The sequence below is a fragment of the Pithys albifrons genome, chromosome 3 (assembly GCF_047495875.1).
Source record: "Pithys albifrons albifrons isolate INPA30051 chromosome 3, PitAlb_v1, whole genome shotgun sequence".
Classification (NCBI taxonomy): domain Eukaryota; kingdom Metazoa; phylum Chordata; class Aves; order Passeriformes; family Thamnophilidae; genus Pithys; species Pithys albifrons.
This window is the reverse complement of record NC_092460.1, coordinates 33,137,236-33,260,542: the sequence shown is the minus strand read 5'-3', so window position 1 is coordinate 33,260,542 and position 123,307 is coordinate 33,137,236. Positions and strand designations below refer to the sequence as shown.

General features: G+C 41.6%; 1 protein-coding gene across 1 annotated transcript; it reads left to right on the top strand.

Moving 5' to 3' along the window:
- The first annotated feature begins 4,364 nt into the window (after positions 1-4,364).
- Positions 4,365-122,927, top strand: ST8SIA1 (ST8 alpha-N-acetyl-neuraminide alpha-2,8-sialyltransferase 1). The gene is made up of 5 exons (XM_071551278.1): positions 4,365-4,906; positions 33,605-33,749; positions 69,910-70,019; positions 75,059-75,151; positions 120,919-122,927. Exons 1-5 carry the CDS (start codon positions 4,665-4,667, stop codon positions 121,403-121,405), a joined length of 1,077 nt encoding a protein of 358 aa, XP_071407379.1. The 5' UTR covers positions 4,365-4,664; the 3' UTR covers positions 121,406-122,927.
- The last annotated feature ends 380 nt before the right edge of the window (positions 122,928-123,307 follow it).

Sequence of the window (123,307 nt, the reverse complement as noted above, 5' to 3'; positions counted from 1 at the left end):
TCTTCCATATATCTAACCTGTAATTTGTCTTTCAGTCTGAACATTAATTTGATATGTAGTTGTAACTCTCCACTCCAAGAGGATTATATAAAACTGTCTGTCCTATCAGTGCCTTCAAATGCTTTATCAGGGACGAATGCACATTTGTCAGGGAGAATGTGCATTTGTTGGTGGTTTTAACAGAGTTGCAGTGTAAATTCTGATAGGGAGAAGCATAATAGTATTCGCCAACAGGTCTTTGTAAGAGCAACTGTGTGTCCATTCATGGAGTTCACTGTGTGTTATTCTTACAGAATGAGATTCAGATGCCAGGTTTTTTAACTGTATCAAGAGGAGGAATGCAAAGAAACCAGCCTGTTGACAGGCAATGCCACACAAAAGCTGGCCTTCAATAATAGCTTAGAGAGCAGATGATTTCTCATCATTTTGCTGTTGTACATTGGGTCAAAAAACATAGCAAAGGAGCACTGAGGATTTATGGCAGTGGGGAGTAAGAGATGGAGTTACACACAGAATGCCTGCTTTTTTGTCAGCTTCCTTTTCCCTTAGAAAACAAATCCAACCTTCACATAGACTGTACTAATGGACCATGAAATACTTGCAGAGCTGATGGCACAGTGTAGAGCAAGGAATTCGAGTCAGGTGGTAACACAGTGCATTTGGAAGACAACAGATTTTCCAGGTATATGGAATAACATTTTCATCAACTGAAAGGATGCCATAGCCTGAAAGCTGATTCCAGTGCAACTCCTCTGCTAAATTCTGCAGAGAGGAAAGTGCGTGGGATACTGAAGTGAAGGGGAAATCCCTGTTATTTTGGAAGTGAGAGAGCTGAAAGAGAGCGATGCCTGTAGGTGTACAAGATTCTCTAAATGAAAGGAGGCAAAACCTGGATATTTTGAAGGATGCAGCTCTGATCTTCGTGTGTGTTTTTTTCTGGGAGCAAGGGAAAGAGAACCTGGATTCTAACGCTTGGGAAAGGTGTTGGCTGAGCAGAGTGTCAGCACCACCAGCAGGGGCAGGAGAGGAGTGCAGCAGGGAACAGAGGGAATCTTGCCGGTGCGTTTTGCAGTGAAACCGAGAAAATCACAGCACCGTGTTTCCTTTCCAATCAGAGGATAGTCACACTATTTCTTCTGAATTATTTCTTGCTCTCATCTGTGCTGCTTTTTAAGGGCACTTCTTAGGAACAACTTTTTCTCTTTTTTTCTTCTTCTTCTTTTTTTTTTTTTTTTCTGGGGAGGATGGGCCCTGCTAAGGATACCTGGCCCTTCTAATTGGGGATCTTACTTGGCACCTAAGTAATGGAGGTGAGGTTAAATCTTGCCACTCAAGTGGAGTTTAACAGAGTAGGACCACACCTGAATATCAATTTTCTACTTTGATTTGAAGACATGAGTTGTTGATCATTACATCTATACATCTCCACGACTGCAGTGGCACTGAGGTACTTCAGACTGGTAGTAAACAAGATTCATTTTTGGCAGTTTATTCTTACCTTCTTTATTCTCTACCTGAAGCTGTTTTCCTCAGCAGAAGGCACTGGTGCGCTTCTTTTCAGGGCTCACTGACAGAGGGGAAGGACAGCTACTGATAACGCTGCCTAGGAACAGATTTCACTCTAGAGTAAAAAACCTGGGTTTGAGCTTCTCCTGATGTATCTGTAATTCCCACCTGTGCAAGACCTGAATAAGGCCAGGTGTATTCAGTTCCCCATGGCAAGCCGGTAGCAACATAACAAGCTCTGCCTCATCTCTGTCTTGATCCAACAGGCTCCTTGCGGGCAGCAAGCAGGACACAGTGATGGCACTAGACAGACCATGGACTCTTATGAATTCAGTGAACTGCCTCCAGGCTTCGTGCTGAAACAGACTCGGAAAAAGGAGAGGAAAAGCTTAGGAATATCTCAAAAATAAAAGAGATCCCAAAATCTTGTGTGTATTGGGCATATTTTAACTCACTTTCTTGCAAACCGTTTGGACAGTGAAAGAATAAGTCATTCCTATGTTCTCTTGTTCTTTTCCACTTTCTGGTTTCCCACGCAACACTGAACCTCTAGTTTGTTTCTCTCCTCAATTAACGGTCAGCAAAGAATCAGGATATAATTTGGGAAACAGTTTTGTACTTTTCAAACCCTAATATTTTTACTTATTAAGAGTCTAACTATGTTTTGAATTAGTCTCCACAGACTTAATGGTTCTCTTCATTTTTTAATAGAGGTGACTGCACAGGTTGTGGCTTATTTGCCATTGGTAAATAGTTTCTTCACCAAAATGAAAATACTTATTCTGCTCTAAATATTTTTTCCCCAGAGGTTAACCAAAATGCCTTGCTCAGTTTCTTTTCCCATTTTGTTCAGAGAAAACAGCTATAATGCTCTGGTCAGCTCTAGCATATCAGATATGAATTAAAAGAGTATTTCTTACACAATTACATGTTTTTGGCATTTTTGTGTTCATTAGGTATCATGATGTTAATGCACCATTTGTTGGTGTATATTTCTACATGGCAACACACTATGAAAGAGAATGTTTCTTCTTCTCTCAAGCACTGAAAGTGCATTGAGATTTCCAAGTTTGTTTTTCTGCTGAGAACTAAGTAGTATCTGTTAGGATCTCAAGCTGTAAATGCTATTTAAACAGTCAGCTAGTATTTATGATTATTTTATTGCTGCCTTATGGCCAGGAGATGCTAAACTAACTGTGCCAAACTTTCTTCTTGCTTTCCTTTACTCAATTTTTTAAAGCTTCCTTCAATCATTAAGCCAGGGGAAGGTCAAGGCATTTGCAGAAAGAGCTGTAGAATTTGGGGTTGTCTGTTTTCAAGCTCAGAATTTGTTTGACTGAATCTCTAATTGCTTTGGTTAAAATCTTGACCCACAGATTGTTCTTTTGCCACCCGTTGCTAGGTGACTAACAGCTGCCTTTCATCACTGTGCTCCACACCATTTTAGCAGATGAGTTCAGTTTTACTTCCCCCCCACATCACCCACCGTGATCCACATATCTCTGCAAGATGTTCTGTGCTGACATGCTTTGAGTCAGGCTAATGCCTGTCTTTCAAGGCTGTCAACACATCCTAGCTACCTCACGTCTCAAGTTTTAAGCGTTCAAAGCCATCCCTTAGTTGCCACTCAACCCAAGCATCCGAAGTAGCCAAGTCTCCATGTGCTGAAAGCCTGGAAAGCAGCTGGCTACTGACTCACACAAAACTCTTTCTAGGGTTATGTGAGAGTCTGCAAAATTTCCCAGTGGGTCTGAAAGGTGCCTGGAGATGCTGAACACACACTGATGGTACCAGCCCGGGGTGAATCTGCCTGTTATGCCAGGCAGTAGAGGCGGGGCTCTGAAATTGGGGACTGTCTCCCAGATTCTCACTGAGAGAAGATGAATGTCTTATGCATTTCTGCCTACCTGGCTGTGGTGCTTTCTACTGCTGGAGTCACTCTATTGTCATGAAATTATCACACAGCTTATTTAGGAGAGCTGAAGACCACTCATGTGGCACCCTCATCATATGGCAGGTAGGTGGTGGGTTCCCAAAGCCTGAGCTGGGCTTTGCTGCTGGCTGGTGCACCCTCTGCTTTGGGGTTTGCTGTACACCCACCTCCCAGTTTGCTACAGTCTCAAAAAAAAGTATCATAATCCACACATTTTCCCGCGTACTTAGCACAGGATGTACTTTGTGCAGGATGCGCTTTCACTGGCACGGTGATCCCAGCTGCGGGTTTTTCGGGCTCGAACCCGGGCGCTGAGCGCCCCAGGCACGAAGCGCTCCGACGTTCCGCGGGGAGTCACGATGCGGGGACGGAGGGCGGGATAGAGGAGGCCGGGCGCGGGTCGGTGCCCGCCAGGGCGCGCTGGTGATCGGCGTGGCAGGTGCCGGGGGAAAAGCCCAGCGCCGGGATAGAGGGAGGGTGGGTTGGTGTGTGCAGGGGGGAAAAGCCCGGCGCCGGGAGAGAGGGAAGGTCGGTCTGTGCCAAGGCAAAAGCCCGGCGCTGGCAAAGGAGCGAGGGTCGGTGTGTGCCGGCGGAAAAGCCCGGCGCCGGGAGAGAGGGATGGTCGGTGTGTGCCGGGGGAAAGCCCGGCGCTGGGAAAGGAGGGAGGGTCGGTGTGTGCCGCTGGCGCTACCCAGCGCGGGACCCCCCTCCCTCTTTCTCTTCCTCCTTCCCTTCCTCCGCTCCACTCGACTGGTGCCCGCGGGTCGAGCGGGAGCGGCCACCCCGCCGCCCTCGTGTCTCCGGCGCCGTTCCCCTCCCTCTCCCCCTCCCCCGGCGGCTGGGGGCGGGCAGCGGGGCCGGGACTCCCCCCGGGCCGGGGCGGGGTGGAAATTTACCGCGTCCGTCCTTAGCGAGGAAGCGAGCGAGGAGCTCGGCGGGAGGCGGAGGGAGGGCGGGGAGCGGCGGAGCATCGTCTGGCGGGGAACGCGAGGGACCAAATGACTGTAAGAAAGGGCGGCAGCCGCCACCGCCGAGACAGGAGCGAGCCGCGGCGCAGCGGCAGCAGCCCCGACCCCCCCGGCCGGCTGGGCGGCGATGGCGGCGGGCGGCCCGCCGGGCTCGGGGCGCGGGCGGCGGCGGGGCTGAGCTGAGCCGAGCCGGGCCGGGCTGAGCTGAGCAAAGCTGAGCCGGGCTGAGCCCGCGGGCGCCGCATGGCGCGGGCCTGATGCCGGAGCGCGGCCCGGCGCCGCGGCGGTGCTGCGGGAAGAGGAGGATGGCGGGGCTGCCCTGGAAGTGGCCGCGCACCCGCCTGCCCGTGGGCGCCAGCGCCCTGGGTGTCTTCGTCCTCTGCTGGCTCTACGTCTTCCCCGTGTACCGGCTGCCCGACGAGAAGGAGATCGTGCAGGGGGTGCTGCTGCAGCAGGGCAAGGCGTGGAGGAGGAACCAGACTGCGGTCGCCCTGTTCAGGTACGGCCGTGCGCGGCCAAGGGCAGCGGGGACGGGCTCGGAGCCGCGAGCAGGCGGGTGGCGGCCGGAGCCCGCCTGGGCGCCCTCCCCGTCCCGCCGAACCCCGAACTTCATTCTTTGCTCCCCGACCCTTTGTTTTCTTCCTAGCGCTGCCTGCCCTTCTCGCCCAGCAAAACTTTTTTGGGGTGGTTCCGTTTGCTGCGGGGAGGAGAAGGGACTCGGCGCGGGGGATGGAGGCTCATCCTCGCAGGGATGCCTTTCCACGGGGGCTGAGATTTCCGGGGCTTGCGGCGCTGCCCACACAATGAGGTGCTCCTCGCTCCCCGGATAGCAGCTGCACCGGCAGCCCCTGTGGCTGCTCACAAAGCCCGGGGCTGGGAGCGCGGCTTCCCGCGGTGACGGGCACTGCCAGCTTGCTGCCAGAGAAGGCTCAGCTTGTGGAGCTTCCTGGGATGCCTGAGGGAAGGTTTGCGTAGATGTGCATCCGTGTCAGCATCCCGGCTCCGAGGAGCACTTGGGAAGCACCGCGCTGGTCCTTGACTCTGCGGTTTATTATAGAAACCACGTGAAAAGGCACCTTTTTTCTTTCTTTTCTTTTGACGTGGCTGGGAAATGGCGATAATCCTTGGAGCCCATTTCACCTTGCACAGATGCACAGGAGAGGAGGAATATTGCAGGAAGGGGTGCCGCTGATAGCGGTAGAGAACCCGGTCCCTGCAGCGGGGAAGATTTTTTTGAATGGCCCAGCCCTAAAAGCGTGTGCTGTGGAGATTCGCATCCCCGCAGAAATTTCACACGTGCCTGGGTAAAATACAGACAACTGGAAGAGAGGCGGATTCCCCTCCTTTTCCCGGAGGGAAGCTGGGTTTTTCTTCTTGTCCTCCAAGTAGAAAATAAAAGATCAGTGAGTGGTAATCAAAATGCCTGCAGAAAACCCCCCCTAAACCACCAAACACCCCCCCTCCCCCCAAACGTTCTTTAGTAAAAGCTAGAATGAAGTAGATCCAAATTTCCCTTTTGGAATGTTGTTTTGGTTTGTTTTTAAGTGATGTAGTTTTATTTTGTGTTCTTCCATATTTTTTGAATGTATTTGCATTTGTCATGACCGGGAGCCAACATATGATCGCTCAGTATCTTGTGTGCTGGGATAACAGAAACTTTACAGTTTTTCAAAACCTGCAGGTGATAAGCAGGGGTGTGCTAATATTATCTCATTGGGCAGGCCTGGTTGAAGTCCTCCCTTTAATACAGAACAAGCGATAAGATACAGATGCATGACCCTTTTCCTGAAACAACTAACACTAGAAACTAGTGGGTCCTAATTGGTGTTAATCCTGTTGTGCCACAGATCCCCATTTTGGAGAGCAGAAGAATCCAGATTTTTAAAAAGTTAACCTTGATAGGTGATGTAGGAAAGAGTTTGGTCTCTTATTTTTCATGTTTGTAAACCCGAATGTTGTTTGAAGATCGGAAGCGCTGTTGCAGCTTCAGTTTACAAAACAGTTTTAGACCATTTCCACCACATGGTATAGTAACAAAAACTCTGCGTGGCTCATCAGCTATTCCACTTGCCCATATGTTTCTCCACTCTCTAAGCATAGTGATTATCTCAGAGTGCTATTGAAGAGTGTCTCATGCAATAAAAGGAGCTATTGTTTCTTCTCTGTGTCTCTTGATGGGTTGGTGCTGTGCTAAAGACAATTTGCTTTAAATCAATCTGCTTCAAGAAAATCAAGTTTTTAAGAGAAATTTTATGCTGAAGATATGTAGTGAGTACAGTATAGGATATTATTCAAATAGTTGTGACATAGAACTCTATATTTTCTGCCCAAATTTGCCTCTCTTCATGATAGAATGTTTTGAAATTGAAGTCCATGTCAGGCAAGCTTCTGTAGATTTGAGGTGATTGACAGAAAGTGTCCCAGTCTTTGCTCTGGTCTGCTGTCTCTAAGCAAGCTTATTGTAAAACCTCCATATTTCACTTTCTGCTGGAAACTGCATGTGGGTGCAAGTCTTTGTTTGAATGGGAATGGAGGGATAGAGCTTCACAGAAGATCTGCGTGAGGACTTTCAAGTAGTATGGCTTTTCATAATAGTCTAATATTAAGTGGGCTTTAACGTATTATTAATATATTATTTAAGAACAGCATCAGTTCCCGTTCTCCTTAGTCTCCTGCCAGATTCTTGTTACCTAACAATTTTGGTTTTACTCATTTTTGAAGCATAAATTTGAATTTGTGCTAAAAATCTATATGCAAACTTTCACATTACTGCCTTGTGTGTTATGGTGGCATTTGTGGTATTTTACAGGTGTTTGAACAGCCAAGTGCTTGCTACACAAACCCAATACCTGATGGGTTTCTGCTCCTATATAGATAAGTATTGTTGAAGTAGATGTTGGGTAATTAGCTTAATCAAATCATACTTTTCAGATATCAGAAGGGTTATTCCCCCTTTGCCTTCTGTACCTGGATCAAAGATAATGTCACTAAGTGACTTAGCAAGGTCAGCAAAAGCCTCTGGGTCATTTGGAGTAGTTTGAGTTGGACCCTGGCAACCAAGTGCCAGTGGCTCCTGAATCTCCACTGCCCCTTCCTCCTTCTCTCTGAACAGCCTTATGTAAAGATCTGACCCATATAAACTCTTGCAGGAACACAGACCGCCCTGGTCCTTGTGGAATGATTCGGTGAGGGGTTTGTGTTTGAATAAGGATTCCCAGAACTGGTTTTCAAATATAAATACCTGTGTAAATAGCCATGGGTTGCTGTTTTGAAGTATGTGGTGTCTCGCTGCAGCTGTGAGTAAGGACAGTTTGTGGGAGTGACAAAAGGAGCAGGATTAAACCTTTCACAGTGTGTGACTCTGTGTTTAAAGTTCTCAGCTTACATCTGCATACATGGCTTTTGTGAGAAGTCCTGGCATGTTGGATGAAGCCCTGAGCAACTGGCTCTAGTGGAAGGCATCCCTGCCCATTGCAGGGGGCTTGGAATGAGATGATCTTTAAGGTACCTCACACTTCAAACTATTCTGTGATTTTACAAGTGCACGGAGTCGTGCTGCCAGCAGTGCAGTGGGTGTCAGCACAAGGGCTACCTGGGTTCTTAGATTGAAAGAAGGTCTTGAAAAGCCTGAAGGTACAACTGAAGTTATTAGAAGAGATGTTGGTCCAAATCCTTTCCTCAGCTTTGTTTCAAGTCCTCAAAATCAGGGCATTCACAGTTGTAAGCACAGTCTACCAGTCGTTTATCACCAGTAGCATCCTTTAAATTTCAAGTCAGTAGCGGCCAAGGGTAGTCAGCGTCTCCACTGCGGAAACTTCTCCTGTCTGACAAGTGCTGAATAGTCTGTCAGTCAGATGGTAAACTGCTTGAACTACAAAGTGGTCAGAATAGGAATGAGACTGTCATTACAGTCACTAATGGCTAATGTGTCTAATTTGCCTACAATATAATGTCTTGTCATCCTCTGAGGTGGTTAATGTTATTGTGCCCTAATTGTTTTTACAGATTGCTCGGGGTTTTTTTAAGGGCCTAGTGCTGCTGAAATTACTTAGACAAAAATGTTGTTAATTGTTGTTTGTTATTTGTTGAAGTAAATGACATACAATTACACCTTTAGGATGCTTTTATTTAAAATGTTGCAATTCGTTAAAGCCAGAGCTGGATTTTTCATCTGTCTTACAAACTGTATATAACCAAAAATCCCAAGTGCTGTGTGTTTATATGACACGTCTGCTTCATTTGTTGCCTGGGGTGAATCTCCTCTGGGGAGTGAATTTGCTTGGGGCCAGTGGGCTTTTGACTGTCAGAAGTCCCACTAAGGGTTTCAGTGGTGATTAGTGACTTAGAGGTTCTTCAGGAAGAGATGGAACAATCTATGCAAGGCAATAAAAAGGCTTCCCTTAAGATCCAGATTGTGATGTTACTTCTGCCGCATCAATTTTGTATGATGCTAAAAGATCACCCGGCGTTTATTCTGAGGGTGACTTGGCTGAGCTGGTGAAAGGTGTCCCCTGTAAACTCACTGTTTGTGACCCGCCTGCAGTCCAAAGCATCTGCTATAACTTGACTCTACTCTGCAGTGATGTCCCCTCTGCCCCTTGAGCTGAACAGTCCATGCTCACCTTGGCAGGTGGCTTCTCCCCTCCTTTTCATCAGACTTGGCCTCTTGCCCATTTTCTGTGGACAGAGTGGAGAAGCCACAGTACAGGATCAGTGTCCCAATAGGACAGAATATCCAGACATGGTAGACTCTGGAACTTGCAGTGGGGATGTGGACAGACTGTGTGAAGCCTCTTCTACTCTTGTCTTCTTTGTGACTTGCAAAAACAAAGCTCTGTTGCTGTTGTGTGCCATGCCAGAGGGGCTCTTTGGCTGTACCCTTGCGTGCCAGCTGCGCTCTGCCAGCTGTGCACGTCTGTACCTTGAGTGCAATCACAGCAGGCACCAAGGAGCATCCCCATGTGCAAATCATTTCTCATTCTGGATTGTATTAACACAGAATTCCAGGTCACTTCACCGTCTGGGTGAGACAAATGCTATTGCCTAGTCAGCAAGGGTTTCTTTAGTTCAGAGTGCTTTTTTTGTCTACTCTTTCGGTGTGTGTTGCAATCCTCAGTGGGGTGTTTCAAGACAAATCTGCGATTAAACTTCATATTGCTCAAGTAAGAGTTAAAGAAGAGTTTTGCCTTGCTTAAACAGCTTTATCAGATACAGAATTTTTAGTGCTTCCTTCACTGAGACATGTAAAGGGTGGAATTAGGAGTAGAAGTGGGAGATGCTGGATTAGGTTAGTTTTGCCTCTGTGACCCGCAGAGCCCTGCCCTGAAACTAGTGGACATGCTCACATGTTGTGCATCAGCAGTGACCAAGTCCAGCTAATTTTTCTCTCCTGAGTGGGTGTTGCTACTGCCTGACTGCGTTTTTATCAAGGTTTTGTTTTTCTGGTTGTATCTGCATCATTGGTGATACTGGGGACTTGTAATTTGTAGTTTTTTGGTGTCTCTTAGCTGAAGTGGGAAGTTGTTTGAGTGAAGAGGCACAATTTATAGAGCAGGTTAAAGGCGAGAGGAAAGAAATGATATTATTTGGAGGCTGTGATGAAGAAACTTAGCTGTAGAGAGTTCTGGCTCCACATCTTCAAGGTCTTTAGGTGTGTTTAGATACCTGGATGACAAGAAAACTGTGAGAATTAGTTACCTGAGTTAGCTCACTGTGTCTTTGTAGATGAGGGCTGTGCTGGCAAGATAGGAATTGACTTAAATTCCTGAGTTGCAGTTACTTCCTTGACCCTAACTAGCATTTTCTTACAGATTTTTTATTCATGATCCTCATGAAACACAGTTGAAATCCCTGTTTCTAATATCTTGCAAAGATGTAGCCAACTCCCTGAGGCTCTTTTCCTGTTAGTTAGGAGCATCCAAAGGCCCAGAGCCAGGCACTGGGGAACAGGAGGAACAGACACTTTATTGGAATTTGGGTTACCCAACTAAGGCCCCAAAAGTCTGGCATGTACCTACAGAGACACTGCTGGGTTTGTGTATTTTCACATCTGTGATTTCCTTCTTTCTGCTGCAGAGGGGATGAAATGGGCGCTCAATTATCTATACAAAATAGTAACTGATGATTTATTCCTCTAGTTGTAATTTTGGTCTTTAGAGTAGCCAAGAGTGTTGCTCCCACTGATATGTGGTCAATGATACATATTAAAAAGCTATGGAAAATGAATTTATCCTCCCACGATGTGGATGAACCTCACTGTAACAAGGAGTTTGTTTGGACTGCAGCTTTCTGTTGTTCCAGTTTTCTAAGGACCAAAAAATGCTTAAAATTTAACTCCCTGGATATATATTAATCTTTATCTGTATGCTGCATGGGATTCTCAAGATGCAAGAAAATTGCTTCTAATCATTTTAAGATAGCTGCATGCAGTTAAATTCATACTGAAACACATTAATCCATGGTAAGTAGTATTTGTAAACCTCAGTGTAGGTTCAGGTTTTGTCATATCACAATTTTCACATACAGAAGACCAGAGTCAATTCTTCTTCCAGGTCTTGGAATCTAAACTGGTTTGATGAACAGAGGGTAGGATATGGTGCTGATAAATCACTTGACCCTGGCAAAGTCTTTGTCTGTAAAATAATTGCTACAGAAGCTCTGGGCTTCATGAAGAAGCTTTGCCTGTTGCCTTGACCTTAGTGGTATTTGAAATTTTTAACAAGGTGGATTAAAACTGTGGAGAACAAGATCCTGGCTTTGACCAGGATTCTGGAGGTAATTTTCCCACTGCTCTATTGAAATCAGATTGTTATAAAATATTTTATGACCAGCACAGTGGAGGGGTTTTTTGTTGTTGTTGTATTAAATCAAAATAGATTAGATTATTTTGACTTCTACTGTTTCATCTGCTGGGAAAATGCCTTCCTGAATTTCTTGGGTTAGAGTTTGTCTTTTCAAGTGGAGTTGTGGCTACAGTGAAGGTTTTAAAATGTCAGGGAACAGCTGAATACTGAACAGAAATGGTTAACTTTTTTTGTCTTCCGTGTTTGCTGTGAGCATTACCTAATTTCCTGAAAACCATTTTGTTTATATTTTTTGCCTTTTTATTTTTTCTTGCACCTCTTTAGTCTATTCCCATTCTTAAGCTGCTTGATGCCCTCATCAGCTATCAGGGGAGCCTCAGACTTTTTGAATGGCACCTTTTATAATTATCCAACATTCATGGCAGTAATATAAAGAACCTGTGTGAAATTATTTACTCCTTTATCTCCCTCCCCTGCTGAGTTACCAGTCAGAGTCTTGCAGCTCCCACTGATGCTTGGGGCATCTGTCTCTTCCATCCTTGGCATGCCAATTGTTGGCTTTCCAGGCAAACTGCAGACTTTGCCTTCATGTATTAAGCAAGATAAAGTCTCTGCTTATCAGGATGCCTCTGTGCTGAGGATGCACAGCCGGCTTTAATTTAAAAGCTGCCATGTAGCTAACCTGTATTTTAAGGAGCACTAGGAAAACAGATCAGCTATTTTGCTTGCTTTCTTGTGGGAAAAACTTGCTCTGCCTCTTTCTGGAATGGCTGGAGTGACTGTTGCTGTAATAGAGGAATAAAAGCTGTATATTTCCCGTCAAAGGTGAAAGACAAACAAACAAAACATAATTTTTATTATTTTCCCCTAGTAAAAATGTTTTAATGTTTTCCTGTGTGGTCTGTCTTGGCAATTGTCAGCTCTGGGAATTCTGTTTTGTCTGCCTCGATGTTTGGAGGTTCCACCGTGTAGGATGTTTTGGGTGTGTTGTCGGTCCCACAGTGTGGTGGTGTCCCAGTGCAGGGTGATGAGGTGTCTACTGCTATAGGTGGGACTCGGAAACACCACAGTAGTTGCAAAAACCAGTTCTAAAAGCACTGAAATATGCAATGAGGGAGTGATGCTGAATCCAAGGCTCTCTGATGCCTCTCTCTCAGTGAGTTGATAAGACTTAGGCTTAATGACAAATGGGCTAAAGACTCAGGTTACTCTGAAGGATTTTCCTTCCATGAAAGCATGTAGTGAGATTTTTTCCCAACTATGCAGATGAGGAATTTTGATTAATGGAATGGGTTTTCTGCTTGTTAGTACAGTTTTTAATGTGAAGAAATACCTGGGCTACTGGCATGCTGCCTGACGATGCTCTGGAGGGTGATCTTTCACTTGTGCTGAAGGTTTGGTTGGTACTGACTCTTCGTGCTGCTGGTACCTGGAGGTACCAGCTTGTTACCTGTGAAGTGTGTAATGCTTTTGTGTAAATTTTCGTCTTCTTTCTGTAGCTTCCACTGAAGCATTTATCTATTTAGAAGGTATTAGAAGAGCTCTTTTTTTTTCATGTATAGCATTCACTTGAGAAATGAATCATTGTTCCTGGATAGTACCTTACAGTTTCACTTTCTATTCCCTATTGAGTTGCTGTGTGGCAATGCTTGCATGGTGGTCTTTTTTCTAAATGTCAATAAACTTTTAATTACTGATGGGTAAATATTTTCAAAACATTTCACACTCTTACATTCTCGCAAATCCTCACCAGTGTTTAAACAATGAGATTTACCATTTGTAATAAGTTGTGTGCTCTCTTTGTCTTAGTGTTTAAAACTGTGCATGTGAAATCAGGCACGTCCCTTTTTGAGGGTAAAAAGCACAGGAAAGGATTAACCAGAGCCTCACATTAATAGAGAAGTCAAAGAATGAATCTTCAGCTACTGATGAAATTCAGATTCTTACCTTTGACCACAATCTTTATTCCATGGGCTACGTGACTGTTTGGTTTAACTGTTGTCCTTCCCCTTTAGCTGCTCTTCTTTGTTCCCTATTTTTTCCATGTATCTTATCTTCTACCTTAGTCTCATCTGGAGGGAAAAGAAATAGTTCTCACAGAGCTTGTGTGCTGTTGGCTGCTGTCACCCCACTCCACTGCCTGATCCGTGCAATTTCCTCCCCCTCCAGTCCTGTCTTGGCTGTTAAGTCTCTGTTACCTGGTCAGCAGTGCACCTCTTGGCCCTTTGTGCCCTCCCATTGCATTTGGTGGCAGTGATGTTCCCTAATTCTCTGTGTGATGCCTCACGTGGTGTTGTGCTTTGGGCCCTTTTTTGTCCCACATCTCAGACCCACTCGCCCCACAGCAAAGGGATCTTTCAGTCCCTTCTGCACTGGCCCTGTGGCAGCACCTCCATGTCATCCTTGGGTGCTCCTCAAGGTTTCTGCTGAAGTCGTGGGAGTCAGAGGATGAAATGATGTTTGGTGAACAGCAGCTCAGAGCACAGTGAGAGCTGCTGGTGTGGAGGAAAGCAGGATCCAGAGAAAGGCAAAGAAAAGAAAGGAGGTATCAGGCGACTTTGGGAGCTGAGCACGAGGATTTGTCATTCTTTCTTCTTGAAGCATCTTTATAGATGATCTTCATGTTCTTTCATGGTGTGCCTGACCCATGCAAGTCATCACCTTAGAGTGTTCAGTCCCTGCTTGGTCTGTGGGCTCTGTCACTAGACAGCAGCAGTGAGTGCTACAGTAGACATCCCTAATTAGACTGTAATCTTCAGATTACCCTTGCTTGTTGTGGGTGATTTACTGCCATCCACTCAGGCAGCATTAGGTTCTTATTTGCTCAACAGGGTTCAGACTCTGCACAGTCTCCTGTGTTGTGCCATTTGCTACTTAATGAGAATGTAAAAGGCATGAAAGTAAATCCATATAGGGTGTGGCAGTAATGTGTGATAGAAAGGAAATGCAATATTCATGAGACAGGAGCATCTGATCCAATAGTGTTGGATCTGATGAGAACAGGAATAATGGGGTGAAGTCTCTTGCTTCAGCTTGCTTAAAGATGAATTAAAAAAAAAACACCTTTGAAAGAAATATGTGCTGTATTTAATTATTAGCTTTTAGACCTCTGTAATTTTTAGGATATTAATTAGGAAATGTAATCAGACACTTAAGTCTCTCTACATATCTCTGTCCTGCTCTTCTGAAGAGTAAAGCAGATAGTTCACCTGTAAGTTCTCAGAAAGTTTATCCATCAGCCATTATACCTTGGTTATGTGGAGAGGAGTTTTAACATTTATCACTGTGGCAGTCTTAATTCAGGAATATTAGGAGACCTTTTGCCAAGGGCCATTACCCCAACTGTTTTCAGGCTGTGGAGCTCTGAGGATCAGCAGTCCCTGGGATGTCCACCTGGGAAATTTCACCTGTCCTGGTGATAGTTATACCCCTCCCAGAGCAAAGCAGGAACAGATGCTGAACTGTGTATGTTTGGGGTTAGGGGCAGTTAGTACAACTTGGGGAATGCTACAAAGTCTTGTAAGCGTTGCCCTGCTATCAAGTGAATTTGTGATAGTCTTGGTTTCATGGCATAAAAATGAAAAGAAATTTTTCAGTCCTCTTAGCTAAAGTGAAATGCTTGTAAATGTGAATGGTGGCTTGGCCTCCAAAAGGCAAATAAAAATTAATTGTGGGTTGTTGTTTTTCAGATGCCTTATTTCTGTGCCTTAATCATAATTTTGGGAACCTGACTCATGATTTTTAAATGCTAGGGAGTGCTATAGTGAGAATTACATATCAACCTATAATTAGATGCATTTTAACTAAGGAAATGGCAACAGTGAAGGGAACAGGAGAAACAAGACTAATCTGGGCACTCCTTTATAGGTTGTATTATTGAACATTTTGTCTTGGCACCCAGCATGCCTCTAGCACAAACACGCTTGCTGAGCCTTATGGACAAATGCTGAACATCTCCAGGTTTTTGTCTGCCCAGTTGGATGAGGCAGTAAAAATGCACATGAGATATTTATTCTTTCTATCCCGTTCCAGCCACTGCCTTTAAATGTTTAAGCATATCCAGAAGGGAATAGCAGAGTGTGGAACTTGAGCTTGCTGATCCAAAAATGGTAACAACAACAAAAAAGTAAACCTATCATTAGAGAAATCATGTGTTTTGATCATTCTGTTTAGACAACAGAACAAGTGAAAACACTTATCTGGTGTAGTTCAGTAAATGCTAATGGGTCCAGCATGTGAAAACATGTTTATTTTTGCCTTGCGTCTTTGATGCTTTCTCTGATTTTGTTTTAAAAAACTATTTTGTGCTTTACTTGTCAAACAGGCCACTGCTAGTGAAATTCTTGTACTAAGAGGGTCAAGTTTGTTGTTTATTTGCACCTAATCTGTGGAAAAATGTTTTCACTGGCCTGAGTTGTTATACTGCCAGTTGGTTTTACAAGTTTAGTGCAAGTTCTGTTTTCTGCAGAACAGCAGATCTGCATTGTGGAGAAAAGCAAAGTTCTCTCGGCTGGTATGGAGGCAAATGGGCTTGTGGGGTTTCCTCTGGGGTGTGGGCTTTCCTCTCTGTGGCACAACCAAGAGCACATGTGTAGTGTGCCTTCACTTGAAAACATGTCAGCCTAGATGAATATGAACTTGCTCAGGACTGTAGAGCTTAATAAGTTCTTTCCCAAATCTAACTTGATCATTTAATTTCAGATCCGGTCTTGTGTGGCTGTGCAGTCTGTCTTGTGAGACTTTTACTCCTTTCCACTTATAATCAATAACTTTGCCTTAGAGAAATTAAAAAGAATCCTAAAATTCCTAAGAGGTTGTTTCCATTCCTGTAACCTGCCTGTCTACGGGTATTTCTTAAACTGTTGGGTAACTGCTAAGAACAGATTAAGTTTCAACAAGTTTGAAGGAAGAAATGTTGAATGTACCAGAGAGGAAAATCTCACAAAACACACTGGCTCTGGACTAGGCATTGAGCACATAAATGTGGTTTAAAAGTATTTTAAACCAACTCTCAGGCAATATTCCTATCTTAAGATGCCTCGTTGAAGGACTAAGTAGGTTGAATGATTTATTTAGTGAATTTTCACTTTTATCCTCATACTGAGTGGATTTCTTGCATTAATTTCTTGAAGGTTTGTTTAGGATTTTTGCTTACTCTTTTCAGCAACATCTTTTGAATATTGATACTGTAAAAGACCATAAAACTTCAGAAAGTTGATTCATAAGGAAGAGTAGTTTAAGTCCTCTGGGCTTATCTTTTGCCTGAGGAAGCTGGTACTCCTCATCTCAAAAGAGTAGTGGGGAGGTACCCTTTGGATTTCTTACCTCCTTTCCCTGGTCCTGTCCTTGCATCCTTCCCTGCCTCGAGGCAGGTGGTAGCTGTGCATGCTGTTCCTTGAAAACCTGCTCACAGGTGATGCTGCAGATGCGCCAGCTCGAGAATAACTTGTGCCCCGGTGGTTTTTGAAGCGGATTACCTGAACGCTTTGGATCATCTCCAAACCTGCCTCAGCTGTCACCAGCATCTCCTCCCACTTCAAAGAGTAAGATATTCTATAAATACTGGTGCTAATTAGGTTCTGTTTTTGTCCCAGTTCGCTCAACTCCTTTTGTCCCCTGTGACAGGACCATGGAGTGAGAGACAGGGCAGGGTGCACAGCTCTGCTGGCATTTAGTCTTGTCCCGATTTCTGGCTGTTCTCAAGAACAGGTTGTCTTCCTTCATATATTCTTATTCTTATTTAAAAACTGGCTTTTTTAATTGGGAAAAGTGTCAGGACCCCATTGTCAGCTGAGAGGAAGGGATTAAGGTACTCCAGAAGGAGAGAAAATGCACGCACTTGGAGGGCAGGGCGGGAGAGGGTGATGGTAAGCTGGTGAGATGGAGAGGCTTTGGGAGTTTGGAAGGGAGGTGAAAGACTGGTAGGGTTTAGCAAATTACAGGCAAGTAGTTTGCAGCACCAGGGGCACTGAAGAAGCAGCAATATTAGAAGAAGAGAATAAAGGAAAGAAACATTTATGTGAAGCAGAACAGTGGAGGAAGAAAGACTGTAGTTAGGCAATTTGGGAACGGGTATGTGGATAAATCAGAAGGGCAATCAATTAAGAATAAAATTCATTGAAGTGGACAGTTTAGGAACAGCTCAGTTGGTTAGGCAGGATAACACAAGGAAATAACAATTAATTAAAACAACATGGGCTAAATTACAATCTCAGTGAAGAAGCTCAAATATCAGATGGAAGCAGATCACTTGAGTAGATTGAAGGTCCAGTTTCAATGGCCAGTATGAGGTATAAGAGAGGCTATGAAACCATAATAGGAGAGGGCATTTTCCTGCCACAAGATAGGAGAATAAATTTGCTCTAGAGATGACTGTTCAAGTGGTGAGATTTGGAAGTAGAGTGATGAAATATGTGGAGTTCAGCCCACTCACTGCAGCTATCTCTGGTACCTGTCCTACTTAAAAGCTGTGGTAGGGAAAATGTCCATATGGTTAGCAATAAGACAGGAAAACAACATTTGTTGCTCAGGGGTTTTTTTTTGTTCTGTGATTGCATCTTGCCAACTAGACAATCCACAGACTTGACACCTAGTGAACTTTGTTTGCTGAGGGTTAGACTGTTCTCTGGAACACCAGCAGCTCGGGGTTAGGGAGGATGAATTGCAGCAGGTGATTCTTTGCCTTCTCATATCTAAGGCCAAGGCTGGTTACTATGGTTTTGGGGTGTGGCTTTAAAACAAAGACTTGCTTTGTTCTGTCTGGATGCCATCCATAGCATTCTGCTGAGATGACTTCTCACTGGGTATTGTAATAGGATTGTATACATGGTTGGCATTATGATATATAGATAATGTAGTTGGAAACAGAGACTGAAACTGCACTGTTCTGATGATATTCAGCTACTCAGATCTCCTTGGCCACAAGCACTTGGCTAGTTATGGTTCCAAACTGTGGAACAGCTCTGGGAAGGCAAGGGGTTGTGGGGGCAGAGATGGAGCTTCTGCACTTCTGGTTGTCAAATGCCAGCACCTTCTCTAGACTGATCTCACCATGCAGGAAGGAGAGTGGAAAGTGGTGAAATTCTATTTCTCGGGTGTTCTCTTTCTCTCTCCTTCTTGTTCTGCAGCATTTTCATCATCCAGCTTCTGCTCCAAATGTACCTCCTTCCCAGTGGCTGTGAAAATACACCTTTGGGGATCTGCAGGGCAGAGTTGTGAGAGCTGTGCAGCATAAACCAATTGATAATGGACTTCTTTACAGTGCATAAGAACACAGAAATGTCTCTAATAGAACAGATTACTAGGTCAGGTCTATTTAGTTTTAGTTTCCTATCTGTGTCAAGGCCTAACACCAAATGTTGCAGAGGAAGTCATGCAATGGATAGTATAATCTCCCAAATAAATCAATGTCTCAGATTCTTAGAGTTTTGAGACTTCATTTACCCTTCATTAACTTAGTTTAGCACCTCATTCATAATTACTGTTGTTAATTATAACAACCTTTCATATTCATGCTGCATATATAAACAATCTTTTCTTAACCTTCATTATGCTTAATTTAGGAAATGCAGGTGTTCTCAGAATCATTAGTTTTTAAATATATACGTCTTATTCTTAGATCGTTGCTCAATTGCTTTAAAAAATGTATTTCCTCTTCTATATAACCCTCATATACCCCTTTTTGTACTAATTTGCTTTTTTATCTGGTTTATTTTTAGTTTGTGACATTGTACCAAAAAGCAAAATGTCATCGTGCTGTTGAAAACTAAATAGCGCATCTTCAACCCTGTAGTAAACAGTTTAACAACTGTGGAAACTGAATTATTGCTCTTTAAAGTTGTTCAGTTGATAGTTCTTAAATATGATTTTTTTTTTCTAAACAATCCCCTGCTTCAGTTTCTTGAGATGAGTAGTGTAGATGAACTGGCCAAGATTCAGTAGAGCTCTGTAGCTTGTCATGCATTCTTGAGCTGCAAAGTGAATTTCCAAGATGAGTAAGTGATCTGCAAAGCTGGCAGTTGGAGTGCCCAGTTGATGGGTTCTCTCAAACAACCTACTTACAAACCCAGGAGCTCTGACTATAATGAAAGGCTCTGTCAGAATTAGCTAATGTTGGGTTAACTTTTGGGTAGTATACATCCTGTGGGTGAACATGGAAGTCTCCTCTTGCAGGTCATGGAGAATAACATTTGTCTGCCTGACAGGGCACATTTCTCATTTTCATTCACTAGCAGGGAGGAAAACCACAAACCCAGCAATTGTATTGAAATCTATATCAGATCATTGTGATATCAGTCTAGTGTTGCCCTGACAAGTCAAGGAGGAAAGGAATCAGAAAGAGAGAGCGTTGTGGGTGGCCATCTCTAGGGGCCAGGAACTGCCTCTGCTCAGTATGTCTGCTATGGGATTCTTGTTTCTAACACGTAGTTTCCACAAGGCTCCTAAATGATTATGAGCCACTTCCAGTCCAAACTGATGAGTTCAAGATCAATCGATAAATTGCAGAGCCTGCGTTCCTTCTTCCTCACTCCCCTCAGGATCTCGAATGCCACTATTTCATGGGCCAAGGGTTTTATTGATGATATATCCCCAACCAGTGCTTCCTTGTTAGTGAATAGTAGATCCAGCTGTGAGCTGACACATCAGTACGTGTATCAAAAAGGTTCCCTGACTCACTCCAGAAATCTCCCAGGTTTCTGTCATCAGCACTGTGCCTCTTCTGGAATGGGCACCATGGATGTCTGGGTAAAAGTAAACTCAGGTTATTGATTTATTTGTATGTTGTATGTCAGGATCACCTGCAGTTGGAGGTGAAGCAACAGAGTATGACAGGCTGAAGGTGGGTGAGAAACAGGAAGGTTCTCCCTTGGACAACAGAGTGCCACCTGGGAGTGGTTGAAGGGTGTCCCTGCCCTCTCAAAATAGCTGTTCCCCACAGGGATTACTTAGTGGGAAATGAAGGTGGAAGGTCTGAGCAGAGTCACTACAGTTCAGTTTGCTGCCTGTTCACTATGGAGAAGAGCTCTGGTTGTTGGAGCTCCAGCTGTGCAGCATTTGCATAGTTCCTCAGGAGCCATACAGCTCCTCTTCCCCTTTCCTGTTCAGTGGCATCACTTGGACACACTAGCTTAAGAGTCTGCATGGGTGTGAGTTTCATGTTTTGTTTGTAACTGCTGGTTTATAAATTCCCCTCTCAGATCTTCTCAGAACCTGATTCCAGTATTTTTTGTTATTTAGATTTCTTTGGATTATGGGTAGACTGTGAAAACTAGAGTTCTGCAGCTAATTAAAGTGTAGCATTTCAACAGTCCTTCAAGGAAAAATAGTTTCCTGTGATATATGTGGCTGTATATGTCAAACTTTTCAGGTTTTCCTTTTATTTAGGATTTCACAACATTGCACTATATATAACTCTTGCAGGCATTACAAGTAGCATGTTTTGCATTGCTGTAGTGTGTGCCTGGCAGCTCCCTGAACAGCAACAGGTTCCCTATTTACTACCTTTACGATAATGAATCCTGTAACTGGGTTTTCTGGGAATAAAGAAGTCTATGAAGGATGGGAAACTCTCAACCAGTAGAGCAGAAAGAGGAGGGAAAGTTAAGTTCCAGACTTGAATTCTGACAGGAACATTTCCCATAGCTGTAGGGAAGCTGTTCTGCAGCGCTGGAAGCCTCGGGTTTCCCAAAACCACCCCTCAGTGTGAGTGCCTGTGCAGAGGAGGTGTGATGGTATAGCTGGGGGCAGGTCCGACAGATGGCAAAGACAGGAGAGGTGGATGAAAAATAAACATCTTGGTAAAGCTGTGTAGGAGTCATAGCATGTAGTAATCTCTGCGGTTTTGTGTTTGACAGCCTTTTAGGAATTCTGATCTCACAGGTAGGTTTAGCTTGTTAAAGGTCACCAGGCTGGACAGAGGTTGAAGTTGGATATGTTGTGTTTTCTGCCAGGACTTCAGGTCTATAAGAGCTTAGTACATAAATCACATTTATCCCCCAGGAAGCTGTTTGATTGCTCTGGGTAATAGAGTTTATGAATTCCTGATTTATTCCCAGCAGCATGGAGCGTAATGCAGCAAACTAGTTAGAAGAGGATAGACTCAAACATGCTTCCTGTCACCTCTTGTTTTTAACTGCCAAGCAACTGCCTGGTTTCTAATTCTGCTGCTTTTTCTGTGCCTGTGCAGGCAATGTCCCCACCCCAAAACCAACCTCAAACCACTAAACATTGTGGTGTGTTATGAAACTCCATGTTCATAGTGAGTGCTGCCAAATATAAGTTGTTTAATTGTAATGGCAAAACAGCATGCCATGAGTTGGAAGTTGTACATATGTGATGACCTTGATGACCGGAGCTGTTTGGATTATATGATGAATAAGGACATGATGCAATGATGTGACTGTGAAGTTCTGTGGCTTGTGGAAACTTGTGTTTTAACGCCATGTGAATATTTGTCCTGAAAGGGCAGGTTTACATTCCCTGATTACACTGGCAAATTCTTTCTGGCGGTTTGGGGGAAGTGTTCAGGGGAATCCTGCCAGCTCTTCATACGGTCTGGAATAGCTCAGATGATAAGCCTCGGCATGTCCTTTGAAAGCAACTGTTGACTAATAGAAATGTGGATTACATGTTTAGACTAAACAGGGAGTCCTTAGATCCCCAGTACTTAAGTCTGACCCAGGAAATTCCTAGTGTTTTATACACCCTGGAATCAAAGCGGATAGTTGTGGTGGCGAGCGGTGAATTGATGCTGTGATTCTAGCCAGGGGGACTTGGCTCAGGTTGGATGGCCAGTGAAGAAGTGGAGTGACTCAGGAACGAGATGTTGTGGGTGATAAGTGAGAAAATGTCTGCTGGACTCTTCCATACGTGTTGTTAGGTACTGGTGAGGTTACTTTGCTGTAGTGAGTGAGCACTGGAGACTTTGGAGGTCCGAGAATGCTTTAATTAATCGCAAGAGGCGTTTTATAGAGAGTTGTAATTACGTTGTAATTGTTGAGACTAAATGGCATGAGTTTACTTCTGCATTAGCATTTCATCCTTTCTGATGGGGTGCTAGAGGGATTAAGGTATACAGCAGTGTTTGTTATTGAGAAAAAAAAATCACTTTCCTGTGTGTTCTTCTTGTCTAGGCCAGGAGATAAGCAACAAATTTTAATGATATATAGTCACCTATGGATATAGCAGATTGAGGTTCATCACACTTACTTTAACTACCTAAAAGTTACATTTCTCTCTTAGTACTCTTCCCATGGTTACCCCCCACTATAAGTAATGAACAGGCAGAGGTACTTGCAGATACTGACAGTTCTGTTCTGCTTCGATATCTATGTTAGGGTGGGGTAAGTGTCCTTCTGCTGACTGAGGAAAGTCTAGATGACCAGCAGAAAATAGGTGCTGTGACGTGACTGGGCTTTGGTGGCAGAGCATCATAGGAAGAACACAGACCTGAAGCACACACACAAGACTGTTACATGAGTGCAAAGTGGAGCTTTGACTATCACAAATCAATTGATACCACACATAGATGTCACTCAGATGCTGAGAATGGAAGCAGGAGAGTAGCAAAAAGAAATCCTGTGGTCCAGCAGCAGACAGCTTCTGCTTTTGCTTTATTATACCAGAGTCCCAGTTCTGCAGTAACCCTGGTGATCATCAATACACTTGATTTTTGTTTTTTACTGGGTCTACAGAAGAGCAAGCTATGAAGACAAACAGCGTACATTACCTCTTGTTCCTGTTTGCCATTTAACTTCTTCTGTGGCTTCAGCAAGATAAAAATACGTAAAAAGACTTGGAATTGGAGCTTCTAATAAAAAGACCTTCCAAACTGGATATATCTTTTCCTTTATTTCAATCCACTTAGTGCATTTAGCGAAGCATTTGCATCAATGAAACTGATTTTTGCAGTACCTAGTACTCAGGCAAGGTTTAAAACACATTAGCAGAACTTCAAAAATAAAGCTTTTAACCGCAAACAAGGGAATTGCAAGTTCAAGGTATGTTGCAGATAAATGACTCTGTTTTAATCTGTGGTGATTTTATTATTCATTTTCATCTGTTAGAAGCCATCTGTCAGCACACAGAAGGATCACTGAACTCAGTTCAGAAATATCTCTGGATACTTGGCCAACTGATGATCAGCTGTTTACAAAAGTGATGTTGGTGGTTGCAGCAACTCAGGCTGTAAGTGAAGTCCAGTGTCAGTGCTTGGCAGAGCATTAAATCATGGCTTTCATCCAAAACTGGACTATTGCAGCTTAACTGGTGTGTAATTCTGGGTATACAGAAGCAACAAAGAGTACAGAGTTTTGTCAGTGTCTGATTCAAGGAAGCTAAAGCAGAGCATTATTTGGCATTTACTGGATTTGTTTTTCTCTCTCGATCAGTAAGAAATGTGTTACATATGACTGGACTCTTAATCATAATCCACCCACTTTAAGGAATTTGTCTCACTGGCTAATTTCATTCAGATTAAATAGAATAATAGAAGTCTTAGAATTTCATGACAAACTGGATACAAGAGAAAGATCAAACCCAAGGTTTCCTATTCTGTTTGGCTGATCAGCTCATCCTGCTGGCTGGCAGGGCATTCAGTGGATGCTTCCCAACCAGGCAAAACTTGTTCCATCTCCTAAACAACTGATAGATATGAGATGTAGGAGGCAGTTTCTGAGAAGTGAAAGGAACAAGTTTCTCTTCAAAACAGGGCTTTCTTCAGTCTGTTCCTTCGGATCTACTCATACGTCTTGAATGGGTTAAAACTTACCTCCAAATGTGCAGTTTCATATGCCTTTGAAAATATGTTTCTCTTTCATGCCTTTTCCTGTGATACTTTTACATATTCGTGTCTCTGCACACACCTAGGCAATGGCTGCCTGGCTACCTACACTTTTTGCATCAAAAAGCACTCAGAGTGACCAGTGCAGGAACATTCCTCTTCATTTCTGTGGTCTCAATTTTTTAGGCATTTCAAGGTGCTTAAATCTGAAATTTTTTTTCTGTCCAGCTCACCTTCTGTGAAGGGGCATGACTTCAGCTATCAAATTAGTGAAAAGCTCCCTATGGACTTCTTTGGATTGAAGTGTGGGGGCACTTTTGCAAGGAGCATTATGTAATACCAGGCTTTTATCTGGGTTGTAGAAGCAGGTGGAGAAGTCACTGTAGTGTGATAATTGCCTGCTTAGATTTGGGTGCTATGTATCATCACTCTACATAGTGCAAGCTCAAATGCAGGATTAGAGCTGCTTGATTTATTTTTAGTGAATCTCCTTCTCCTGATAGAACACAGCCATCCTGTGCCCTTGTTGAAGCAGAGTATTTCTTTGCACTCGTGTCAGTGCAAAGCAAGCAGCAGTTTTGCTGAAAGGAACAAGGGAAGTGGTAAAAACAACTCATTTTTCCCCCCTGCAGCAGCACCGTCATGTAGTATGACTTTGTCTCAGTTGATGGTTCTGCTATTTTGCAAGACAGCTATTCATTAATTTCCCCTCATATCTGTGAAAGCTGCTCTCCTCCTGGTGGTTTATAAGATAAAACAAAAAAAAGAATAGCTCATGAAGCAATTAATCTCTCCCCCTGCCCCACTCCCCTTTGCCTCTGAGTTCTCTGTGACAAAACTACCCGCTCGTGCAGTTGTGCCAGCTCATCTTTCTGACAGCCCGCTCTGAGGGCTGTATGAGCAGAGAGGAAAGACCATCACATGAGGCTGCTGGCAAATAGGATCCTTCCAAGGGATGCCATGTACAGGCAGAAGACCTACAGTCCGTCCCTCACAGCTCATGTTAACTGCAAAAGCCTCCACAGGCTTTCTTGGGTCTGGAGCAGCAGGTCTGGCTTCATGAACTGGAACTGAGATCCCAAATGTAGATGGCTCTGTCTAAGGAAGTTGGACACTTTATGGTCATCAGAGAGGAAATAGGTGTCTGGTTTGAGGTGAATCACACCCTGAAGGACACTGTGTCCACTGCAAGGAAGCCTTGGAAGTGTTTGCATTTCAAACACTATAAATGAAGTGAGATGAGCCCTGTGTTTCCTCTGGGATAGGCCCTCACACACAGTTTTTGTATTGGGGGACTGCTGGTGGAGGCATCAGCAAAGCAGAGGAGCAGTCTGGGGCAGTGCCAGTGAATTCCAGCACTGCGTGAGGTCACTTCTCTGGAGCTGCTGGCTGCTGCCCAGAAACCATCATTTGAGCTCCTGCTCAGATTCATCACTGCTCAAAGGGCTGTGGCTGTTCATGGCAGTTCCCAGGTGAGAAGTCGAGTCTCTGTTGCTGTCTCTCCTGGATGTGTTTGGGAGCAATACAGAGACGTCCTGCATCCCAATAGATTTTACTGCATGAGTAATAAAGTGCTATTTTTGCTATTGCAAGTCACAACTTGTGGTGGTTTCCTTATAATATAGCTCTTTATATATCTGGTATGACAGTCTTAGGAAAAATTTATTTACCAGAATACTAGAATTTAAACTCTATAATTCAGATGTTATAGTTCATACATTATAATTTGTGTTTCAAAGCTTATAAGCAGACTTTGTGCATAGGAGTTTGAAGCAAGTTTGTATGAATCAAAATATGTTTTCTCTGAAAAAAAGGTGAACAGTTATGTGTTTCAATGTGTTTCCAGATCAGCTCTGCTCCATTTTTAAGTAAAAGAATTGGGAGGAGGAAAGGTAAATTTAAGGCTTGTCAGATGTTCGGGTACAGTTCTATTCACTGAGTTGTAACCTGGTCTCTTCTACTGTCCAGACATTGTTCAACAATAAAGATAGTCCCTGGCAAATTTTGGCCTCATCTGTACTTCAACAATTTAAATATTGCACTATTCAGTCCTCAGTTGCACTTGCAATAATAGTGAAGGTATGGAACGTAATGATGTGATGCTATTCCAGAATCATGTCTCTCTACTGTGATATAAAAGTGTATCCTTCCAATTACTTCTCTTAAAATGCTGAGTTTTGATCAAAGAGAGAATGCATAATCAACTGTGTATCTTTAGCGCACTTTGTAAAATTCAAAGGAGAACCTGATAGAGATTAGGTAATCCAGAGTAATATGAAGATTCAAAGATTGAGCTAAAACACAGTTAAATTTTATGAGAACAGAATTGAGGCAAGTTTGGGGAATTACAGGGTGCCCCATGTAACACTGTTGCTGCTGCTGTCTCCTGAGAGACTTTAAATCCTTGAAATTTTAAAGGACCAATCTGTCCTTGTTTGGAAGGAGGGTAGAGGAAAAAAAATCTCTGCATTTGCCATTATATTATGAACGTTTCTGGAGGAAAAAAAAGATATCACTTGTACATTTCAACAAAAAAGAAAAAAAGAGTTGGACCAAATCAGCCAGAGATTGGGATGATGTGCTGCAGTGGCTGATAGCTCAGATTTTGCCTCCTGCAGGACAGTGGAGTTTGTTTGTACAGAGCGAGGGAAGGAAGGATAGGGTAACCCAACACAGAGAATGAAAAAACAGTTTTATATTTCTTTTGCAGTCTGGGAAACAGAACTGTGAACTATACTGCGTGGGAGGCACCGGATTTTTTCTTCGATGCTTTTAAAATAGACAGTGAAAACCAAATATTGTCAGGTTAAATAAAAACAGGTAGTGAAAACAATATTCTCATATTAAATAAAATACTTTTTTTTTTCCTTTGGACACCTCAGAAAAGCCTGGAAGAAAGATATAAAAGACACCCATGATGCAGGAAAGACATAAATGCTTGATTTCATAATTTCCCTCCTCCAACCTCTAACTATTAATTTGTAATTTGTAGTAAATTATCTTTAATTTATAGTTTAATTTCTTACTCAATAAAAACATATAGCTGTACTGCTAAGATAATGAATGTGGTTTTTGTGAACTTCCTTTTTCTGAGAAGTGTCTGTGGTCTCTTCAATCTCTTTCCTTTCAGGCAGGTTGCAGTGCCAGGCTATTCAGTACATGATTTGCTTCTGTCTGCAACCTTTTTTATTGTCCTGATATCTTTCCTCTCTTGAGGAAGATGGGGAAAATATTATATGGTCTCTGTAAAGTCCACACACCAGAAATTGCTGCAAGGGGCATTGAAATAGGTGGAAAGTTTCATATCAGGAAACAATGTAATAATAAATATGAGGAGGAAAATGGTCATGACTTTAGTCTTCATAAAATCTTATCATATTACAGAAAGCTTGCCTGGGAAGTAAATCAGATCATCTCTTTGTTCTGCTCTGTAGTATCCACTATTCATATTTTTTTTCATTGCATTTAGGTCTATTCTTCAAGCTTAGGTAACTGAGGTCTTTTCAAAAAGGAACCTGTGAAGAGCAACGTGTTCTTGATTTAGATGTTGGTTTCGGGAAAAGTCTTAATTCTAGTTAGAGCTTAAACTGTTACTGCTGTCCCAAAAAAACAATTTTATATGCTTGTCTGAATATTAAAAGCTTTTGTATTGGCCATTCCCTTATTCATTTGGTACTTGTCCATGGTGTTCCTAGGAGGGCAATTTTATGATCATATTCCCAAATAGTTATGCTGAGGGTAATTTAAAATTTTGTCTCAAGTGGGGTGGAGTCTGCTGGGGAGAGAAATGGTGCCAAAACACTTGTCAGGGCTGAAGCCAGCTCTGGTTTTGATGTGAAGGAGGAAGACCATGTGGCTGTGTTGTGTGACTTGGAATTCATTCAGTGTGTCCCTTGGCATGTGATGACAGCAGAATGCCAACAGCCTCTTCCCTCATTCTGCATGGGAAATTTATAGCAGTTACTCAGGTTCCACCCACAGGTTTGGTACAGGGTTTGGAGCAGGATTTTGATGTGTGTGATATCTGACCTGATGAAATTGGAACATTACATTCCACTTAGTTTCCTTATGCCTGCTGTTGCTGTTCTCTGCCCTGCCTGAGGTGCAGGCTGGTATACCTTAGATAGTAAGATACTTTAAACACTGTGAAAACCTCAAAGCCTCAGTGGATTCTTCAGGCCAGCCCCCAGTTACAAGTATTATACTGAGCTCTTTAGGAAACAAAAATCCATTGTATGTGACCAAACCCAATCAATGATGTTTTCACAGAATATTCAGAAGCCAAATGCCACCACACTGACTGTAACTGAACTAGTGATTCTGCTGTTACTGAATGGCTTCTGCTGCCTTGGAGGAGAAAATGGCCACAGGTAGAGCCATTACATGGCTATGTGAGAGGACTCTCTTACAGCTGTAAGCATTAGCTACTGCCTGCTGTAGGACATGGGGTACAGTCCTAGATTTTTTGTCTGTTCTTGGACGGTGATGGTCACTGTATGGATGAATTCAGGATGTTTGCAGGTCTGAACTCGCTCAGATTAATTCTTGATCCTCTGTGTTTCTTTTGATCAGTGGTCTGCAAGACAACATTAAAATATTATCGATAAGTTTTTCAGATCAGAAAAGAAGTAGGGTAGCAAATGATCCAGGAGACAGCCTGGATCTGCTAAGCATCCTGATTTTCAATAGGAGCAGATATAAAGTCTCATATTTAGCAAACCAAAGTGCAGGTTGCAGTTACAGATGAATGTTCCCAACCTAGGAAGCATTGACACCAAAAATAGTGCTAAATAATTAATAGTTGACTGTGTTTTGGCCTTGGGTGTGGGTAATAACTAAGGTCGGTTTGTCCCTGTAGTTGGCAGGGGATGACAATACTTGAAATAGTATTTCCAGGTTTTATTTAGAATGGGATATTTAGAGGTGGATCTTGAAAAAGAGAGAATAGAGACAAGAATTATGAAGAGTGTAAAAAACTTTGTTCAAAGTGATAAATTCAGGAAAACTTCTGCTTTTTTGGTCATCAGAGGGGAAGTTGAAATTTCAGAAGCCAGGGATCTCTTAAAGGAACAAGGAAGAATAATTAGAAACTCGTCCAGAACCTGGAGTGCCAAAAAATCAGACCCTGAACTGGTTTCAAATTTATTAAAGACAGTATTTTAATAAGCAGTGATTTGAGTTTCTCTCATGCCACCAAAACTGGCAAAAACATCAGGATGTGTTATTCTTAAGGAAGGACTACACCGAAGACCTAATTAGGAGAACTTTTCAGGATTAGATTTTGCGACTCATGGTGTTGAAGGTGGTCAGTCCAGTTGTGTTTTAGAGCCACCATTGGTATTAATCCCTAAAGTATATGCAATAGGGATGTTACCTTGGGGTTCTTTAAGGATACAGGTGCTGGGTAATAGGTGTTGGTTTAGCTGAGGACTCCACAAGGTTCTTGGTAGAGCCTCCTGCCTCTACTGGAGGGTACATAAATTGAAGCAATTGAGCAATTACACTGAAATGGAGCTGTGAAGATCTTCCGTAGAGAACCCAAGCGACCACCCATCCCCTGGATTTCAGCAGCACCATGAATCCCTGGTTGTGAGTGAAGGCCTGATGGTTTTGGCTTGACACCAACTGGAACTCCAAAGGCAGATGAATTTTTTTCCCTAGGCCTTCAGATTTATTTGATCTCAAAGCAAAACATGGGAAGTTGAAGTGAATGTGAATTGCAGTGTAAAGGAAAGGAGGTTTAAGCCAGACCAAATACTGCAGGGCTGTGCTTCAGATCCTGGTTCTGTTTTGCTGTTGCTGGACAAAGGTTAATATGATATCAGCTAAATCCAGGCAACTGAGCAGAGTCTGACTAAAGCTGCTCATTTGACAAATTGCTTTTTATCTTAAACTTGAACTTGAGTAATTATTTTATTGCTGCTATTAAAACCATACTGCCCTTAGTCAGTGACGGGACTGCTGACACTTGCTGGAACCTGCAAGAGCATCATCAAGCTGTAGTCTCTTCTGTCCTTTTCCCATCCTTTGTGTGCTGGATCATCCTTCCTGGGGAACTGTTCAGATAAGGCTTAAGCCTTCAGTTCTCTTTCACAGAATCATAAAATTGTTAAATTTGGAAACGACCTCCAAGGTCATCAAGTCCAACCTTCAACCAAATACCACCATGCCCACTAAACCATATTGTAAACTGCCATGTCTTCTTGTTTCTTGAGCACTTCTGGGGATGGCAACTCCACTGCTTACCTGGGGAAGCTTCATGAAGCTGCCCTCCTGTTGTTGCTGCCTGACAAGTGGCTCTCTGTCAGTCTGATCTTTTCCTCATTGGTGTGCTATATCTACCCTGCATGGGTTGAAAAGGAAAAAATTTATAGCAATAATTTTGCTCCCCTTCCCTTGCACAGTGTGGGCAGCACTTGGATGGTTCATGTAGAGCAGCATCCCAAGGCAGGCAGCAAAGGCAGGTGGAGAAGTGGTGGTATGCTGGGAAGGCAGGACCCCCACACACACCTGTAAGCTAAAGCTGAAGGGCTGTAACTTCCTGGCTGACAAGCTGTGCTATGGAATTGCCCATTTCTGCTTTTAGATGTTATATTTGCTGTCAGTTGGGATGTTTGAAGTGGCTACTCAAGAGTCATGATTGACTGGGACTTCAGTCATACCAGGGTGAGATGAGTCATCGACTAGCTGCAAACTGAAAAGCTGATAAACTTAAGATGAAGAACAAGTAGCCTCAGATTTTTTATGTAAGCTCTCTTACTGACTTTATCTATGAATTTAGGTGTATACTTTGCAAGGAGGTGTGGCTTACTCTCTGGTTTAAAGTGGAGGAGGATGCGCACCTATTAACCCTTTGGTCAGAGGGAGGCTTTTGCAGCAAATCTAACTGTCCCCAGTTACTGCATCTCAGTCATGCCTTCAATTGTTACAGTCACTCACAAGGTCTTTATGAAATCAGACCAGAGTTAGTCTGCCGTAAAACCCATGAAAATAAGGTCAAGTGGCTGTAGGATGGTTGGTACCACTGTGCCTCTGGCCTCTGTCAGTGTGTGATGTCTGCTGGTGTAACCTCAGCCAGGTACACTGTGGGGACACAGATGACAGCTCAGAACTGCTGCTCAGGTCCTGCCTTGTGCACAGGTTGCTGCTTGAGTTGATGTGCAGAGCCACTTCAGTGCTGATGCTGTAATGACCTGCTTGGTGCCCAATTCCAGCTGAAGTCTGAGAGGCCTGAAGTGAGATTGTCAAAGTAATTTTTCTCCTGCTTCTCTCACAAGTAGGGATTTGTCTCGTAAGTGCTCTCAAATCTGAGGGTCCCCAGTGCCTTTTCAATACCAATATCCTTTAAGTCCTCTCATAAACAGGTCTCCTCTGAATTGGAGATAACTTTGAGTGAAAAGTATATTCTTTATGTCCTGCAAGTGAAGGAATACTCTCAGTGAATCGAGATTCTTGACTAAAAGCTGCTGCAATTTTGCAAATTCTATCATAACATTTTAGTTGTGCATTTTAGTCAAGCTCAGCAAATCAGTTCAGTCTCTCTGATCCTGCAAAGTATCTTGCTTTTGGTTTGCCATTGAATCCATTCTACTTTTTAAAGCACTTTTTATGAAGCTTTTCTTTCGTTGTAGTTTTGGGATTTAGATCCGAAAGAGAGACTGAATAATGTGAGGCTTCTAATAATTATTCTTTTCTGACAGCAGATATGAGTGCACAAGATTTTTTTGCTGGTATATACAGACGCACATTTGAACTAGTGACCTGTCTAGCTGTGGACCTTCCAGGATACACCTACTGCTTTTCATAATAGATTTATTGATGAAGGATTCAGTGGGAACTGAAATAATGCTTTATTTGGGACAGGAAAGAGTAGGTATATATTTCTAATCTAATAGGTAGGTAGGTAGGGAGTTGTAAAAAGAACTTATCAGTTTGCCCTGGCTATGGAAATATTCCTTAACACAGAACACTCCCTAGATAATTTTACACTAAATTATCTGGGATTTTTTTTTGTGCTTCTTCCTCAGACCAGACTTCTAAAGAAGGTCTGAGTTGCAGGATTTCACTTGGAAATTTTAATTTTGGAAAGTACTGGAAAGCTGTAGTGAGGTCCCCTTTGAGTCTTGTGTTCTCCATGGAGTAAAGACGTAACTTCTTAAGTCTTTCCTTATAGGGCAGGTTTTCCAGCCCTTTGATCACCATGTTGGCCCTTTTTGAACCCTCTCCACTCTGTCTTCATCTTCCTTGAACTGTGGTGTCTAGAGCTAGACACAGTTTTGTCCTAGACTTCATAAATTTGGGGATGACTTACTTACCTTTTCCAAAATAGTTATGCAGGTGGAGGAATTCACTTGTGAGCTATTTCCTCTTTTGCTAAGCATATAATGAATCCACTCTACAGTTTTCCAGTTTTTGTCCATTTTTCAGTTAGAAGTATGCCTGACAAATAATACTCACACTGCTGCAGGAAACTATGAACTTTAGGGGAAAATAATGATTTTTTTTTCATGTATCAATTTTTAGAAATGAAAAGTAGCTGTAAAACTTAAAAAAAATGCTAAAAATTTAAATTTCCATGAATGGCGTAATGGTTTTAGACAAAATCTCCTCTTTCTCAGAGAAGAACATCTATATCAAGCATTTTAGTTGTTACTAATAAGAATTGATGTTTTTCTACTTATGCAGCCACTGGAAATGGTGCCAGTCTCTTTAGGATTTCCTTTAAAATATATGAGAAACTTATATAATAACATAATACACTGTAATGACATAATTCTGCAGTGTGTGTTTTACATACATCTACTGCATATAAAAACTAATGAGTACCACCCTTCCAGCTGCCATATAGGCCGTGGAAAGATAGGATATTCTGGACCTTTAGTCCTTTTCATCGTTGTGTATTTTCAGATATTAATTGCTGGGTTTGCTGTGATAGAGAATTTTTGCTCAATATAACCTTGAACCAGCTCACCAGCTCTCAGATTTCTACTCAAGCCGAATAGTAAGTATTTTTGGGAAATGAATGTGTAAGAGGATATGCAGTTTCAGCAAGGAAACAAAGAGGTATAATATTCACTCGATATATATATATATATATATATCATACTGGGATGACTCAAGTTGGACTCTAGTTAGTTAGAAGGCAGACTCAAATACTGCTGTGAATATGCAAAGGATGTTCAGTAACTGGAGAGGGATGCCAAATTTTTCCATCCATAAGTTATGTAACTGTGGGATTTTAGGAGGCCTGTTCTTCGTGAATGAGGTTGGGTACTGAATTTTAGATTTATTTTTCAAAGGAGCTTCTCTGATTTCTGTATGTGTTGGAGACCACTTTTTTATTCAGGATGGAGATTCTTTTGCTGAATCTTGGTTTTATTTCTGCTCCATTCTGACTGGAAATTTAAGTTTTTTTCCTGTCTATTTCTAAGATTTTTGGGGGAAAAAAAGCAGGTTTTCTAGCCCTTATGTAAGTAAAGGTCACTCATGGTTCATCTGCAGGCCTTGGAGCATATGAGAGTGGCAGGATTTCAGATGTGAGGGGTGGTCATTAACGAAGGCGTGCCAAAGCTCTAATTAATACCTCACTTTCTCTTTTGGTTGCCTTCTCTAGGAAGCTGCTGGAAGAATGCTGTGACCCTGGGCAGCTGTTTGCCATGACAAAAATGAACTCCCCAATGGGAAAGAACCTCTGGTTTGACGGGGAATTTTTATATTCTGTCACAATCGACAATGCAACTTATTCTCTCTTGCCACAGGTTAGTAACTTTGTTTTTATTGTCACTGTAAGTATTAATATACTAAATGGTAACTTGATAGAAATTAATTTGAATAGGCTAAAGGCTTGTCAAGAAATTGAGCCGCTTCTGCTTTTTCTACTTCCATGGTCTGAAAATTTTGTTTGTATGCATGTGATTGTTTCCTTGGCTGCTTTTCGGGTGTGCTCATGGACACAAGGGATGAGGTTGGGTCACCAGTCTTCATTCTTAAAATCCTAAGTTCTGGCTATTTAAAGAAGGTGGTTCCTGCTTTTCAGTCAGGGATCACACTCACCATGAGCTCAATCTCTCACCTAGGATTGCTTCCGTTCAGATCTGTACAGATCCCACTGCAAGATGTGACAGTGCTTTGTGTGATGGTGTGCCAAGTTACTTACAAGTTAATGAAGTTTATTGGTGACCATCAATGTGAGCCCAACAGCAGAAGCCAACAACTTGACTTTGCTGATTCTTGCTGTGTTTTTGAATGTTAGAAGTGGTTATTGTTGTTCAGCAAAGGTGTTTTGCATTAAGTGCTGCGTGTTCAAGTGCTGGCAATTTTTAATAACCGATCGGGGCTGCTGCTTGTTTTGTTTAATTAATTTTATGGACTGATGGTAAATAATGAATTTGTTATATTGAATTTTGTATGTGAAAGGAGTGATGTTTTATGTGGCTACACACTAAAAGAAAGCCAAGCATCTGGATATATTGATTGATTTACATGTTGCTTTAAATTCTCAAAGACATATGGCTTCATTAAGCCTCCCTGTCAGTGTTGAGCCATTCACACTGGGCTTTTCATTTGTTGCTGTTTCAGTTAAACATGTAGCAGAGTTCTTACTTGTTAACTTAATCCTGCAAAGAAAACATGAAGAAGTTGATTCGTTGTTTGTTTTTTTTTTTAAAAGATAGTTTCCAGATCTCAAAACCAGAGTTATGACTTTGAACCAGTTTGTTTTCATGGAGAGGAGTGAGAGAAAACTGCAGGGCAGGGCAGAGGAAGTGGGAGCAGCCATTTTTTGTGTTGAGACATCCTCCAGAGGAGCAGTTTTGCAGCTGTGTTTTGGTCATGCTGCCAGACTCCTTGTCTTGTCCTTTGTGCCTGTTGCCATGATCCAGACAATGGACCTCTTGCCTCCCTCGGGCTGCTCCAGCTGCTGCATCCCTGCGAGCTCAGCAAACAAATAGATGCTGATACCTGCATGGCAGGTGGTTTTTTCCTGCAGTACAGCTGGAAAGGGGCTGCCCAGCTTGAGTGGATTTCTGGAGACTGGTAGAAAGTTTATGATGTGTTTGCAGAGAAGTGGCTACAAGTCCTTTGTTATGATTATTGGTGTGGTTTGTTGCTACAATATTGCACCATTTATTGGAGAAAACCGAAACCCTTGGCAGAGCTGTGGACTTTGTACCACGCAAAGGTACTGGCAACAGCTGCTAAAATGTGAATGTCCTTTCCAATGCTTCAGGAAAACACCACCTGGGTGGCACAGGGAGGTCACTGTTTTGTGATGGATTTGGGATTTTAGATTTGATTTTCTTTGGATTAAACCCAAGCATTCTGCTTGGCTGCAGTGGTATCATTCCTCTTTTTCATACCTCTTCTCACAGAAAAGAGCAGAGTGCTCGGTGGCCTCATTCAGAGAGGTTAAAGGGAACTCATGGTCTCGGGAACTCCAGTGGTTCCTGGGCTCCCAAGCCCCATCCTCAAAGTTTATCATTTGGCTGGATCAAGAGTAAGGCTCTGGGAAGTGCTGGAGAGATCAACTTCTGAGGGACAACATGAGCTGTTGAGTTAGCAGTTAGGCTTGCCCATCAGGCTGTGAAGAGGATGAGTAGATGCTGTTGCAGGGGTGGTGGTGGAAAAGGTGAATTTTTCTGATGTTCCAGCCATGGAACAATGCTAGACAGCAGCTCTGGGACTGATACCAAAAATGCTGTCCCTTTAATGACTCAATGGGTAGTTCATTTCTGAAAAGTGCTGCTCTTTGCTACTCCTTCTTCCCTTGCAAGTAGCACTGCCTCTAATTTGATGTGTTATTCCTGTGTATTTTACCCAGCGGAATTCTGTAGCCCTTTATCAGATGAAATCCTGGTAGGTTTAAAAGCTTAGGAAGATTTATTTGTGGTAAATTTTTAAATGAAGTATTTCTCTGCTTCTCTCTTTCTTTCATGAAAAATACTCTCCTAAATTTTTCAGGCTCCTACTTTTAAGAATGGTGTCTATTAGCTCGCCAGCAACGGGCAAGTAATTTTTGTGAAGATGAATATTCCTTTCAGAAGTATCCAGAAGCTTAAAACTGCCCATAAAATACAGTTAATACTCTGAAATGCCCAGGGGATGCAGCAGGAATGCAAAGGGCCACAGCTATGTTGATATAATCGAAAAAATATTTCCTCCGAAATAAATAAAAGCGGCTCCATCCACATCAATCTGCTGGCCTTAAGCAATTTTGTGCTTGCAGAAGATTTCTCAGTCCTGAACCAGTTACTGACTTTGAGGATAATGTAACTGAAAACTAAATAGGAAACTTGCCATATTTCGTGGCATAGAGTAAGCTGGATATGCATCAATGGAGCCTTATATGGAAATAAAGAAGTATGTCAGAACTTAATATGTAAAATGTCACTTACTTTTGAATGGGAACAATCCAAAATAGAATATTTTTTCTTCTGAGCAATCCATATATAAAGTTCTTACAGCTGGGCCAACATTTTTTCAGAGTGCTTTTCCAATAAAAATGCTGTTTCATGAAAATATAAATCTAATATCAGTTCATTGGTTTTTCAGTTTTCCTTTGAAGTGAAAAGGTTAACAGGTTTTGGTGGGTTTATAATATTTCATTGTACCATTTTTTGGAATGTAATATTTTAACTGTTAGGATTTGGAGTTTTTTTATCTGGTCCATTGCTAGCTTTTTATTCCTCAGACTTTCTGTGATTATATTACTCCTCCTTTTATTTTTTCAAGTTTTTGACTGGCCAAGGGAGAAAATTGCGAAAGGAAAAAGCTTTTATGAGGAGATAGTCATTCAGTGTTTCATTTCAGTTTATGAGGACAAATTTTGAAGTTGCAGAGTTTTGTGTGAACCCATAATTCCAGCCACTGGATGTGGCACCTCTTAGCCTACCTCTTTCTGTGCCATTTCCCCCTGATTTCAAGAATTAAAATTTTTGAAGCAGAAATGAAATATTGTTTAGACTGCACACCATCTTTCCCATCCTGGAGAGAAACTGCTAATGGCTCATTGTCAATACCTAAAGGTCAGGAGAAGGCACAGCTCAGGGTGTGGCTCATCAGAGAAGATGGACCAGCATGGAGTGAGGGTGCCCATCTACAGCCTATCTCCTGGCATACACTGAGTTGCATTGCCTGGAGCTGTAGGATAATGGAGTGTCATTTCAATTAAAATCAGATATTTTTGACAGCAGCTTTGTTGCATTACTTGCTGTGCTCTGCAACAGAATTTCCCACTCGTAGCAGACAAGAATCATAGAGTGTGCATGTAACTGTAGGTGCAATTCAATCTTAACAGTGAGACATTATTCCTATGGCCTGCCTACAACTTCTCTAAACCTTTTCATGCAGACTTGGAGTTTCAATATTAGCCAGTGATTGTGGTATGTGTCTGGGGGCACTGAGAGTTCAGAGGGGCAGGTGACCCTACTGCAGTCAAGATCATAGAATCCTAGAATCGATTGGGTCAGAAAAGACCTCCAAGATCATCAAGTCCAACCCTTGGGCCAACTCCAGTCCCTTTACCAGATCATGGCACTCAGTGCCACGGCCAAGCTCAGTTGAAAAACCTCCAGGGATGGTGAATCCACCCTCTTTCTGGGCAGGCCATTCCAATGCCTGATTACTGTTTCTGTAAAGAATTTTTTTCTGATCTCCAAGTTAAATTTCCCCTGGCAGAGCTTGAGCCTGTGCCCCCTTGTCCTATTGCTGAGTGCCTGGGAGAAGAGACCAACCCCCACCTGTCTAGAACTTCCCTTCAGGCAGATCAGCGTCATGGATGGATAAACCTCTGAGTAGCCAGGCTGCCATGTCTCAGGTTGGCTACTAAAAGTTATGGGAACTTGTAAATGTATTTCCTCTCCATAGTGGACCTACTGTTATACAGAACAGAGAACTGTATGTTGTGGAGTGTTCAGGACTCCTGCCCCTGATGGGACAGAGACATCACCCTCCTTGCTCTTCAGTCTGGAAGTTTGGCCATTCAGCTCTGGTCCTGTTGTGTCGCATTGAGGCACAGCACAAGGCATAACCAGCATTTTCCACCCTTTACCATCTGACTAGAATGGAAGAAGCCAGGCTTCCATATATTCCTGCAGTAATTTTTAGAGACCGTGAATAAGCATGATGTAACCACCGGAGTAGCTTGGGATGTAACTCAAAACCATGTGAGAGAAATGTGAGATAACACTCACTTGCTTTTGAGTTATAGAATAGAACAAGCCCCGATTTCAAATGGTTTTTGAAATATTTTGTCACTCCTTCCTGTCTTTGTCTTCTTCAGAGTTTCAAAAACAAATTTCAGACGACCTTTAGCATTAGAGGCAAAAACCCCTCGTCCCAGTAGTTAATTGTTAATGCAAATAATTTTTTTTTATAGCAGGGAGGGACTCAGGTGAATTTCTGAAATCTCCTTTCTGCATCTCCCAAAGGGATAAAAAAATAGTTAAATCAAATGCAACTTTTCACTCTGCCATACAAAGTATTGTTTTGAAGTGTAGAGCGGTGAATACATTTAAACATCAACTTTTTAATTTGGCAAAATAACTCATTGAAAAATATTCAGGTTTCATTGTATTTCACCTGAAGCAGTTAGACACATTTAGTACCAATAAATTATGTCAAATTACTAAACTATGATTCCTCAGCTGATCAAATCCCTTCTAAAGTTTCACCTGCAGAATGCTGACAGTAGAATAGTGGCTACTTGCACTGAGCTTCTTAGGAATAGTCGTCAGAAATTATGCTGGAGAAATACAAAGGGAAAAAGTGCAAGGCACAAACAAATTTGGGAAAGGTGATGTCTGTTTCTGGGTACCTTGTGATCAGGAGAAAGGCAATATATTTCAAATAATTTTTAGGATAAAAATATTTATTTGAAGTTTAAACTCTTACCTGAGATATAAAGGCAGGGGATGAGTTAGTTGCTCTGATTGCAACTGTAAGACGGAGACATTCTGTGGCATTTTCTGGGTTTCCTGAATGGTGTATTGGGTAACAATGAATTATTTTATGATCATGATTTGTGGTTTTCATTCAAAGTGTCTGTTAGATTCTGGGAACTTGTTAAGTTTTTCTTGGTTGCTTGCAACATTCTTCATTTGGGCAGAGATTGTAGTGGCCTCCTCTGATGCAGCTACTGGTGCTGTTTGAAAGCAAATTCCCTGGTCTTACAATTAAAGCCCAGAGCTAATAGAATAATTTGTAGTTAGTTCAGGGAAATAATTCACATTTGGAAAGGGAGTTTGGTGCAGAGTCTGCAGCCTGTATCCCTTATTGCATGATGAAAATAACAGGAAAAACATTCTCATCCTGAGGAAGAAAATGACTGTTTGGTTCCAGGAAAAGTTGCAGCCTAGGAGCACCAAGTTCTGGGAAAGGTTAGGTGGGAGCAGCACAGCTGCTTTGCAGATGCAGGGTGGAATGTGAAGCTACAGCTGTGTAAAGAACATGAACTCCTGTAAGAGGCCAATGTTACTCTGTTTTACCAATGCTCTCTGTTATTGGACTGATTTTTTAGACCCAGGTGATCCAGAAATTGTGTATAAAATGGGAAACCACCTGAAGCAGAGCGGGCTAGTGTCTGATGGACTGCAGTGTTGCCAGAAATTATTGCCTTTGGAATGACTGCCTTTAGTGTTGACTTTGGAAGTGCTCTGGTAATTTTTTGCTAGCAACCTACCTTACAGAAGTCCTCTGCCCTCAGTAATGCTCTGTATTTAGTGTGTGTGTGTGTGTGTGTGTGTGTGTGGCTCGGCTTCGTGAACGAAGATTTGGGAAGGGCTCTCCCCACGTGGGTGCCCTTCCAGCCTGCGCAGTGGATTTTAGGTGAGGCTCAGCGTGCGCAGAACTGGCCCCACCGTTTAAGTCCTGAGGTTCATCTGCCACGGCCGAGCGAGCTTGGGCAGTGCCAGTGAAGTCCTCAGGACTAGAACCTACAGCACCCGGCATTTCCCAGGAGGTCTCCCATCCAAGTACTAATCCGGGGCTGACCCTGCTTAGCTTCCCTGACATCCGATCCTGTCAGATCTCGGCATCAGATCCTGTCAGATCTCGGCATCCGATCCTGTCAGATCTCGGAAGCTAAGCGGGGTCAGTCCCGGATTAGTACTTGGATGGGAGACCTCCTGGGAAATGCCGGGTGCTGTAGGTTCTAGTCCCGAGGACTTCACTGGCACTGTCCAAGCTTGCTCGGCCGTGGCAGATGAACCTCAGGACTTAAACGGTGGGGCCAGTTCTGCGCACGCTGAGCATCACCTAAAATCCACTGCGCAGGCTGGAAGGGCACCCACGTGGGGAGAGCCCTTCCCAAATCTAGGCAGTCAAATGCCTCCCTGGCATCCGATCCCGTCAGATCTCTGTATTTAGTAACTGCTGGAGAAATACATTGAAATATTGGCTGTCATGTGTGTCCTGATATTTTTCCTTAGTGTCTTGGATAGGGACAGGAAGTGCCTGTAGACCTAACATTTATTGAGCAGCTTTTATATCTATTTCCATTAATTCTGCTGTCTAAGTAGTACCTTCCTGACTTCATTTGAGTTACGTTTAATGAGGATTTTGCGGAATTTCTTGGTGCTGTCCCTTTTCTTCCTTTATTTTTCTCCTTCTCCCCATGCATACTGTAATGCAAACTCTGTTCTTGATTGGGGCCACATTTGTTTATTCAAACTGAAAATGTAATAAACATTAATTATTGCAAGCATGGAAAACATCCTATATACTAACAGGTGAAGTGATAGTTACATCCTGTAAAGTAACACTTGTGTGTTAGGAAAGCCACTACTAAGAGATCTGTTGAACTATTTAAGCAATTGTTATCATATAGTGCCTTTTGTAAACTGGGAGATGAAATACTGTCTGTAGAGACCTGATAAACTGTGTCCTTATGGAGCACGAGTCTTCCCTTCTGCCCTGGATAATCTCTAACCATTGGCATCAGCGTGATTGAAATAAAAAATGTGGCTTATGATTTAGTTAAGCGAAACCCCAATCCTCCCTTTGATTCCATACTGACCAATTAAAAACCATGTAATTGGGCCATATTGTGCAGCCTGTTAGCAAACTGGAATAGGCCATCATCTGTTCTAGCTGGTCAGTTATCAGAAGCCATAGTCTACGTGAAACTGCTCTGTAGAGACGAGATGCAAACATGCCTGATGGTGAAAATCAAAATTATGCTAAAATTGAGATGGAACATGTATAGTTTGGAGTAATTAACTGAAGGATGGGCAACATGCTTTTGTTGAAGTGAGTTGAGATAGACCAAGGAGTTACTTTCTGTCCCTGTTGTTCATCACTGGGTGTAGGCCCTGGTCTCTCTAGACTTGCTGAAATGTCTTCAGCCAAGCTGCTTAGCCAGCCTGCCTTGATGAGACAAATTTTTCTGTAGTTTATCTGCAATAATGCACATGCCAAATTGACTTTATCTAAGTCAGTGCAAATACATAAATAGATGCTGACCTTTCCAAATGTAACAGAGAGAAAGGGAAGAACTGGATCTGGCTGCAAAGTGTCAGTTTGGCCTACAGGCAGAGAAAGAGGAATGGCTGCCCTAACTCAACCTTTCCATTTCAAATCTAAAGTAACTGAGCATCTATCACTCTCTTTCCTAGGTAACACAAGAGATGATCCAGTGCCTTTGCCAGACAAACCCTTATGCCCTTGTGCATTCAGAAACCCCCCCACAGATCAGTCCCACCTCTGTTTGGGACTTTAGGCATAGGAGAGTGTGGAAGGGCAATTGTGGTCCAGCTTTGGTGATGTTATGGATGCCAAGCAGGACAAAAAGAAGTGTGAAATCCTGTGGGACTGTTGTGGAGCCACCTTAGACAGAAGGAACGTGGTGTATTTTTGAGGGGATTATTCAGCCGTGAGGGTGATGCAACTTGGACAGATTTTATATTTGGAAAACTCCTCAAAGGATCTTATTTAATTCGTGTTGGTACTCAGGGCTGTACAGTTAGACTGGTAGAGTGAAAGCCTGTGCTGGCTGGGAAGTGGCCACGGCAGGGCTGGAGACACGGGCAAGGCTGAGCGATGTGGCAGTGGTGCTGCCTCAGGGAGGGAGGGAAGGGGCTCTGTGGAAGGGCAGAGGGCACGGAGGATCTCACAGCACAGAGGACACTCATGCGCGTTTCTACTCGTGAGCTGCACAACTGAAATGTTCTGCCTCGAGTAACAACATTCTTACAGCACTGAGAATCCACAACTACAGATGTTATGCCATGGGATTGTAAAGTGCAGAGCAAAAAGAACTCAAAGAGGAAGTGGGCAGCAAAGGCAAAGATGGACAGAGAGGCTCTACTACTGCCCTGGGGATTTTATGGGCTTTTTAGTCAATGTTTAGTCAACGCTTTATGAGGATGTAAAATTGCTGCTTTAGAAGCAAGAACTGTTCAAGCAAAAGGATAATTAAAGGAAGTGGGCACAGATGAGAAGCTACAGGAACAGCAGACTGCTGATGGCTCTGAGTAACTACAGGGCATATGAAGTGCCTGGCTGAGGGTATAAAAGTAGAAACGAGCAGGTTCTAGTCTTCCCAAAGTCAACACAGGTTTGTTTGGTTTGTTTTATTTTAGTTTTATGTAACTGATAAGGTGCTAAAAGGAGATTGTTTCTCCATGCAGTGTTTTTTCTGGCAGTGAACTAATTTCTTTACCAAGACTTCCACCTACAGGTGCAGTGAAATCTTTGCTTCTTGAGTAAACTTTGTCCTTTATATCCTGGTCACTTGTTGGCCTTTCACATTATTTATGAATTTTATTATTAAAATTAATCTTGTTGAGTTTTGAGACTTTTTACTACATATAGGACTATATATTTGAATTATTCAGTGATCAGAGCACATTACATTAATTTTCTCTATGGAATAGTTAGCTTTTTTTGTGAAATACTTCTTAAAATAAGCTTAATACCAGTACTGACTTATTTGAGGCTTAGGTTTAGTTCTGTTTCATGCCTGGCTCTTACCACCTGGCAGAAGAATTCGTAGGAATTGATGGAATATTACACACTTCTGTTTTTCATACAGTTGTTTAGTTTCTTGCTGTGGTTCATGTAAACTTTACTGGTTTGCGACAGGATATCAGATGATGTTCAGCAGGTGTCTCACCTGTAGCAAAGATAGAGCCCCACTCTCCTCCCACGTGTTCCTAAGTGTAGGTTGAAGTGTGGCTTAGTGGAGTCTGGGCTTGGAGAAAGTCAGGGAAGGTTATGCCACTGCAGAAGCTATTAAGAAGGGGTAGCACAGTTACAAATCTAGTAGGAGGATTAAATACTGACTTTTAAGAGATCCTTTATGTTTTCGTGCTTAGGGGGGAGTGTAAGCCCAGCTTTATGTTTAATGAGAACTCTGCTGCGTTACAGTTTGCAAATTGACTTATGTAGCCAGGCATGGTTGATTTAGAGCCTTATAACCTGATATGGCATGAAAGGGAAGGGTTGTGGTTCTCTTCCAGAGAACTTTTATCATCTGAATGATTCCTGTGAGGCAGGCATTGGCTTCCAAATGACATTTTGGACACTGGAAAAATAACACAATAGTGATTTTCTTCCGCCATGATGCACCAGACAAATCCTATGATACTGGATGTGAATCCTATGATACTGGATACTTCTTGATCTACAGAGCTTATGCTTTCTTAGAGGCTTTAAGGAGAAATTTGACAATTGAATCTGTGCTACAGATTGTCTACTGGCCAGTAACTACTAATCTGAGGTGACTTTGGTGTGTGGTGGCTGAAGAGTTAGTCTGTAGTGTCAGGCAAAGGCAAGATAACCTAAAGTACTGGCATCTTTGCAGCTGAAATGAGCCAAAACATGACATATAATGGCCTTGTGAATTTGGAAACATAACTGTGAATCCCAAATGCAGAAAGAAATAGATCTTTCCCATACAGAGATGGTGTCTTTTTTTTAACTTCTTCTATAATTTGTTTTTTAAATATTGTTTAAGACACTTATGGAAACTGAGCGTCTGGGGCCAGGGACATTTGGCAGTGCTGGTGGCTTAGGCTCACTGGGTTTAGTCCATTCCATCAATCCGATGAAAACTGCTGCCTGAATTTGCAGGATATTCTTATATAGGGGACGTTATTGCCAACATGATTCTGCACATTTTGATAGGTGAGCCCTTGATTTGTAAGTTGAAAGTCAGTTATAAAAACCTGTGAGCAGGATTAGGGTGAAGTTTGAGGTTTCTGCATGCCAGTTTGGTGGCTGCAGTAGAGCCATCTTAATATTACCTCATGGAAGCACAGACTCCAATGGCTCTATTTTTCTCAGCATAAAATTTACTGGGTTAATGGTCTCCAATTTCAGAATGTCTACATGAGAAATACTGGATCCAGATGATCATTTGTTCAGGAGGAAATTGCCTGCCTTTTATAACAAATATTAGCTTTGTGAGACCTGAAGTGTTTTTTTCAGGAGCGCTCTGGTCATGCAGATGCCTTTGGGTGCCTTCATTCTCTGGCATGGCAATTGTGTGATAGGTGATAAGCAAAGTTACATGGGATGTAACTTGATGGTGTAACACGTGATGTTACACGTAGCTTTTCCCTTTGCCCCTTTTGCTTTTATGAGTAAATTATCCATCTCAGTGTGAAGGAGTAAATGTTGAGGTCTAAATAGCTTCTTGTGAACCTGCTCTTGCAAGGCAACTGCATTAATAATAAAGTAGCACCCCTGTCCACCTACTGCTGCCCTAACTTTCTACATGAGGTCTATGTGGTGAAGTGTGAACAAATGAAGACCATAATTCCTCACATGCTGTGCTTGAAAAGTGTGGGATTAGGAGGGGTTGTTATAAGACGTGGTCTACATTTACAGACAGTTTAAACACAAGTGTATTGCACTGAAATGTGTTGCTGCCTTATGTGAGGACTATCACGTGCCTCATGATGGGGCTATCTAGTGAGTCATTCAGTTGGATAGGGATAAATGTACTATGTAATGCTAATAGACCAATTTCTCCTGTGTATAACATCTCCTTACTTATGGTTTTATGGGGTGTGACCAAAGTGTTTGCATCCTATTAAGTCCCACGGTAATGAGGCTTTCCTACAGGGACTAAAAGGGAGAAGTCAGCGCAGTGAAGGTGATCAGCCTTTGGTGGTATGCATGGAGATCCCTCCTCGCTCATCTTCACTGTGTCATCTCACTCATTCTGTTCTGTCTAGTTACAAATACATCCTAGCTAGCTGCACATACATGTGGTGACTTGGAATATCATGGAATCATTGCTGTTGGAAAAGACTTCCAAGATCATCAAATCCAACCTTTGACTGACCACCATCTTGTCAACTAAGCCACAGCACTAAGTCTGCTCATTTCTTGAACACTTTCAGGGATGGTGACCCCACCACCTCCCTGGGCAGCCCATTCTGATGCTTAGCCACCCTTTTAGTGAAGAAATTCATCCTGATACCCAACCTGAACCTTTCCTGGCACAGCATGAGGCCATATCCTGTTGCTTGGTGCCTGGGAGAAGTGGCTGATTCCCACCTGGCTGCTACCTCCTTTCAGGTATGTTTGTTAGCTCCATCCTCTACCTGCTGTACTTGGACAAGAAGCTCCAGCTACAACAGAAAAAGCTTCCATTGTAGCCTCTTTGTTGAACACCACCAAAGCAAAATTAACACCTGTTTTCACACAGTTCCCTTTGCACTCATAAGGCTGCATGAATAAATATATTAAATCATACCACATAGTCTAGAGGTACAGCACTATTTATGATTTTAATTTTGCAAAGTCAGGCTTTTAGGGGAAAAAGCTTTGCACCTTCCTGGGGGGACTCACTAGACAGTGCTACACCAAAACACGGGGGCACTGTCAGTTTGGTAGTACCATAGTGAAACCTGTGCCAAGGTATTGTCTGGAGGGGGTGCTCAGAGGTCACAGCCCTCTTGCCTCTTCCCCATGGCAGAGAGCTCCACCTGGGCTGTATCAAACATCATAGAATGATTCATTTTTGGAAGGGACTTCAAAGGTCATCTTGTTCCAACACCTTCCATTAGACCAGGTTGCTCAAACCCCCATCCAGCCTGGCCTAGAACACTTCCAGGAATGGGCCATCCACAGCTTCTCTGGACATCCTATTCCAAAGGCTACCATCCACACAGTAAAGAATTTCTTTCTCATATCTAATCTAAATTTACTCTATTTCAGTGTTTTTTTTCAGACTTAATTATCCTATACTTTTTTACAGCTTCCAGTAATGGAAATTCCATGGCCTGCTACACAGGCCAGTCTAATACAGTGCTGCCCTTATGCATAGGATATATTTCCTGACATCTAACTTGAAATTCCTCCTTGGCTATAATATAAGAGATGTTTTTTTCTTATCTTTTCCACATATGACTGCTATCAAGCCTCAGCACAGTCTTTTTCTCTAGCCTAAACAACCACAAGTCTTTTAATCAAACAGGTTTTGCTTTTGCTAGACTTCTGAATATTTTTGTTTTTCTAATGCCTTGTAAAGAAGATATATGACAATTAACTATGTGGTGCCCTCTCAATTGTATCTTCAGACTTTCCCTTTGGAGATGGCAGCAATGCCATCCTCTGAAAGGCAGAGCTTAATGTTGCCTTTCTGCTTGAACAAGCTGGTATTTAGAGTTGCTGATTATTCCTGTAGCCAGGAGGTCACTACTAATGAGGTTGCTACTAATGAGACAAACTTAGTGTCCCAACATAGGGGCTCATCTTTTCTCCCTGATATTGCGCACTGAGGACTGAGCCAGGAACGAAGCTCAGGTACCTCCTTCCCAGAGTGAGATCTCTGTGTGCTGCATTCACAGCTCTGAGTCTGCTTCAGCTAATCCTGCCCATCCTTCTGCCTCAGTAAACTGAATGTACTTCATGTAGCTGGAGACAGACGGACAGACAGTGCTGAGCTCTCTCTCTGCACGGTGCACAGTGGAGATTGCATGAAGCTGCTATTATATATCTTTATTTCTCAGTGTATAGAGCCAAGCTGAGTTAGCCCTGCCTGCAGGGCATGAAGTAATAGCAAGCAACCCCTTCTCTCTGCTGATGATTTTTAACAAGATGGTGAATATGATTGGGGTGGGAATGTGTAGTGTATTCTGCTTTTTAGGCTGGCTAACATATTTATAACCTAATTCATTAATAACCATTCCTTCAGCCAGACCATCTCCAGCCTTTTTCTTAGTCTAAAACCTGCTGTGTTGTCTCACTTCCCTTCTCTTCCCTTCCCTTCCAACAGGGCTTGGAATATGCACAGTGTAGCTCGTTATTCAGGAGCAATGCTGCAAATGTCAGTTCTGGGACTAGGATCCATAGGAGACAGTTTATGCAAAAGGAGACAATAAATGCAAAGGCTACACAGATCAGTTCTGTGATCCAGTGTTATGCCAGAAGAAATGAGAAAACCAAAGATAAATAATTCTTGGTATGACTATGATGCTCTTTATAACAATTCCCTCAAGCACTTTACAGTCATTCACATTCAATGTATGGTGTTACTGCACAGCTAAATCTGTGCTAGAAATCTCTGGAGACAATTAAAATGAGGGGTTTCTGCATGGGGACTTTGTGGAGAAGAAATACTGCAAAAGGCCTTTTTCCCCCAAAATAAACAGATAGAGATGCTGCACCACTATTCCTTTTGCTCACAAACAAAAAGCTGGAACAGACCTAGAGAGCCACTGAATACAGGAGAGAAGAGCTCTTTTCCACCCTGTGGCATTGAGCAAGGCCTTTGAAAACTGGCCATCTCATTTAAGCTCACCAGTACTGCTTTCCTGGTTTCAGTCCTGGTGGACAGTTTGTGGTTCCAATTCCCCAGTTTAGGGTCTATTTTCCAAGGGATACCCAGAGATGAAATCCCCTCATCCCAGCATGGCTGTGGCTGTGGTTGGCACAGTGGTTGTGTTCATCTTTTCAAGGTGGTCACTAAGCAGGGGAATGTGGGTGCACCAAAAGAACCTGTGGTGAAGAAATGAGTAACAAGCTGGGGGCACAAGCTCTGTGGTAAAATAGGTGAAGTGAAGCCTGGTTACACCCAAGTCAATAGCAGTGTTCCAGCTGACTTGAGTGTGGTCAGGATTTAGCCAACAGTACCTTTTTGATGAGTATAGTTCTGATGGGAACTCATAATTTTGATATTGTGACTTCTTGTCTAACAGAGATTTTTTTTTCGGTTTCTCAGCCTCTATTAGTTATTGTTCCCATGAAGTGAATGAGTTATCTTCTTCATCTAGTCTGACTGAGAAATACTTAATTATACCCCTTAAGACAGAGCCTGAGTGAAAAGGCAGGGGAGATTTCAAACTGCCACTCAGACAAGATGACCCAATGGAAGAAGTGTGTGTGTGTGTCCTGGTTTCATGATGTACTAATAGGAACATTATTTTCTGTAACTTTTTCTTGAGAGAGTATCAGATGCTATCATCTTCAGGTATTTACCCCAATGCTATCATCTTCACGAATTTACTCCAAATTGTCATCAGGGTGACTGGATAGTCCATGTGTTTTGCTTGAGAATAGAACATCTGAGAGACGAAGTTGTAGGGAAAACCTATTTAGTGATAATTAACAATGGTCATTTCTCTTTTGATATCTTCTCCCATGGAACACTTGTAAGGCTGAATACTTTTCTGAAACCTGCTGTTTTGAGAACCCTACAAAATAAATACATTTTCCAGTGTAGATCAGAGACTTGTTTTTTGTGGTTTCAAAAAGTCTTAGTTCTTCAGAGACGAAAAACATAGAGGCAAAGGTAGAAAGTGTTTGGGATGGTTACTCCAGTGTAAATTAGATTCTTGCTGCTTACTTCGTTATTAGCATTTTAATCCTGCAAGGAGCATAGCTGTGGAACTCCTCATTCACAGTAATTAGCTATGCAAGGTATAATATCTGGTTTTATTCTTTTAAATATAAGCTTTCAGCCCTTCTTTCCATTTTTCCTGTACTCTGAAGTTGATATGGCAATTACCTCCATGCAATATTACTCCTGCTAACCATGTAAACTTGATTTTCACACTGATTTGGTTTCTAAAATGCATGTTAATAACTATGTCTCTGCTATCCTTTTCCTTTTCTTTCCCCGCCTGTGAGTGCTGCTGGGCCTGTGCTTTATGTAGTGTTGCACTTTATTCTCTTTGCCAGCTTTGGTTGCAGGTAATACTTGCATAGGTTAAGGTGACCTGGAAGGCCAACTTGACCAGGCAGGGACCTTAATGGGATCTGTGGTTTGGTGATTCCAGCAAAGTGCTGGGAGCTGGAGCAAAGGGGATCTGGTGTAACAGGCTGTCTGGGAGTAGTTCTGTGTCCTAGTTCAGCAGGTGGGACCAGTTATCACTGTGTGTGGGTGATCAAAGCTGTGTATTCTACCCCCTCTATTCATTTCCCAAGGACAATGGACCATTAGCAGCAGCTCCCCAGGGAGTCATTAGCACCTTCACACCCAGCCTGGGGTGGCGTGGCTGCTAGTGGGCCATCAACAGTTCAGGGATACCCCATGACTCCAGAGTTAATCACACATTGTGTGAGTCCCCACCCTGGGGGAGGAACTGGGTGCTCCCTGAGGGTACATAAGTGGTGGGTAAGAAGACTTGGGGAACCACTTGTTGGATCCAGAGGAGCAGCAGGACCTTGACAGGAGGAGACCACTGCTCTTGACCAGCCTACGACTGCCACTCTTGACCATACTACAGCCATCACCTGCACCACAGGTTTTTCACTTCCTTTTGCTTTGGACTTGGGGGAACCACGCGAGTCTCAGCACAAGGACTAACAAACCCCTTTGGGTTTGTGTCCCAGAACACTGGGTTATACTGCTGGGTTTTGTGAGTTGAAAGCAATTTCCCTTTGTGTCAGTGTATTTATGGTAATATCTTTCATTAAATTGTAACTCTGACTTATAATCTCTCTTGTGGTGGGTCCATTTCTCCTGCCGGTTTATCTTTAAACCAGCACATTCTGTCAAGTCATTTAACTTGAAGTTATTTACAGAAATGTGAGATTGCAAAAATGTCACCATTTTTATTTACAGAGCCACTTCTTTCATGTCCCCAAGGTTTATCTCCCCACTGAAGAACGCAAGCTTTTGTCCCTGCAGAGTACCTTTAGCTACAGAAAAGCAAGCTGGATTGTGTGTTGCCTTGCTCCTAAACTAGCATCTCCAGCTTAACTGGGCTTTTATCATGCAGTTGTCACAAGTTAATATTTTACATGATTCTGCTAGCCTTCCTTCCCCATGGAGCTGACAATATACAAGGCAAAAACAAACCTGTAAAAAATCAAACCACATTTGCTAAGAGACCTTAACAGAGGTTTTGATTTCAGGAGCTACATGTTTTCATAATAGGCACTTTGTCTTCAAATCTGTAAGAGCAAAACTCTGGCTTGTCAGTTGGGACAGGATTCTGTGCCTAAGCTGAAATTTGAGTTGGTGTCTGAGAGGAGGAAAAAATGTAAACCCACAGTAAATACACCATTTGTTGGTAGCAGCAGGTATTTTGATGTATGTAGCTTACTTCATACAGTATATTAAAGGTGTATTTGTGATTAATCCTGTTATGGCTAAGAGGATGAAAGGAAAAGAGTATTTTTTTTAAATTCATCCAGTACAGTGTACTTCTGTATTGGCTCTTGTCAAAAACATCTGCTACCCAAAGCACATCCCTTTAGATCAGCGTCACCTTCTCTTATGGAGAATGATGACAGCTTCCTGGTCTGCTGCTTCTGCTTTTTATCCTGCTTTTCTCACCACATTTTTGTCTCTGAGATCTCCCCTGTGTAGTCTCTGGGCCTCCCCACCTACTGCTGCTATTCTTCAGTCTTTATTAGCATCTCTTTCTAGTTGGTATTTTAATCACAGTTTGGAGATCAGTTGATACTCCCATTAATGCTTTCCTGCCCGCTGTCATGTTGTGTGGAGTTCATGAAGCTTAGCATAGACCTCAGAGACAGAGAGTCATTACAGCCATGCAGGTGAGCACAGATCTCGTTTTGCACCTGTTTCACAGCAATGAAACACTTCTGGCTGCTCTGCTTTATCCCGCTGTGGGGATTTGAATCCTCCATAAAGATGAGACAACCTCCTTCCATGTAAGTGCTGCTCCATTAGTCTGGTACTGGGGTAATTTACACACCTGGAGTGAAATTGAAAGTATTTGAGGAATGAATTACAAGTTTTCAAGGCCAGTTTTTGAACTGTGAAATTATTTGCTCATGATTGGTGTTGGGTAGGAGCTGCAGTTGCTTTGCTGCTGCCTGTTCTTTTGTTGTCTAGATGGCTTTTTCCTCCCTGTAGTAATACTGTGTACTAATGTTCTCCTGATATTCTGATAGCTTTGTTGTGGCTTTGAAGGTATAAGAACACAGGTAAAACAAACTTTGTCAGGAGAGGTAATATTTTTTATTAAAGCAAGGTAGGCTTGGCTGTTGCAGGGTGCTCCTTCCCTGCCAATCCCACAAGACAGGATTCGCTGTTCTCTGTTTTGTGGATGGGGAAGCAAGCACTTATCTAAGGCGATTAGAAGAACCTGAGTTTGCTGACTCAGCAAGTTTGATGACGCAGAGCTGGGAGGAGTGGCCGATACCCCAGAGTGCTGAGCAGCCCTTCGGAAGAATTTTGTCAGGCATGAGAGATGGGCAGAGAAGAACTGTCTGACATTCAACAAAGGCAAGTGCAGGGTCCTACCCTTGGAGAGGAATAACCCCAGGCACCAGCACAGGCTTGAGTCTGACCTGCTGCAAGGCAGCTCTGCAGGGAGGGATCTGAGTGTCCTGATGGACAAGAGGCTGTCCATGAGCAGCAAGTGTGCGTTTGTGGCAGGGAAGGCCAAGGATATCCTGGGATGCATTAGGAGGAGCATTGCCAGCACATTGAGAGAGGTGATCCTACACTTCTGCTCAGCCCTAGTGAAGTGCTGTGTCTAGTTCTGGGCTTCTCAGTAAAAGAGAGATGTGGAGTTCCTGGAGCGGGTCCAGCAGAGGGTGACAAAGATGATGAAGGACTGGAGCATCTCTCTTACAGGGAAAGGTGGAGGGAGCCAAGTCTGTTAAGCCTTGAGAAGAAGTGGTTGGGAAGGGACCTCACTGATGTCTATCAGTATCTGAAGGGAGAATGTCAAGAGGATAGAGCCAGGCTCTGCTTGGTGGTGTCAAGCAACAGGACACAAGGCAATAGGCAAAAAGTGATGCACAGAAAGTTCCACCTTAACAGAAGGAAGAACTTCTTTACTGTGTGGTGACCATGCACTGGAACAGATTGTCCAGAGAGGATGTGGAGTCTCCCTCACTGGAGATATTCCAGAACTGTCTGGACACAATCCTGTGCAATGTGCTCTGGGATGACCCCACTTGGTCAGGAAGGTGGGACCAGATGACCCACTGTGGTCCCTTCCGACCTTACCCAGCCTGGGATTCTGTAAGCCAGAGCAGAACTCCAGTGTAATGAAGATATGATATGCGTTGTAGGTTTGTTTGCCACATCTGAAAGACAAAGCACACAATTCTTCAAGGTTTTAAATGCCTGTATGAGGTATTGGTACATTCTGTATTTCCCTGATGAAAGCCACTGAGTTTCCAGTCTTGTCCATTATAACTGTGGTGAAAGAGGACTTCAGAAAGTTCACTGGCCTAAAAAAGTTTTTCTTTTATCTTTTAGATTGGAGGACTTTAAGCTTGTATTCTGCACTTAATGTACTAACTTCTGAAATTTAACTAACTAGTTGCTAAATTTTAGCAATCAACATGGTCAAAACAGTCAGGGTATGTACCAATCACAGGCAATATGATGTTTACCTGATTTCATCTGAATTATGCTTTGCTCTTCTCTAATCCTTCATGATTAGAATCTTGTTCATACTTATTTTCTGAATAAGTAGGAAGCTTTCCATTATGCCATTGCAGTATTTTTGTAACAGTATTTTCCTTGCATGTCTGAACATGCAAGTGTCCCTTCTTGTTAGACTTCTCTCCAACCCATTATTTATAAGTATGAACACATTTCCTTCTTTTGGTCTCTCCTTTGTTTCAGTGTCTCTTTATTTTTTTTAGTTCACCAAAATACCTTGATTCCAGTCTCAATAAACATGTCATAATGACATTTGTAAGTGGCATCTTAAAGTTAATTTGATATTATTTTAAGGCTCCACAGATCAGGTTTTTGGAAACTCTATAAAAATATTTTGTTAAATATCTCATTAACAGGCCAGGTGTGGGTCATTTTTGCAGTCTCCTTAAAACCTGAGTAAATACAGAAAATCTGTGATACACAGTAACCCTGATTTGACAGCAGTCCAAATGAGTCACTTCAAAACCCTTTTCCCTGTAAATTTATGACTTTTCTTCCATCTTCTGACAAATAGGTTAACATCTTGTTGTACTTTCAAGGAAGCTAAATACAGAACAACTTGCAAAAATGTGGCAGGTATGGATGTGGATTTGATGAGTAGCCTTTCCACCAAAATTCATGGAAGTTCTCTTTCAAAAAGCATTTTCTCTGAAATTATGCCTTCAGAGTCTTTTTCATTTCACTAACATGTGCCTAACTACCACTTACTGGCAGTGCACTCCAAATTCCTGTCAGAAAGAGTAAATTTAAAAAACATGGGTTGGTACTTTAAAATTTGTCTTTTGATTGCCGTGTCTTTATGTTTTGCCTTCAATGGGTGTCTTGCTACTTATTCAAGGGAGAAAAAAGCTGCCTCTGCAAAAATGATGAGCTGAGTGAAAATGATTTTTTTACTTTGGCAATATCTTAAGAGCAATTTGCACTGTGCTTTGATGTTCTTCCCACTCTTTTGAGACTTCCTTTCCTTTGAATGGAGAAGAGGAACTTTATTTTGAGGAAAGGAACAGAAAATAAATCAGTTGCAATAGAGGCTGTATTGCAGCCTGTAGGTTCTCTGGAGTTGGGAATCTTCATTGCCTGTGCTTGGAGTGCCATGGGAAGGCTGTTTTTGCAGATCAGATCCCAGGCATGTGTGTGATGACAGTTAGGATTTCATCGGCCCCACTTACTTAAGATCTTTCTTCAGGTATTTCAACACGTGCAGGTACGAAGTGCTCTGTGTTGGTGTCTCCAGTGGATCAGGCTCAAGGGCAGCAGGAGCCCCAGTGGCATGGCCTGACCTGGCCTCCTGAGTAACTCAGGCTGCAGGGTTTTATTGGCTGATTTCTCAGCCTAATCCAGTTTTGGTACTTGAGCTGCAGCATGTCAGTGCTACAAGGCTGCAGTTCCCAGCCTACAACACACTTTACTACCTCTGGTTACAAAGGACCCTTTATGATAAAGCATTTACTCTACCCCAGTAATGAGTTGCAGTAATTCATTTTTGCATCCCAAATATATCTGATTTCCACCATCCCCAGAAGCATAGATGTGAGAATAGATCTGCTGACTTGGCCTGTCAAAAACTGTGCAATACCAAAATACATCACTGTAGCTTAAAACATTGATTTTCAGCAAATTTGCTGCCTTGGGCTACAATGCAGACAAGACATAAAATATATTACCATACCAAATCATTGAATCCTGTGAACAATTGAAACTGAAATTAAATATAACACATATCCTGATTGCAATCAGAACACTGAGAAATGCTGGCCATTATCCTAAATCTAAAATTCATATGTAAAATAGCCTAAATTTAAATTTCACTATAGAAAGTATAGAATTTTATGGAGAAAATAATTCAATTTCCATCCCCACAGCTGCTTGGGCAATTAATTGAATGGCTGAGCTTTACTTCTGTGCTTTAGGTTCTTTAAGGCACCACTGTGGCAGTGCAAATGGATATAAATTACATCAGTGTTTAGAGACAATGAAAGTCTGAATCTCTGGGGTATCCAATCAGCTGTGCAGACTATTACCTCATCTGCTGGGTCAACACTGAGCTCCTGCTCTTCTCTTAAATTTATTGCAAAATCATGGCAGTATTTTTTGCATTAATTCTTGGACTTCGATGTTTTCCGTATTTGCTGCTTATTCCCAGCCATTACAGTCTGTAATTGCATTTTTGTCAGTATACTCTCCTTTTGTAGATACATGTGTGTGATATGTATGAATATAAAATTACATCGTTAAGCACTTTGGAAGTAACTGACAATGTTGTATCTACCAAGGAAATCTCTGGTGAAAACTCTTCATGTTACAGCTGAATACTTCTTCACAGATACATGTACTTCCTGTTAGGAATTACAGATTTTTTTTATCTGACTAAGGTGTGAGCTTTTGCATTAGAGTCCTTCATATCAACAAAGAGGCCTCAGTAAAAAGCCTTTTTCTTTTGTCTGCCTTCATTTTGGGAACAGGTTCTTGTGCATGGCAGCGCAGAGAAATGCTGAGTACTGTCTGCCTGAAGTCTTGCATCCCATTATGTGATGCTTTTGAAAAGAGTATTACTTCACCTTTTACTGACCCAATATATGAAACTGTGGAGCTATTCCCCGGGCCACTCAATGGGAAGAGACAGACAGGTGCTTGTGGAGAAGTTAAATGTACTGCAAGGTAGTGGATGTGGCTGTGAGAGGCTTCTGGGAGGTGAGGCTGCGCTCCAGGGTGGAATGGCACTTCATGGGGTTTCTTTGGGCATGAGACTCTGGCAGGAGTCACACTGCAGCTTCTGTCTCTAACAACCTGTGTGCTTAGCAGCCAAATGCACTTGGGATTAAAAGCCCTAGAGCAGGAGGGAGTAGCTAACTTGTATAGTGTACTTGCATCGTAGTGGAGGAATGTGGTGCTGGTGATGAGTCACATTCATAATGTCTGAGGATTGAGAGGTCTGAGGGTGTGTTCCATCTCAACCCCTTGCTGACCTGACAGAGTTCAGCTCCTGCCCTGAAGCACAGGGGTTTTGTTCTTGTTCCATAGTGGGATGAGGTCAGTGGCTACATAGCAAGCTTTTAGGTCTGTGTAGACTCCTGTTATATATGAATTACTTCAAGTTCAGTGGAGCTGTAACATTTCTTTGATATAGTGAATTTGGATGTCTGAATTTTAAGTAGGAGTGGGAGAAGTGACTTCAACAAAATACTGTAGCCTGTGACCTACCGCTTCGCCAAACTCGTGGTGAAAGACTTGCCCATTTTGAATTTTAATGTAGAATCATTGCTAATTTTTCTTTAGCATGGTGTTGTAAAACAGCCTCCTCTTCACTTCACTGCAATATTTGGAGTGCAGAATCTGCCAGTCAGTTCTATCTACAAGTGTCCTCTTCAGGCTTAATGAAACCTTGGTGAAAATTTTCACTGCTTCAATGGAAGCTTTGCCACTAGACTATTTAGTGAATGAAAAGTGCAGGCCATTCATTCATTAATATCCACAAACTTTTCAACTGAATCTTATTTTAATTTATGAAAGTTTACAAACTTCACAGGTTTTCAAGATTTTCATACGAAAACTCAATGAAACTTGATGGTTCTGATAAGGTTATTTTGCTTAGGGATTTAGCTCTGAAATGAGCCAATATGATTTTGAAGGGAAAGGTGTCCTGGTTTGGGGTGAGATGGAGTTAATTTTCCTCTTCTTAGCAGTACAGTGCTGTGTTTTGGACTATCAGCCTTGGAGACGTACCAAACAGATAAACTTTATTATGGACTAGCTTTATTAGGGGTGTTTTACATATACTTGGCCTACTTGTCTGTGTTGATGGTAGAAACAGTGAAGGTAAATACCCAAATGTTTCATTGCTTTCCTAAAGCAAAGGAGAAGCTGAGTAAAAAGAGATGAGAATATGTAGGTTGTTGCAGTCCAAGACAGAGTCACATTTGTTTATGGAGAAAGGAGGTGAAAAGAGTACAGGTTTATGTTGAAGGGCATGAAAATGTAATTAGGAGTACAAGAGGAATGTTGCTAAAACGAATCTGTTTAATCTACCAGGTCTCTGCATATTCTGAAGTCATTATACCCTCATTTACTGGGGAAAAAGCACACAGTGTTGTTGTTAACAGTGGCATGATCTAATATCTTATGTTTCCAGGTATCATGAATGGCATGATCAGATCAGCAGAAAAATGGAAGATCTACATGGTCTGCAGTGCAGAATCTTTATTAGTAATACAAAAAACAAAAAAGAACCTAATCTGGTTTTTTAATCACAGGTCATATTTTAAGAGATTATATCCCTAGGGAAAAAACTTTTTATTTTAAATGTGACATTTTTTAGCTGGATAAAATTGAAAAAGAATATAATTACAACATTCACAATATCAATTTACAATCATTTTTTTCTGAGACTGCCCTTTAAAGGCTATCCAGACACAGGTGAAGAGCAACACCACTTGACTCTCTCTCTTTAATTGACTGAGAAAGCTCTAAAAATAGAGATATTGTGGGAAAATGAAACCAGAGTAACATAGTGACAGGATGAGGGGGAATGACTTCAAACTGAAAGAGAGTAGGTTTAGATTAAATATTAGGAAGAAATTCTTTACTGTGAGGGTGGTGAGGCACTGGAACAGATTGCCCAGAGATTGCCTTCTCATCCCTGGAATTGTTCAAGTCCAGGTTGGATGGGGCTTGAGCAACCTAGTGGTCTAGTGGGATGCATCTGTGCCCACGGCAGGGAGTTTTGAACTAGATGGTCCCTTTCAACTCAACTCATTCTGTGACTTTATACATGTCTTATCAAAAGCCAACAACCAACCTGTGCTGTCTTTTTCTGTGAGACTCCTCTTGTGAATAAAGAAAGCTAAAGCAAAAGTTTGGGGAGGATCAAAATCAGACAAGTCAGTTCTAAAAGGGTGGAAGATGATGGTAATTCTTACATGACTTATGTCTTGGTGAAAGAATGAAAAGTAAAGCAGAAGAGTAAATAAAAGAGGCAGAGTGCAGTGGTTTTCTTAGCCAGAGAAACAAGTCTGGCAAGGGATATGTGTTTAGAAATGCTGCGCTCATCTGTCACCTTTGTTGGTGTTATGCTAGCAAGTGATGGGAGTGGGTTTAGCATCAGGCTAATGGAGGACATTTCATCCCTGTTGGGGACTCAGATCTTCATTGGTAAACCCCAAGTCCTTTGTTCTGTTACCCTGTCCTCTTCCAAGTCACAAGGCTCAAATATTTGCTGTTAGGAAACTGTCCCTCCTCAGGCTAGCCTTTAAATTGGGGCTGAGGCAAGCTCCAAAAAGTGGAGTGAAAGCCCTCTAGACCTCAAGCAGCTTGCTGATCTGTAGTGCTTAGCTCTCAGGGACTAATCAATCCAGTGCATCCTCATTGTGTTAACAGCTTCCTGCTGAGTGAGTCATCTGGACATTCATTAGTTTGCCCTGGTTTTGCATTTGGTTTGGGAATTGCTTTTAGTGAAAACATAAAATTAGTTTAACAGGAAGTTCAAAAGCTATTTGTTGGCTCTGACAATATCTTAATAAAATAATATGATGTTGTAGCAGCTACTCTGATTTCACAGAATCACAGAACAACCATAAATAACAGTTGGAAAAGACTACCAGGATCACCGAGTCCAACCTTTGACTGATCACCACATTGTCAACTGAACCATAGCACTCAGTGCCATATTCAGTCATTTCCTGGATGGTGGCTCCACCACCTCCTTGGGCAGTCCATTGCAACACTTGACAACCCTTTCTGTGGAGAAATTCTTGCTGAACCTGTATTTCTGTGGTGTTCTCTTCAGCTGGTAGAAGAGAGTTGCAGTCTATTAAAACTTGTCATTGTCTTCTCCGAATTGCAGCCTCTAACAGGGGGCAGCACATCAGTGTTTTAAACCTCTTAACTCGGGGAATGTAATTACAGCTCCAAGCTGGGGAAGCTGAGGGGTCCGGGTGGATGGCAGAGCTGTCCAGGGTCCTGACCCACCAGACCCTGCACTAAAGCATGTAATAAGCAGTATCTGGTGACCAAGTGTCATGGGTGGCACTGACTGGGGTGGGAGTTGGACTGGATGATGTGAGTTCTATGAGACTAAAAGCAAGGGAAGCCCCAAGTCAATGACAAAAGGTGTGCCTTTGTGTGAAGTGATTTTCAGATTGTGATGTGTGAACTGTGCTGTCTCAGTCTCAGGCTGGGTTTGGTCCCTGCAGCCCAGCCTGCTTGGTTGTGCTCTCAACAGAGGAGCTAGCCCTAAATGAATTTTCACAGCATCATTTAGTTGGAAAAGACCTCCAGTTGAGTCCAACCTTTTGACTGAGCACCAAATGTCATGTCCAGTCATTTCTTGAACACTTCCACCTCCCTTGGCAGACCATTCCAATGCCTGACAAGCCTATCAGTGAAGAAATTAATCCTGATGTCCAACCTGAACCTCCCCTGGCACAGCTTGAGGCCATTTCCTCTTGTCATTGGTTACCTGAGGGAAGAGACTGACCCCCACCTGGCTCCACCCTCCTTTTAGGTAGTTGTAGAGAGCAATAAGGCCCCTCCTGAGCTTCCTCTTCTCCAAGCTAAACACCCCCAGCTCCCTCAGCTGTTCCTCATAGCTCCTCTGTGTTCCATACTCTCTACCAGCTATGTTGCTCTTCTCTGGACAAGGCTTCATGTAGCCTTGCAACAAATGACACTCTGCTTGCTTTTTATGGAATCTGTGCCCTTACATAATGAAACTACACTTTTCCCTATTTTAATCTTACATTACTGTCATTACTATTGATATAGAAATGATTGTTATTTATTCAAATCAGCTATGAAAAGTTATTAATTAATTACTCTTATGTCCCTGTATGGAAGTACATTTTAAGGAGTTTTGTTTTCATTACTGGAAAAAAATAAGTAGTTAATGTAAACTTCATTCATTCTGTTATTGTAGTGGCCAATCCCCTCAACCTCCTTGGACTTCTTATCTTCTGTTTTCATAACCTTTAGACATGACATTACATTACATGGCACTGCACTTCTCTTTAATTGCTTCCTTGTTTAGTAAACATGCCTTTTTAAACAGTTTGGTAGTCACTCATTATATTTAAATCCTATTATGCTGCTAACCTTTTTTTACTTTTCAAGAAGGTGTTCTGACCTTGGCTTTACGTTTCTGCAGAAAGATGGCCCTTAAGAAAGATAGTGCTCTAGATGAAGACCTATACCCTTGTTTTACGTGCAGTGCTTAGAATTCTTCGTGTTGTTTTCTATTATTTGCTTTTCAACCCTTTCATGTCAACTTTTTTTGTGTTGTTAGTTCCATGAGCCAAATCATTTGCCATCCAGTTTTCTGGGTGAAGGATAGACTAAAGATGTAAGATACATATTGATACAGGCTTCTGACCTGGCCCAGATGGTGCTTGGTACATTTATTGATTCCTCAAACTGTTTCTTACTTCCTCTAGTGTGTTTTATGCATTTGATTTGACTGTGTGTTATGGAGGCAGTGGGGAAAGTGGTTGCTCACTTCTCTGGATTCATGCAATTGTTTCATCCAAGTCAGGAGTGCATTTAATTGAACCCTCTCTATCTATATGTTGGATTTTTAAAACTGTTTCTAGGCAGCTCAGATCATAAGGCTTCTCCATCCAATCTCTACCCATAAACTATTCTAAACACCTGGAAACACCAGAGCCCCTAAAATGTTTCCTGTTGTGGTTCCCTTTGCTGTTTATCTATACTTAATTGGAATAAGAGGAAATTATTTGTTTCTTACCAGAATAGATTGGTAAGCAAATCTTCATATGCATCATAAAATTTGGAATTTTCAAAGTCTAAAACTTGTCTTAAAATAGTTACTTGTTTCCTCTTATTCTATAAGGTAAGAGAAGCTTTCTTAAGAGCTTAATTTTTCTCAATAATAGAGGAGAAAAAAAATTAAGTCTGCAAGTGTTAAACATCATCAGTGCTTCCATGCTGCCAGAAACCAATCTCAGTGTTTAAACTCCACTCAAACTGTAATTGCAATTTTCCTGGAGAGATCAATCCTTTCTAGTTGCCTTTGATGTCTTTTTAAGCAGTGAATCTCAATAAGCATCATTGATTCACCTGAGCTATTTAAAGGTAAAGCAAAGGCAAAGAACACGTGTTGATTAGAGGGTCTTTTCCTGGATGAAGTTCATTGTTTAATATACCAGTAAAATGGAAAATGTATTGCTTTTAAGACAGCCTAAAAAATTAAAGCCAAAGTTTTAACTCTGGCATCTCACATGATAACTAAATCCTTATTTTGGTGTCAGTATAAGCTGATTGATTTCCTTTAGTGTCGCTCCTTACTCATATCAGCGAAATTCGGAAAGCCACTCCTTTGTATAAGTGTTATTGTCCTTTATACAAGTAGAATTGGAAGCTCTTTGTGGTTTTTTATTGCATATACTGTGTCCTACTAATAAGATTTTACAGAGCATTGTGTTTCTATAGCTGTTTAGTAAATCAACCACATACATGTGGACGGGTCTCCTGACACCTTCCTCAGAGTCCTCCTGCTGCTCTTTCCTCCCTTCTCCCATGTTCAGTGCAGGCTGCTGTTGCCTTCCACAATTGTTTGTGTTCTGCTCATGTGGTTGTAGAAACATTCATCCTGCATCAGTTCTGCAGGGTTGGAATGGCTCTTAAAATGCTTAGGAATTGTGCATTTGATTGTGGATCAGTCCTGGCAATAACCTTGTGTATATGAAACAGTGTTCAGAAATCCTTTGTAAAGCTGGGAAAATGAGTAGTACCCCTTACTGGTCTTGCAAAATTTCTGAGTATTTTCTGTCTCTGTTGACTATGTGTTGTCCCATGCTGTCATGAGAGAGGGCATTGTCTACTTTTCCCACACCAGACATAAGTAAGCAGATACCCTGCAATTTTCCAAATTCTGTTCTGTTATTGAAAGTTTGTTACTGAAACTGTCCATCCTGAAATCACTGAGGGGAAAAGTACAGGCAGAGCTGGAGGACTTTGGCACTTGGTTGTCATATTACTTGTTTTCTATCTACATTTCTCTACCTGTGATGTAATAGTTATTTACTTTAACAAAGACCTTTGTGCATAAAAGTTACAGTGTGTGCCAACACAGAGGAACTTCCTCAGCTAGGACATTATGAAGTGCAATGCAGGCAGGAGGTTAGTTAAAAAGTTTATACTGCATTTACCCAGGCCTGCAGAATAACCTACTAAACTGTCATAAAATAGTAACTACTCTTGTTTAATAGACATATATGATAGTAAAAACTAGTTTTCCCCCATGAAGTGATAGTTTGTGCTCACCATTGTCTCCATGAAACATCTAGTCCAAACTCAAAAAGGTTTTGCTGCACTCTTTTTGGCTTAATCTTAGAGCATTCCATCGATGCAACCCTGGCTTTCACAGGTTGATACGCAGCTTTTTCTCTTCTGCTCAGACTTGGAGCAGGTTAGGAAAGAAACAAGGGGAAAAGTGGAGGATGGGCAAACCATTCAAAAGCAGCACCTGAAGGTTATGTCTCTAAGCCCAAAAGAGAGGGGGCTGCTGCTAAGCATTCAGTATTGTGCAATATGGAGTAACTGCTGGAATACCTGCTCTGCCTACGTGTCGTTCTGCCATTGAGTGCCAGTGAACCAGGAGGCTGTTTAAATACTGCACAGAGCCATCTGATTCTGCTGAAATGTAAGTGGGAGGGTGTTGTGTACTCACCTCCAAGGTGCTGGCAAAGCAGAGCAGGGCTGAGAATCCCACACAGTGGATGGTGTTTTCCTCTGAGCTTGTTGTGGCATCTGGTGTTGTCAGGTGGTCATGGAAGATGAAGGATTTGCTGACTATTTCTGTGGATGTTGGCAGAGCTTAGTGGTTTGACCTATGACTCAAAGTTTATCCTTATCACATAGGATTTAAACAGAAAAAATCAAGTGGGTTACTCAAGTCTATGAGACAGTGCTGAGGGAAGCCAATAGAGGCAGTTATTTATGAATTCTGGTCAGGCTGTTTCTCAGGGAATTTCTACATTATTTTTACATTTTGTACAGTTTACATGGGACTGGGTGACTCCACAGAACATTTAAATGCAGCTACGTGGGAGGCAGCACTAGTCCTTCATGAGGCCTCCCTTGTGGAAATATTGGAAACTATAACATCATCCAGAATAAGAGACACCCTCCCTGCCCCTATAGGCTGACTTCCTTTTTTCCACTAATTATGAAATTATATTTCCTTTTTATAATTTTTAATCCAAAGTTTGGGGTCCCACTGCATTGCAGGTCATAAAGTTTAGATCCAAACATCTTTCAGAACTTTAGAATTTCCCACCCGTTCATGTCTCTTTGTCAGGGAGAAGTCCCTTGACATTCCCAGAGCATTCATGGTTTAAAATACTATATATGATATGCTGTCAATAGTCTGTTTTCTAAAATAAACTGTTACAATCTCCAAATGTGCTTTTTTTTTTATAATCACCACTCACTGTATGAAGGCCAACTCCTTTGAATTAAATGCCACAGTAGCAATTTGAAATGTTCTTTCAATTCACAGCAAGTACTCCCTTGTAGTGCCTTCATGCTGAGTGGAAAGCTATTAGAGAGCACACAGATTTGAAGTTCCTGCTTAAAGTACAGCTTGAACTGAAAGTGACTGCCAGCCAGTCACTGGAACTCTGTGGTGTACGTGAATATTGCAGGTATGTTACAAAGTGTTCTCTCTTTTGTGTGTGGTTGCTCTGCAGCTGATACCCCCTGTATCCTGTTCACATAGAAGAGGGTGTCCTGTAGCAGCACAGCAATGCATTCTGTCTCCCAAGTGGTCTTTTGCAGCCCTGTGTCCACATATAAATATTTTATGACATACTAATCTCATGGAAAACAGTATTGCCTTAAATATCTATTTGTGAAGAGCAGAGAGTTTACATAAGCTTGAGTGTTTGTTTAATTCCACTTCAGTTCTGAATAAAGACACCACAGTCACGACTGAGACGTGCTTGAATGGACCTGCAGAGAACCTTGTCCCACCTGGACAAATTCTCTTTGGCACAAGCAATGAGTTTCAGGTTTCAAATCGTGTTAGTTGGCAGTGCCAAAACAAACTGAAGAAGGTAGCTAAAGGTCCATTGTGGGATCTCCTCCTTATCTCCTAGAGGGATCTCATATTTAGTCACAGTTTCTCCTTCTAATAATCGTTTTGTAATCAGTCCCACCTGTTCCAGTGAGAGAATGTAGATTTAAATAAGATACACAGAAGAAGTTGTTTGCTATGAGGGTGGTGAGACACTGGAACAGGTTGCCCAGAAAAGCTTTGGATGCTTTACCCCTGGGAGTGTCCAAGGCCAGGTTGGATGGGGCTCTGAGCAACCTGGTCTAGTGAGAGGTGTTCCTGCCTGTAGCAGGGGGTTCAGAACTGGATGATCTTTAAGGTCCCTTCCATCCCAAACCATTCTATGATTGAATTTGTCTGTTACCTGGCTGCCAATGGATACTCCTTGCTGGGGCTCCTGTAGCTGGATCAGGGTAGGATTGAGTGAAAATGCACGGAACCACAGCCACCTCCCACATTCCCCTGCAGAGAATACACCATCCCTGACACTGATGGTTTTTGGAGCCTCTTGCCGTCAAGATGTCATGTCTTGACAGCTCTGTGGGTGGAACAAAAGGGCACATCAGACTGAGGATGATTTGTAAACAATGAAGAAGGAGCTTTTGCCATCCTGCCATCTTTGACAGTGTGAAAACCAAGGTCACCTTACCTGTGGCTGACACACGGCTGTCCTTCAGTGTTAACCTCATCTTTATGCAAAAGTGCAAGAAAATAAGAGCTGAATTTGGCTGCTCATGAACTCTCAGGGTTTTGCTGGCTCCTTAGGAAATTCAGTAGGACAACACCCTTCTCATCATGATGCCACCTTCTTAAAAGGGACAGTAAAATCACGCCACCTCTTGCAAATTCAAAATGCTTATTTAGAAAAGAAATTATTCTAATTTATGCTCTCAGTGTTTTCAATGATTTTGACATCTTAAGCTTTAAATCAGAGGCTGAATACTGTAATTTTTCCTGTTTTTCCAGTAAGAACTTGGTTGCTGATTAAAGTCTCTGGCAGGGAGTGGGCAAAAATTAATGCATTAACAACCTAACAATGAAATCAAAGTGATTTAGAGTAGCATTATCTAAAATAAATTATTTTTGTTAGTACTGTGTAATGTTCTTTTAACAGATGACAATGATTTATTTCTACTTAGGTGAATGATGAAACTAATCAGTGAATTGCTGGAGAGATGCTTTGTTAAATTAGTCCCATATTCAGTTGGGAGTCTTTAATCTATTGCTCTGTGTGCTTATTTGTCATTGAATTCGCGAGGGGATGTGCAGGGTCTTTTGTTTACATGAATATGAGCTAGAACATCTTTGATTATCAGTGGAGTTTCATTGTTTTAAACCAGGGAAAATGAGACAATGGGGCCTTTCCATCCTTGATTTTGTTTGTAGATGCCTTTTAAAAAACACCTTATGCAACCCTTTCAAAATTACTTGACTTGTTTTTAAAGGGAATTAATCCTGCTTATTTCCATCCAATATGCAAGGTGCTTTTAGTTAAGAGTATTTGCAGGTTCTTTGGTAGTGATTAGTTAAACTTGGGAAGAGTTGGTAATTTATTTGTACATTTTCTCTGTTACACCAGATAAACTGATGCTGCACTGTTTTTTCTAGTCCACTCACAAGACTCTGACCATCCATGAAATTTTATGAATGAATAAAATAACAAATGTGTTGACAATGAAAAGAGCAGAGTTTCAGGAAGCTAATATTAGTGGAAATGCTTTTATAACAACTTTACTATCCAAAGCCAGCATTCATTAGACCAGCTTACAGTTCTAAGGATTAAAACAACTGAGTTTTCTGTGAGCATTTAGCATAAATGACAGCTGGGTCACTACAATGTGAGAACTTTCACGCAGTCAACTATGAACTGACAATTTGCCTAGCAAAGAGTTATGCTGTGGGAGGTTGAGAAGGAAAGTATGAGAAAGTTTTTGAGAGTCCTGTAAAACATATTTGGCTGGTCATAGAAACCTACAAGCCAACTTGGGTTTACTATGTAGTATTATCACCCTAAAACTATAGCACTCTTGACTGAAAATTGCATCATTGAAATTACTATGTCCAGGTCTATTTAAAAAAAAAAAAAGGTAGTAAAACCATTTTCATTCCAGAGCAAGTTGAAACACTGTTTCAACGTTTTGACCCCCCCCCCCAACAACATTCAAAACATCTGAAAACCAATCACCCATACCATGAAAGCAGCATTAGATCACTTGGCACAAGGAAACAAATCATTATTAGAGTCCATCTTTGATGTTATTTACCCTTAGAAGAAAAAAATAACTCCAAGTGTTGATAATTAATTCTTAATTTCAACCTTAAACCCACAGTGCATACTCTGACAAGCAAATATTTGGAACAGCTCAGGATGCAGGGAAACATCTCAGGAGCCCAGTAGTGACGTGTTTCCCCATCAGTAATAACAAGCGAGTAATTCTACTGTGTCATAGGGCTAGAACTACCTTTCAGTTAATTGTGTTGTAATTTTGCTTAAGGTCTTTGCTCCTTCTATTTTGGAGAACCCAAATGAGCTGAATGCTGATGGGAAGTCACAGAATGAAGCCCACAACATTTTAATTTTGAAGAACCTCTAAGTGCTGTCTCAGGAAGCATCCTTTGGATGGGGAGGGGAGGGGTGGGAAGTGTGCCATAGCACCAAGGTCCTGCATGGGCTGGGTACGCTGCTCCTAAATTGATTACAGGATGGTGATTTTTCCAAAAATTTAAAAGCCCTGGAGCCTGTTTTTCTGAAAGAGGGAAAGGAGAAATGCATTTTGTAGAGAGAGAAAAAGCAGCCATATGTTTTGTAGTTGCTTATGGCAACACTTGAGCTTAAGACTTGTATGATTTGTGTGACCAGTCAGTTTGTGTTTGTTTGGACAAAGAGTTCCCGAAATGTTCCTGCAGTCTCAGCCGTAGTACAGATCTGTGACTTAAATGTCTGAAGAAAAGTCATGTGCAAGATAACAAATCCAGGTTTCTCCCAGGTCATCCTAAGCAATTGCTCTCCATTAAGCTCAAAGCTGCTGAAATGCCACTAAGCAGCAGGGACACTTAATCCTTTGGCCTTTACAACCCCATTATAGGACTGGAACTGTGTATTTTGCTTTATGCCTGTAGAAACTTTGCAAGTATGGTTTTCTGGAAAATGGATCTGTAGGACATTTTAACCTAAATGGTGCTGTGTGGACTCTGATGTCTGTGCCATGTCCGGAGTTTTCAGTATTTTGCTAGGTGAGACAAAAGTCTGAGGGCATTGTGGCTTTTTACAGAGAGCTGTGTTCAGCCTGGTTTTCCTCTTATGTCCATAGAGTGAGTAATTTCTTCACAAGTTATGCAGAAGGACAACCACCACGGTGATTTTATCTGCCCCTTCTACTTTCCTCTGACTCCTTCACATCATCTTGTCAGCCCTGACCTTGTTCTTTTGCTTTTTTTAGTCTCTCTGAAGTGATATGTAACCCCTTAAGATTTGATCTAAACTTGGGAATTGTTTTGTTGTTAATCAGTAGCTATAACTAGGCAGGCTGTGATTAAGTAGCTGCACTGTGAAACTTGTAGGCTTGGTTATTCCTTTGTTCTAAGGAAAAGGGAACACAATCCCAAGATGAATGGGCTGTTTGGATGAGAGCCACTGGGAGTGAAGTCAGCAGGACTGAGCAGTAAATTGGGGAGGTAATTCAGCAACCACCAACCCAACCACCTTAAAACAGGGAAGAACTGGTGCGTTCAGACTAATTAACATGATAAACAAGAGAGATACCTAGCAAATAAGGATTTCGGTACTAATTAATGAAAAATATACGTAATTTGTAACTAATTTCTAACATTTATTAATGTTGAATGTTGCCGTTGTTTGTTAAAATGTATACATGGTGTAAAGTTTTCATGATGGGCGATTTGTGGGTTGCCACCCAGTTCCCAACTTTGCACAAACTGCAACATAAAATAGAAATGCCTCACCTAGGGTGTGTGAATTGGCAAAGCACACCTGGGAACAGACCTGTGTTCAGGATATCAGAGAAGGACAAGAGTTTCAGAGCTTCACAGGCTTTTCGAAACCAAAGCATGTATGCAAACGACAACTGATATTATCATCTTTGAAAATAACAGGATATGAATCTCCCTTGAAGGACAGCAAGTCATCTCAAGCAATATCAAAAGTTGCTTGCAACTCAAAGAATTTAGTAACTCCTAAACGTTTATTTTGGAGGTCTAAAGCCACTCAGCGTGTGCTAAAGGCACAGAATTTATGTGACAGTGTGCACTGCTCTTAAAGCAAGAGGTAATGGCTGCTGCCTTTGTGCTTTGTCACAGCCTTGCCTTTGTATAACTAGTTGTCTTGGAAGGTGCTTTGATATATCTTGAATGAGAAAGAAACTGGTACTTATAAAACATTTTTCTTCTGTATTTCCTCTAATTCCCACCCCCTGCATCATTCCTTTAGTGAGTATGTTAGCTCTCATTTGGTCAAGGGTACCTCAGAGAGGAGTTGTCCTTTGAATCTCAAGATATGCTCCTAGTTCAATAACTGTAAATTTAAAAATGTTCTTGAGAAGGCAGGTGCAGGACAGGAATTCAGCTGCACACTTAGTACTGCTCCACCGTGCTATCAGTGGGTTCCTTACTGTGGCAGGACCTCAGGAAACTAGAATTTATTTTTCTGCTTTGGCATTATCTTAATCCATAGTTAGGACAAGAAAAATGTTTTAATGTTTTTCATTTTAAAGCAAGTTGTGACTTTATCCTAGCTGAACAGAGCCTTAATTTTCTGAGAAAAGAAGACAAAACAAATCTAAGGACGAAAAGAAATAAGGCAGCGGGAATAAGTCCTAACAAGCAGAGTTTGTGCTGTAACACTGGGTCTGTTTTCTGGACCACATACTGTGTTGCAATGCCTGGTGAATACATGATGTAATGTCAGATGTTGCTCTGTACGTGTGAGTGAGGCCCAAGTGCTGCCGTTCTGCCTCGTCCTCCCAGAGAGTTCTGCGATGCTGCATCCTGTCGCTGTGGCATCTGCATTCTCAGAGGTCTGGGCAGTACCTTCTGTCTCTACTGCAAAGTCAGGTTTTGACAGGTTTGATAAATAAAAATCCCTGCACTGTTTTTTGCATGAGGAGAATAGTAACTCTTGTATTGCGGACAAATCCCATTCTGTTACTAAATCACACTGCTCTAAGTTCATGTCTCTTAGTCACCGTTTTTTACATGCTGGGCTGCACTGATATGCTGTGTTCTGCTTAAGAGATTGTCCCAACCTCACTAAAGATGAAGCATTTGGGGTTGACAGGAAGATGTCCCACCTGTAGTTTTGAGATCCTCTGGAATGAAGACTATGGAGATCTAATTTATTGATGTGTTTGATGTACAGGATAGCATGACAATTTGACCTTGTGCTTTTATAACCTGCTAAGCGACTACAAGAGCTCCTTAGCTAAAATAGTCCCTTTCTAATTTTAATTTATTCTGTGTTTGGGCAGCTGACAGTTTAAGGAGCTGCTGTCAAGCTACAAATATCTTTGCCTAAGGCTTTGGGCTGACCTGTCCCAGCAACACAACCATGGAGGGAGCCAGGGTGACTCCAGATTCTCAGTGCGCTCCTGTCATCACCTTGTTCCCTGTTCCTTTCTTCCTTTCTTCCCCAGAGATGTCTATTGTATATCAGCTCAGGAAGGTCACTTTTATGGATTTTATTTTTTTTGTTGTGCTATTTCCCCTGTGTCCTTACAGCTTGCCTAGTAGGCTCATGGACTGCCTGGCTTGGTCAGTATCTGCATCAGAACTTCAGACAGTTTTTGTTTTGCAGAAATATCTTTACCTTCTGTATTATATTTATTACATTATAGTTTGGGGAGTGGGAGTAAGACCTGTCCTACATCTACTTACTTATTTTTCCTTAGCTCCTAATTATCTTTTTTCTTTCCTCACTTTGAACCCTGCCAGCCCCCCTGGTTCTCCAGGAGTGGCTGCTACAAAGCTGTGTGTGTTCTCCTCTGTAAAACCGGTCCTTGTTTTGTGTTGCTAGGCTACCCCCTTCCAGTTGCCACTGAAGAAATGCTCCGTGGTGGGAAATGGTGGGATCCTGAAAAAGAGCGGCTGCGGCAAACAAATAGATCAAGCAGATTTTGTCATGCGGTAAGACAGAAACCTCAGTGACACATTGTCTCCCCTTCCCCCTGCCAAGTCTCAGACTTTTCAAAGCTATTCGCTTGCGATTAATCGCTTAAATTTTGCCTTCGCAGGATGCTTTAGACAGGCGGTTTGGGTAGGAGTGTGAGGAGGGTTTGCCTGCCTTCTGCAGCCGGGGGGTGGGGTGGGGGCAGCCTGCCAGTGCTGAGACTGGGACAGACTGTGCAGTGTCCCCGGGAGGTACCCAGGGACTGATCTTCTCATTGTGCAGTGATAGGCAGGGTCTCATCCTCACATCTGCTCTGTCCTCTGAAACTCAAAATGCCATCTATGCAACCCATTGAACTCAAGATGAGTAGGCACTGATTTATGAGGCAAAGCTTGAGATCTAAGTTGGTCCAAGCTAAAACCTTCCTGTGTTTTCCTTTCCTCTAGCTGAGTGTCTGAGGAAAGGCCAGAGCTCTTTCCTTGATGTAGCGTTTTTGGGGTTCCTCACATTTCCTTTTCCTCCAGCCTGCCTGAATTTATAAGAACCTGTCAGGAGGGATGTTGAACCAGCTACTGCTTTTGTGATTGGATATGGCACTTTCTAGGTCTGCAATCTATAAGGAAGAAAGACAGAAATTAGTTCCTTCCTGTTAAACACGAACAAGAGAAACATTGTGAAGGAGAAACTGGAGGAATGCTCCCAAAGAGAGGAGAAACGGAGTTTCTTTTGGCTTTGACATGGATGCATAATCAACACCCACTTTAGCTTGTCTTCTTATTAGATCTTGATGGCTTATTTGTAAAGCCTTACAAATTTGCTGCACACCAAACAGTATTACTGTAATTTCTACTTTGCAGCTCAAAGACCAAAAATGCCTTTAATGTTAAAGCAAAGAAATAGAACAAACTAAAGGCAAAAGGAAACGTATACTTAGAGCAGAAAATTTAAGGCACAGGGGAGAAAGACAGCACACTGAATGCCATTGCTGCAAAACTCCTTAGGTGTTCCACAGGCTAAATATGAGAAACTGCAGGGTGTATACCATGGTAATAATATCTAGATGCAATGGAAAATTGAAATGCTGTAGGAGCAATCAGTTACAAAAACAATAGAATTTTTTTTAAAAAGAACACTTATTGTAGCTTGATCAGAAAAAAACCCTTTTTCTCTTCAGAGAGGGTAAAGCAACCATTATCTAGACAAAACTTGTTTTGAATTGGAAATAAGTGATAGAGAGTTTCCTGCAAAAATCCAGTTGCTCTCTGCAAGCTGTGTGGTGTTAGTGATGTGCAGTCATATTTATGTTTCAATTCTGTTGGATTAGAAACTAATACACCACTGGGAGAAAACATTTTTACAGCAGGTGAAAGACAGGATTTAGTTGATCTTTTCTAAATCCAATTTCTATAATCTCAGAGCTGAGAGAGAAAGAGCACAATGGTGACTTGCATAACATTTTTCATTTTTTGAAAAGAAATTTGTGTAGTATCTTCAAAGTATTTCTGCAGTGTGAAATGCCATGCCAGGTTTTGCCCTTGTTCTTTTCTTCCATTCACATGGGTTTTGATGTCACTGATGTGTATTTTCATGAGCTTTGTCATAGGACTGCAGCCATCTTCCATCGCATGTTGTAATCACTAAGGTTATTTAATGAGTTTAAACTCATCTCATTGCTGAGCGTCTTCTACAAACACAGTTGTTCCAATATAGAGATTAAAAGAGCAGCCGTTTTCAGCCCCTAAGGCATAGCATGCTGCATCTGCAATGAAAAATGTGTGTGGCATATGGTCTGTGTGTTTCTGTAGTGTGTTTTTTTTCTGATACCTGGCTGTTTTTCAAGTTTGTAATCTTTATTTCTTAGAAAAATATTTGGTCTTCTCCTTTTCTTCCTGCTAACACTTATTTTACAAATGCTGGGTACTAACTCTAGGCCATGTTTTTGTCTCTGTTTGGATGGTGTTTCATTCAAATACTCATTCCTCAGTACCAGATGTAACAGTAAGAAAATTAAAAAGGAGCTGCTTAGGATGAATCTTTTACTGTGCTCCTCACCAGGACAATACTGGGCACTCTGCTGGCCAATTCAAGAAAATAATTAGAAAGGCCAAGTTTCTGTTAACCAGTGATTTCTTCCAGCTTTCTCTGAATACTCAGGCCATTTCTTAATATTTCATGCACTAAAAGGTGGGAATGAGACTTACTGATGAAAGAAATTAGATGTGTTTAAATAATGCATCTGAGACTGGCTTTTGAAAGAATTTTCATTATTTAGATGCTGAGATGATAAAAACAAGGGTGAGATCTTAGCCTTTCATAGCACTTTTAAATAAACTTTAAACAAAAATGGTTTCTTAAAAGCTTCCCCTATAACCTTGTATTTATTCAAATCAGAAAGCATTAAATTGTAATCTGCCAGAGGCATTTATGCCATCTCGTTGCCCTAACGTAAATCACCTACATATCTTCTTTCACAAATATTTGTTTGACTTGCCATTGAAAACTGCTGCTGAGAGAGTTTCTACATTTCTCTCCAAATAGTATTGATCTGATTAATTTGTATCCCACCCAGTGCAGGAGCAGGAAGCAACCTATTGCCAGATTTGATTTTATTTCACTTTACTATGTTATATTACTTTATTTTATGTAAATCTTTCTTGATTCTTAAGGTTTTATCATTCTTTATGTCTGAGAATTAAACAATGATCCTTGTGGGTCCCTTCCAACTCAGAATAGTCTGTGATTCTCTTATGCTTTCTTTTTTAAATTTTCTTTTTTGTCATTGATTGCAGTTCCTGAAACCTTGCTTTGATTCCTCTCTTCTGGCTTCTTTTGAAGTCATCTAGCTTCTCCTAAATTGGAGTAGACCAAACTGGAAGCTGTTTTGTAACAGAGAACTCTTTCCATTGTGCACATCTTAACAAATATAGTAATGAAAAGGAGAAAATGTTCCTGGAAAATTTGTTTCTTGATGAATGTGGTTGAATTCATTTATGTTCCATGTAGGTGGGACATCACTGTCCTTCTCCTTGGTATTTCCTGATGATGTGAAATTAAGAATATGATTTTGAGAGATGGCGTTTGTATAAATGCAGATATAGCACTAGTGTGTTTTTTTTTCTTATGGAATATGGGACATTTTGCATTAAAATGAACTGCAGAGTGTGCTGCATGGGCAGTGGTGCCCCCTCTGAGCACTGACATTGCACAAAGCTGTAACGTGGAGGTGCAACCAGGAATCCATGCAGCCTCCTTGTGCTGTCACAAGCACCTGGATCCCTTATCCAAGCCCCGCAGAGGTCATGAAAATGGCCAGAGGCAGAAATTACTGTGGAAGCAAGGGCTCCCTTTATGGCAGGACTGATTTTTCTCAGTGCAATAGAAGGGAATGGCAACCTGTAATAAATACAACAGTTTCTGCAGTGGCTCGTGGTAACTGCAGCCACAGTTCACTTGCCCAGCTCCTGCCTCTCACTAGTGTAGGAAAGAGGCCTCTGAATTGTTAAGATAAAAAAAGTAATCAGATAAGCAACTTGTTGTTGGACTCAAGGGTTTCCTGACTGATACGGACTGTCTGGAGGATGAACACAGAACTGGAGTGCTGCAGAGAGCTTAATGCAGAAAATGGGGAGAAAAGTGATGTAGCTCTTCACAGGTGTAAGAAATGCATCAAAGGAACCCATGTCTCCCTGGTACCGAGGAGAAGTCAGGAATGTGGAACAACTCCTCTCTGAGCCACTGCCTGCCTTTGTCTAATGCTGGGGCCTCACCCTCTGTGGGGGTGACTGCAGAGCTTAAAGCAGCCAGGGGTTGCTTGAACCCCTTCTTTAGGGTCAGTGTTTGTTCAGCACATGCTCCTGGTGGGGCAGGAAGAGACAGGAGCTGCCCTCAAGCGTGCCGCTTGTATTTCAGTGCCTTCATGCTCCCTCTCCATGCCACACATTCCCAGAGTGCTACGGAAAAACAAGGAAACCAGGCTGTGCAGATGGAGATGTCCTGATTTGATGGTTGAACTTCAAAAATTTGGAGGTCAAATTTGCCTGTGGTAGAGCTCAAAATTGGTTTTGGATTTTCTTTTTGTTTAGAAAGCACCAGCAAAACTCCAAAACACAACAATGTAAACAACTAAAAGTCCTTCTCTGAAAAAAAAAATCCAAATTCTGCTTGTCTCTGAGAATGCTGGTTTAATTTTTGCCTTTTAATCATTACAAATATTGTTCGTATCTTTGTTTTAAAAAGTTGGACAAACCTGAAGTAAAAAGTGTTTTGAAACCAGTTTTAGTGTAATTTCTTTGTATTGAACAGATTTCTCCTGCCTGTAATTTTTGAAGCAGTACATAGGCTTGGATACTCTTTGAATGTGTCTTTGTGTTTATCTACTGCACTTTCCTTCTCCTCAATCTTTACTATGGAGCATTTAGGACTGCTCACTGTGTGGATGTCTCTCTCCATTTCTATTTTTGGAGTCTTGGCTCTCTGCTTTCCAAAGTAAATTTGCTCAGTTGCTTTATCTTTATCGCATTATCACCCTGCCCACCAGAACAAGAGTGTGAGCAGAACTGAGACACGCATATTTAAATAGCCACTTACATTTTTTCTCTCTGTGTTTTCTTGATAAATTCTGCATGCTGAAGGTACCTCATAGTATAATATTAAAAATGCTAGTTTTGCTTACCATGTAATGTGTATGATACCACAGAGTGGTAGCAGTCTGAAGCCTGATACTGGTAGACAAGGCAGACCAGAGTGCAAACCAGAACTTTGAAAGAGTCTGGATAAAAAAATTGTAGAGATAATAACAGCCTCTTCCACAGCCTTTCAGCCTGTTAGAAATGCCAAGTGTAGTCCTTTGGTTTTGCTTAGCAGATACATAGATACCATCTTTGCAAAAGGTTTTATTTCTAGATTTCCCCACAATCTGGTACAAAAATGTTCTATTGTGTTTATAGGTCTGGAAACGTTTGGAGCTTGGACTCATGTTTATACAGCACTTTTACATTTTCTGAAGCCTGTCAATCCTGAATGTCATCTATAATCTTGACTGTCTTTCTGTGCACAGGTGCAACCTTCCTCCTCTATCCAGTGAATACAGCAAAGATGTTGGATCAAAAACCCAGCTGGTGACTGCAAATCCAAGTATAATCCAGAAAAGGTAGACAGCATATTGTTCTTTTTCTGGATGGGGGTAAACAAAAAGAAAAATGCTTCATCTGTGTTATAGATGATGGTGCCATCAAAGTTGTGTTCCTAATGATGATCTGATCCTGAAAGCGGATTTGAAAAAGGTGGAATAGGCAATGGCTTGGTGCTAGGTGAAATAATTAAAGACTAAACCCCTGATCCTTTCACTACAAGCAGGGAAGCTGGGGGATTTTGGCTTTCTTTTTTTTAACAGAGTTATTTAGTTTTTCAGACTCCCCTTAGTGCTTCCAGCTCCCTCCCTTTTCCATGTCCTGGGCATGTGTCTGAGGTGCTTTGGTTGCTCCCAAGCCAGGCACGTCCTGATGGGTGTCCCAAACTACTGTGCTGCTCAGGCCAGCTGGCTGCTGCATCCCACAGTTAATGAACGTGCTGATGTGGGTTTCTCCTTGCTTTAGCACTGATAACCTCTGGGTCCTCACTCTCTTGGTATTCTTTGTTTGATCATGACTTACAGAGTACAAAAGGTTAGGATGGAACTCCTTGACAGGTTGTGATCATATAAAAATTCTTCTTAGGAAACTGGAACAAATTTCTGTTGTTTATTAGAGTTGGTTGAAATTTTCTAAATGTCAGTAGCTGATGAGAAGGGAAAAAAAAAAGAAAGTCAGTGCCATCTCTCTGATTTTGCCTTCCTGAATTTTAATTGCTATGTTCTTTGTTTATCTCCTGGAACAAGATAAACTGTTCTCAGGCAGGATAAGATCTGGTAGTAACCTGCCATGTTGACTGAAAAACACAAGAGAAAAGGCATAAACAAAGGGGATGAACAGGAAATGATTAGGCATAAGGAAATGTATAATATGAGTACTGGGAGGTGAAGGATGGTGAAAGGAAGCAAAGCAGAGAAATAAAATACGTCACAGAAAAAGTCGGGTGTTTTAGAAAGAAGAAAGGCACTGTCTTGGAAATGGTTGTTTGATGGTATTTAAATGTAGTATTTTTCTTGTCTCTCAGAAATTGAAGGGTTCTCTAGTTTTTTCTGTGTAAAAATGACAGTCTTTGACAAAGTAGAAAAGAGAGGGTGAGCAAGAGGGAAATAGAGTAGTAATCATCTTCAAGAGCTGATTCCAGGCAGAGAGCGCCTGAACAGGGAAAGGTGCAGAAGTGCTTGTGGGGTGAGATCAAAGCAAACCAAGCAAAATTGTCAGGGGATGGCATCAGGTGCCAGGCAAGAAGACTGGCAGTGCATGTGAAGACAGGAACCTGAAAACCCTGTGGAATATAGAGGGCTGTTGAGGTTTATTTATGAAGTGGGTTGAAGTTGCCGGCACATCTTGTCAAGGAAAGAAGATCAGTTTGGCCGTGGCATTTTGGAGTGAAGAAGAACAGTAGGAAACATAAAGCTTGCAAAAGATTTTACAGTTTTCAAGGCAGGGGATTATTGAACTCAGAGATATCTCTCTTGCCATCCCCTCCTTTATTGAGGCCTGGAGTAGAAAGTTCACTGTACTTTGTGTTTTTGACCAGAATAGGAGAAGTGTTTTAGTGATGCTACAAGGAGACTGTGGAACTACACTAGAGAGACCATAGTGTTATCAAGCAAGAGGGAAAGGAAGGAGTGAGCAGATGGTTGAGAAGCAGATGGGGAGAGCGAGGTGCTACTTTGTGAGAGGTGGATATCACAAGGAGTGGAGGGGGATGGGAAGTGGGAAAAAGGGAGGAAGGAAATGGGATTGTGATCAATGCAGTTTTCAAAGTGAGTAAACAGTAACTGCAATGCAAGAACCTTGATGAGAAAGTAATGTGGAGTGTATATGCATGTGTATTGATTAGGAGGAGATATGAAACCAGTAACTGAGAATGACACAGGAAACAAATTCATAGCACTGAAAATTGGCAGAAACTTCCTCCGAGACTTGAAGCATTTGAGAGATCTGACGCTTTGCTTCCTCTCCTTGGTCAGGAAGAGATTTTTTTTAAATAATAGTTGACCGATGTTTCTGTGTGCTCTCCAAACTCATTTTTTTACCTCCTATGTGTTAGGTTAGAGTGGAGGGAAAAAAAGGTTAAATCCTGGGAGTTAATATAGAAGGAAAGAGTGCTATTCTGTCATAAATTTCTATGGAAAGAAGTTTTTTAAGGAATTAAGACTGCTTAAAAGCCCAGACTTTCATGAATTTCAAGGACATTCAGATTGGGAACTGATATGTACCTGTTTCTAAACTGTAAGTTAACTAGTGTCACATCATGGTATCCTTCATTATCATTCTACCTCTCTCTTCTTGTCCTTACTTGAAGTTGGTTGATATTGATGAGGCCTGACATCTCAATTATCTCTCAAGTGTGTTAGGGCAGGTTTCATTAATCGGTCCTGCAACACCATTCATGGTTTCTAAAAGATTTATCCTTACCAGATAATTTATGATGAGGCATGTTGCATAGGGCACAGTTTTCATACTAGGGATGTAGAGGCAATTTGGTGTGTGGTTCTAAAACCAGAATGAGTGTCTTCAGCAAATCAAATTGTTAACAGTCATTCTAGCAGAGATACCACCATTTCCCTGTAGACTTAGAGCCTTAGGATGGGAGACTCAAGATTTAATTCTGTGAGGGGAGTGCATTGACTTTGGAGATACCTTCTGACCATTGTCTTTTGCAAAACTTAGAGATCAAGTTCCTACTCTGTTTTCAGCAGGAAATGTGACTGTAAAGGTAGTACAGTTTTCACTTGTGAGATATTTTGCACAGTTCTTATTTGGGTTTGAAAAATGATGGGGAATTTCCTACCTTAACTTCCCATAGTGTAATACAGGAGAACTGACAATAGATCTATTATGGTAGAAATTTTCCCATCTGACTAAGAGGACATGTGATGACTGTCCCAGTTTCTCTTTTTATCTAAAATATTTCACAGGCATCTCCCTTCAATTAATTTTGGAACTAACAGTCCTTCAAGTCTGTGTAAAATTCCTTTTTCAACTTTGTATTAAAAACTTACTTTTCTGTCAAACCCTGGCTTGAGTCGGCAATTGGGATTGAAATGTTGCATAAAGCTATTTCTGGGGCCAATGTGACTTCTCCCTCCTCTTCTAACCCCAAGTACTGTAGTGGAACTGCAAAAAGTTTGGCATCATTGATGTTCCAGTTCATTCCCCTACCATCCTAGGCAGCTTGACCTTATCTGCAGGGAACCATTTTGTAGGCAGAAGGTTATTCTATATTTGTACTGGTTTTTATTTTCTTTCCACGAGTAGCTGCTCTGAGACCCTGCCAGGAAAGAGGCAGTGCAGTAGCGAGACCTGTGATGTGCCTACAGCTGTTCTTAGACTCTGGGAAAAATCAACAAGGTTATGTCACTTACAGTGATTGTTTCTATATTCTAAACACTTGTCTACAGCTGTAAATATGGACCAGGCAGTGGATCACATGTGAACATAAAAATGCTTCTTAGATTGTGATGACTTTTGACCAATGGCATGAGATTTTTAACTAAGAAATACAAAGAGGGATATGGATTATTATGTGTTTCTAAAGTCACTGGATCTGGGCTGTTTAGGTGAAGCAAATTCTATTAATTTCCTTTTGTCTTCAACAACTCTTGCAAATGTCATACAATAATACTCTTTTGTCTAAACTTTAAATCTGCAAACGGATGCTGTTTGCAGCAATATTCCTTTTTAGTCCATCCTATCTGCTTGCTGTCTAACCCATGCACACTTATAGCATCAATAATGTGGATACAATACTCCAAATAGATTGTTTCCCAGCGTTCAGTGAGTTTCAGATCAACTGGTGTTTGTTGGTGAGTCTTTTAGCTATGATTTGTATGAGTTTTTCTAGCCTATATAGAACTAATCCTATTAGAAAATGGCACGATGACAAGCAGCATTCTTTATTCCCCATAATCCAGCAGTGGTATAACTGACAGGAGTCCCTAAGGTATTAACACCCACCTCCCAACACCGTTTTTGAGACGTAATCCCTGAGAGCAGGAGCTTTGTGCCTGCAGAGCTGGGCTCTGAGGCAGAGCTGTGCTGCCCCTGTTTCATGTCCTGTCCTCTCCTCAATAAATCACTTGGATGAGGACCAGCCATTCCTCTGTGTGTGTCCAGGGCTTTGGAGGCTACCCTAACTAGACTCATTGTGACAATTTCCATGAAATACCTGTGCTGTCAGAGACAGGGTGAGGGTGTATGTGGGTCTGTATTTCTGCTACTGCAGCAATTCTGCTAGAGTGTGCCTTGTTGCTTTGAATACAGAAATAAGGGAAGGGTTAGTTGAAGTGATGCCAATCTTCATTCTTTGAAATGTGTATGTTTTTATTTAGGTCCTGTAACATTGCCAGTGGAAATACTCTTACTGAAACTGGGATAACCAGATTTAGGATCAGCCATTAGACTCTGCAGCTCAGTATGAACTTTCGTCACTGAATGTGACCATTTTTCTTTCAGTAAATTAATTCACTTTTTTGATCACTGTGATATTTGACAAGTTTTTTCTGCATCCAGTTTCTTGCACTAGGAATGAGACTAAAGGCTAAAAAATGCAATGATTCTGCCTCTGAGCTTTGAAATGTCAGTTAAATATCGCTGCAATATTTCCTGGATTCAGTTCTGAAGACATCTTTGAATCCAACTGACTTACCCTATTACAAATAAAAAGATGGAACTGAGGCAATAATTTAATTTAATAAAAGCTTCCTTCATCTTTGATTAAACAAATGTACAATATTATGCCTGTTGCTGACACTCATGAAAAAGAGAATTCCTCTTGGCTGTGTCTCCATGTGAAAACTATATATTCTATTCCTATGTAGTTACATTATAATTTGGTAATTGCTAAAGACCAGAAAAATGAAGATAAAAAATTACCCATAAAACATGTTAGTGAAGGAAAACCCTTTGTGCTCATCTTGTCCTTACTTTAGAAGGCAGATGATAAGAAGATCTTTCCCTGTGAAGTCAATCAACCAGATTTTAAATGTTTCACATAGAGTTTCTTTTTTTATTGCTGGTATCTAAACTGGTATCTAAATATGTCTCACATTTTTTCATTGAGAAGTCCAGAGCTATAAGGATAATTATTTTCATTCACATTACAAAACTGCCCTTTTGTGTTCTTCTGCAAGAGCCTGTGAACATCTGTGCCAACAGCAAGGGGCTAAAATTTCTGGGAACCATGTCTTTACAAGCAAGACTATAACAAACCCTTTTGAATATGGAAGTGTCTTGATTTGTTGGTAATCAATTTTTTTCTCTCCTTTGATGCAAAGTTCTTGTAAAAGGTTTAAACTTATTAATAACTGATGCTTTCGTTTCTCTTGGTGATAAACATCTATTTTTGTCCTCATTTGAACAGAAAAGGAAGCGACAGTGTGGGAATGCAGAGGATGTGTAGTTGTAACAAAGCCATGTGTGACTGGGACAGCTTCTTGCTTTGACCCTATTTAAATAAATGGCTCTTACTCTCTTACTCACTTCCTCTCAACTGCAAAACACAACAATGAGCAGGAAAAAAAAGATCTCAGCCTCAAGGAAAAGGAATCTAGAGGTCTCAAAATACATGATTGGCTTTAAACAGAAAGGTTGGATGCTGTTGATGAGATGAGAAACAATGGGATGGAATTTGGGGTTAGGAAAATGGGAAGTGAGGATGATACCTCATCAGCAAAAACAATTGTTATGTGTTAGGGAGAACTTCCCAGAGAACCAATAGAAGTCTCCGTGTTATCATAATTTAAAGGGCAAATTGATATAGGGATGAAATGGGAAATTTTAAGTGTCATAAAATTATGGTTTGATGCTCTCCCTTAAACAAAAATAAATGTTTTATTGATAGTTGTCATAAAGTAGATATAGAAGATACCAAGATTAAAATGATCCATTTGGATTTCTGATTGAAATGTCCTTAAATTTCAGTTCTAATTTGTGTTTATTGTAGCATTGTAGAGGAATAGGATGCATTACCTTACATACACATTTGTATGTGCCCTGTCTTAAACTGAGATTTTGATGATAATCAGAATTATCTCTATTGTGAATGACATTTTAATTGCAAATCTCTGCCTTACCAGAATCACCAGTGCTTGCCCATATGTGGGGATATTCATTAACACATTGTCTCACACATTTTCATTTTCTTGGCAAGCCATTGCAGGAAGACTTGCTTTTCATTCCTCCCTCCTCTCCCACCTCCTGGTGTCTTCTTAAGACCACTGTATGGAAGAGTCTGCCAGCAGTACCAAACAGAAAGGCAACCAGCTGTCTGATTTTCCATTATTAGGGTTGTGAAATGGGAAAGCTATATATGTCCTTGAGCAAACAGTGCTTTTAATTAAGGTGGGGTTTATTTTTTCATCCTTCTATTGCTGCAGTAGGACGTGATATGAGAGCTTCTAAATCCTACTACCAATATGTGAAATAGTGTATTCAAGTACCTTATGTTTAAAATGTGACATTAAGTAATGTCTTTGAAGTCAGTGAAATAACTTATATGTTCTTTGTTGGATCAAGCAATTTAGTGTCTTGTAGGGACAACCCAGATTTTTTGGGTAACATCCCCAAAGATTTTTAAGTGTTCAAATCCGTGTTTAGGTAACTAATCTTTCTTTATAGTCTTTGACTTTAACGTAGATTTTTCTACCACTAGTGTGTCTCTTGGATTTTTTTCAGGTACTGATTGGAAAGAAAACATATGTATATATGCATGTATTTATTTATTTATTTATTTTGTGTAAAATGAAGATACAAAGGCATCCTGCACTCTGAAGACAGCATGAGAATACAGAATAATGAGAATACAGACAACCACTACCTCTCTGCAGTCTATCAGATTCTGACTTTCCCACTTTTTCTTTTGTTCCTGGCTCTAAATAACTCACTGTTCGCAGCATCTGCAGCCATGTGATCCCATAAACTTCAAAGAAAACCTGCAAATTCAGGACACGGTCACAGGAGTGTAGGAATTATCCTTATGGATAACAGCCCAAAAGCTTTAGGTTAAGCATAGATGTCAGAGAGGCAGAGGGCTTAATTAGTATCTTGTTTTCTCATTAAACAGTGAAGGGGATTGCTGAGAATGAGATATCCAGTTGAGAAGGGGCTGGTAGGTTTTATTCCTTTGCTGGTTTGTGCAGACCTGTGTGATCCCAGCACTGTTGGTCTTGGGCAGAGGCTGACAATTTGTGTCATGGGTTTTTCCAGCAGTTTTCAGTCTGGCAGCAAGGTAGGTTGGGAAACCACTATCTAGATTGGGCAGCAAGACCTTGTGCCCTAAAAGCCTCTTCCCTGCTTTTATTTTTGCACCCTGAGCTGAGGAGGTCAAGATCTGGCCAATCATTTTCAGAAAGAATTTGTTATAATGAATGCAAAAGTATTTGAAGTGTTTTTCTGCTGACATTTTGGTTTTCACAGACAGTATATCTGTTTATATAATATATGGAAAGATTTGCTTGTTTGTTACCAAAAGCAATGAAAGTTTTAGGATGTTATTTCACTGTGAATTTCAGTGAGATGGCTGAATCAGTAGGACTTAGGATAGATGCTGAATGAAAGACTAATGAAGAGAGGAATGCTAGTGTGGAGTCCTTTAGGGAAACAGACTCTCTCCTGGTGTAAGTCACTGTAAGACTTCAACCTGACCAAAAACCTGACTTGGGGTTTGGTTTTGTTTTCTTTTTTCATCAGGAATGGTTGGCTCTTGCACTCACATAGCCTTTGACTGGACTTCTTTTCCAAGGCAAAAAGTTTTGGAGAGTGTGGATAAGGCAATCTTTTCTTTCTGGTCTGTTCTGGAGTCTGGGCAGCCTTCTCTGCCCATGTAGCCTGTCCTTTGAGAAGGACATGTAAAGTAAACAAACTTTCGTGGAGAGAAAGGACTTCACAATACAAATCTATGAGATTCAAAGTGAAGACATTTTATTTCACACAGCACAAAGTTTATATAGGGTTAGAGGTACATCTTCTTGGCTAAAAAGTTCTCACCCCAAAACCCTAGAACTTCTGATTGGTTAAAAGCCTACATCTCACAAGTCCAGTGTTTGTATTATCTCATCCCAATGTTTTGAGGTCCATGTCCGGAGATCAGGAAGGCAGTTGAGACGTTCTCATGAAAACATTTGCAAGGAGTGACCGTCGCCTAATGGGCAAACAGCAGGTGTGTGTCCTTGCAAGCTGAAGTATCTGCATGATTCTCACGGAGCTGAAGCAGTTTGGATTGCTCAGAAATTCACTTTTTGCAAGCAATCTCACAACAGACACATAGGCAAGTTGATCAGTTGGAAAGCATCAATCGTAGAAGTAGAGACATGGAAGTTGATGCTTCAAAGCTAAGCCATTAAATATAAGAATCTGTTGACATTTGTTGTTTTTCAAACTATTGTGCCCCCCTCAAAGCTGGATATGCAGTTTAAAAATTTAGATTTGTGAAACGGCTTTTATAAACAACACCTGAGCAATATTCTAATATCATTGAGGAAACTTGTAACTGAGAGACTGTAACAAACTCCAGGGAAGAACATAATGCAGGCTAGAGCAAATCTAGTGGATGACAGTGAAGGAGTCAGTATAGTGAAGATAAACATGTAGTCTTGACAAAAGGTTCAGAACAGAAGTGAGAATGGAGAACACACTGGTTAAGTGATTTTTAGGAAAGCCGAAGGTTAGAGGGATCTGGAGAAATCCTTTTCAGGAGTTTGTAAGTAAATAGAGCGGTAACAGAACCACTAAGGAAGAAGTTTTGGGACTGTCTTTTCACATGTTCTCAGGAAATGGTAAAATAGGAAGAGTAATACCCTAGGGGAGATTTAGCTTAGATATTTGAAATTTTTTTTCATTGAAAGGGTTGTAAAATATTGCAACAGACTGCCCAAGGAAGCGGTGGAGTCACCATCCCTGGAAGTTTTTCAAAAAATGTGTGGATATGGCACTTGAGGACATGGTTTGATAGTGAACATTGTAGTGGTTGATGGCTGAGCTCAATGATCCTGGAGATCTTTTCCAACTTTAATGATTCTATGATTCTACCTTATTAAAGGAGTGGGGGGAAAAATTGAAGGACACAAAGAATCAGTTACTCTGACTTCAGTACATGGAAAGAGAGTGGAAATGGTTAAACACTAAAGGAATTATCAAAATACTCAGTAGGTCTTCCACAGGAGGTAACAAAGAAGTTTAATGCCGTCATGATTGAGGAAAAAGTATCGTAAGGAGTTAAAATTTATTTTCAAAGCCAGGGTATGCAAGGTATGAAAGTCAGTTTTCCAAGTCTGTCTCAGAAAGTTGTGAGCTGCTTCTGATACTGACTGATTTTTGTTCCATAAGAAGTCTGGTAAATAACTTAGTTCTGACAACTCTAGAATGTGTTTTTAAACTCGGAGGCGGGGGAGAGGGAGAAGAAAGTGTCAAGCAGCCCTACCCACAGACTCATTACTGTTCATTAGGGGATCTTTGGAGGAAATGTTCTGATTTTATTGTAGAGATGTCTGTGTTTCGCTTGTATGCAGGCTGACAGAATGAACCATTAGGTAACTGTGTATATGCAAAATGAGTAGAATATATATGGAGGTCAACATTTCAAAATTACATAGTAGGGGGGAAAAAAGAGATTTTTGGTTTTTTTTTTTTTTTACGTTGTTTTTCTCTCCTGAGTTAATTGAATTTTTGAAGAAACATGAAGTCAAAACTGAAGGATTCAGTTAATATATGACCAAATCCTGACTTATTTCCAGAAAACTCTTTGAAGACCTTCCAGGAGGAGCAATGTGAACTGGGTGATACAACAAGTAATTTCCTCTTTAGCTGTCATATCTAGGAAGAGTTTTCCTTCCTTTGTTGCTCCAGGAGCATGTCCCATATCGTCCAAAAAGCAACAGTCATTTTCTTGCAGCTGTGTTAAGTTTAGGGATGCTAAACATAAGGTCTGTAGGGAGAGAGAATGTTCAATAAAATATATCCAAACATTCAAGCACACAGAAGCCCTTCCACAAAACGTAAACAAGAAAAAGTACCAAATTAAACACCAGCAATTCTGAGAACTATTTCTGGTTTTTACAATGAATCAGCTAATTTAAGGCACTGCCTCTCCCTGTAGGTCGTGCCTTGTTTATCTGCCAGGGAGGTAAAGGCATAGGTCTTCTTTCAGTCCTCCTCTGTTCCATCCATACCCTGGAAGAGTAGCATCACTCTCAAGTGTTGGCCTCAGAGCTGCAGAAGTCAGTGAAGCCATGCCTACACTGCAGGAAGAGCTGCTTCCAGAGCACATGGAAGGCAGGGTATTGCCTCCATTCTACTGGCAGCCTGCCTGAGGCTTTTTCCTCAGGTATGTTTTTTGTAATGCAAGGCTGATTTGGGCCAAAGGATGCATTTTGGGGATACCTGAAGCTGGACATACCATAGCAGAAAAATAACCCTGGTTTTGAGGGCAGTCCTGGAGTAGCCAACCACACAGTGAGTTGTGATTGCAGATTGTTCCTCAAATGATTTCCCTGGGCCTCAGGAGAGGAATTCTGTGGTGTAGAGGGACTCAAATATGTGTAGTGTGTGGCCTACATTGGCATCAGTTCATCTGCATCTTCCCCCAGAGAGCTTAGCAGCAGGAATTCCTCTGTAAGAGGGTAAGAGGACCTCAAGAGGTGGATGGTGGTGACAGAGGAGATAGTTTAGTGCTGAAAGAAGTCTTAGTATCTGTGATGCTCCTGCTGTGGTTTGGATTCTCCCAAACATAAATGGAGTAAATACACAGCAGAGGTGTCTGCATTGCAGGATGTGATGTGAGAGGCTGTTGTAATTATTTATAAACATGAAAGACTGTTTTATCAACTTACAGTTTTGTTTTCTGGCTAAACCAGAAATACCACACGAGGAGAAAGTGTCAACTGCTTCTCTGCTTGAGTTCAAAGTGAATGGGATATTCAAAGTGAACAATCTATTTTGGACCAGTAGGGAAGACGACTAGGGGAGAACAAGAAGGTGATTAGGACCAAAGACTGCAGTGGAAGTTGGGAAATGCTCTGAATGTGTGGCATTGGCCATCTGAATGGACAGAGGTTCTCCTCCAGTGCTCCATCTGGCTTCTTGTCCTTTCCCCATTCGGTGGTGACTGAGTTGGGTAAAGTATCCACGTCCTTAAACTGAACCACAAAGACTTCTCCTGAGTTCCATCATCACGTTGGACATACCAAGGGATGGTGTGGCAATTTAAGCTCTACTTTCTGCCAGTTTTGTTATGCCTATAACAGTGCTTTTACTTGTGTTAATTTGGGATCCCTGTCCCACAGGGCTAAATGTTGGCTGTGAACAAAAAACATGGGGCAGGACAGCTCCAAAGAACTTGTGGTGGAAGAGAAGGGCAAAAAATAACAATTCATAGACATGGATGAGTTCAACAAAAGCCATATGGTTTGGCATGACTAGCACCAGCCTCTGCATTGCCTGAGTGCTCTTTTTCATAAAGCCACTTGGCCAGTGCATAGGCTGAATTCAGTTTCTTACCCTTCCATTTGCTGTTCTAATCAACAAAACCTGCTTCTCTTTGGACATAAGGCAGGAAATGGTAAGAGTAGCCTCTTTGATGCCATTTCTAAAGCAAAAAACTTGTATTTACATTAGCAGAAGCCTTACCTTGAATGCTTCAGAGCAAGTTTCACCTAAGTCCACAGATACCATGGTTTCTTGCAATCTGGTCTGTATACAGGGTTCATTTTTTCTTGTTTGAGATTGCACTGAAATAGCAAACACCCAGTGACAATGAGACTTTCCAAAGAAAAGGCTGTGATATCATAGTAAAAAAATTAAAGCTTGAATACCTGGACAGTAATAAAATAAGCTCAGGCTTGCATGAGTTTAAATTTGATGAATTAGGATAGAAGGCTAGATCAGAGTGTGTAGACAGCTTGTAATGTTGACCTGGATTTTTAACAGCTAAGAAAAGATGAAGTTATAAAGTGCAAGTGTGAAAGATCTTCAGTAGAGTAATTTTAGCACACTCCCTTGAGTATGTGAATATACAATTGTAAGATTTGGCATTGCTGGTATTGGCAGCTGTCTGTGCTTTTGAATAACTTGTGTACTTCTCACTGAGGCAGGAAGGATGCTAAAGTCAGACCCTTAAGGTTCTGACTCTTTAAGTCAAACTGCACACTAAAATTAACTGTTCATTTCACATGAGTTTTGAAACAATACTCAAGAGATTTCTCAAGTGTCTTAGAATCCAAATTTTTAGCTACTTTATGAACTTCTGGTACTTGAAATTGTTTTTAACTTCATGTGTGCTAGCCATTTTCATTGGCTTGTCTAGGGGGGTGTGGATTCTAGAATGTTCCCCTGTGACTTCCTGTTTCTTTGCTTTATTCTCTCTGGAAGGGTAGCAAACAATGTGCAAAATGGCAGCCTGGTCTAGTGAAAGATATCCCTGCCTACAGCAGGGGAGTTGCAGCTAGACAGTCTTTAACATCCCTTCCAAGCCAAACCATTTTATGATTCTATGAAAATACATGTATTTTTGCATTTCTAACTAATTTATTCTTTTATGTGGTGGGAGGGTGTTGATTCTTGTATGATAATTATGACTTCTGCTACTATTGGCAGGCCTGACTTACAAACAAGACAGAGTTTTTGCCTGGGTTTGTGCCCAGAGCAATGTTTCTAATTGGTAGCAGTGGTGAGTATGGGTTGTTCTCTGAATACTCTTGGCTCAACTTTTCAGTGCCATGCCTGTTCCATACAGCAGGTTGGCATCATTGAGTAACATTGATACGAAGGACAGTGTGGAATAGAGAGCTGAACCTGTCGGTGTTTCTATGGCAAAAATTCATCCTGTGGTTTAAAAGACTGTGGTTCATTTAAAAATTCAGTCAAGATTTTCTTCCTCATTCTGATCAAACTCTTAAAAGCTTTAGTCTCTGTTCTCATGTACTATCTGGTTATAAAGTACTGAACTGTAAATCAGTAATGCAGACTTATACCAGATGGTTGTATTTACTATCCAGCTAAGAAAGAGACTAATTTAATGTTACCTTTTTCAGCCCCATTTCAGTCAGAGATTGGCTAAACCCTGTGGAGAGATTTTTACATACCCAAGTATAAGCACATAATTTGTAAGATTATGAAGAAACTGAATAGATACAACTTTTCATCGCTCAGGTGAGCTACCCAAGTGGTGGCAATGCAGCAAATACCCAATCAAAACAGCACTAACCATCTCGACAGGACTGAATTGAAACCTTTTTTGCTGCTAAACTTGATGACAATTCACAGAATCACAGAATGTCTGTGTTTGCAAGGGGCCCCTGGAGATCACCTGTTCCAACCCTCTGCTCAAGCAGGGCCACCCAGAGCTGGTGGTCCCACCACCTCTCCAGGCTGCCTGTTCCAGTGTTTGAGCACCCTGACAGAAAATAGGTTTTTCCCTGTGTTTAAACATTTTCCAAGTTTCACGCACCAGATGCCTGGTCACTTGAGGTATCTGTTTTGGAAGTTATGCTTAGATATCCATAGCTGAGAGTCCTATCAGTAGTAGCTAGAGCTTGAGCCGAAGCCCTTTTGATATAACCACATCTTCTGTATAATGAGATTTTAATTTCATTTTTTCCCCTCTATTCCTATCTAGAGTAGCTCCTTGTACTTGCTCTTCAGTTTTGTGTACCAACACATGCTAAGGTGTCATTCTCCTAGTCACTGATACCTTAGGTGATGTACTCTATTTTAAAGATTTCTAAAAAAAATTAAAATCTAGTCTAACACATGTAGAAAGACTCATATCACTTCTTCCACTCAACTCCCAGTTACTATATTAAAGACTGAGCTGTGAAGCAGCTCAGAGTGGCAGTTCTCTGCTTTGTCCTATCTGGAGGTAAATCAAAACCAATGAGAAAGAAAAACTTGCAAAATAGCAAAAACCAAAATGTAATAAGCAGGATAAAAGGAAGAAACACAACTTAATTATCTTTTTATAAAGGTCAGTTCAGTAACTGGAAGATCTAATTGTTATATGACATAAAAGAGGGTGTTTTTTAGATTCATTAGACTAATTAAACACTTTGGCTTGCTCTTGATATAGTCAAATGTTGCTTTTCAGATATTTCTGACCAGTCTGTGTCCTACCTTCCATTGTGCCAGTGTTCTTTGAGGGAAATAACAATCCAAGATTAGTATCCTGATAGCAGACTTTTTAAGCAGTAGTCACAGCAACAAAACAGTAAGAGTTAAGCTTTGTTTTTTAAGAAAACAAATTGCTTACAAAACCAAAGAAAGAAACCCCACAACCAAACACACCAGTTGCAGCACTCAATTTTGTGAGACCTAGGCTTTATAACAGAAGATACAAATTTAGTCAGACGTACATCAGAGGTTGCCAAGTAAAATACAGTGAAGACTTCGCATCAGTGCCACGTTTGTAGGAGGCTCACACGTTATCTGTGGAAGATAAGGATGAATAGCAAGGGGAAAGCATTGCAAATCTGAGTCCTTCTAGACTGAGGTAGAGCTTTTTTGCTGATCAGAATATGAACATCCTGCATGTACAGATCCAGGTTTTTCATGGGTGTAAAGCACAACTGCGTGAGCCAGGAAAGCTCGTTACTCTCTAAATGATTCCTTACAGGAGGTGGACATTTCGTTGTCTGTTCACCTCTTCCCATCAACCCGAAAAGGGTCAAGTAAGCTCAGTTTACTCTGGGGTGGCCCATCTGGGGGTATAGCAGAGATGAGCCAAACAGATATCTTGGGAGTCCTAGCTGTGCTCTGTCCTGAGGTCACGCTCCACGCCCCAACTGCCTGTATGTCACTTGGTCATGCTGATTTTCACCGTGCTCTGGACTAGGCCAGTAGAAGTTACTGTAAGTGCTGAACAGAGTTGGATCACCAAGTGCAAGCTTCTTGGACGTAGAACACCAAACCTGAGTGTTCATGTTGGCATGAGGGTGCCTGGCTACTGCTGGCAAGTAGAACAGGAGGCAGTGCAGAACTGCAGCTCCTTCATGGATTGTCTGTTGCCTCCACTCAACTCCCACCTTGTCCCAGTCAGCCCAGGGAGTGATAGCTGAATCTGTTCTCATCCTTCTGTGTCAGGTAGGAAGGAGCCTTCAGAAAAGCTGCAGAGCGTGGGTGGTACAAAAGCGTGTTTGACAGCCAACTGCAGGGTTTGCAGTTGGCCTTTGGGAAGGGTTTCTGGCTGTTGGTTGGCAACTGTCATGCAGAGCAAGGACCTAAATGGGCTTGTTTGTGCAGCATGACATGAAAGATTTGATCTCCATCCCACATCAGAAGGTGCATTTTTTGTAAATGGAAGAAGTTTAAGTCAATCTGCTAGTTAGAGACTGTTGCGGAGTTATAGTATTTAGCAAGGCAGATGAAATACCATTGTCCTTCATTTTCAGACAGGAAAACAGAAACACAAAGGAGCCCATTACAGACCAACACTGAGTCAGAGTGAAGTCCAGAGCAGCTGGGTCTTTGCCCAGTCCTTAATCATAGGTGTTTGTTGAGGTACCTGATGTGAAGAACACACTTAACATTCTTGGCTGCTCAGGCAATCTCTTTCACAAATATTAAATCTGCATAAAGAGATTAATGGGACCTGCCAGAGAACCTGTTTCTGTCTACAGAGTTGCTAATTGCTGTTCACACACTGTCAGAATATTGCAGGTTTGAGTTCTCATCTCTGATACTTCTTCAGATACAGAGGTGCACATGAAGCAGCAAACTTGTTGTCCAAGGAATTTTCCTCTGGCACAGTCTGCCAGGACCCTGAGCATCCCACTTTCCTACAAAGCAGATGATAGCCATCAGTTTTTCAGGATGTGTCTCCTTCCTGTTAGTTTTCCACAATCACTGAGCAGCCACAGCACAGAAAGACCTTCAACATCCTCCTTTTATTTTTGTTAGTGTTCCTGGATGTTCTTAGGTCAGCTCACTGTCAGAGAACTGATAACCCTTCCTCTCATTTAGCCCTTTGCAACCTTGTCTGGAAAGGGTCTCTGTGAAATGAAGCCTTAAATAACCACCAGTAGCCACTTAAAGCCTTAAATAACCACCAGTCCTGGAAACCCAAGGAAAAACAAAAAATAATTGGTAATGGATGAATGTTATTTACTTCCTTAGAATAAGATGGGTGTGAGATATCAGTAGGGTTTTTTTCCTTTGTGTGCTTACTAATTGCAAAGGAAAATTCTGTCCTATAGAGTGAACCGTGTTTTAAGGGACTGATTCCTTCTTCACATGGAGAGGGGCATTTGTATTCAACAACCTCCAAACTGTGTTTTATTGTCTTCAGGTACCTCTACTGAGGATCTGCTGGCTGTTTTAAGATAACTGAGGTATGACATTTGAAGCCCTGACCCAGAATTTTCAATATGAATTTTGCTTGTTCTGCACTATTCAGGAAGACTTCTCATTCCCCAAAGGACATTTTGTGTTCATAGTGGCAGTGGCATTCCAGTGGTCAGGGTAGGAACTGGGAAGCAGGGTTTGTGTGCTAGCTTTCAGAAATTAGGAAAGATCTTTTCCTTTAGATCACTCAGTTTGAGAAATTGGCTGTAATGTTACTCACTAACAAAGGGGAGGGGTTATTTTTTAGAGTAGTTGTGGAGTTCCTTGGCTAGAACTCAAATAACATCCTGTACTTAAAACTGAAGTGAGACTGCTTTGCCTTTGTAAGCAGGGTGAAGTTCTTAAGTGAGTTGAGCTGGGATATTAGGTAGTCTAATTCCCATTTTCTGTTTTACTCTTCATTCAATTATTTAATCTGGCTTTCTATTTAAAGCAGCTTTGTCTACCTGAGTGTGTGCATGGGGATTGAATCTAGCCTTTAGAAAGCTTCTGTCCAGTCTGTGTCTCCTTCTGGAGGAGATGGGGAATAGCTGGTCAAGCAGCAAACATTCTGACTAGCCAAGTGACTCCTTCAAAGCCTCCTCACAGCCCAACAAAGTGAAAATTCCTGTTATTGCTGAAACCAGAGCAGCATGGGACAGGCTGGCAACTACTACATGGTACAGACAAAGTGGAGAAAGAGCTTGGTGTGGGAGGGGCTGGCAGATACAAAGATCTGAACCCTAAATTGGCTTCTCATCTTTCTTGGGTTGTGTTTTCCTCACTAAACTTGTAGCACCGGATCTGTGTGGTTGGAAGCAAAACTATGTCAGACGTGGCCACAGTCATGTACCTCACTCATGTGGGGGGTAACGTGTGCCCCTAACAGAGCACGTGTGCCCTCTGTACTGCAGACAGGGTAATCGTGAATGTCCTCCAGGGGGCTGCTGGTGAGGACTCCTCTGGGACTTGCTCAGAAGGTTCTTTGCAACTTCCTTTTACACAGTTTGCCAGCAGTTTTGAGCTGTGCAGTGACTGAGCGGTTGCGTGCATGGACTGTGATCATGAAGTGCAAGCTGTTCAGGCAGCTCTGACAGCAGCAGCCTGAAGAAAGAGGACATCCTAGTACGTGATGAACTGACTGCTTTCAGGGTGGTGGCTCACTAATAGAGCCAGGCATATGTTGTCACTGTTTTTCTGTTCATATCCGTTAATTTGCTGATAAAAATTTGTTCAAATGTAGATTTTTCCCCTCCCTTTTTACATTTGCTGACAACAGATAAGCACATTTCTTTTTAAAATTTTGCCGAATCTGTAAATTTGCCCTGAATTCTGGGGGATACTAAGGGGAAGGGGAAAAAAAGGGCAGTTAAATAAAGAATGTTAAGAGCAAACTCTTTATAAATTAGGAAATCTATCTTGCAGCAGCTATGGACTCTGAGTGGAAACAACTTGAATATGGAGTGTTCAGTGCTCATGACAAATTGCTTACAAATTGCACAACACAGGTTATTTCAACAATTAACTAGTTTTCAATGACTTTTTCATGTGTTCATGGACCACTCAGTGGACTTTTAGTAGCCCTCTCAATAATTCTGGTGTTTGTTTATTTGCTCTGCCATATTCACTTAACTGAGTCTGTGAGTTGAAACAGAAATTATCTACGAGTCTCATCCTGATGTTTAAATTCTGTTCTATTCTGTTGCAGTTTGCTTCATGCCATATAAGTCTTGAATCAAAGATCTGGCTGGATTAGCCATGCAGGCACAGCTGGAGTTACAGATAATGGATAACATCCTCAGCTGGTGCATTATAGCTGTATAATTCTAGTGAAGCCAGGGGAGCTACACTAATTCTCACCATCTGAACCGCTACAGTTCCTGCAATTCCTCTCTTTCTTTCAGCTGCCAAAGCTTATGTTTGGGCCTTTGTGCTTCTCCAACAGAACTTAATGATATCCCTTGTGCTGGAATAGGGCAGAGTGCCCTATAAACAATAGGCTTTGTTGTGAGTCTCTGAGTGTTAATGCTGGGAGCTGCCTTTGCCTTTCCTCAGAATTGAGGTGTATGCAGCACTTCTGGAGGACCAGATTTAGGTCACTTGTGGGGGACTTTGAATTTTTACTATACTCTTGGTTCACTGCACTAAGGCTTGTTATTTAAATTAGCAATCCATAAGACTATTTCATATTGTAACCCTTAATTAGTCAGAGACAGATTCACATTCCCTTTACCATTTAAATTACTTACACTTAGATATCTGCTTTCCAGATGTCCAGAATGAAACATAAACAAATACAAATTATTACTGAAATCTGTAACATAAACAAGCCTGTAGTTCTTAAAGACACAGGCCAATAATTTCTGAATGTTTTTCAAAAGGTGTTTTTTCCTAGTCCTTGGGAAAACTTTCAGTACAAAAAACAACACTTGAGTATTACTTGTGGTTCTGGCCAAATGTGTTAAAAGGAGGAGGATTGAAGTAATATGGACAAATGAAGGACTGCTTTGATGAAACGTAATAACCTTGTACTTCCATGTAACAAAATACAGAACATGCTGTTGTAAGTGCAGTTGTTCACTTGGGACAGCTGTGGAGCTTCAGATCCAGCTGTGCTGCACATCATCTCACCTAACCGTGGGTATCACAAAGTCCAGGGTTTCCTCCAGGCTTCTGCAGTGAGTGGAAAGAGAGAAGCACCTTGTGAAAGAGCAGTGCCCTCTGAAAAGGTTTATTTCTCTGAATTGGAGACGGGGTAGTTAAAATGACCTGTTTAGGTTGCAACGTGTCTTTAGTTTTCCTCCAAAAACAGTCCTCTGCAATCTCTTGAAGAGAAGCTGCCTTAACTGGTGAGCAACATTTGTAGCTGCTGGGTCAAACTTCAGAAAGCATCTTTGCTATCTAGATTTGCATCTAAACATTTGGGATGGAAGACTCCACCGAAAATGTTGCCTCATTCCCATCAGTTAAGGTCAGCAAGCAGAAAAACTGAATCAAACCCTTAGTAGCACTTTATTCTCATAGTAGCATTGTATCTCCCAAATCAGTCAATCTGGATTTGCAATTATGTAATTGAAAGCAGAATTTGGAGGTTTTTGTAGGAAACCTAAACTTATTAGGAACCAGAAGCTCCCAATTGTTAGCTGAAATTGTAATTTCATGTTGTTTTAATAAATTATGAACTATGGAATGACTAAGACAGCTCTTCTGGCAGTGATTAATATTGCTAGAAGACTGTATTTTGTGGTTCCTATACCTTTAAATTCATTTGATTTCATTAGAAAGTGTAATTGTATGTTTTTATTGTGTATAGCAGGGAAGGCTGTCTAATATTTTACAATGTGACATTATGATGACTACCCATAAAACAGCAGTCTGCTTTTGGCCACAGAACACTAACCTTCCTTTCTCCAGGTGTCAGCCAGCCTGCAATACGTGTGGCAGCAGCAGTGCAGTGTAAGAAAGGACTCTCATGCCATTTCTAATTTACTGTAACACAGGTATAGGCTTCCATAAAAGCTTTAAATCATAGAGTACTTTCTTCTAATAGGTTAGAAGATACAGGTAGAGAGGAGATAGACTAGTAGTAAAGTCGTGTTCATTTTTAGGTATGTCTTTGCAGCCCTACAGAAAGAGGAGTTCCTCTTATTTTGGGCTGATATTTCTGAGTGTTGTGCATGCAGCAGTTACAATGTTGCACTGATAAAACCAAGGAGCAGCCCCAGGACTCTGGTGACAACGTAATGGTGTTGCCTCTTATGGTTTATGTGTTTCTCCTGCAACTAGTTAATTACCAATGTATTTGTCACCTTCAAACCCAGTCTCTGATATAGATACAGGTGCCATCTGTTCTGCACCTCGCTCCAGACCAGTCTCTCTGCATTTTTTGCACAGTGTTGCTGATTGATTTTGGTTTTGCCACAGGGACACTTGGAGCAGTTTGAGTATAAGGAAAATCTCCTTTACCTTTCCTTGGATGTAAATGTCCAGCATGGGTGCAGTTTCAGAGCTTCACTGTTAGTAAGAACAGTTAAATTGGTCAAAATGTGAGGGAAAAAATAGAAATCTTTTAGCTGATCTCCTAGAATTGAAAGTGGCACCTGGGAATTAGACCAAGCGCATGTGTGGAGCCCTAGAACTGGTGGCTGAGCTGGACAAACAGCTCACACGTGGCAGCAGTGCCTCCTGCTTCATCCTGCTCTAGGAGAAGTGAAACATGAATTAATATCCTCTCTGTAGGAGATTGGGAGATCCTAATCTCCACCAGCTGGTTATTCAGTTCTACTGTGAACTAAGAAAATAATTTTTTCCTGTTTATTCACCATTTGAATGAATTAAAATTAAGGTGTTGAGTAAAGTATTTTATCTTTAACTCTTGATTTTTAAAAATTGCTGATTAAAAGATAAGGGGCTAATTTATGGATGATGAATTATTTCCTTAGATAAAGGCATCTTTACACCAGTTGATTAAATTCCACAGAGTGATTCAGGTAAGCTTTGAGTTTCTGGCCCCTTTGCATAGACTTAGAGGGTTGACACAAGGCCCTTATGCCTTAAGTATGTATTAGCCAGTACTGGAGGTAGATTTAAGTGCTATCTGTGCCCCATTCCTGGCTGCTTGCTGCTGATTTGAGGTGGAATTCGTGGAGTTCCATGGCTGCACCACCGAGAGTGGCTTTAGCAAAGTTGCAGAGCTTTGCATTGAAACAGCCTTCTCAAGTTTAATTTTCCTGACATTCCTTGGAAGTAGTAACCCCTAGCAGAAGGCAAGAACAAACAGTTGGGAGAACAGGTCATTACATTTTAAATCATCACAATGAATGTGAGTCAAAGCCTGAAGCAATTCTGCAAATCCATCCAACTGTTCCTGTTTAGCTGTGGACTGTGAATTGTGACCCCTTTTAAATAGGTGTCCTTTTTTTCTTGTCCTTGCTGTAAGACATCAAACCTGCAGTGTTGCTCCTGTGTGGCTGACAGTCATTCACATCTGTCTCCTAATGTCGAAACTTAACCCACATATTCTGAAAAGAATCACCCCTGAAGTGCATTTAAAAGTGAGAAATAAGCAGTGATTTGTGATGGTTATACACTGCTTAGAAAAAAACCTCAGAGGTGTGGGGAATTTTATAGTTGTTCAGAGTGTGATAGAAGGACAGATGGAGGAAGCCATGCAGGGATATCTGGAGGGAACATTACAGTCCATAGTTCTGAATGCTCCACAGAGAGGATCTCTGTTTTTCAGTAAGTGGCATCAGTCTGTTCGCCTCAGCACTGCAAAAGCTTAGATGCTCTTGCTAAGAGTTCCCTGCTGTAGAATGAGAGGGAGAGCTTACAGTAAAGCTTTATTTAAATCAGGAAAAGGGGGAAGTTGATCCCTGAATTACACAAGAGCCATGCTAGCTAAAAATGGATCGGAAACAGCTGTTTCCAGTATTAAGGGTTTTCTCCCCAGATAACCAAAAATGTTCTCTCATTCACAAAAATGAAAATACTTTTTTTTTTTCTTGCCCTGGTAAGCTGAGACACACACATGATTCAGTGCTTCAGGACTGAAAGAGAAGTCAAGGTCCTTAATTATTTCCTTCTGTTACAAGCAGCCCTTTCTTCCCCCGGCCCTAGGCCAGAGGAATAAGTCCGGCACATTTAGCAGAATCACAGAGAAAGGGAGAGTATGTCTGCCTGGCTTCTGGCATAGATCTACCCCCAGAAAAGAAATATTTTAAGCAATGGTTCAATGATGATGGTGAAAGTGGTAAAACTGCTTGGCCTTTACATGCTCTTCTGCACTCACTTTTCCTTTATCTCAGTACAAATTAAATGAAAGAAGTTCTATAAATATGTGCTCAAGAGATCTGAGAGTGAAAGCTGTGGTTTGAAATCCCAAAGATGATTAAAGCTTATTTCCTCACTGATCTTTGACTCAGTTACAGCATTAGATTTTGGTTCCTGTTGGGCATTCCTTCCTGGGAAGCAAAGGCAGAAATACCCTTGGGTCCACAGGGAATAAGGCAGTTCCTTGTTGTTCTCTGAGGCCTTGTTTCCAGGCAGCCAGTGCCATCAGTGGATGCAAACATTGTCTATGTTGCTCTGTATTATTTCTGTGGTAAAAAACACCTGTGTGTTACTGTACTGTGGAGGATGTTAAAAGACAAATACAGAATTGGAAGAGGAAACCCTGGTAAATGGGCTTGTGGTGACATATGAGAGTTCATGTGATGCTCTTGGGAAGAGGGGAAAGGCAGATACTGAAATGAAAGAGGGAGAGACATGGAAAAATAGGTAGTTACTTGCTACAAAACAAGTTATCAGGAAGCATTACGAGATTTTATGTAAAAGTCAATTGACAGGGGTCCTTGGAAGAGGTTTGTGGGGCAGAGAGCATGTTACTGACCTGCCTCAGATTAATTCTTACTTTGCTAGTGTTCCTATAAGCAAAATAATGCTTTTGCTGTCATGGTTGCAACTTCCATTTCCAACTGAATGAAATGTGAGAAATGAAATCACAGTATTTAGTTATGTATTTATAAATCTAAGTCCTGCAGAATGAGGTATCTGAGGTAATGGAGAGGTTGGGTTTTTTTCCCCAGAGCTCTCCTCTGCAGTGGTTCAAAAATTGTCATCCCAGAATTTTAAGCCTCCACAAGCCCATCATCTGTTTGAACGTGGATGCAGGTATGTCAACACTGCATGATATGAGCCTCCTAGTTAACCTGAAAGGTTTGAAATGGGAAACGGGAGCAGCCCTTGCAGATTCTCTGCCGTCTGATCATCAAAACCTGAAGTCTCTAATGAACCACCAAAAATCAGTCTGTCCTCATCAGCCTAGTTACAAAAGAGTTTGCAAAGATGTCTCTTTATCAACCTAGGGATGGAGGATGTCCTCAGCCTGCCTGGCCTTTGATGAGGAGAAGCCCTCAAAGTCAGTCATGATGAAGCCATTGAGAGGTTTTGTGATATGGAGAAATAGTAGCTGGATCAAAGGGGTGATTAGTTGTTACTGTGCTATTACAGCCATGTTCAGAAAAACTCTGCAGTGCTGACTAGGCTGAAGATTTTCTCTAGTTTTTGGGTTGCTTGGTTTCCCTCCAGCGTGAGGGATACAGGTCAGGCAGACACTCCCTGCACTTGCAGCTGTGGCTGCTCTCACAGATGTGGCAAAGGGACTTCCAGGATGGATCCTCAGGAGCTGCTTCAATGCAGGTATTTGGTCCTTGCTCAACTCTTCTGTTAGCCGGAACCACCTGGCTCCAAGGAGCAGCAGCTCTCCTTGGGTGACAGAATGAGTTTAAAGTGGCAGGTGATTCCCATTCACAGTACATCAGAAACAGACTGATTTTTTTCTTCCTTGTTTCTGCCCTTTAAATTAGTGTTTAAAAATAATGCAATAAGCCTGTGAGCTCTGTTTCTCCTTTGGTTTGCCATTCCAGTTAATTGCCTTGTCCTTGTTTTGCTTCCTTGGGAGGATTTTGTTCCCTGTGTGCATTTGTTTTGGCTTCTCTTTCTTTTGACTGTATGGGCCCCTCCTCCTTCCTCATCTGTCTTTTTTCTTCCTGCCATCCACCCAGCAATTTCAGAGATTAATGGCAGTAGAGAATCTGTAACAGCACAGACTGAGCCACATCGCCATCTGTAATCATTAAGCTACATTATCACAGCAAATACACAAATGTGTGTGTGCACAAACAGCAGATCCACAGCTGGTGTAAAATTGTCATGCTACACACTTGAACTGTTTGAGAAGCTCTAGTACGAACAACTCTTTGCAAAATCTCCTAGGAAAGTATTTATTCTGTCTTTGTAGTTGCAGTATTTCAGAGGGTTTAGTTCCTTTGTGCAGATTTTCCTTTCATTTTTACTGGGTCAGTAAAAGAGTATATAAATACTTGACGTGCCTCATATTCTTTGAGGCTATCAGTCTACTTTGTTTTCCTTCCTAAATTGTAATCTTTTCACTGCAGAGCCTGTATTGGGTACATACCATACTGATTTCAGACACTGCTTATTGGATGTGGTAATAGTGATAAAACTAGAAAACAGGGGGAGTGTTGCGATTCATCATGAACAATGTTTGCAGAATTATAGGCACCATCACATCCTTTTCTTACTTAAGCCATCAGCCGACTGGCCCTGTGATTCTGGAAATAAGGAAATAGGAGGTGGCTGGATGATGGAGCCAGCTGTTCCATGTTGGGGCAGTATGTAGTTTGTGATGGTCTCTGATTAATGTTCATTGGTGCTAGGCAAGGGAGAGAAGATTTTGCTAACAGATGCTAGCAAAGCATGAAACCCCTGCCATGTTTAGAGCTTTTGGGGCATGAACTCTAGCCTGGAGAAGGCAATGGGAAGATTTTTGAAAGTTGTTTATGATTACATATAATTCTGTATCATTTTAGGTGACCTTTGTCTTTCTCACCCTCTCATAAACTAAACTCAGCCTGTGACTCCCTTGTGGTTTGCACATTGCTAGTTTTAAAAGATTTCTTTCCACATCATTGCCTTTTGATGTTTTGTTGTGAATTTGCTTACTCTGCTCTGAGGCTGCATCTCTCAAAGTATCCTTCCTGTGACTCTGACCTCAGCCTCTTCCCAGGTGATCTGTGTGACCTTTTTTGTCTCTGCCTTTTGCTTGTCCAGTGTATCACAACCCCAGCTTTGCAACAAAAGCATGATTAGCCATTTAAATAGTTGGCATCTGCTCGCTGATGGTCTGTTGCAGCCACCTCATTTCATAACACACTCGAAGTGCTCCAAGGTAGAGGTGATTCTGCACAGTGCATTTTTAAATTTTTTTTTATTGCAGAGTGAGGAAAATCTGTTAGAGCTCAAAAATGTGTTAACAAAAGGCAAAAAGATGGGCCATCTGCTGGGCAAGACATTGCCTTGGGGAGTTGAGAATGCTGTTATAAGTGATCTTTGACCACCTGCACTTGTGCTGCACAAGCAGGCTCAGGTTGTGCTGATGGGACTTTGTTTTTATTCATGATTGCAGCTGCACGGGTGGGGAAATTGTTTCCTTTGTGCCGGTTGCTGCCTGTGTGATAGGTATCTCCACACCTCCTTTCATTATTTATTTATGTGTCTAAGTACTTAAAGGCCAAGGAGAGAGTAGTCAGGCATTGGAATGGGCTGCCCAGAGAGAGGGTGGATTCCCCATCCCTGGAGGTTTTTAAACTCAGATTGGCCGTGGCACTGAGTGCCATGATCCGGTAAAGGGACTGAAGTTGGGCCAAGGGTTGGACTTGATGATCTTGGAGGTCTTTTCCAACCCAATTGATTCTAGGATTCTATGATTTTTTTAAGTGGCCATTCTTCAGGGATTGTGGCTCATTTCTTGCACGGGGTCTACTGAGGCTAATGGACCGTTGTTGATTCCAGAAAGCTTGGAGGAAGTCCCTTTACACCTTCCCTGAGCGTGCTTGTTTCTAAATGCTGCTGCTGGACTAATTGTGCCCTAATTGAGAAAAGTGCTGGAGCGACTGCAGCGGACTCAGACGTGACATCAGCAGCGTTGCCCGGGCACCAAGCGCTCTGTCCACTGTTCCTGCCCCACAGCACTCACTCTCCTGGTCTCCAGTCGGGACAGTGTCACTGCGTCAAATGCCTGACATCCTTCAATAGGAGGTGCAGCCTCAGCACTTTGGGCACCGCATGGGGATTTGGATGTGGTCGGTGTTTGCACTGGGAGACTTTCTGTCATTTCCAATGATTCTGTTGTCTAACCAGCATGCTCAGTGTAAGATCCTGCCATTAGATAAGGAATTACTCTTTGCTGGCAAGCAGATTACTTGTCATAACATGTTCAGGGTGCACTGCTGGTGCCTAATATACTGATCCATCATCCCTTGAATTTACAAGGATAAACACACTATCTCAAGCTGATATATTGTATCAAAATTACATTCACCTGGGATATATATCAGGGTGATATTGAATTAATCTTTGTTAGATTTAGGTACTTTCATCCCATTGAATTTCTTGGTATGACAACGATGCAGCTGGATAGTACATCCTCTTTCATCAAGTGATGACAGCTTCACATCCAGGTAATTCTTAACCCATTTGATTTGTGCACTGTGTTCCTGTATGCTGAATGCAACAAGAATTTCTTTTTGGGCTCTGTTGGAGTGGAATCAGACCGTTTTGTTTGAGAGAAGTTGTCTTTTTATTTCAATGGCATCTGTTTCTAGAGCACATCGGGGGTTTCTGTGTTTCACTATCTCTGAGCCGTTTGTTTTTACATGCATTTTAATGTCTGCTTCTGGCTGTTTTCCCTTGGTCTCATTATAGCTTTTTGGATCTCCAATTGAGCTGATGAGACATAGGTTTTATGCAGTGTTTTTTCACTCAGTGTCAGTGCAGATACAACATACTCAGGAGGATGTATCTGGCTGTAGGCTCCCCACCTTAACATCTGAGCTTGCATCTGGCATCAGCAATTCCAGTGGGTTACAAAGACTTCTTGCTCACGAGCATTCCCTGTTTATACCCTGCTCATCACAAATGGGCATGTGGTTTGCACCAGGGACAGTCTTAAACAACAAAATCTACATTTAAAGGTGTTTTAAGTTTGCACACAGTTTCTGCCTCTGGTTCACAGGGAATTGTGAGAGCCCTCTCAAGGATCTCAGCGTGTCTTGCTGCCCTTGCTCCTCATTACCCTTCATCAACAACCACCACGTGCATGCTGAGAGGCTTGTCCTGGCTATCACAGCACCTGTTATTTGGGGCAGCAATGCTTTGGTTTGGAGCCTCCTTTCCTCTCGGTGTCTGTTCATAGAGCAGAACAGCTGTGTCCTAATCACCAACCAATCTTGGCTCCTTCTTGCTCTGATTTTTTCAGTCCACTGATCTTCTGGGGCTGTCCATTCCCAGTGTCCTTGGAGTTTAAGCCATGTAGGTTTTTCTTGTTTGTTTTTTTTTATTTCAATATGTCTGTGATTCAGAGAGGGTGTGTGGACAAGGACAAAAGATGAAGGTTTGATTTTTGATCTGAGCTCTGAAGTTGTGTTCATCACTGGTCAGGGAATTCCTGATCTGTGTGGTTATAAAACATTAATATATCATGAACACAATTTTCCATGTAGCTGTCTTGAAGGGATTTCCAGAACCTGGATTATTATTGCCCTTCACAGTATAGGAAGTAGGATTGGGATCCGTAACTTACTTTTTTTTATTATAAACAGCCTCCATACCTTGATGCTGCAACTTCTGCCTAGCTCTGGGGTACATATTCCAGATGAATAATTTATTAATTGAAAAATATAATTTACATTTTTTGCATTTTTCAAAAGCAATTTACAACTTCTTTTCAAGACAGTATTTTTTTCAATTAAAAAGTTAGTTAATTTTTATATTTGCTAAATGGTCTGCAATGACAATAACAACTGAAATTCCAAAAGCAAACATAAATAACATCCAAGTATAAACACAAAAAAAGGATTTCAGTCAGGAGATCTCAGATCAGAAAGTGATTTTTTTATCGCAGAATCTGATAAGATCCCTCCCTGGCATGTTTTGAAGATGCATCTGTAGGTAAGCATGACCTGCATGGTAACAAAAGGTAACCTGCAGGTAACAAACAGAGCATTTTCTATTGGCTTGGGTGAAAATGAAAGAATAAAATGAAACACTTTATTATTTTCTTTCTAAGGCAGTGTTAAGAGCAGCTGCCTCCTCCCTCAGCTCTGGCCAGGGCCCTCCTGCCTTGGCTGCTGGAGATCAGGTTTGGTTCTCCTCACTGCCTCCCTTATCATTTTTTTGCTCATGTTTGTGTCTGTATGTTCTTGTTTATGGATTTCTCCTTTTCTTACTATCCTTTTTTAATTTTTTTTAAGTTCTTCTTATTTTTTCATTTAATGAGCAAGTCCTTGAACAGGTATCCTGAAAGACACAGACAGTCTCCTTCCACATACCCTTTCATCTTCTAGTTCCCTCAGATTTTTAATAGGAACTAAAAAGCAATTTTAAAAGAAATAAAACCCTGAAGTATCTTTTCTTTATATAAAAACCTGGAAGAATCTTTTCTAAAACTTATTGTTAAGAGTCTTTAGTGAAGGAGCAGATGAGAACCAGATGGATGTATGTTAAGGGAGAGAGGAGCACAGGCAGGGTAGAAAGATCTATGCAGTTTTTCCTGCCACACTGGGAAAAAGGGGTAGCAGCTGAAAACAGTAGATTGGAATAGAAAGAGGAAATAATATTTTGTGCTGACTAAGATAACCAAAGGCCCTGGCAGAACATTCTAAAGACTAACATGAGGGGAAAAAATGTAAAGGAATTATGGGCCAGAAATCAGTGCTTTCTACAAAGATGAAAATAAGTTTTTGAACCTCTAAACACAAAGTTCATGATGAATTTTTTTCTTTTGTATTTGCCACTCAAGCTCGCCTCCAGCATCCTCATGTTTTTTTCTCTGCCTTGATGAACCCATCCAGACTTAGCTCCAAGTGCCGGTGGCATTCATATGTTCTTAATCCTGTCTTTCAGGTCATGTCTCCTGTCTTTACCAATTAGATTATTTCATTGCTTCATCACAGTAGGAAATTGAGAAATCCTTTGAGGAAAGCATCCTGCAATCTCCCAACACGTGCAAAGGGGTTTGAATATCTTGGCAATCTTGCTTTTATCCTCTTCTGATACTCTGCAAGAAGTAGAATAGATTTCAGCTGAGCTCAGATCCAGAAACAGCCAAATGGGAAGTGGTCACAGTCCTCACAAAGACACCGAGCTGGTGATGTGTAAGAAAAGTCATCTTACTCCTTGTCTGTCTCAGCCTCTCAAAACTAACAGGAAGAAAATGCAATAAAAAAGTTGCTTTTCCATAAGGAGAGTAGACATGCTTACAAAAACAATCAATTATTATTTCTGTACGTTATTTTGAGGTAAAAACTTCTCTTCTTAACAAAATTAATCCTCTCAGAGGTTTTGTCTTTACATTTCATACCAGCAAATGCACTTGTCTTTAAAAGGAAAGGAACAGAATCTTTCCCATGTGAATCTCCCCAACTCAGTGAGACACATCCAAACCAAACAGCTCAGTTTCTATATTATGTGTAGCTTTTGGGGAAAGTTGAATGATTGAGATTAGTTCTGGCTGTTTTCTTTGGGTAACAAAGCAAATGGTACAGACTGATTTCCTGCTAAGTTCAGTCACTCTCTTTTTGAGGAAGTTTGAATCAGTTTTTATGGCAGTTTTCTGCCATCTGGTCTGGATTGAATTACAGGCAAGAACTGCTACAGAATTAGTTAATTACATGAGAAATCTGCCAGGCTAATACTTAATTTCTACTCCCTGCCTCCTCTCTCCTTTGTTTTGTTTTGAGGGTTTTTTTGCCCCTGGCAGTGATGCTTTTTTAATTTCTGATTTGAAAGAGTAAATAGTGAAAGCACAGTGATTTTCAAGACAGAAAGATCACTTTGGTAGGTTAAAGCTGATCCACTGGAATTTTTCATCTTGGCTTCATCATTTTTCCACAGTAGCTGGTTTGTTGGAAGAGGAAACAGAAACCTGCCAAAAGCTGTCATTGTGCTGAGAGAGAACCAAATGGTAGTTCTGAAAGATAAAGCAGGACTGAGAAAACCAAGCTGTCAGTATGTCTAGTGCAATTGAACAGTGCAGAGATTAATGCAGTTCTCATGGCAGAAAAATTGCTCCAGAATGAGTAAAAAGTAGAATTTGAATATATACATCTTATTTTAGTAGCAATTAAAAAATTACAACAGTTTCAAGTGATTCTGAGAGTAGAGCGACATGGAAAAATAGATTGGACAGATTTTATTTACCTCTGTATCCAATTCCTGGCATGTGGGCCACAGGGATAATTATCCCAGTGTGCTGGCTGAAAAGCACATAGCAAGATTCTCTCTTCGGCTTTAATTAATTTTTTTAGCTAATGTGCATTTCACAAACAGCAGTCACTAATCTTTCATCAAGCACATAAATGGCAGTGCAGATGCTTAAAAGTTTTATGGCACTGAAATACGAGGATTTGTGGAAGGAAAATGAAAAAGTAACTTGTTCCTTTATGGTTGTAATAAGCTATTCTTATGTACTAAATTTCTTGGTAAGTTATGGTTTAGTGGAGAATGCTGGAGGATAATGTTAAAGAAATGTAAATATGGAGCTTTCTAATACATTTTTTTAAGTTATTTGGGAGTTTAATTTATAGTATAAATGTAAACTGGTTACAAAGTTTGTGAGTTGGAATTTTGTGATCCTAGAATTTTATTCTTTATCATCATTGGGTTTCAAATGTGACAGTTTTTCTTTTAATGGGGTTTTTGTGTGGAGGGTGTGAGCTGCTAATCTATCACATTTATATCAGAAAACATAGCATGCTGTGATGGTTCAGAATGGTTCCTTGGAAGAAAGTTGAGGGGTTTTTTAATTATTCAGGACAAAAAATCAGAAGGTAGCTACTTGAATCTTGGAGGAGCTTTCCCAAGGGAAATTAAATTTGGGAAGATGACAAGCAGGATATTTTAAGTTGGAGCTTGTACGCGTATGGAAGTTGAAAGCATGTGAAAGAATATAACACCATACTCAGCATAAAGTAAAAATAAAGTAAAATCTGTTGACAGTGCACAGATTGTGCTATAAAGGGTATTATACAGTAGTCCATCCCCTCCTGTGAGAGTGGGGAATACATTACTGTGATCCTTCAAAGGCAGGCACTTGGTTACTGTCCATCCTTGGGTCCTTCGTCCCTGAGATAACAGTGGGTGCAGCCTGAGTTAGCTCATCCCCAGCCTTTGGTGGCCATGTCCTGGCTTTTTTCCTACAGGCAGTACCGGCAGCATGAAGTTTGCTCCCAGTTGCAGATGTGAACATGGCAGGGAAGTAAAGCACTGCCCTAGGTGGGCTCAGCTCAGTAAAGCTCTGTGTGCTGTAGCCATTTGGGATCATGAACCTTTCACCAGCCTGGGGACTCACAGCAACAAAAGTGGTCAGGGCTTTGCTTGTATTTCCCTTGCATGATTCCTGAAGGACTTGTATGGGCATCACTAAGAACCTTGTTGGTTGTTCCTGGCTAGTAAAGCTATGCAGCCTAAAGACAGATCCACTGGCTGCCTCCCTGTGCTGCTCTAGACTCCCAGCTGCAGTCCCAGAGATGGCTTGTGACAATGGTTCTCTTCCCTTACCTTGATGTGCTACACTAGCAAATAGAGAGGGGTAAGGACCAATCCATGGCTCCAGTGCCAAGCAGCACAAACTGTTTTAAGAGGAATCCCTGTAGCTTATTTGCCTTGGAGATCACTAGCTGGAGCACCTGGAACAGAGTCAAAGGGTCAGCTAACATCATTAAGCTGTGGGAATCTAGTTTTTGTGCTGGCTTCAGGATCCTTTTTAATTTAAAGGGGACAATAAATTTCTCAGCAGTATTACAGCACTGTGTTCCCAGCAGTTAAAAGGGATTGCTGTGCGAAACTGTTATCTTGAAAATGGAAGCTTGCACACATTCTTGCTGTTCTCTCAGGTAGAAGAATTTTTAGAACAAGGCTTAGACACTGAAGATGATATGGCTGCACTCCATTGCCTGTGCATTGGACTTTGTATGTCTCGTTTTGTGCCGATCTGAAAGTTCCCAGTCTTACAAACTGAGAGCAACAAGTTTGGAATCATGTTGGGTGGGGTTTCAGGACTGGATCTTGGGCATCCTGAGCTGGAAATGAGACATAATTTGAAGAAAGTGTTGGGAGAAAAGTGTTCTCAGCATCTGGGCTGAGCAAGAAGTTTTTTCTCCAGGTCACTAGTGAACTGTGTGTCTGCTCTAGATTTTGCAGTATAAGCCACAGAGGGCTTTTTAAGATCAGCTGGGAGCTTTTTTTTATAACAGGTATCATTACAGTTTAGAGGCAAGAGGACACTGGTGACATCCCTGATTTCGTATCCCTTTTTTATTCTTATTTTTTTCAGCATTTGACAGGTTAGCATCCGATTCTTTATCACAGATTTCATGTTCCTTATGGGATGTTATGAAGCTTGACAAGGCTGCTGGAAGCTCCTAAAAGAGCTTTCTGAAGTCAGCATCCCTTACAGTGACACTGCAGGATTTCCAACAGCCTCTTTGCTCTGCATCTTCTCTGTTCCTCCTTGGGTTCCCTTGTGGCATCTCACCTCTGCCAGAGCATCTTCAGCATGACCCAAGCACAGCAGAAACCATAAATCCAGGTGGTCCCTCTGGTCCTTTGTTCCCCTGACTGTTAGGGAAATTTGTAGGTGTTACTACATGAAAACAAGTTGTTCACGAACAATTGGAGTCAGATTGTGCTGAAAGAGATCCGGCTGCTGGGCGGTCCCCAGGGCTCTGGGGAGGTTGGTGTGCTGCAACTGAACTAGGTCATCCTCTGCCCCCTGTGTACCTGCTGCTGCAGCACTTGGGAATGCAGGGAATGGCATTGGGAAAAAGAAAGGCGAGAACTAGCTGGCATGGATTGGCTGAACTGTTTTTGCTGACTGGCTCTCTGAAAGGGAATTCATTAGGCACACTGGCATGCTCTCGTGCAAATTGTTTATGCTTTTCACTCCATGCTCCTAGGCCCATTAAGCTGGAAATGGAACTGGGAATGGCTTCTGGAACAGACCACACGGGACTTTTTTTGCCAGAGCATCGGTGCAGTGTGCTGCGTTTATTTTTCTCACTTCATGCTCCAGAACAGTTGCTGCCATCCCTCATTTTTCCTGGTACATTAAACCTGGTTCAGGAATGCAAATGATTGTGCTGAATGAATCATCTCCATAGCCTTGTGCATCCAGACGATATCATTGTCTTTAGTTGTATGTTCACAGCGTGCTCCTTGAATAATGCAGTGTACTGGTGGTTTCTGAAACTTTAAATATCTGACTTATGATAGCATAAAGACTGAGCTATGTACTACTTTGATGAAAGTTAGTGTAAATCCATTGATATCAGGGGATATGTGTCAATTTAAAGGGATCTGAATGTTCATATTTCTACTTCATATCAAAGTATATTCAGAATAGATGATTTCTCACACTTTATGACATTCCTTAGGTTTTCCTAAGGTTCTTCTTAACATAAAAACTGCAGATGTGGGGGGTGGTAGAAGAAATGGTCTCATTTTTATAACAAGCAGGACCAGTCTGAAGAGGACTTGGTATTACAAGCCACGTGCTAGATTTAGTGGCGCATGTAAGGTTACTGACTGGCTTGGTAAAGCAAAGCAGCACTGTGGCTTGCTGGAGCAGCTGATTGAGAAAGGGAAATTTTGGCCTTGAGACAAATTCAGATAAAGATATGTTGCTTGTTAAAGACTATTCTTTTTCCAAATTGTTATCTGAGTAAAGCCTGTGGATAAAAACCTCTGCAATAGCTTCCCAACATTACACATCACCCTACAAACTGTTCTGGCCCCATCTGTAAAAACACAGGGCTGATTTTCACCACTTGTACTATTTGATTTAGCTATTTTAGGAATATGTGTACTGAGCTGCTAGGGATATAAGGGTCTGTCAGCCAAAGCAACTGATCACTGAATGATCCTCCTGGCATCTGAAAACCTTCTGGGAGTGTAACTGATTCCTCAAGGGGCAGTTTATGGCTGTGGCTGGTTTTTGTCCCTTGTGATTCATGGCCAACCTCAGGTTCTTCAGAGCTGCTGACAGACTTGACATTTACAGCTATTTTCAAACATAAAATTTGGCCTTATCAAAAGGATGCCCTTAAGGGATTGTATTTTCCTGTTTCTGAGTTGTGCCATAGACCACAGACCATACAGACCTCCTCACTCAAAAGTACCCTTTAACCTGGTTTTTAGGTCCATATCTAAAGTTTTTTCAGGGAGTGTGTTATTGCTGCTCCACAGAGCCAAGCCATGAGTGGTAGCTTTTGTTCCTGTTTGATTAGTCAGGTGTACTTTAAAATAATCTGTGTCCATATCTTTGGTGTTTATTGTGATCACATAAAGCATGTGGGAATTGTTTAGTATTAATGTGATTGTAGAAGTCCTTTGATAGATTTTTACTGTAATTCAGTGTTAATTACCCTGAGCATTAAAGAAAATGAGCTTATTTTTCCTACTGGCTGAATCTGAAGGAAATCTTAATTCTGTAGGAGACACCAACTTGCTTTCCTTAGTTGTTTGAATGTGAACATCTGTGAAAGTTGATGTTCTTTGGGTTTTGGAGAGAAAAGGCAGCTCAAAGGAGTTCAAACCTAGGAGTTTATAGCTGGACCACAGTGTCACATACAGCAGTTGTTGGTAACGTTCTTCCCATCACCTCACAATCCATGTGATGTTGGGAGTCACCTCAGTCTGACTCCTGCTGTAGTAATGTTTTGGCACTTTCATGGGAGGAAGTGGTGCAAAGGCTTGAGTCAAACAAGAAGAAATTAAGCTAGGGTTGGATGCATTATTTGTGCTAAAACTTTCAAATAATATCGTTTAAGCCAAGCCATTTACAAAACCAGGCTGAGTAGTTTCAGCTAATCAACATAGAGCTTGGTTCCGAAAATTGGCCAAGGCATATGCCAAATTTTATGAGAGGTGGTCACCCTTTTTTTGTCTTCCCCTCTGATTTAGTAAATTTAGTAAAATTAGCTTTAACAAGAGGGATTGAAATACTCCTCTTCACTCATTGCTGATATCTGCCCATGTGAATATCCAATGCCAATGTTATCTTCTGGAGTCAAGCTCCATCCAGTTCTGACAATTCACTGGCACTGACCATTCCCTGAGACAGGGCGAAAAGAAAGTTTTTTCTGCCTGGTGTTTCAGCTAAGAGAAGGTGGGACCACATCTGAGTTATGGTGTTTGATATAAATAAAGTCATAGCATCTCAAGATGTGTGACAAGGGAAAAACACCAACCACGGTTACAAAGTTGCTCCTATATAATATAATATCAATGCCACCCACCCTTCTCTGGCCATTATAAACTAAGGGAAATAGGGAATTAGATGTTTTGCTCCACTTTCCTCAGGCAGTGCATAGAGGGCTCTGAAGTATTCAATGGCACACACTGCCTTTCAAAGGTATTGCTTTGTACTAGCAAATTGCATTTATTTCCTTCTACATTAGAAAAAACATTTTTTACCTTTTTTTGCACTGTATCTCCTTTGAATGAAGTTAATGAGGGGAGAAAAAGTTGAAGGAACTTTTGACGGATATCAAAATAGTTGAAGAGATTAGAAAAAGCTTCAACATGTTTTAGCTGTCTGTACTTCAATTTGATTTTATTTTGTTGGTCAAGAGTGTTCTAGCAGTTTAAATTGAGTACAGGCTATACTAACAGTTGAGGAGAAACCTTTGGAGTTTAGTCATGTTGAAAGCAAGTTTAAGTGGCATTCTCAGCGTCAAACACTGTGCATCTTGGAAAATACATCTGGATGATCTCCTCAAAATAGTGGTCTCTTCTAAAGGTATCATACTGAGCACGAGGTTTAAGGAAAGGTAGCAGGAAGCTGAGGTCACTAAGGGGCAAAGAAAAGGGAAATCAATGGAAACACAGAAACGTCATACCAAAAGCTGGAGTTGCTTCCAAAGGAAATTGAATCTGTTACTATCTCTGGCTCATTAAATATCAGGTAGAAAAAAATTCCAAAAAGAACTAACTAGAAGAATGAAAAATAAGTGTTACATCTTTCCAGCAACAACATAAGGTAAAAAGGAGTAGAAAACACACACTACATCTGCTGTGTCTGTATGGTCAGTGCATGACCAGGTGTAAGAGCAGGACTCAGAGAAGGCACGGAAAGGCTGTATGAATTATATGCATCTTTATTTGCTGTGGAAGACACTGAGAACATTCCCTGTGCTCATTCGTCAAGCTGAAACAGAGGTAATTATTAGAGAATTCATGGTATAGGTGCAGGATGGATATGAAGTTACAGGCAGAACTGGACTCACCCATGAAAGAACAGTACTGTGACTGTGTGTGCTTCCTCCCTGAAAACTGCCTTGGTACTTGAAGACTGGAGGGTGTTTGAGATGAGATCAGTGTTTAAATATAGTTAAAATTAAAAATAGTTCAAGTGGATCTGTAAGCCTGACATCTCTTTCAGCTGATTTGGTAGAGACTAGAGTATATTATCAGTGAACACAGGGATAAATGTATGTGCTCTTGTGAAGAGTCAGCACTGTTAAGGGAAATTTTACCTTGTACTCTTTGAATAGATCCATATGGATATCCAGTAGATAAAGTCTACTTGAATTTTTAAAAGGCTTTTGACAAAGAGATCAAAGCAACCATGAAGTAAGAGGGAAGGTATTCACAAAACAATTGGTTAGAATGATGTGAAAAATAAGAGATTAGGCAAATATTTGGAAGTAAGATTCACTGGGGTTACTGCAGTGACAGACTGCAGCAGTATCAGGAAATCTGAGTGCAGAATACATGGATGTGCAGTTCATAATACTCTGGTCCTGTTCTTGCTCTGCCCTAGGTGTCTGTGTGAGCTGTGGGTGAAGGGGTGGTCTCTTACAATGATCTAGGATGCAGCAAATCATCATTCCTCAGACACTGTTGGAAGCCTTGAGAAGCATCTGTTAATGCTCCTGGGCATGACTGAATGGCACCAGAATTGCTGAGAGGGTTTGCTGTAAATTGATGTTAGATCAAAGTAAAGTCTTTTTGTTCCAAAGGGACATTTTGAGAGCTCACTGAAGGTAGTAACTTCAAGGTCTACAGCTGCGGTCCTTGGGCTGGCTTGAATTCTTCTGGCTCGTTTCCAGGAATTTTACTAATGGCTTGAGCTCTTGTGCCAAAGACCAGAAGGGACTTTCTTGTCTGTCGAACTGCTTGTTTGTTTCTCTCATTTTTCCATCTTTTTAACCTCATGTTTGGCTTCTGCTAATCCAGCTGCTCCAGAGCAATTTATCACCTCCTCTGCTTATACTCAGGTGGCCTCCAGGTCATTGCTCTGTTGCAATGCTCATCACCCTAAGGTGCAAAACAGGTGAGGTTGCCCAGTGGGAGCAGCTAAAAGAGAAAATACAGAGATCTTGTTTTGTATATTTTAGAGTTGTGTGAATTTATTTTAGCCAATTTAAAATATTTTTGATTCACCAGATATTCCTGTGGGTTCTGAACTTTGGATTTTATTACCAAGCATCTAGTTGACAGTGTTGTTTAAGAGGGATTTGTGCTGCAGCTGCAGGCCATGTGGCATGATCTCAGAGAACACCAGTGATTCATGTACTGTAGCTGTAAAAAGGTGCTCATATACTTAAAAAAGAGCCTGTCCTAGTTACAGTTGTTGCCATAATGCCTGTCAAAGCATTTACTGTTCTAAATAATTTCCCTTCAATGTACAATTTTTGTAGCACAGAGAATCTTTAAAAACGCATTCAAACATTGCTGTTTTCACTCTGTATCCAGTTATCTTTGGAAAGAGCTCTAAGAGGTTGAAGAGAGGATGTCGTTGAATGTCACCTTCACTGACATTTGCAAATTATTAATGTGTGAAGGATGTCATGATGTTAAAGAGGAAACTCAAAAGACTTAGCAAAAGCATTCTCTGCTGTGAATAAGTCCTTCATGGCTGTAATCATTGGGTATGTTTTATGTTTGGGTTACAAAGTACATAAGGCCAGCACGAACAGACAGGAAGGTATAGTGTTGTAAGTTCTGTGTTTGCTGCAGTGATGCTGTGGGTAGTGATCCACAAGGACCTGTGTCTGGACTGTAGTCAGGTGGAAGATCTGGATGTGCAGGAGGTGCTGCACTGTTCTGTTCTTATTTGGTTGCTGTCCCAAAGACACATCAGACTGTCTTAGAGTACCTGTGTTGTTCTGAGGTAAGTCTCCTGAGCCTGTGTCTGAGCTTTGGTGCAGTTCTTTTTTCCCATTAAAACCCTAGAAAATGTCTGATTCGGTTATGTTTCTGCTCATCAGCTCACTCTGGCATGCAGTCCAGTGAAATTAAATGCCAAGGATGTCAGACTTAGTTCTGTGTTGTTTTGGGCTTTTCCCAGCTGATTCTGTTGTTCTCTTGTTTTCCCATCCTCCCAACTTTCAGAGTAAGAGCTGTGAAGTATTCAGAAGATTTAGAAATACTAGGCAGCAATTTCATTTTGATAATACAAGTAGTTTACAGCCATACTGCTTTGCCTGTCCTTTTATATTATTTTCACTTGCAGATGACTTTAGCAGCCACAATTTTCAAAAAGTCAAACTAAGATGAGCAGCTCATCTTCTGAAAGCTAAGATTCAAGCTGTCAGATAACAGAAAGGATTGATGTTTAGCTCTGCTGGTTTTGGAAGGAGTAGCTATTAAAAGCACATTCTAATTTGAGTTGGCAGAATAAGGATCACACACAGTCCCAAAATACCAGTGAACACTGATTTTAATGTTTTATTGCTTTGGTGTATAGGATAGCTCTGTGTTCCATTGAAAAACAGAGTCAGCTTTCCCTTGGCACTATATATAGTAATCCCAGGGCCACAGTGTAAGAGCAGTAATGGGTGGAGGTTTAAAAAAAGCCCTAATTAATACTTAATTCAGACAGAAAAAGAGCTTACCTTTTCATGGGGATTAGAACCTACCTCTGCCATGTGCATCAAATTATTTTGAAGGTCATGTGCTAAGGACAGTGTGTCATTAAGAAACAGAGAAAGATGTAGTCTGCAGTCACTGTGGAAAGAGTGTGTTCCCTTCCTTTTGGGTCTTTGGAGCTAATGGTGAGAGTAACTGTAATCCCTGAGCTGGAAAATGCCGTTGAAAAAGCACATAAAAAGGAGAATGAGGTTAATTTGTCTTTAATCTTTGGTACCAGAGAGGAGAGGAAAGCACAGGCTCTTTGAGATTGGAAACCCCCATCCATAAGGGAGAAGGCAGTGTGGGATTCTTAGCAGTCTGTGAGTATGGGATGAGCTGAAGTGAGTTGCTCCCTGAGAGAAATGTCTTTACTGAGAGTCTAAGTGGAAGATATGCTGTCTTTGGGTCCATAAAGGCCGGTCAGGTGGGAAGGAAGGAGGCCAAATAGGAAGAAACAAATGGGATTAGCATCACCTGACTCATTCCATGAGCTCTCACCTGGATGACCATGTTGCCTGTGGAGGGACCCCCAGTGAAACTGGCAGAATCCTTCCCACTGAAGCTGTTTGAAATGAGATTAGAATGATTTTAGATTGGTTTTGCCTTTGAGTTTAATGGGATTAAAATTGAATCCGAAGTCAGGTAGCTGTCCTTAGGCTAAGTAAACAGTAGCTTGTGTAGTTAGGGAAGCTGGCATAAAACAAGGAAGGAGGTGCATTTATAGTGTTTTAAGTGCTCATTTCTGGCTCCCTGTGCAGACGAGTAGAATAGTCTACCTTGCACCTAACACATGCTAGAAGTGCCTGCCTGGAGAATGAGCACATGGGAACCACTGTGCTGCTGAGACACAGCCTGTGTTTCAGTAAGATTGTCTGCACAGGCCCTGGAGGGGCAGATAATCAACAAGAGCATGATCTGAATGAGAGCACAGGGCATTGCTCTCTGAAAAGCACTCTGAGAAATGAGTGCAATAAAACTCTGTCGCAGCAGTGGAGGCTCAGATGTGTGGTTGCAAGCTGACGTGTTGTGACCCCAGCTGTAAGCATATTTCAACAGCTGCAGCAAATTGCTAATTCATTCCTGGCTAATGCTGACATCAAATTATCTAAATAATTTTTGTGATGTTGCTATTTGTCATAGGGACAAATATGTAAGTCTTTCTGCTCTATTCCCTGGAGCTTTATTTGTCTTAATTTTAAAATAATACATGATTTCTTTAGTATCTGAACTGTTCCAGTCATTACTTAATTTTATTTTTACCCTCTAATAAGTTGCAATTAATCCAGAATGCTGAATATGTGACTTTGCAGATGCCAACAAAGTAAGTGTCTGGGATATTGTCACAAGCATGAGATAGTGACTCTCTGGAGAGATCAAAAAGAAACCAAGATGCAAGAAAATGCTGCCATAATTATCTGCAAGTGGGTTAGCTCAATGTCACTGCAGCAAATTCTTTGTGGTTACTGGAAACAGTCTGACAGTACCAGAAAGCAGTCCTGTCCCTGAATATCTGCTAAAGAACATCAATAAGAACATTAAAATCAGATTAAAAACAAAACCCAAACCACTTGATTCTCATGATCCTTGATTGTACTGTCACGACAATGTACTGTGGCACTTTTCTCTTGGATGAATTTTTTTCCCTGGAAAAGTAGAGCTGTGTATTTGAGGGAACTCTACAGCTGGTAGCAGGGAAATTATTTCTCTGGTATCTGTGCAGCTGTGCCTACACGTGCTGTTGAAAGTTGTGGGTTTTAAATTGATCTTTCATGTGGACCTGACAGCAAAAATGTGTTGCTGATGATTTTAGTTGGTCACTGTCCACTAATGAGTGCAGTGAAATGAAAGTGCCTGGGCTGAACCCATCGTGATCTGCTTTCCCCAGCACTCACAGTCCTCGGGGACTCTCTGGACTGCTGGGACACATCACTGCAAATCACTGAGCAACTCATGGAGTCTTCAGGTGCTGCTCAGGGCTTGGGAGATTCCAGCTCCAGTGTTACCCAAATGCTGGCAACCTGCCATGCATTTGTGTGAGCTTGACTGCGGAAGGTCAGAGGAGGACCCTGAAAGCAATTCAGCTGTTTCTTGCTCTGAGCTGCGCTGGGTAGACAGTGTTGCCTGAGATGCACTCTCGTGCGAGGGGCTGGAGCATCTGAGGCGTTTCTTTTGAAGCTCTGTGTGTGTGCGTGTGTGTGTGTGTGTGTGTGTGGGAACTATGCAGCTCCTGGGCCCTGCCCTGAGAGTACTGAATGTTCACAGCTTGTCGTGTAGAGACATACACCAACTAGGAACCAGCAGCTCCTCATTCTCGGTGAGACTTGACACAAGAGAAGGCATTTGTGCCCATATGGATGGGCTGATTCCAATGGGCTGAAGTTCAATAAGGCCAAGTGCCGGGTCCTGCACTTTGGCCACAACAACCCCCTGTAGCGCTACAGGCTGGGCACAGAGTGGCTGGAGAGCAGTCAAGCAGAAAGGGACCTGGGAGTACTAATTGACAGGAAGCTCAGCATGAGCCAACAGTGTGCCCAGGTGGCCAACAAGGCCAATGGGATCCTGTCCTGTATCAAAAATAGCGTGGCCAGCAGGACCAGGGAAGTGATCCCTCCCCTGTACTCTGCGTTGGTGAGGCCACACCTTGAGTATTGTGTTCAGTTCTGGGGCCCTCAGTTCAGGAAGGATATTGAGGGGCTGGAGCGAGTCCAGAGAAGAGCAACGAGGCTGGTGAAGGGAGTGGAGCACAAGTCCTGTGGGGAGAGGCTGAGGGAGCTGGGGTTATTTAGTCTGGAGAAGAGGAGGCTCAGAGGTGACCTCATCACTGTCTAGAACTACCTGAAGGGAAATTCTAGCCTGGTGGGAGTTGGTCTCTTCTCCCAGGCACTCAGCAATAGGACAAGGGGGCACAGGCTCAAGCTCTGCCAGGGGAAATTTAAGTTGGATATCAGAAAAAAATTCTTTGCAGAGAGAGTAATCAGGCATTGGAATGGGCTGCCCAGAGAGGAGGGGGTGGATTCCCCATCCCTGGAGGTTTTTCAACTGAGATTGGACGTGGCACTGAATGCCATGATCTGGTAAATGGACTGGAGTTGGACCAAGGGTTGGACTTGATGATCTCAGAGGTCTTTTCCAACCCAATCGATTCTATGATTCTATAAGGACTGCATCAGGCTGGTGGATTCATTGCTTGTCCTGGTTCATGCCAGGACAAGCAGGAGGAAAACATATCGTCCTGCTCAGGCGTGCACTACAGAGCTGGTCAACTGCAGGGGGAAAGCCTTCCTGGTCTCTCTGTCAAGCCTGCTCACTGCCTGCTGGGATGGACGTGGTACGGTACCCTCAAAGCCACTGCTGAATGAGGGAGTTGCCTGCAGGACTCCCTATCTGGTTTGGGAGTTAAAGAAAAACTCCACTTGAGCTTCCAGCACAATCTCTAGAAACTTGCTTACACACAGCATTTGTGCCCAGATTTCTCAGCCTCTCACCAGCCTATGAAATGTCAGAGAACTGGAGAACGCTCCTATTTTTACAAATGGGGAACAGAAATTTCCATTTGCTTCTAATACCTCTCCTCACAAGGAGTGCAAGATGGGCTGCAGCTTTTTTGGCTGGTAGACCATCAGACCAGCCATAATCATCATGTTTTATGTTTCTACACAGGCTCCTGGCCACCTGTATAATGCCCATCTGTTGCACTGGGCGGGATGCCTACTAACACTGCAATCCAGATCATCTGAGTGAGGCATGGGCTTCCAGGAGGTGATGTTGTTCCTCAAGGACAGCTTGCAGTAGCATGGCAAAGGCTGTCCCTTCTGTGTGGAGTCCCTCCCCTGCACTGCTCTCATGGCAGTGCTGTTCACCTCTTATTACTTTAAGGCATTTGGGAAGATTAATCTAGAAGAAATGTAAACATGTTGTGGCAATGATAGCAAATGAATATTCAGAGACAGTCTCTGGCCTTTTGAGACTGAGCAATTTTAATGTGTTCATCTCAGAGCTGTGAACTGCTTTTGTCTGAATGGCAAATTTGCTGGAAAGTGCAGTTTTAGAATAACCACAACTATTTCCCTCTGAAGGGAAATTTGTGGCCTAGCTGTAAGTGAGAAAGGACATCTTGTAAACGGCTTCAGGAGTGACAGCAAGCCTGTCTCTGCCTTCTCCTTAGTCAAGGTGCAAGGACTCCATCCCATCAAGCTGTGTGCTTAAGATCCCTTTACTGTGAAAGGAATTTTGAGGCTGCAACACCCACCTCCCAGTTAACATCCCAAACTATGTCAAGGTCAGTAGTCTGAAAGCCTTCTGCTGATCTTAGTACCTATTAAAGGCCATTAGGGTTATTAGAACAATGTCTGAGTACTGGGGCTCTGGGCACAAGGTGCTCATCAAGGTCAAGTTGGATTGAGCAACCTGGTCTAGAGGAAAGTGTCCCTGCCCATGGCAGGGGGGTTGGAACTAGGTGATCTTTAATGTCCCTTGTAACCCAAATCATTCTGTGATTTTATGAATATTGAAAGTATGAAGCTCAGGATTTTATTTGTTTTTGCACTCAGTGACTGTGTCCTGATGGAAATGAAACAAGGATGGATAGGATGGATCCAACTCCTGGCCTGACAGTCTGTCAGGTTGTCTTGCTGCTTGTTGGGAAAAGGATGGTAAAGCTTATTTTGGGGAACATTTAGTTACAGGTCTGATAGTAATGGAGTGAGATGACCCATGTAAGAAGGGACAGCCAGACAATGCATTTCTGCCAGGGCACCTTGGTCTTGGCTGGCCTTCTATACTCAGCAGTGTCTTGGCTGTTTCTACAGAAAAGAATGCCAAGTGCAATAAGTTATGAAATTATTGTTTTGTATGTTTGGGTTGAATTGATTTCTCGCTTGGAAGCCGCTGGCTTTCTCTACATTAAGAAATAGAACCATGGAGTAGGAGCAGATCTTCAGAGCAAAAAAGGCAATGAATACCCAAGCAGATTTCAGGGGGTTGCTTCCAAACAGCTTCATTCTAATCCCATGAGAAGGAAGTTTTGTAGGAAACTTATAGCAAATCAGGAGACCAAATATTGTATGTTACAAATGTCAACAACACCTTTCAACTTATTAAGAATATTTCAAGTATTTTTTGCCAAAACAAAGACTTCAAAAAACCTGGCGTGTATTTGTAAGACATTTTAATGCTGTTGAAGGTCTTAAGTTTTTTGTTGGCAATTGTTTCAGCTGAAATTTTGTTTGATGCTTCTTGAGGTCATCTGGCATTCTGCTTAAACCTGTGTGTGTTGCTGTATGTGTGATTCTTGTTTTTGTTTCGAAGAGGTCTATACATAAAATTCACACCCTCATAACTATTTCAAAAGGTATTATACCTATCTCTCTGCCTGTACCAGAGAAAGGAAAAAATCCAGTGCTGCAGACTTAACTTTTTCCTTCTGACTCTTCTGCTGTGAGAAATCAGTCATGACACATTTGCCTTAGCTGCAGGAAATGGAGAGAGGAGGCAGCAACAATGGCAAGATGGGCATTTGGGAGCTGAGAAAAAATTAGGGATCACATGCTGGGGAACAACCTAGCTGCAATGACAGGAATGCATGAGGCTTGTGCAGAAGTGGCTTTTAGTGCAGTAAGTTTTGCCTGTGGGCTGAAGGCTACAGACACTGTAGAGGTGGGGCCCTGGTGCTCTTAAGACTGTGTGGACTCTGGAAAGCAAGCAGAGTATCAAGAGTGAATCATGGTGACTTCCTCATGCAAAGGTACCCACCAATGCAGTCAACACCCCAGGACAGCAACAATTCCTGTTACTTTGCAATTTTGTACTTTGAGTATTGTATTTTACCATGGCTCTGACCTCCCTGCCAGCTACATCCAGTGATACATACTTGGCATAGTTCAATGTATTTCTGAAATGTGGTTTGTTTGGTGAAAGACATCAGAACAGGTCAAACATCAGTGCAGGTTTTGGTGTGTGTGAATGGCCTAGGATTTCCTGCCATACGTTTCATTCAATCTTGGAGTATCCAGAAGAACATAGGAAGGAATGGTAATAGCCTTGGCAAGATACTGGTTGTGGAATAGTATATAAGTCTTAACAGCAGGGATAAAATAGACAGCAGCAAATAGCTATTGGAAATTAACAAATTTTAACCTGCTGTAGATTTTAAAACAATAGATGAGAAAATCATCATATCAGAAAAATAATCTGTACATAGACATTCTCCTCATGGTTGCCAACTAGCCTCTTCTGTAACTTGCATGCTACAAATACCAGCTGCTTTTAAACCTACTCAGTGTGCAAGTTGTGCCATCTTAAACACCAGCTTTGAATATTATTTGGTGCCTTGTGCTAAATTTTCATGGTGCTACTTACCCTAATTCACTGATTTGTTTTGTTATTTGTAACTAAGTATGTTCTGTGAGATTTCTTGCAGTTTCAGAACAAGAATTTACTACTATGGTAGCACAATCTAAATCTCTATACAGGCATAGCAAAAGCCTGACAAGTCTTACATGGTCTCTAAGTCTAAAGTTTCTATTTCAATATTTCTTGGTATTGCTTGTCCAGCGTATAACTTGGGTTATTTTTTATTAAGCCTTTAAGAATCAAGAACAACACAGACTTTAAAATTTCTTTTAAAAATTTCCATCCCTGAAAATCTAAGTTGGTTTTTGACAAAGGAAATACGTCACTAAAAAGGAGGATTGAGTTTTCTAGAATACTGTCTGTATTCATTTAGGGTTTTTTTTAAAGATGCAATCAGAAACCTTTTGGAGTTTGCAGGAGTTAAACAATTTTCAACTGTCTATTCAGGTTTCTGTTCTCAGAATAAGGGCAGACTCAGACAGAAGTTTGTCTGGACTTTGTCTGGGCATAGAAAAAGTGTGCAGTTAATGGTAAATATGGGTATGAGGAGCAGTTCTTCGGTGGGTTATGAAATGATGGGGGAAACCTGTGTATGACCAACTCATTTTTCTCTCTGGTTTTGCAGGTTCCAGAACCTGCTGTGGTCTCGCAAAGCATTTGTGGACAGTGTGAAGGTCTATAACCACAGCTACATCTACATGCCAGCCTTCTCCATGAAGACGGGCACGGGGCCCTCCCTGCGTGTCTATTACACCCTGAAGGACTTTGGTGCCAAGCAGGCGGTTCTTTTTGCCAACCCCAATTTCCTGCGTGACATTGGCAAGTTCTGGAAGAGCAAAGGTATTCATGGCAAACGGCTTTCCACAGGCCTTTTCCTGGTCAGCGCCGCCCTTGGGCTGTGTGAAGAAGTAACAATTTATGGCTTCTGGCCATTCTCGGTGGACCTGCACGGGAGGTTTATCAGCCATCATTACTATGACAATGTCCTACCAGATTCTGGATTCCACGCCATGCCCGAGGAATTTCTACAGCTTTGGTTTCTTCATAAAAGTGGTGTACTGAGAATGCAGCTAGAACCATGTGAGGACCCTTTAATCCAGCCTTCTGCCTGAGGATTGTAGGAGTCAGTTTGGAAGATCCAATAGTTTTTAATTTCCATGCTCTCCAACAGAGAGTTCTGTTTTATGTTGATTGTTTTTAAAGGGAAAATAATACTGGATCTGCATGGACCATAAAAATGCTACTTGAAGGCCAAATGGAATATGTCCTCAATGTTTAGTGCTTTATGGAACTGGCATGGGAGAAGGTATATCTCTCCCTTTAGTCCATTCAGCAGCAGTGTGAAAACAATGTCAGAAGCAGCACAGCTGAACTTTCTGGGAACATTTTTAAATGACCGATGTATAAAGGCCATTAAGGCTCAGAGAGACACAGGGCCACTCACAAGCTTTTGCTGACAGTGCCAAATATGACTGTCTGTTCAAAAATCCATTTCATTCCAGATCGGCACCTCGTTTAACTTTCCTTTTTCATTTTTTTTCGTGTGTGTGTGTGTGTGTGTGTGTGTGTGTGTGTGTGTGTGTGAGGGCATGTGTGTGTTGTTGACTTTCTTTATTTCTTTTCCTTTTTTGATCCTTCCTTTATCCTTTTTTTTACTTTACCAATGGAAGGAAAAGGAAAGACTTAAAAGCTCCAAGTGCTGAGGACCATCAACTCCTCTGAAGACTCTTGGGAGAGTGAAGGTGCTAAGAATCTAATTAGAAGAATGTCCTAGGAATGCCCTGCTACTGGGGATGGATAGACCTACCTGTTGTAGGTTTTATCAGGATGATTTGGGTCCTTGCACTTAGAGCTAAGCTACTGCTGTACTGTGGGCAAGAGCTGGTTAAGGCAAATTGGTCTGAAAATAAAACATGTTTATAAACCAGTAATGAAGTGCAGCCTGGTTTCAGATGACTTGCTGCAAGATTTCCACACTGACTTTGGTAGTAGGGATGAATCCTGACCTGTTTTACTGTCCAGCCTTAGGGATTAATTCTGTATTCGTTTGGACTCCAGATGTTTATTGACTGTTGAGGGGATTTGAGGGGTTCAGTGGAATGCAGAATGAGTTTCTTCATTTGCTTATAGCAGGAAAATTGCAGAAATGAATGTAAATGTCATTTAAAATGAGTCGAAGCTTTGAAAATCGTTTCTCTGTGTGTGACTAGCTCTTCTGCTTGGATTGTAACATTAGCCTTAAAGACTTGTACTTTTCTCGCAAGATTGTCTCTGGTTAAAGGGAGTCTGAAAAATAAAACAGCCTTTGGGAGCACTGAAAAGCTGCATAGCCAGCAAGAAAAAAGGAAAAAAGAGGATGGCCTGCCCTTACATAAGTCAGCCTCTCTCCTCGCAGTGGGTGAATTATGTCAGAGTGCACATTGCACACACTCTGCTCCAGCCTGTGCAGCGCCTGAAGGACTGTTTTATTTTGGGTTATTACTTGGGCAGCAGATGGTTCTATCGCCATGTAAATGAGAAATCTTTTTGTTTGTTTGCTTTTGTTTAGCGCTGTAGGAGACAAAAAGAATACCAACTCAGTCCATGGTGCAATTCCAGCTGCAAGATGTTACCACCATTAAATTTAAAAATCCAGATCAGTGTTCTCTTTCTTACCCTTCCATCAGAAGTGGCTGAAAATCTAGTCAAGGTGTTGAATCAACAAAACTGTCATCAGGTTTCCACAACTTACTGTGCTTTTTTAGCTCCAAAATGCTAGTATTTTGGGGCATGTGTCCTGTCATATGTTGATATCATCTCTCCTTGTAGACTACCAGCTGCAAGTTACATATAATTTTTAAAAAAAAAAAAACAAGCAAAATCCGTGGCTCTTCTTTAAATATGAATAATTCGACTATCTGTGTGGAACACCAAAAAAAATAATCATGTTTTGCTTTTTAAACCTGTTTCATAATAAAATTTTCTTTTGGAATATGGATATTCCAAGCATAAAGTGGGCACTGTTTCATAGGATT

Excerpts from the sequence above, each read along its gene's own strand:
- ST8SIA1 (XM_071551278.1), top strand. The coding sequence starts at position 4,665 with ATGCCGGAGCGCGGCCCGGCGCCGCGGCGGTGCTGCGGGAAGAGGAGG. Across the intron at positions 4,907-33,604 it reads ACTGCGGTCGCCCTGTTCAG|GAAGCTGCTGGAAGAATGCT; the intron begins GTACGGCCGTGC and ends TGCCTTCTCTAG. Across the intron at positions 33,750-69,909 it reads CTTATTCTCTCTTGCCACAG|GCTACCCCCTTCCAGTTGCC; the intron begins GTTAGTAACTTT and ends TTGTGTTGCTAG.